We start from the raw sequence: 143329 nt of genomic DNA, 5'->3' as shown, positions 1-143329 counted from the left end.
ATGTGGAAATGTGACCACTGCAAAAAACACAATTCTAGGCAGAGAGATAAGGAGAAGAAATATCCTGCCTTTCCTTTTCTCTTTTCCTATCCTCTCATCTCCCCCCCCCCCACAGTGCTTCCCATTGGCCAATCCTAACGAGAAAGCTAGTTGCAAAGCATCCTGGGAAATGTAGTTTTCAGAGGTCCGTTCCATCCAATATAGGTAGGTCAGAGCAAGAGAAGGGAAGGGAATGAAGCTGAGAGAAAATAGGCAAATGAGCAGTGTGATGTTTACCTGGAGAGCACCTGGCCCATTTAAATAGGGGAAGCTGCTACTCACCTGCAGTTGACTGATGCTGTAAGGAAATATGAACACTGCCTTTTGATTTGTTCTAGAGAAGCCAGAAATCTAAGGGTTTTTTTCACTCACGTTTTTAGTATAAAACTTCCCAATTTTAAGATGTTGGCAACTGATTCAAACTTTTAAGAACACTGAAGGAAAAGCATAGCTATAACATATCGATCAGGATAGATCACCAGCGGGTGATCTGAGATCTAAATCGTGAGCCCTTGGGCCAGCCGAGTGGCTCAGTTGGTTAAGAGCTCACTCAAGAGTTTGAGCTCTGAGCAACAGCGGTTCGAGTCTGGCCCGAGCTGAGCAGCCACTAGGCTGCCAACAGGTGGCAGGATGGCTCAGCTTAAAAATATATATATATATAAAAAATAATAAATCGTGAGCCCTTATTTGTGTTTGAAATGTGGGGGGCAGAGAGGGGAAGCTGCCTCCTGGAGGAGCCCAGGCCCCAGATGTGGAAACAGGGCACATAATGCAAAGCCAGCTCTCCGGGTCCTCCAGGTAGGGAGGGTACAGTAAGGCAGACAGGAGTCACTATGGGGAGGGTGTGTCAAAGCAGAGAGGAAGGTCTTTGGTCTTCAAGGATGGGGGAGGCTTCCTGGAGGAGGGAGAGCCTGTGCAGACCTTGAAGGATGTGAATGCAATTATTTGATTGTCCTCTGTGGTTTAAATCTGTAAATTTGAAAAAGAATGTGAGGGACTGGAGGGGACTCATTCAGAGGACTGATGTGCCCCTAGTTGTTCTGGATTTGATAGTCTGCCTTCCTTCCCCAGCCTGAGGATCCGTAGCTTCAAACTCCGGAACTCAGATGTGAGTCTACATGCAGGGCAGGGTGTCAGAGCCTCCCTGTCCAATAACTATGTGTCTGTCAGCGGGAACTGGAAAGTGAAAAAGGCTTTCATGTAAGTAGTCCATGGGCTAGAATGGCTCTCAGCTTTGGGCAAGGGCATATCCTCTCTCCCTGGACTTCCATTTCTGGGTTCTTAAATGTCCAATGTATTAAGGACCCGGATCTGATTATTGCTAAGTCTCCGTTTCGTTATCTGTAAAATGGGGTTAATAATAACCCACCTCGGATGCAGTTGTGGATTAAATAAAATAACATATGTAAGGCATTTAGCAGTACACCTGGCACATAGCAAATACCCAGTAAACACTGGCTTTCTTAATGATAAGTAGAAGCTGTCAAAATAATATAAATAGAGTCACTTTAAAATGGAGGCAAAGCTGCTATGCCAGAGAAATTGCCTTGCATGTCTCATGCCTCAAACCTTTGGAAGGTTAAAAGAGGGCAAAATAACCTTTGGACTGGGCCTAAAGCAACCTGGTGCCCCAAAGAACTGTTTGCAAAGATAACAAGAAGGCACATATTATGACTACTGGACTGATAACCACTGGACTGAAAATTAAAAATATTATTTAGAATTAATGTCACTATGTTATGTTGTCTTCACCAATGGAAATGCCTTCCTTCTACTGATGTAATACGTTCCCCTTCCCTTTCTTATAAATAGCCATTCCCTTTGTCTCCTAATCAGAACATTATTTGGGCTTCTGCCTGAATCAATGATTCCTGAATAGCTATTTTTATTCATCTCAAACAAATGCTTATTGCCTCTCACCTTGAAAGGCCTTTTATTTTTCAGTTACTAAGACTCAGACAGGACACACGGCTTGTTAGTGGGGAGCTGGGAGACAGACCTGGATCTGCAATCGTCTGGCTCCTCTTTCGGGAAGTGACTGATTATCCACCATTTGGTTCTCATTTCTCCCAAACAGCACCCTAGAGGGTACATTTGATGTAAGTGTAGATGGCATTTCCATCTTCATTATTCTGAACTTGGGCAAGAACCAGTCTGGACGACCCACTGCCTCCACGGCCCACTGCAGCAGCGCCATTGGCCATGTCAGCGTTGACATTTCCGGGCACCTAAGGTAAGTCATTCCATACTCTTGCTCGAGGGTGTCAGGACTGCCTGGGCACCCAGCTCACCCAGGTGATGTCCCCGACGGGGCAGAAGAACAAAGTTAGGATTCATCAAGATCATAGGTAAGTGAACAGTGTGAGAGCCTCTGGGCCTAATCCAGTCTGCCACTTGTTTGTGTTAATAAATTTCACTGGACCACAGCCACACTCATTTGTTTACCCTTGTCTATGGCTGCTTTAGCACTACATCCACAGAGTTCGGTAGTTGCAACAGAGACTGTATATCATGCAATGCCAAAGCCCAAAATATTTACTATCCGGCCCTTTAAGAAAAAGTTGGCTGACTCCTGGCAAGATTGTCTTTCATGACCATCCAACATCCCAAAGTGACTTGCCTGGAGGAGATGCCCAGTGAATTTCGAATGAATGATGGCAGTCCCCAGGGTGACTATCTTCCCACTCTGTTTTGGTTGGCACTGCATCACTGAGATCCTGGCAGGAAACAGAGGGCAACTCAAAAGGCTTAACTGACAAGAATCTAATGAAGGGAATATAATAAACCAGAGACTAACAGAAGCAGGGAGCTATTACTACCCCTAGGGCTGAAGGGGAGAGGGACTGGAAGGGTGTCACCAGAGCTTAGAAACAGCTGGAACCTTGGAGAAGGGGCCCTGAGACAGGAGTAAAAGGGTACTGCAGGCAGAGAGGGACCTGGGTGTAAATACCCCAACTCCTTTCTCTTTCCTGCCTGTGCCTCCCATTAGGCCAGCCAGAAGCCAGACAGCAAGACGTCTTGAGAGATGAATCTATAGATGCCCACCCCACCTCACCCCCCATTTCTGGATGCTTTCTGCAGAACCCAGGAAACACTTATGTCTGATGTTACTGCATAAATTTAGAATACACATAAATTTCTAATATGCACCACGTATCATTGAATCAGCAAGCATCGAATGGTAAAGAAAACTTTATGGGAGAAAAATTTACCCAGGAGTCATTCCATTAACGTAGTTCACTTATTTGCCACAACCTCTCACCCCTACCTCCAGGTGAGAACAGTGTGAGAGGCTCTTCATAGGCCATGATATTCATGGGCTGGTGTCTGTAGTTGGGAGGGTCTCTCAGTGGGCAGCTTTACCTCAAGTGGGTTAGGCTCACATCATGAGCTGCATGAGATTCTTCAGCAATGTCCCTCGACACCTAACTGGTGCTGAGCAGGTGGGAGGGGCTCAGGACAGGTTTGTGGAATGAATGAAAGAGTGGGTGACGAACTGCTAAGCTGCCAGGTAAGTTGTTTTGCATAGTTTGCTCTATACAAAGAATAGGCCTTACTCCCCTTCTTATACCTTGAAGTTTTCTTTTAATGTTCTTGAGCAAGTAAATCATTTGCATAGCTCAAAATTCAAAAAGTGCAAAGGGCACAGAATGAAAAAATATCTCTCCACTCTGGTTCCCCGACCAACCGGCTCTCCTTGCCAGAGCCACGAATGTTAACAGTGTCTAGTATCTCATTCCTGAGAGTCTATGTTTGCACACTTAGAAATTTTTTTCTTTTATTTTGCACAAATGGTAAATTGCTATATAGAGTATTATGTCTCTGCTTTTCTTACTTAACAATGTATGTGTAAGCCCTTCCACACCAGAACACAAGAGCTTCCTTTTCAAAATACTCCATGATATGAAGACACTAAAATGTATATAATTAGTCCTCTATCGATAGACTTTTTTTTTTAAGATTTTAATTGGGGAATTGGGGGGATGGGAACAGTGGTGGGGAATTGGGGGAAGGGGAACAGACAAGTTGCTGTCGTTTTGTTCTTCAGTCTAGTTGAGGAGGATGTTGCTTTACTGGCCCAAGTTGGCACCATCATTGCGCTCTTCCCAGGCGAGGCAGATCAGTGGCTGGCTTCTGGACGGCGCTCACCGCTCACGCTGGCTGCTGGCTACACACGGTAGCCCATGGCAACCCACTGCCACAGGGGCTGCAGCCTATGCCGTCGCCGGCGACTCATGGCCCTCATATGTGGGATCCGAACCGGGGCCCTCTGGCGTCCCAAGCCAGTTCTTAACCATCGCGCCACTCGGCCGGCCCTATAGACTTTTTTTTTTAATTTGAGAGGTTTTCTTCCAGTCTTTCACTACTATTAACAATGTTACAAAGGATAACCTTGTGCATAATATCATTCTGCACCTGGGCAAATAAATTATAGGATAAAGTCTTAAATGGTGTGTGCATTTTGTCATTTTAATATGTACTAACAGATTGCCCTCCAAGGAGTTTGCTAGTTTCCACTCCCACTAGCAAGGGATGAAAGTGTCTGTTTCCTCCCACTGTCACCAGCACAGCGTGGCATATCATCAAAGATTTAGCTTTTTGCCAATCTGAAAGATGAGGGCATCTCAGTTTTAATTAGTGCTTATCTTGTTGTGAATGATGTCGAGCATCTTTGTACATGTTTAAGAGCCACATATTTCATTATTTCTGAAGTCTATTTCTACCTATTCCTACCCTCAATCCGTTTTCCCCTCCCTAAACAGTCCTCAAGGCTTCTGAGCTCTAAAATTCACCAGCCTCGCTTAAGGTGCAAGTTACAAAAATTCAACTCAGATGCTGAAGCATTAAAATGGACCTCACCAGCTCACATATACCTGAAAAGTCCATGAGACGGATCCAAATCTGAGACCGGATCCAGGTGTTGGACCAACGTCACCAGGAATCTCTATGTTTCTTGAGTGTGCTTCTTTCTCAGGCAGGGTCCTCCACCCTTACAGCAGCAAAGATGGTCACCAGAAGCTCCATGCGTCCTTGGCCCTTAGTGGCCGCCATGTCAGCCAGCAAGAGAGAATAGCCTTTCCCATTCAGTTTCAGGGGAGTGGGGGGAAGCCCTGAGGGAAGCTCTCTTTGGTCAATGTGGGTCACGTGCCCATCCCCGGCCTAGGACCCACCCTTAGACATGGAGGTAGTCCCACTGAACCACAAAGACTGGCGATGGAGAAGAGGTGAGTTTTAAGAAAGGAAAAGGATGCTAGAGAAGTTAAAACCACAGGTGTACGTATATAGTTAATGCCCCAACCCTAACTGGCCTACTCCCTCTTACATTTCTGATTCTGGAGAATATGATGGGTCACCCACCCTTGGATTAAATTCACCTGGTTGTGTCCCTTCTTAGACTAGCATGAGAAAGGTCAGATCCATGGGTAGCCCTTCTCTTGGGAGTCTCATTTAATCATAAAGTGGATCCTGACCCTTTTTACTCTTTTCTTCCAGCTGGATCCTGAACCTCTTCCATGAAAGAATTGAAAACAACCTCAAAAATATCTTGAACCAAAAGGTAAACAGAGGATAAGCAGATTTGTAGTTAAGGATCATTGGCATGAACATAGTTGATATTTGGAAACGGCCTTGTCTCTTAAGCATGTTGCTGTTTGAATTCATTTGGCAAAATCCTCCTCATTGCAAAGGCAAACCTTAGGGCTTCCCCCAGTTTGTATGATCACATATGCTAAGCTGGCATTTGAAACTGACAAAGTGTTTGATATCTAGTTATAGATAATATTAGAGGGATATGGGGAAATGACTTTGGATCCCTGCCTCACACCATACACAAAAATCAACCCCTGGTGGGCTAGGATTTAAATGCCAAAACAAATCTAAAACTTTTTAGGAGAACGCCTAGGATATCTTTCTCACCGTTAAGGATAGAAAAATATCTCTTAACTAAGATTATCCCTGCTCCAAAAAGTGCATCATATTGAGCACAGTATTGGGGTTGGCCCTCAGTATCCCTCACCTCTGGAAAAAGCCTTGGTCTTGGAGGCAAAGAGGCGCCTCTTCCATTCACCCTTTGGGTATCTTTGAGCAAGTCGATGCACTCCTTGGAGTGTCAGAGATGGTGTAGGAATAGAGGAGATTAGGCAATCGCAAGACTAGGGCTTCTGGGATCTCCCAAGCTGGAACGCTTGGCTTACAGAGCAGTAAATTGGTGGCTGTAATTCTGGGGTGAACCCTCCTTCTGGAATTTCTTTGAAGCCCTCTGGTGGCCGTAGTTAGTATTGCCTCCAGACCAGGTACCCTGGCTCCTTACAGCTCCCTTATTCACAGATGGCCAGAACCCCAGTAGGAAAGGAGGCAAAGGGCTGGGGGATGGGGTGCTAGAGCCTCAGACTCAAGAGCTGCCTCCTGCACCTAGAAGCTCTTCTGCTTTGTCACCTCTGCTCTCTAATATATGCATTTACGTACTGCACTTCTCGCCACTTCGCCTCCAGAGGACCGTGACAGTGGCAGACCTTAGGGCAGTGCTGACTTGACCACCATCCACTTTTAATGTGGGTTCCAGAAAAGGCTAGGGACTTAAGTTGGGCCCACCTAGGTGAGAGGCCAATCCAAATGGGACAGTGACCAAGTGTTGATTGGGGTAATGGTCGCTTCTCTGCTTTCACCATATTCTCCCTCCCCTCACACACCTACCTACAAGGTGGGAATATAACCTACAGTTCCTGAAGTGGTGGTGGCGGGGGAGGAGAGGAGCATTGCCAAGGAGAGGTGGAGGAAGGACTCACCTGGCTTTCTCACCCACTTTTGGCAGATGTGCGAAATGGTCAGGAGGTCAACTGCCTCACACCTGCAGCCCTATCTCCGGACCCTGCCAGGTTTGGAGCGCCCCTCATTTCTCTGGTACCATCAGATGCCATGGCACCCAGTACCCCTGGAGCCACCATCCCCTCCAGAACCCTGGGAGAATTTTCCCCATTGAGTATCTCTGCATCCTACAGAGTTGGATATGAAACGAGCAACTCTTTCGGGGTCTGTTCTCTGGAGGTGGGGGAGTAAGGTGATCAAAAGTGGTGGTGACTCAGAAACATTCTGGGAGCATGAGGTGGGCAGAGGATTAGAAATACGTGGGAGAATCATGTGTTGGCCCTGTAGTGGCTGCTTTTATAAAACAGGGGTGCTCTGAGCTCCCTGTGCAGGGCTGGGGTCCCTCCCAGCCCTGCCTCTCTGGCTGCCACAAACACCTTTTATCATCAACATCAGGTCAGGTCACCCTCTCTTCCTGAAATCTATCAACGACTCCTCTCTCAGAATTCTGAGCCTAGCTGCAGGGGACAGGCCTGGCATGGTCTGGCCCTGACCACCACACCCCTGTCTCCAGCTTTATCTTGCCCCCCTCCCCAGCTCAGCCAGCCAATCTGGTCCCTGTTAGTCCCTCTAATATACAGCGCTCCATAGCATTACAAGATCTTTGCACATGTCATTCCTTCTGCCAGGAGCGCGCTTCCCTCACATCCACCCCCCTTTAGCTGGTCAACACCTGCTCTGCCTTCAGAGCTCAGACAAAGCAACGCCTCCTCTGGGAGGCCTTCCCTGACTCCCTGTCCAAGTCAGGTTGCCACCCCCCTATTACCCTGCTATATGGCTGGCATCATCCTATAGACTTCTGCTACTGATCACCTAACATACTTGCAATTATACATTTATTTCCTTGAGTATTTCATTGTTTCCTCCTCTGGACTTGTGAGTTCCATGAGGACAAAAACGTGGATTAGCTCACTCAGCTATTTCATCAGCTCCTTGCATTGCAGGAGCTCAATAAATGTTGAATGAATGAGTGAGCCAATGAATGAGTGAATGAATGAATGAAGCACTCTCTCTGTGACTGAAGTTACCACGGATATGCTCTAGCCCATTTCCACTCTCTAGAAGCTACAGTCCATGTGCAAGGAGCTCCCTGGAGTTGTATAGTGTACAGCTGGCTCCCCTGCTCACAATGCTGCTTCATTTCCATTTCACAGTCACCTCAATGGTTGACCAGGTTGCTGGCATTGACTACAGTTTAGTAGGCGCTCCCCAGGTGACCTCTGAATGTCTGGACACGCTCTTGAAGGTAAGGGGCTGTGGGAAAAGGACCTTGGAGCTGAGGGCTGGTGGGAAACCAGCTTCACCTCCCAGAGTCAGCTCCTCCCTGCCCTCTCCAGTGAATCTGTCTATCAGTCCACATCCCTGACCAGTGCCCACAGTGGGAAGATGTGGTACTCAGCACTGCAGAGCAAAGCCTAAGACAAGTTCTCTGAACCGACACGGTAAACCTGTCAGGAGCCCAGAAGACCTGAGCTTGAATCCTGGCTCTATCACTTATGTGCTGGGGAACCTTGGGAGGATTACTTAACCTCTCTGAGCCTCTATTAAATTGGGAAAATAAAGATGCTATAGGAATTCAGTGAGATGTGTATAAGGTACTTAGCAAGTGCCTGGCACATAGCACATATATAGATAGGGTGGCACTGTTGTTACTACCTGCCTGCCCCCCATAGTAGGCTGAGGAATGGCTCTGAAATGTCCATGTTCTAACCTTCAAAATCTGTAAATGTTACCTTACATGGCACATGGGACTTTTCAGGTGTGATTCAATTTAGGGTCTTTCGATGACAAGACTGTCCTGGATTAATGGGCCTGTTGTAATCATTAGGACCCTTATAAAAGAGAGGCAGGAGATAAGGGAGGGAGGCAATGTGACAATGGAAGCAAGAAGTTGGAGGGAAGCAAGAGGTGATTCGAGGGAGGGACCACAAGCCAAGCAATGCAGATGGCCTCTAGAAGGTAGAAAGGACAAGGAAACAGATTTGCCCTTGAAGCCTCTAGAAGGAGCCCAGCCTTACCATCTTGAGTTTAGGCTTCTGACCTCCAGAAATGTAAGGCGATAAGTCTGTGTTATTTTAAGCTGTGAAGACTAAGGTAATTTGTTACAGCAGTAATCGGTAACTAGCTCACCCCGTCTTCATCCCTGTCTCTTCCACAACTCCCCTGTGGGTCGAGCCAGGTCCTGGAGTGCCATCCCCTCCAATTTTATTTAATTAACACTTATATGCTTCTTACTATGTACCAGATGCTGTTCTAAGTATTTCTTAGCTTCTTTAAATTTCATATCACCTGCATGAAGTAGACACTATTAGCATCATCCTCATTTTACAGCTGAGACAGCTGTAGTTGATGACTTGCCTGAGGTCCCAGAGCTAGTAAGTGGCGGACCTGGATTCAAACCCGTACACTCAATCTCCAGGGTCCACGCTTTTCACCCCTGGCTGTGCTTCCTCTTCTATGTGCTGAGCCTGGGAGAACACAGGACATACTCTCCGACCCAAAGGGGGATTTCAGGGAGCTGTCAAGACCTAGATGATGTGGGGCCAGAGGAACTCTTTCAGGACCTCTGGTCCCACATTCTGGAGAGGACCTGCCACCCTGACCACCACCCAGGACACAAGAGGTGCCCCCCAAGGCAGGCTTTGGATGCCTCTGCCTGACCCCCGCTCTGGCAGGAGCCTTGGGTAGCTGATATGTCCTTTTGTCTCCAGGGTGAATTCTTTGGCCTAAGCCAGCGCTCCCGGGTCCCCTTTGGTGCTCCGCCCATCAGGCTGCCCCAGATGCATGACCAAATGATCTACTTTGCAGTCTCCGAATATGCCTTCAACACAGCCAGCCAGGTTTACCACCAGGCTGGGCACATGAACTTCACCATCCGAAATGAGCACGTGAGTAGGAGATGGAGGAGGCTGGGGATCCCAGGGGAGAGCATCCAGTAGGACTGTAGACCTGCTGTGGGCGCGCTAGGGTGCTAGGGGAACAATGTGGAATCTGAAGCCTGCCCAACATGAGTTCAAAGTCAAGCTGTGCTTCACTTTCCCTGTCTGTGCATGTGGCTCCCCAGGGATTCCATGAGAGAGAGACGGTGAAGAGCAAGGAGTCTGACACACAGTACATATTAGCTACTGTTATCAGTACTTTAAAAAATCAGACAGACTCTGGTGTGTCATATCAGGTCCTCCGAGCAGCAGATCCCAAGCAGCCTTAGACTTGTAAGCATTATATTCGGGAAGCGCCTGTGAAGGGTACAGGAGAGAAGGAAGAGGTGTGAGAGCCCTCAGACTGCGATGCAGTCCTGAGACCTGTGAAGGGAGAGGGAAGGCAGACAGACTGGGTTAGGGGAGGTGCTGCTGCTGCGTGGTTCTGAGAAGTCTCAGCCAAGCTGATGGGGAGGCAAGAAAGAGCAATGCTTGCCCACTAGAGGGGTGCCACACACATACAGAGAGAAATGTGAGGAGTTGGCTCCAGGCTCAAGTCCTAAGTGTGATCTTTCAGACCTGACCATAGGCAAGTCCACAGGCTTTACCAGGCAGGCCTCTGCAGACCAGACGCGGAGCATGGCCAGTGCTTGGCAGTCTCTGGAGGGAGCTGCAGCCAAGGACTCAAGCCCCGCCCCCACCCCCACCCTGGGCTGGTGTATTAGCATTACTAGCCTAGACACCTCCGTTCAGAGGCCTCCTTATGAATGGAGGGAGAGGCGGAACCTTAGCTGGGACACTGTTCAGGTGCCTCTGCTGAGACCCCTTCCTGGGGGCCTAAAGACAGTTTTCTCCAGTCTGACTCGGTAGTCAGTACTTTTCTATTCCTGGCTCTTCCCCTTCTCCATCTCTTCTCTCTGGGTCCATAAACAGCAGAAGCCTTTTGTTCAGGGCTCTTCTTGCAATGAGATGACCAACTCCCCACCCCCACTCCACCCCCGCCCCATCGGCAGGGTACATCTGACCCTCACGGGTGTCATGCCACAGGGAAAAAAGGAAGACTGGGGGGCCCAGCGGCCTTTTCTGTTTAGTCTCTTGCTTACACTCTCGCCTCAAATCCTGGCAGTGATCTGGCAAAATTCTCCGTCTCTACTACCCCAGCAGTGCTCACCAGGGGCTGGGAGCTGTCTGTGAGAGTGTGGCCTCAGCATGATTTGTGTGGGGCCTGAATGTGAGGCAGTGGCAGGGGGGTGGAGGAAGGCCATCGGCCAGCTGCCCTCCTGTCCCTGGTCCCCTTGAAGGGAGGGGTGCGCTGTGCCCCTCCGCAGTCCACACTATGCTAACTGCTATAGGAGCCACCCAGGTAAAGAGTGGAGATCTTGAGGGAGGAGAGATCCAGGAAGGTGGCTGTGGACTGGTGTAGGCAGGGTCCCCCAGGCTGAAATATCAGCAGGTCATAAGGGTGGGTAGAGAATGACACCATGAGAGAGGGTGAGAAACAGCGCTGGAGGGAAGCCATATCTGGAAGCGCATGAAATCAGCCCCCACTGGCCCTTTAGGGGAGCGTCCTGAGAAATAATAAATAACAATAACATTTATCAAGGACTGTCTATGTTCCAGGCACTGCACTTAGTGCCTTGCCTATATATTATCTCTCATTTAATTTTTGCACACCCTGTGCAGCAAGTGCTAATATCATTCCCATTTTACAGATACAGAACCTAACAACGTTTGTCAACAATCAGTCAACGAGTGAATGGTGGACCCCAAGCTGTCCGACCTCAAAGTCCACACCTTTTACTACCATGATATCCTGCTTTTCAAGTAGCTTCTTGCTTACCCTCCTGCAGATCCCCCTTAACTCTCCAATTCACCTGCACACCAAATCGTTCGGGGTCATGATTCCTCAGGTAAGATCTCTGCCCACACATCATGGAGGACAAGGCAAGCCCCTTGACCTGGGCCAAATGTGGAGATTGTATTCGGACATCGATGAGCTGTGCATAGACTTTCTCCAGACAAACAGCTTACCAATTAGAACAGGGGGTAGAGATAAAAGTTATTAATGTTTTTGTACAAAATGCCCGTTTCTCTGACTCCTTGTGGCATAAAGACACAGCATCTGGATTCAGATTGCCTGTGTATGGGTCTGCTGTTTTGTATCTTTGGAACTCAATCTTGTTGGGCCTCAGTTTCCTCATTTGTCAAATAGGGACAACAATAGTACCTGCCCCTCTGATTGCAGAGAGGAACACATGGGCGATAACAATATTCAACCGGCGCAAATACAGAGGATCCTTCGATGGGACAATGGACGGCAGGCTAATAATCTGGGGCTAGGCAGATAATGGACATCTCCTTGACGTTTATGTAGCGCATAGCTGAAAAGTGGCAGGAGCAGAGTAGAGAACACTCGGCCCCCCCTTTCTTGAACCAGGCAATTCAGCTCAGCCCCAAACTTGCGCACAATCAACCCAAGCTGGCCAGCATACAAAGCAGTATGGTGACCATCCGTCATTATTAGAACATGCCCATTGGGGTGTCTCATCCATCCAAGACACTTTATCCAAGTGCCCTTTCCAATCACATCAGCCGTCTATTGGAAGGGAGTTCTGAAAAATACAATCGCTCCATCCTGTGATATTTCTACTGCTGGATTCCAGCCCTTAGAGATTTGAGCCTTGGGAATCCACCCTCTGGCTTTCCCCAGGACAGCTCAGGGTCCCTCTGTCTGTTTCCAGCGCTCTCCTGAGTCTCTGCCCTCTTTCTCCAGCTGGCCAGCTTGTACCCCAATATGGAGCTAGTGCTTGAGATGTCACCCGAATCAGCTCCATTCCTGATGTTCACCCCTGGAAATGTGACCCTCATGCCAGTGATGAACGTCCAGATCTGCGCCCTCCTGCCCGACTCCTCTGAGCTCAAACCACTCTTCCAGCTCAGGGTGGTAAGTGTGATCCTGGCTGGGGCAGCAAAGGGTCATGCTTGCCATGTGTGTAAGCTTCTATCTCAGCTGAAAGACAAGAGAGAGCACACAGCTGATAGATGCTAGAGGCTATTGGTTTCCCCTGGAGGCATAAGTGGGCCTTGCAATTCTGGTCTGACCAGCCAGGCTTCCGAGGACATCGTTAATCAAATCATACAATGTCAGAGTTGCAAGAAACCTTAGCAGTCATTTGCTCCAGCAGAGTTGAAGATTTTAGCTTTCTCATTGCTGTTTGTAACAAAAAGTTGTTTAAAGCATAACCCTATTTAAGTTGTTATAAATGAAAACAATCAAATTTCCTTTTTAACGTTTTTTAATTTTTAATTTTATTGGAGAATTGGGGGAGGGGAAAAGTAGTGGGGAGTTGGGGAAGGGGAACAGCCAAGTTGCTGTCCTTCCGTCTTAGTTGTGGAGGGCGCAGCTAGCTCAGCTCCAAGTCCAGTTGCACCGCTCAGCTCAAGGTGCAAGTTCAGTCTTAGCTGCAGGTGGGTGTAGCCATCATCCCATGCAGGAATCGAACCAGCAGCCTCGTTGTTAAGAGCGCACGCTCTATCCCCTGAGCCACCTGGGCGGCAGCTCAGCTCAAGGTGCCAAGTTCAGTCTTTAGTTGTAGGCGGGCATAGCCCACCATTTCGAACAGGCAACCTTGTTGTTAGGAGCACGTGCTCTCACCAGCTGAACCATCCTGCCACCTGTTGGTAGCTCAGTTCAGGCGCAGCTCACTGACCCATGTGGGAATCGAATTGCGACCCTGTTGCTCAGAGCTTGCACTCTTGAGCAAGCTCTTAACCAACTGAGCCACATGGCTTGCCCTCAAATTACCTTTCTAAAGAAGGTATAAAATTTAAAAAACTCTTAAAATAGCAATACTCTGCAAATTGATTTACAGATTCAGCATAACCCCTATCAATATCCCAGCTGGCCTTTTTGCCAGATAACAAGCTCTATCAAAAATTCATATGAAAAATAAAGTTGTATAACTCATACTTCTATTTTCAAAACTTATTATTAAGCTATAGCAATTAAGATAGTTTGGCACTGGTGCACGGATAGATATACCAATCAATGGAATAGAATTGAGAACCCAGAATTAATTCCTCATATTTATAGTCAATTGATTTTTGACAAGGGGACCAACACAATTAAATGTGAAGAACAGACTTTTAAGAAATGGTGCCTGGGCAAGTGTATATCCACATGCAAAAGAAACTGGACCCCTTCGTTATATCATACACAAAAATTAACTCCAAATGGATCATAGACCTACATGTGAGAGGTAAAACTATAAAACTCTTAGAAAAAAATATAGTAGTAAATTTTCATGACCTTGGTTTATGCAAAGCCTTCTTAGCTCAACTCAAAAGCACCAGCAACAAAGTGAAAAATAGGTCAATTGGACTTCATTAGAATTAACTTTAGAATTAACTTTTGTGCTTCAAAGGACATCACCATTCGAGAAAGTGCAAAAAGAACCCACAGAATGGGAGAAACATTTGCAAATCATGTAACTGACAAGGACCCTCTGAACTTCCCTTGGTAGCCTGCTTCAAAGCACAGACATGCTTATAGGTGCACAGTCTCCCAATTTGAATACCCTGTGTCTTTAATTTGGGCTTCTTCCTTCTTCTTGATGCTTCCATTACAATGGACCTCCGAAATTATCAGCTCACCTTTCTTAAAGTCAGCTGTGGAGCCACCAACATCTTGCATCCTCAGTCCATAATCCTTGAGTAGCTTCTTTCTGTCCATATGTCCCACATCTGGCTGTGGTTTCTATTTCTGGAGATTTGTCTCCTGGGAGCCAACAGGATGCGATGTGGTCTGAGAGTCTGCGTGATCCCCTTTTGCTTTTCTAGAGAACCAATGTCTCCGCCACCATCAATGTGAGCTCCAGTAGGATCAGTGGTTCATTGACTCCAGGAAGGTAAGAGCCCATGGGTGGGTTTGGAGGAGAGGGAGTGGGGTGGGTGGTCAGAGCATCCAGTCTGGTTCACCGATAGGGCTGAGGCTGCCCCTTGGAAACAGAGGTCTCCACTGGGGCTGGTTCATTCTCTGATCCCATGTCCTTCTGGAAAAGGCATATTGACAGAGCCGCAGGGGAAAAGCCAGAAGCCAAGAAAAGTTGTCTAGGTAGCAGAGGTTACCTTGAAGTCCCCTGTCACTTTGGGCTCCTCATTTGAGCCGAAACTTCTGCAAAGAGGGTACTTAGGAACCACAGTCTAGCTGGAGAAGGTAGGATGTGAAGCTGTGTTTGCAAGGATTTTACGTATCAGATTGAGAAAAACTGTCAATATTACTTCCATATCAAAAAGTGGAGATTTTGGATGGAGGATTAAAGGTGCCCCCAAGCCACTGCTTACTGCTCCACTGCCCAGACACCCAATCAATAGGCAGGTATTTATTTAACCAGTTAGTCAGTGGAGAGAGTTCGGGCTTTGGGCAGCGGGGACTATACCGCCTCTTGGGGCTGGGCCTTGCCCTAGTGGTGTCCTCTGTCCAGAGGCCTCACCTGTGCCCCACGTCTCACCCACTCTGGGTGCTGCTCCCCGAGAGGTACAGGTGCAAAGGGTTCGTCAGAGGAATGAATTCCAGGCCTCAGGGTCAGAGGCCTATTGGCTGATAGAATGCCCTGGCTCCATTAAAATAAACATCTCTGAAAGATGTCTTTAAAAAGAGACACTAATGCTGAGCATGTGGGGCTTTGGGAAGTCCTGGAATGTGAGTTTATGCATAGATCTGGACGGGGGGGTCTCTGCGATATCAGGGAGGACAGACAAGGGCTGAGACAATGAGGAGACAGCAAAGTGAGAAGGATTTGAGAGGAACTCAGGCAAGATTTTACCAAGGAATGCTTACAAGTACTCTATCCCATGAGCAGAAAGCAGAGTTCTGTCCACGGCAATCAGGATCCCTGAATGAGGGAACCAGGCCCGCAGCCCAAAGGAAAGCCTGCTAGAAGCGTCAACGGGGGTGGGGGGAGGGGAATAAGGTTCCGCTTTTATGGTGACAATCCAGGTGGCCTGAGTCGCTCTGCCTTCCTTCACTCCAGCGGCTGCCAGCTGCCTGCCAGCATCATTTGTGGTGCCTCTTTTCCATTTTTATTGTCTATTCCCATATTATACAAATAATCCATGCTCACAGCAAGAAAGAAAATGGGAATTAGGAAAGTATTAAAAAAACAAACAAACAAAATCATCCATAACCTTGCCCCATTGAGACTCTCACTCAATAGTTTCATGTTTTCTTCCGGTTTTTAAAAAATATTTCTATGTAATTGGAGGCATACAGTGCATTACTTTTTATAGTCCATGTTCTCCAGTTAATATTTATACCATCATAATTTCTTCAAGTTATCAAAGATGCTCAGATAAGTTTTTCAACATGTCACTTCTTAAATCACAGTGCATGCTTAAAGGCTTAAATGCACAAGAACCACATTGCACAGGAACCCTTGGGAGCCCAGCCCCTGAAACACCCTTGCCCGTAAGCAGTGCACACCCCACTGGGGTAATGCGCAAAAATACCAGGCGTGGTCTGGGCTGACCATGCTTCTCTCTTCTCTACGCAGTAAGCTGAAATTGGAACTGATACGCTCCAACATCGGTTTCTTCAGTGTGAGTTGCTTTCTGCTTCTTGATGTTTTCTCCAAGCAGGGCTTCATGGGGCTCCAGGAGAAGCGACAAGGTTCCAGATAGAGATGCACTGCAGGCTCGCAGGAAATGGGACATCACGCCTGAAAGTTAACCCTCCAAGAAGGGCACTGCCTGAGGGCTATATAATGGTCGACAGGACATGGATTAGGAGCATGAGCTTTGCAGGAAGATAGACCTGGATTCTTATACCAGCTCTGCCACTTGCTGTGTGACCTTGGGCAAATCACTTAATCTTTCTGAACCTGTTTCCTTGGCTAAAAAGGAATAGCATCTACATCAAATGGGGGCTGTAATATGAAGTGAGGCAATGAATTAAGACACTTTGACAAAATGTCACATAGTAAGCTCTCAATATATGTTCATTAGTAGAGTAATAGAGGCCCAGGTGCACAATTCCTTATCCAAAGCCCTTAGGACTGATGGGTTTCAGAATTGAGAATTTTTGAGGTAATACGAGGCATGCACCATGTGTTATACTTTCAGCAGGATCTGGGGCAGCACTGTATAATCCAACACATTTTTTCACAACAAAATTTTAAAATATTCACACAAAGTGGAATAAAGGAAAGCTAAATAGCACCATGATAGTTCAGGTCATGTTTTGCCATAAAATGAGCTTGCGTGCATTTAGGGAGAAAGAACTTCAGAGATCGCGGGTTTGGAGGGATTGTGAACCCGTCTTGTAGATGGGATGACATATCGATGTTACCAGAGGTGGGACAGATGTTCTTTCCTTGGACTCCTGTTTTTATTCATGTCCTATCTGATCCCTTTGCTCTGGCCCCTCCTCTGCTCCAGGTAAATTTGATGGAATCCGTCTTCAATTACTACGCAACCTACCTGGTATACCCCTCTATCAACGGTAAGAATAGCTGCTACTGACTGCCCCATGCAAAGGTTGAGTTCTATCCTTTCCGTAGGATTCAACAAGTCGGACCTCTCTCCATGCTGGCTGAGGTGCTGGCAACCATGATCCTTGCCTTCATGGAAGAGTTCACGCTTTGTTGGGAAGGCAGACCTGTACGTTTTATTAATGCCACAATAGGAGGTACAGAGGACTGCTAGGAGGAACTGAACTTGACTTAGAGGTCAGTCCAAGAAGTGAAGGCTGAGTCCCAAAGCACAAGGAGTTAGGCTCAGGGAGAAGGATTCCAGGTGGCAGGGTGGAGAACACCTGGAGCCAGCACACCTGAGTTCTGAGCCAGGTAGGGTCACTGAAGTGCTGGTGACCTTGATGGAAGTAGGACTTGGGACAGTACTGCCAGAGAAGCCAGCAGACACCCTCCCAGTCCCGGCCCTCTCCAGCTGGCCTCACTATCTGCCTTTTACAACCAAGAGATAAGAGCAGCCAAACTGGCCTGGAAGAGAGACCGTGAGGGAGATGGTGGTCCTCAGGGATGACCCTGGATACACATATAAACAGTGCATGGCTCAGCCCGTCCACTTTGGGTGGTGGTTGAGGGAAGGCTTTTGAAAGGCCTAACAGAAGCTCAAGCGGCTGTCTGCTCCTGAAGACACGTTTCCAAAGCATTTGTCTCTATGCATCCCGCCTCCCCGCACCAAGATAAACCCATCCCTGAATCCAACAGCCTACTGGTTTTAGTGGCCCACTCTCATTGGCCAGCAGCAAATGCAATGTTTGTCTTCACACCTCCCCAGTCTTTTCCGTCCAGCCCACCTCTCTCTGTTTACCTTCCAGCAAAGCTGAAGGAGGGCTTCCCACTCCCTCTGCTAAAGGACATCTACATCAGCAGCATCAAGTTCCAAATCTACGAGGTCAGTGAGAAGTGGGGTCTGGGCGGGGAGCTCGAAGACCTCCTGGAAGGCCTACTTCAGGGTTGCCCCTAACTCCCACTTACATCCTGGACCTGATTTTCCTAGAAAATAATATTTTTTTGAATTTTGGTATATAAATGGTAGGTTTTGATTATCTGGACTCTTGGCTTCCTGTAGAATAGGTGTTCTCAGTAATTCAGGTCACATATGTTCATTGAGTAGCTACAACGTGCCAGGCCCTTTAGCCACGTACAGCAGGAGAGTGTGCCACGGGGTCAGACTAGCACCACTTCTGGGTTGCAGGGCCACCTGGACAAGCCCAGAATCCCCCTGATGGTGTGAGTCTCCACTGGGCCACTGGCAAGCCTTCCCACCCACAGTAGCAAGGGATGGTCTTGGAGAAAAAGTGACCTTGTAGTGGAAAAGCCTTACCAGGGGCAGGGGACAGGGACAATGACAGTACACTTTATGATATAACCCAGAAGTACTAGTTTGCACTGCTTTGATGTTCATAATAGGCTCTGACTCCAAGATCATCTGGGACTCCATTCTCAGACATGAAAACTCAGGCAGCATCCTAGGAGAAAAAAATTTTGGAGGAAAGGGACCTTCGTGGATGCCTTCCAGAAATTAGCTCAGGAAGTGCAAATAATTTCCAGGGGGCAGACAGCTGATAAGGACAGTGTTTTATAAAGGCCTCCTTTTATAAAAGCTTACGAGCTTGGTTTTTGCACTGACCTCGTTCTTCATTCGAGTTAAGAGCTTGCTTCTCCTTTCAAAGGACTCCCTTTCAAGAAGCTCGTATGCAGCCCAGGCAATGAGCTTTCTTTCTTGTCTGCCCTTTTTGCCGTCTCTCCAGAACTTCTTGCTCTTGGGGGCCAAAATTGAAGACTGAGGAGGAGCAGCAACTGTGGCTGGAGGAGTGGCTGGCACCACACCTGGACTTCCCCTGCCCTGTGGCGCCCCAGGGGCTCTGCCCATCATCCTCTCTCCCATGACACTAACCACCAGGGCGCCTGACAGCTGACGACACGCCTGATCACGGCCCACCCTCTCCACCCTCATCCTACACCCCGCACTGCTCCTCCCCACATCCCTGTTCCCTGTGCAGCTGCCCCGAGCCTTACTCTGGGGAGCTTAACCCCAACTCCCTACCTGTCTGTTGCTAGAATACAGAATAAACTTTGGTGAAGGAAAAAAAGCACGAGCAGTGTCGTTACCACGTAGCCCAAAGCACCCGCTCAACGTTAAACACGTAGAACAACTTAGCTGGACGTGTCATTTGATGTCATGGTTAAGGGAACAAGTCAGACAGAAGTGAGCTCAAAAGTCTTATTTTGCCACTTCCTTGGTTGTGTATTTATTGAGATGGGACAAACAAAAGCTGAGGGGATTTACCACAAGACCTGCATTAAAGAAATGTTGAAAGGAGCTCTTCTACCTGAAACAAAAAGACAAACGCGTACAAAACTGAGTAAAATGACAAACATTATATACTTATCAATGATCCCCTTGAAGGCACAAACTGTCTTATTCACCATCGTACCCCTATTTTTTGCCTGGTGTCTGGCTCATACATAGCTTCATTTTTTTTTAAGTTTTTATTGGGGGAATTGTCCTAATTCCCCCTTCAATCTTAGTTGTGGACGGCGCTCAGCTCCAAGTCCAGTCGCTATCCAGCCACCTGTCGGCAGCTCGTGGCCGCTCAGCTCAAAGTGCCATGTTCAATCTTAGTTGCGGGTGGGCATAGCCCATCCCATGCGGGAGTCAAACCAGCAACCTTGTTGTTAGGAGCACGTGCTCTCACCAGCTGAGCCATCCTGCCTGCCATCTGTTGGCAGCTTAGTGGCATCTCAGCTCGGGCGCAGCTCACTGGACTACACGGGAATCAAACCAGCGACCCTGTTGCCCAGAGCTCGCGCTCTTAACCAAGTGAGCCACTCAGCCATCCCATCTTCATTTTTTTTTTTTTAATGAATGAACTTTCAATCTGTCCATGTCTCCATTCTCCTGGCTCTCAATGTTGCTATGGAAGCTCCCACCAGCTGCTCCACCGCACCTTCTGGTACCCAGCAGTTCCCAGGCAAGGACCACGCTTCCATCTTCATCCTGGTTCCTGGGTCACCTTGGTTGTCATGCTCCTCTAGGATTTCCTCAGGTCCTGAAGGCCTGGGGTGGCTCCTGTTTCACATACTGCAGTGGAACGAGGCGGGAATGACAATGACGTGGTGTCTGGTCAGAGGTGCCTGGTGTCTCCAGGCAGACTTAAGGACCGGCCCACATTTCTGCTGCTGCCACACCACAGCAACTGGCATTAACCACCATCGCCAACTTTCTCAGGTGGACCCGACTCCTTCTCTTGGCGTCGTTGCAGGCAGCGACGACCAGCTGATTGAAGGTGGCAACAGAAGTCAGAGGATGGTCCTCGGGTAGGTCTTACAGAGAAGGGCAAGGCAGAAAAAGGACCTTCGACTTCTGGAAGCCTCTGCCAGGAACTGGCTGGCGGAGCACATTTCACCCACGAAGAATGCTGGCCCCTGCAGTGGAGACCATTACGGTGTCCGGCTCGCCAAGGCAGGCTTGACAGCCGGGACTCGGCCTCCCTCAGCCCAGCCAAGGGGGTTTCAATTTCAGATGCAGAGGCTGGTCAATTCCCTCCAGCCTTTCACCATGGCCTTTGGGACCTAGTTTCTCCTGTAGACCCCCTGTATCTGTAAAATGGGATTAGAAAGCTCACGCATGCCCGTCCTGAGCACAGCCATCATCACATTGTCGCAGTTACTGATTTCACCCCAATGATCTCCAAAAAGCCTGACCTTGAGGACACCCCCCAACATCCACCAATGGCAGCTGCTCCACGTTCACCCTGCTCCCACCTTTACTCGGTCACCTGTCTTCTCAAGTTGACATCATGTAATTTATACCCCAGATAAGTTGACCGACTCATCCCAGTTTGCCTGGGACTATCCCGGTTTTAGCAATGCAAGTCCCACGTCCCAGGAAACCCCTCAATCCCAGGTGAACTAGGACCCAGAACGCCAGGCCACCCCAGCCTTCTCAATGACATCAGCACCTGTCTCATGCCAGTCCACCCTGTCACCAGCCCCCCTTCCAAAGCCTTGGCCTGACTGTTCTTTAGCACCCTCAACTTCAATGGGTCCTACCTCTGAGCCTCTCCCATCACCTGTTCACCTCCTAGTCCTCACTGAACACTTCCAACAACAGCCCATGTGCCAAACCTTAGGGGCGTGACAGGAAAGGCTCGAGCACTGAAAACAACGTCTGGCCTGTGACCCACTTTCTCCATGCCTAGGCCTGCTGGCACATGGCTTGATACTGGCTTCAAAGGCAGAAGGAGCAAGTTTGTAAGGTTTATTGAATGGGTAGGTGGACAGGAAAGTGAAGAGCAGCTACAGATTCAGAGAAAAACTCTTGGTTACTCAAGTCATTCCAAGCATGGAAGAGAGACGCGGGGCTGGCCCCCCCGTCATGGCCCTGTAAGGGTGCTGTTTGTTGTCATGACTCAGAGCCAGCTGAAGTGGACCCCAACCCCCAGTCCCAGCGCTTTTCCTCTGATCTCTTTGTGCAGCGTGAACAGTCGTTCCATGATGCTCTGAGCAGGCAGCAGGGAGGAGCTGTGGTGAGGCTGCATTTGGGGACCACGTCTCCATTCTTTGCCCCTCTGGTGTCCACGAACAATACCAAGAGAATCTAAAAGAAAGGACAGGTGAGAGCAATGGTTTGGAGTTCCCGTCTGCGGACAGCTTATCCTCTGGCTGTGGGTTCCCAGCCCTTAGCGTTAACTCACCTTGGTGAAAAATATCCACAGCAAACCCAGGTGCCAAGTTATCCTGAGGGTCACTGATTCATAACCTGGGGGCTTCCTTCAGCAGTCTCCGATCCAAGGCTGCCCTAGGAGGGAGAGGAAGCATACAAGCATTCAGTCTCCAGCACTGCTCCTCAAGTGACTTCACTGAGAGGGTCCCCATCAACCAGGCCCAAGCTCTCATTTTATGCACACTGAACTAAATTATCACCAGAACAGAAAGGGCAATAAAGGAAAAAACATCTTAAAAGCCCAGTTTTTAAAATAAATTATTTTCTTTCAAGCAGTTCACAATCAGGGCAATTGACCAGATAAGAGTAATCCACAGGAAAACAGCCCAGCGCTCACTGTCAGAGGCTTTGACACTGAGGTCCTGCTGCATCTTGAACAAAGGGATGGACCACCATCCTCAGCAGCTCTCACATCAAGTTGTCATTACTTGTCTGTCCAGCCTGTCACAAGGCCCCAGCAGCTGTCATCCTATTCTGCAAAGATCCACTTAGTATGACTCTGCCAAGAAAGGCAAATGGAAGATCAACTCCCAGCAAGACTTGTTAGGTGCCGAGATCTTTGAAGGTCAAGACTGCCAGGCCCATTTAAAGGATAAATGAGAAAACCACCTCAAAGCTTGAAGACATTACGTAAGTGAATTTCAAGTCAATCCATAGGACTCTCCACCCAGAGGTTTGATTTACCAAACTTGGGAGGCAAATCGCTTGAGAGGGCGATAAACTCTCTTTTCCAAATGGTCACCACTGTCCACTAAATCCTCCAGGCTGGCCGAGGAGCCCCAAGCCCAGGAGCTAGGCTGTGGGCCTGTGCTGCAAAACGGGCAGAGGGCAGGTCTGAAAGACAAGGGAAACCTCAGGTTTATTAGATGGCTGCCTGTACCAAGTGGCTCACATATGTTATTCTCACCACCTTCACATCATCATGAGGTGGGAACAAAAATAGCACCCAAAACAGGATCCCATCCTCAAAGACGAGAGACCTGACTGTCAACGGAAGAGAACTGGGGAGCCAGACAAGAGCCCTCAAACCAAAAGTGGGGATCAATGGGATGGGTACCCTGACCACCTCAGCCAAGACGAGCTTCTCAGGGCTCCATGTTGCATCTTCTAAGCCTACAAAGTGAAGGCACCATCGCAGGTGTCTGCCTCCCACAGGACACACCTGCAGAGCAAAGGCAGGTCAGCTCATCTGCTGATGGCAAACTACATGTCTGGGTGCCCAGTCAGCAGCACAGTAGTCTCACATGAACCAGGACGCAGGCTACGGAGTCCTGAGTCTACAAATACAGATTTCAGAGATCCACAGACCTGAGAATTTCTCTAGTCGACCCCTGGGGTCACCCTTTTCAAGAGAGAACCCACAAAGGCACAAATTAAAAGTCAGCAAAAGGAGAGTGATCAGTCAATATGCCCTTCTCTCCTCCGTGACTGACAAGAACACTCCTCAATCTTCTGGACTGTGACAAATGAAAACTTTATTGATTTGGAATTGACAGAACCTCTCTTTGCCCCTACATCTGGCCCCCACCTTTATTTTTTTCTTTCTCCATTTATTTGACATTACTGACGGCTCCTAGAGAAGCAATACATGCTGTGCTCGAGAAAGAGTAAAGGAGTGAACACAACACACAAGTGAGCATTTAAGTCACGGCTGTCTTGGAGAGTGTATTATTATGAATGGTCCTCCAATCCTATAAGTTCGTAAAGCAGAACCCACGATTTACAATCCTCACCCATGCCTTTCGGCACCATCTGACTCACTCTAGTGTGAGGTCCAAATATAAATGTATGGACTGGTTTCTGACCCAAGGATCATTAACTTGAAAAGACAAAGTGAACCCCACAAATCAGGGGGTTGGCAGTCACCATATCACATGGGGGCCAGAAAGGCCCAAGCTCTGAAGGGAACGGTGGGGAAAAGAGCTAGTGTGTGAAAGCTCCAGTGTTTGGAAGGGATGGCTGGACCCTTCCAACACAGGGAAAACTCCTTTCAGTGATTCCTTTCCCTGCACTATCAATGACCAGGACACAGGCAGCCCATGATCACTTTCGGATGCAGGAGAAGAAAGGGACAGAAAGACAGCCGGGAAGAACGGGAGGCTGGTGCCAGGGGCCTGAGGAACGAGGAATCGCCTGAGTCGGCGAGAGCAGCTGAGCCAAGCAGAGCCCTAGCTTCTGTTGTGTCCTGCAAAGATCCCATAAAACCTCTGAGCCAGAGAGTCAAGACACTTCCAGGATGAAAAACTGGAAATGCTTTTAGGCTGGACGAGGTCAGGATCGTGTGGTCATGACACCACCATGAAAAAAAATTTTCTAACCTCTGCTATCCCACCTTTGCTTTTCAGATGAACAAGTAGAGGTTGAGAATAAGTCACAGAGCCAGACAGGTTTCGATGTGGGACCAGAGTCTCCGCTGTCTAAATCTCCATGCTTTCCATCACAGCCCCTGGGAGCCCTTTACCTAAGCAGGTTTCTATAGGTCCTTCCCCTGTGAGGGACTGCCCCTCAGCAGGGACTCAACTGGGAACTCATGGGATGCCACTTTTACCTCCACTCCCCTTACATTATCACCCAAGCCCCAGGGATCATGCACAGTGACTTTACAGAAGCGAAATAACAAAATTCTAGAAAATGATCTGAAAACCCTTATCTCAGGGCCCCATGGTCCAGCGCCCAGCTGATATGAAGACTGACATGAAGATGACTGATGACTCCCATGGCACCTCTGCATGCACAGACCCCTCTGTAAGAGACAAGTCATGAACGGGTACTCGCAGAAGGCCCTGGGGCACAGAGCACTTGGCAGTGGCTGGCAGATTACAGCACCCACAAACGCAGGATGTTACTGAACTGCCACACTGCTGTCTCGGCAACAAGAACAAATGAACTCTAGGAAGGGGTCCGCAGATCATCTGTGATCAGGAGTAGCAGCTGTGTTAGCCTATGTGCCAACTGTGATGAATACGTTGCTAAGCAGTCTATGTTAAAATTGGCGAGGCCAGGGTGCCATGGCTGACTGGCAGCGACTGGCAGGAGCCGGGAGGGGTGCTGGGTGGTGGGAAGGCCCCATGTCTACATCGAGTGTAAGAGCTGCTTACATACATATTCTCAACTACACTGTGCTCGCCCCAGCTCGATTACTAGTATGTACCCTTAATCTAAGGGCAGAGGGAAAACCACCCCTGGGGGACCATGGGCCCTGCTCATGCCAGGACTAAAGGCAGCCCATAAAAAGTGACCTTTCAATAGAGAAACAGCACTTCCAGTGGGAGAAGATCAGGGAATGCCTCGGCCTGGGGCAGGGTGGCTTGCTCAAGGTAGAGATGAGCCCTACCACCTGACAACATCGTCTCCACGTCTCTACCTCCTCATTTTGTTTGTTTTTGTCCAGGTGCCACATGTCAGGCCCCGGGTAGAGGCAATGCCCTCAAGATCACAGATTGGGGGCCTGATAAAGCAAATCAACAATTTCCAGGTGTGAATAGCGCTGAGAGGTGAGGATGAGGAGGTGGGAAGGGCTGTGATGGATTGGGGTTGGGGGCGTGGGGCAGAGAAAGCTTCCAGGAGGGGAGCCCTAGGAGGAGAGTGACCAGCCCAGAAGCATAAACTCCCTCTGGCAGGGCCCTGATCAGCAAAGGGGGCTCTCGATGAGCCAGGGCACCAGGTACCAGGAAGTAACACAAACTGGTGGGAAGACGTGTACGAAAGCTCCAGGGTTTGGAAGGGACAGGATGGGCCCTCCAAACACGGGGAAATGCTTTCAGCAATTGCTCTCCCTGCACTATCAATGACCAGGGCACGGGCAGCCCACAATCACTTTCGAATGCAGGTGCAGAAAAAGGCAGTTAGTGAGCTGAGGCGGGAGGCCCTTGCCAGCAGCCTGAGAAATGGCCTGAACTGGGAACAGACCAGCAGACAGGTCAACGACCAGATTTACAACCTAAAATTACAGAAGCCACATCTGATTTGCAGAGATTATTTACCAGTCCCTGCAAGAGTTGAAGGGAAGACTAACAGCAGATATGTTGAGAATCCTTGTGCTCTGAAAGACTGGGTGTGAGTGGTACCAATACTGAGCATTGGACAGGACTCACTCAGGCTCATAGAAGACCGCTCAGCTGGTTGCCGGTTATGAATCTGGATTTGACTCTAAAATGCAGTCCTCTGTCCATGCTAACACACTGCTGTTTTCCTCTCCGCATCACAGCAGCCTTGGCCTGCACTCTCTCGCCTCACACCTCATCACCTCTGGCCTTGCAGCCTGCACAGAGCTTGAGCTCAAGAGAAACAGACAGGACACCACTTACCTGGGACCTCATAATTCAGGTTCTCCCTGAGGACACCTCTTAGACACGGAACAGCAGTCACATGACACTCCTGCAGAGGATAAGAAGCCACTTGATTGGCCACTTGGCACTGCTTACAACTTGTCTAGAAAACCATCTTGCTCATCAACAGAAAGCCACTTGGGGAATCCGGGTCTTAGTATATGAATGCACTGCCAGCCTGTCTCCCTGGATCTTCAGTCTATCTCATTCTCAGTCACTGCCACCGTCACCTAAGCCTGTCCTGTTTGGAAGGAATAAGCATGGATCCTCCGAAGGCGAGGAAAACCTTGCAAGTTTTCCTTTGCCTGCGTTGCCAGAACACAGGCAGCCTGTCAACGCTTCAAACACAGGGATGGAAAAGAACACAAGGCTGCTGAAATGCGAGACCAGTGTCAAGAGACCACAGCTGTGGCTCTAGGACCAGTCCCTACATTCCCTGAGGCAGGACCCACTCTCCTTCTCCTCTATGAAAGCTTCACAGATCCCAGCACTGAGCCAGGCAGAGAGCGCACTCAGTTAACACGACACCAGGGGCCAGGAGGCATCTGAAAGGTGGTGGGAAGCTCCAGGAGGTGTGGCAAAGCTCCAGGGTTTGGAAGGGACAGGGGTGGACCCTCCAAACATGGGGAAATGCTTTCAGCAACTGCTCTCCCTGCACTATCAATGACCAGGGCACGGGCAGCCCACAATCACTTTCGAATGCAGGGGCAAAAAATGGCAGGTGAGCCAGGAAGAAAAGCCCAGGTTAGCCCACTATCTGCCCAAGCAGGAGAAAGCTGCCAAGCCAAGCCCAGGACCCAAGCACTATCATCACTTTATATAGGTTCTACCGCCACTCAACAAGAGAGCCCACAGGAAGACCCATTTTTGCTAAAAATGCCTACATTTTTTTTTTTTTTTTTTTTTAGCTGAGCCATCCCGCCACCTGTTGGCAGCTCCGCGGCTGCTCAGCTCGGGCTGACTCGAACCACTGTTGCTCAGAGCTCAAACTCTTGAGTGAGCTCTTAACCAACTGAGCCACTCAGCCGGCCCCCTACATTTTCTCATTTACCCTACAAATATGTACCAAGTACCTACTATGTGCCCGGCATTGTGGGTTCAAAAATAATGAAAAACACAGACAAGGCCTCTGTTCCCCCAGAGCTCTTCCAGTCCCCCCACCTGAAGGAAAGTAAAGACAGGAGAATGAAGAAACTGACCCAAGGTTACAGCGCTAAGGAGAGGCTGAGTCAGGACCTGAAACTCAGGCCTTTCTGGCCCCCAAGCCCAGCCCCATCTACATCACCAGGCTTCCTGCACAGGGCTTTGCAAGACAGCTCTCAGGGCCCGCCGGAGCTCCAGGTGGGGCAGAAAGGCAATGAGCTCCAAATCGAAGGTGCCCAAGAGCAGCAGCACTCACCCAGGGCCCCTGGATACAGTGGGGGCGCATCGCACAGTGCAGATCAGGGTCCAGCAGGAGAAAAGGGCGCTGGCTCAGGCAGAGCCCCCAAAGCCATCCAAGGGACAGTTGTCCTGTCTGCCAGGAGCCACACAGTCGCAAGGCCTAGGCAGGGAAGAGCACGGGGGAGGGGCATTAGTGCAGAGCAGGGCGACAGGAATCCAGACTCCAGGGCCCTGCAAGCGTCCTTTAATTTAAAGCTGTCAACATGTCTGTAAATGGAGGTTTCAACACTTTCCTTCAAAATCTATTATGGAGAAAGAATTATGGTAATAAGGACACTTTGTAGGCAACAAACCGGTGGCTTTGAGCATCAAATGACAGGAGTCACACGTGGTGGGGGCAGTGCATATCAGGGGGGCTCTGGCTCCCTTTAGGCCCGGGGTCACACGCGGCTCTGCACGACTCGCTGCGGGACGTCGGGCCCACGTGTTGCCGGATCCGCTTCTGGCCGTTAGTGGGCACAAAGCTTCCCCACGGGGTGGGTGAGGACGGGGCTCCGACGCCCTTACCCACCCACTTAGAAGCAGCATCGGTTGACCTGAGGCTCTTTTCTCGAGGGCACGAATCCCGAGGTCCACGCCCGGTGGAGGGGGCGGGCACAAAACCCGGGGCCGGGCCTGGGGTCCGAGCTGATCTCCGGCCGGCTCTCCTAGCACCCTGGGCCTCAGTTTCCCCTTATTGGGGAGGCACAGACCACGTGCCCAGTGCTCCCTGCAGTGGACTCACCTGGGCGCAGCAACCGATGGTGCGGGACAGCAGCGGAGACAAGAGCCGATCTGGCGGGAAGGTGTGGCTACCTGGGGATGTCAGGAGATGACGTGCAACGACTACCAACGGCGACGACACGACCAAGATACTTGAACAGCTCACGGCCGGCGGAAAGGTGGCTCCGGCGCAGGCTGCGGCCTAGAGAGGTGTCTCCTCGGGCGGAACCCGCTCAAGTGGTCCTGCCGCGCCCCCTCGTGGAGCGGAGTTGAAATGACTCAGGAGGGCTTGGGATAATTTCCCTGGAATTATGGAAATAAAATCCCCCTACTTGTTTTGCTTTTCTGTGTGTTCTGACGGTGCTCCTTGGTCACTGAGGTGTCATTTATCTGTAGAAATGATCACTCTTTCACGTGAGGAGCTCTTATTAGCAGGAGCTTGGCCTTGATTGTTTTTAGTTTGGACAATAGCGATCTGTCTGATTAACCATTGTATTCATAGTATCTAGTTTAGTAGCTGACACCGTTAAACAAATGAATACATTCTGCCCATTTATGTATTTGGGCATCGCCGGTTTAAAATATTTTTCCGATGGCCTGAGACTGGAACGTGAGAGTGACAAGGAGATGAGACTAGAGAGGTGAGCAGGTGGTTTGTTGAACCTCATCCTAAAATTAAATGGGATGAGAGCGTGGAGAGAGTCCTTGAAGCAGAAGGGATTTGATCAGATATGCATGTGAGGGGCCTTATCAAATATGCATAAGTGGCAGAGAAGAGGGAAATCCTGTGCTCCCAACATCACTTTAGAGACAGGCTTGAGAGGGGACTCATGGCCCCCACATCTCACAAGCAATAACACTGCCTGCATCCTGGGCCAGGTGTACCTCTTGGAACCCGGAGCAGCCCTGCCACTAACTCAGCCCACATTCTGAAGTGTAAAGAGCCCACCCTTGAGCCTGGGGATGGGGGGTAGTCTCTCAGTCAGAATCCTTGTGCTCACTAGGTCAGCACAACGTGGAAATCCAGGCCTGATGGACGAACCAAGGGATAAATGGGGGTCTCTGAGGGTGAGAACACTCCAGATCCTGTGTTTTGGGAGGACCTGGTATGATTTGAAGACTGAGAATGTTGGGGGTCTCTGTGGTGGGGAGAGTCCATGGCATGGTGTGGCTGTGAAGATGCTGGACAAAGGGGTCGGATGTGCACACTTGTGTCCGCTCATGATGTCTGCTCTTGCCCTTCCTGTCTGTGAGACTTTGGCTAAGTGACCTAACTTCTCTGCCCAGCCTCAGTTTTCCTTTTCTGAAAAATGGACAAAGCCAGCGCTCCCCCCTCATAGCATTGCTGTGAGAATTAAACGAAATGATTCGTAACAAGAGTGTAGCACAGAACAAATGGCCAAAGCATGGTAGTGGCTATCTATACTTTAGTAATAATGAGCAAGCTGAAGGTTTCTGTCACTGTGAGAACACTGGGATTATTTATGAGGCAGAGAGTGTGCTGTGTTTGAAAAGTCCAAGGCAGCATTGTCCAGTAGAAATATGATGCCAGAACCATCCACAACGTCAAGCCAAACTGGACCCGCAGCCACCATGAACAACAGCAACGGTCAATATCCAATGCAGCCAACCTACCTTTTGCAGCCTCCTGGGAATCCAGGGTACCCTCAGACCTTGCATCTTCCTCAGGCTCCATCCTATACTGATGCTCCACCTGCCTGCTCAGAGCTCTATCATCCCAGCTTTGTGCACCCAGGGGCTACCACAGTCCCACCATGTCAGCTGCATTTCCTGGTGTCTCACTGTACCTTCCCATGGCCCAATCTGTGGGTGTTGGACCTTTAGGTTCCACAGTCCTCATGGTTTATTATCTAGTTGATCCCATCTACCCACCTGGCTCAACAGTGCTGGTGGAGAAAGGTATAATGCAGGTGCCAGGTTTGGAGCTTGGGCTACTGCTGACAACATTCTTCTCCAGCATTAGGATGCCCTCCCCATGCTGCTCAGCTTGCAGTCATGCAAGGAGCCAATGTCCTCAGAACTCAGCAGAAGGGAAACTTCTTCATAGGTGGCACAGAAGGTGTGTACATCACCTGGTGAAGAACCAAGGCCACTTCTGATGGGAAAGACATCACATACTTTCAGCGCTTCTCACAATGTAACTGCTTTAGTCATATTAATGGGAAGCTGCAGTTTAGACACATGTTTTGGCTGTCTTTCTGGTGCCCAAACTTTCAGGCAATTTTCAAACTTAATAAGGAACCCTGTAATGGTAGCGGCACCTCCCTAAGGCATTTTGAGGCAGGGGAGGTATCCATTCATAAAATGAATGTGGGTGAAGCAGCCCTAAGGGTCTTCCTTTAATTCTTCTGGAGTAATACTGTACCATACTGGGCTTTGCTTTTAGTAATAAGACAATAAATTAGGTTTGGAGGGAACTTTGATCTTCCTAAGAATTAAAGTTGCCAAATTATTCTGATTGGTCTTTATTGAAGTCTTTGATTTATATTACTTGTTATAAATGAAATGCATTAGCTGTCTGCCTTTTTCTTGCCAGCCCTTGTCCCACACATCCCACCCTCAACCCTAACCTTCCATTCCCTCCAGCCAATCTCTTGAGTCAATGGTGCAGGACAGAAAGCCACTCAGACTGATTGCCCTCTCTCCTTGCATTTCTCCCACTTGTCATTTCTTACCTAGCCTTTCACAAGGACCCCCTGAAACCCCTCTGTGCCAGAAGCACAGATTCCATTACTTCTGCTTTTGCATCTTTTCAGGCAAAAGTAGAGGGTGCCTTTTGGACCCCCCTCATGGGCTGTCTTTTCATACATGATCCAAACCCAAATTTGCTTTGGTGCCAGAAAAACTGAACTTGCTTGAACATAGGATAGTAATGCAAACTGTACTGTAAACAACAGTTTGTTCAAAATGTGGTGGGGACAAGAAGGAGGATGCATTTCACAAGCCTGATGACTTTAGAGCCAAATTAAGAGGAGTTCTCAGATCAAAAATTGGTTCCCATTTATTGTCTGAGTGTCTCATGGCTCCCCAGAATTCCTTAGCTGGGTTAATGGGGTCATATTGTGAATGTCTCACAACAAAATGACCTGAGTCCAGTGAAATCTCATTAGGGTTAAGAATATTTCAATGGGGCTGGCCGAGTGGCACGTTGGTTGAGACTTGGCTTGGGATGCCAGCTCTGAGCAGCAGGGCCCCTGTTTGGATCCCACATGAGGGCCAGTGACGCTGTGTCCTCTACAGCTAAGATGGTGAACAACAGCTCAACCTGGAGCAGATCTGCCGTGAGTCTCCAGTGATGGCGTAGGCTGCAGTAGGCTGCCGTGAACTACCTTGAGTGGCTGGCAGCCAACGTGAGCTGCTAAGAGCTGCCGTGAGCGGACATCTAGATGTGACTGCCTCACCTGGGAAGAGCACAATGATAATACCAACATGGGCCAGTGAAACGACGTCCTCCACAACTAGACTGAAGAACAAAAGGACAGCAGCTTGTCTGTTCCCCTTGCCCGATTCCCCAGCGCTGTTCCCCTCCTCCAATTCTCCAATAAAAATCTTTTTTTTAAAAAAAAAAAAGAATATTTCAATGATCCTTAATATTTTTATTTTTGTTTTCAGCAATTGATTTTTATCTTATAATTTCAGCTCATCTAAATTTTGTGTTCTGTACATGTGATGTTTGACTGTACCATTGACTGTTATGGAAGGTCAGCATTGTATGTCTCTCTCTACACTGTGGTACACTTAACTTGTGGATCTTTTCATACTGAATAAAGACTATTTTGAAGATTTGAATAAATTGGTGAAATTATATTACAAAAAAAAAAGAAAAGAAATATAATACCAGCCACATATGTAATTTTAAATTTTCTAGGAGCCACATTAAAAAGGTGAACTTAATTTTAATGATATATTTTATTTAAGATAACCAGAATATTATCATTTCAGCATGTAATCAATATTTTTAAATGATTAATGAGATATTTACCATTCCTTTTCTTTGTACAAAGACTTTGGAATTCAGTACAAGTTTTACACGGACAGCACAAAGCAATTTGGACTGGCTACATTTCCAGGGCTCTGTAGCTGCATGTGGCTGGTGGCTGCTGTGTTCTTCAGCGGAGGTCTAAGGCCACCAGGCTGTAATCAGCCCTTTGGAGCCAGAGGAGCGAAGCAGCAAGCAGGAGACTGACAGCACGCCCCTTCCATGCCACCTTACCTGTGAATCCCAGAAGGACGCTCTCCAAACCCCCTCCTCTTGAGTTTTTATGGAGACTTCATTAAAAAGGCATGAGTGAGGGGCCGGCCGAGTGGCGCTGGGCTGCTGTGAGTCACCGGCGACGGTGTAGGCTGCAGCCCCTGCGGCAGTGGGTTGCCATGGGCTACCGTGTGTAGCCAGCAGCCAGCGTGAGCGGCCAGCAGTCGCCGTGAGCGGCCATCCAGAAGCCGGCAACTGATGTGCTTCACCCAGGAAAAGCACAATGATGGTGCCAACTTGGGCCAGTGAAGCAACGTCCTCCACAACTATACTGAAGAGTGAAGGGACAGCAACTTGTCTGTTCCCCTTCCCCAATTCCCCAGCACTGTTCCCATCCCCCCAATTCCCCAATAAAAATCTTAAAAAAAAAAAAAAGGCATGAGTGAGCAAATCACTTGCCATTGGTGATTGGTCCAATCTCCAGCTCATCTCTCCTCCTTTCTCTCTTCCTCGGAGGTCCAAGGGCTGGAGTGGGACTGAAAATTTTAACCCTTGAATCACTAGGTGGGTTCTCCCTGCGCCAACCCCTATCCCTAGGTGCTTCCAAAAGTCACCTCATATACATAACCAAAGACACCTTTATTATTCTCAATACTTATGAAATTCCAAAAGTTTTGGGATCTGCGAGGAAGGAACCTTGGACAAAGACCACGTATACATGAGAAATATGTATATGTGTATTCTGATCATCAGAATGATCAAATCTGTATTTCTTATAAATCACAATCTCACAACAGGTAGAACCAGTGCCTAACTCACTTTTTGGACAAAGGTTCATCATATCCTTCAGCAGGTGTAGGATCTGTGGTAAGAATGCTCATCTGTTACCCAAGAGGTCCTGCCTAGAAGGGAGCCTGCTAGCCATGAGAGAACCCCAAGAAGAGGGCCTGTTCACATCATTCAGGGTGCAAAGGGCATCAGCCTCCAAAGAACCTCTGAAATAAAGGCTAAGAGAGAAAGACTTAGCATTAAATATGAACCCAACCTGGAGAGAAGTCTCCCTTCCACCTTACTCTTATTTCATTTCTTTCGATCCTGTAGGTCCTGTGAGTGGACTAGTGGGCAGAAACCTGGGGAAGAGAAACACATTTGGAGAAGTAAAGAGAGAAGGCTCCTGTCCCTCTCAGCAGAAAGCAGCCCACTCCATGCTTGGCCCCAGCTGGTGGAGAGGAGAGAAGTCTTACCTATAAATAATCACTGCAAATGTGATTAATACATTAGACTGGACAATTAAAATAATTGAATGGAAATTGTGCTCCCCATTTTTAGTGATTATAAGACTTATTACCTAACAATGAGCAGAAAAGCTGTGAGGCCTGACTGATATTTTTCCAGGGGCAAGGAAAAGATAGTTCCACTTATAAAGTATAAAGAGACAGGCGAAAAAAAAATTTTTGTGATTCTATACCAGGAGACCTGCTTTCAACATACTGGTTACATTACTAAAGGATTGGGCTGTAGCTGGAAGGCCAAAATTCCACCAATCTAGAATCTGTGACCTCACAGTGGCTGAGGGATTCCCATGACCTGGAGCCCTTATCTTTAGGGAAAAGGAACGCTGATTGGACAGATTGTTCCGAGGAGCTGATGCCCAGGGTTTAGGCCGGAAGTCAGCAACTGGCCCTGTGAGGCCCCATCCCCTCATTAAGAATGATCACCATGCTGGAGACCTTGCTGTACCTGTCTATCATCCTCCTTGGCTTCTTAATGCTTCTCTGTTATTGCATCTTTCGGAAGCAATAGGCTTGGGCTCCCCCAGGTTGGAACTGAGGCCTGATATAAGCCTTGACCAGACCAGCCCTCTGGAGCCTCTCACGTAGGATGGGCTCTTCCTGAGCTGCCTTATGGCCTGGATATTGGCCTGTTTTGGAGTCTTCAGCAGCCCCAGGTCCTCACTGGGTACTCTGACAGACTGAGATGAGACCGAGAGTCTCCCCACCAGAGTCAGCCCCCACTTAGGTCTCAGCAGGTCCTTCTCCCTGAATCCCATAGCTGGGTCCTCTGACCCCCACAGCCTCTCTCTTATTAGTTTTGCTTCTGGTTCATTTTTTTCCTGGGCTGAAGGCCCCTGGTTCTGGAGAGGGGCTCAATGGAGATATAAATGGCCCAGGCTTCTGCCATGGGGGACAGACACGAGAAGAGGTGGCCCTCTCCCTTCAAAAACTGGCAGGGCTGTGCCCTGAGGAACTGGAGTCCTAGCTAAAGACTAATCACCTTGACAATGACATTGGACTTGCCGTCTATCCATGGTGGATGACCCTTGAAATCAACCTCCTTGACTAATAAATCTGGATGATTAACTTGGGGTTCCCTGAACAACAACTTTGGACCTTCCTTGCTAACTAAATAACAGATATTTGTGGCTAATTACTTAAACTTCCCCGGCTTGAGAATTGTTAACTTTCTTTCCTGAACATTTAGGCATTCCAGGACAACGATACGTGACTTTGGCTCGTTATCTTTCAGTATGCTAGGTGACCACATCAGTTCTTCACTCTTAAGACCTTGGGTTTTTCTGGCCAAGGGCTTCAGACATCCCTGGCTATTTTTCTGGGACTTCCAGAACAAAAATAGAAGTCGGCTTCTATGATTTTACCATTATGTATGATATTGGCTAATGGATTACGATGTATATTCTATTTCTAGAATTCTAAGAATTTTAAAAACTTATGAATGGATATTAGTTTTTATAAAATGATAATGATGATAACTAAAATGTTTTAAAGTAGCTTACATTCAGCTCCTATCCACTAGAGGGCACAAAGGCACCGCTTGCGCGGCTTCAGCCCCCGGAGAGGCCGCTCTAGACCGCAGCCGGCTCTCAGCAGCATTTCCGCCGGCGCTCAGCTGGTGGAGGGAGCATCTTTGGTTGCTAACGGAGTTGTCTCGAACGCTCTGCACCTTCCTGCGCTGTCCCTCCTGACCCCACTGGCGCCTCGAGTGAGTCACTGCTGGGATACGCTGCACTGGGAACCCCGGTGGCCTCCAAAGCAGGTGCTCCGTCCACCTGCCCCCTACAAGAAGCCCAGGGGGCGCGGAGAGCCGGATGGAGGTCAGCTCAGACCCCAGGCCGGGCCCAGGGTTCCGTGCCCACTCCCTCCACCGGGTGTGGACCTCCTGGGATTCGTGGCCTCGAGAATGGGGCCTGAGGTCAGCCGCTCCATCGCTGACGCTGCTTCTGAGCGGGGCGGGGGGGGGGTGCCGGCGTCGGAGCCCCGTCCTCACCCACCCAGTGTGGAACCTTTGTGTCCGTTAATGGCCAGAAACGGATCCGGCGACGCGTGGGCCCGACATCCCGCAGCGAGTCGTGCGGAGCCGCGTGTGACCCCGGGCCTAAAGGGCGCCAGAGCCGCCCGATTTTCACTACCCCCCACCACCTCCGACTCCTGGCATTTAATCCCCCAAAGCCATTCGTCGGTTGCCTACAAAGTGTCCTTATGGTCGTAATTCTTTACCGTTAATAACCTTTAAAGGACGGTATTGAAACCTCCATTTACAGACCTGTTGGCTGAGCGTGTAAAGGACGCTTGCAGAGCCCCAGAGCTTGGATTCCTGACCCCCTGCTCTGCATTAATGCCCCTTCCCCGTGCTCTTCCCTGCCTAGGCCTTGCGACTGTGTGGCTCCTGGCAGACAGGACAACTGTCCCTTAAATGGCTTTGCGGTCTCTGCATGAGCCAGCGCCCTTTTCTCCTGCTGGACCCTGATCTGCACTGCGTGATGCGCCCCCACTGTATCCAGGGGCCCTGGGTGAGTGCTGCTGCTCCTGAGCACCTTGAACTTGGGGCGTGTTGCCTTCCTGCCCCACCACAGAGGGGCTGGTCTTGGAGCTCAGGTGTGCTCTGAGAACTGTCCTGCAAAGCTCTGTGCAGGAGGAGGCCTGGTGATGTAGATGGGGCTGGGTTTGGGGGCCAGAAAGGCCTGAGTTTCAGATCCTGACTCAGCCCCTCCTTAGCGTTGTAACCTTCATTCTCCTGTCTTTACTTTCCTTCAGGTGGGGGAACTGGAAGAGCTCTGGGGGAACAGAGGCCTTGTCTATGTTTTTCATTATTTTTGAACCCACAATGTCGGGCACATAGTAGCTACTCAGTAGATATATGTGGGGTGAATGAATAATTGAGGCATTTTTACCAAAAGTTGGTCTTTCTGTGGACTCTCTTGATGGGGGCAGATGGAATCTTTACATGAAGCGATGATAGTGTTTGGATCTTGAGCTTGGCTGGGCAGCTTTGCCCTTCCAGGACGGATAGCAGGCTGTTAACATGGGCTCATTTCTGTGAGGCTTTACAAAAAGAATAAAGCATGGGCTGTCTCAAGGAGCTATGAGGTGATTGTGGAGCCACTAAGTGGGTTATTTCTCACCAAGGGCTTTCTCCCAGGAAGCCGTTGCTGCCCCCTTTTTCTCCCCTGTGTAGGTCCTTAGTCATGCAGCGTTCCTGGTGTGATGCAGTCTGGGAAGTGGCTTGACATGACATGAGGGCATTCATGATACTTTGTGGAAATCGTTGGTGTTCTTGTCTTTTTGCTTCTCTTGGCTCTGATCTTGAGGTCAGTGTCAGCCTCACCTCTCCTTAGTATCATTGCCTGGCAGGTGCCCAGTGTTCAGAAGCTGTGGGACAACAGGAGCGAAGAAAAGGGGAGACGCATCTTTGTAAGTTGGCACGGCGCTTCACGTGTGGAGGACCAGGCAGAGACTGCTTGTGAGCCAGCCAACCAGGAGGAGGTGAGTGTGCCATTTCTGTCTTGGAATTGTTCTTCCTGTTAGCCAGTCATTATCCATTGGAGACCCCTGGGCATGAGATGGAGCCCAGTCCACCAGGGGAGAATTTTCCATAGGCAACCTGAGGTTCCTGCCTCACTGCCTGTCTGGTGCCATGCACTCCCAAACCTGTTCTGGAGTCCACATCCTATTCAAGATGCAGCTTCCGGAACCTCTACAATTTCATCAGAGTTTGCACAGACGATGATCTGAAAAGCCCTCGGTGCCACATCTCTTGTCCCATGTGGAGTTGCAAACTTTTCAGTTCATGAGACAATGAGTTGCCTTGTGGGGTAGTTACAACAGCCCACATTTGTGAAGCTGCTCGCTACTGTGCCAGATATTCTGCATGTGCTTAGCAAGACATGTTGCAAACATCTAGTTTGCTCATCCAGGCCTTCTCTTTTATTGCAGAAGAGTCAGTTCAGGGCAGAGCGGCCCTTGAGAGGTGTCTCCATCCTGTCAGGAAGCGGCCGGACCACTGTGCTCCCAAGGTGAGGTCCGTTCTCTGGAGACTTTGGGGCTTTGCATGCCACAAGGTGCACATAAGTTCCCTAGGTGTGATGTAGTATGGGAATTAGAGGAGAGGTGAGGTGGCTTTGTCCTGTCTCCCAGTTTTATCCTCTCTGGGACCTTTGAGAACACACCTGGTTCCCCTTTATGAGTTTGGATCTGAGAGTCCTTGGGGAGCCCTTCCTCAAATTTTATGTTGGCAGCAGAATGTTTGACTCGAAAGCAGGAAGGATTTTGGCATATCCACCTATACCCAGGCCTCAATCTCTTCTCTGCCTCCTCCTAGATTTGGACCGTCTCTTATCCCCATTTCATCCTCCAGAAAGCAAGAATACAGAGGCCATTTTTCCTAGGATCACATAGTCCCTGTCTTTTAGAGCCTAAGAATTCCATCACTTTTCTTTCAGAGGTGTCTTCCCTTTGCCTCTCCTGCCTGGGTCGTGTTGGAGGAATTTTTGCAGGATTAGAAGCTGTCACTGGGTCCTTGTGCTCAATTGGGCTGACTGCTCCAGCCTCTGCCAGTGGCCTCATTTTTTAGCAAGCCCTCTGTCCTTTTCTGCCCCTGCGCTCAAGTGATCACAGGCTGCCCATGTTCTGTTCATTGGTAGTGCAGGCAGAGGAAACGTGAAAAGGGTTGTCCCATGTCTGGAGGGTCCACAACCTCAACCTTCCAGTTCTGGGAGCTTTCCCACATTTCTCTTTGGCACACACCTTTGTTCTCCAGGGCCTCAGGGGCTGTGTGTGTGCATTAGTGTCATTGTTGGGGTTTTCACTTCCTGCCCCTGCTGTTGGGAACCAGGCTATGTGTGTGCTTAAGTTCCCCTTAATGCCCAGCACAGTTGCTGTCAGTCAGCCATGGTGCCGCCCCATAAACCTGGCCTTGGCACCTTTTTCAGCCTATTACTGATTAACTACTCATTAATCAGCATAGACTATCCACTGTCTCTTTAGAGTTAACTGCCATCCTCTTCATGAGGAAGTTGTGTGTCTTTTCAGGAAATAAAAACAGCCAACATTCATGGACTGCTTGTTATCTGTAACTACTGTGCTGAGCCCTTTCCTGATGCCGGCCATGCCGTGCTGTGAGCAGGGACAAGATGAGCACTCATTCATGGCTTCTTGTCTTGCAGATGAATCCACTGTGCAGAGGCATCATGGGAGTTATGTTGTCAGGAACATTCTAGATCCCAGCGTCCTTGAGGTAAGATCTCTGGTCCATTACCTGAAGTATTGGTTCCTTGCATCCAGTATAGTCATGTTCGTGTTCTCAGGGGCTCTGGGTGAAAAGATCTAAGGGAGCTGAGAGGTGAGATGAAGTTAGCATCTGCTCGCCACCCCAACCCCAGCCAGCCTAGATCACATCTGGCTCTTCACATGTCTTCAGTAGCTGCTGCAGGCTCGGGCCTCCAGAGTCCCACTTGAAATAATGAGCCCCCTCTGGGCTATCTGCCCTCCCTCCCTGGAAGGTCTGCAGAAGCATGTAATGGAAAACAGGTGGACTTAGGCGTCAGAGACTCCTGTCCCTGGGTCTGAAGTCCCTCTGCTGCTCTATGTCAGTGACCTATTAAGAACCTTATGTGCCTTATTTGAAAAACAAAGCTATGAGAGAGGTGACTTGTGTGGTACTTAAGACCACATGATTCTTATCATGTCCAGCCCTAGTATTTTCCCAGTGTTTTTGCCTGAAGTGACTTGTCTTTGGTTCCTCTTGGCAAGGATGTTCTATGGGGCTTTCCCAGGAAGGAATGGCCACTGCTGGGGTCCTGTGCCCCGCGGGGCTGTTTCCCTACACTCACCATGTTCTACAGGCCACTGGCACCTGCTTCCCTTCCTGGATCTCTGCCCTTGTACGCACCTGCATTCAAAAGCGATCACGGCTGCCTGTGCCCTGGTCGTTCACAGTGCAGGGAGAGGGATTGTTGAAAGCAATTTCCCGTGTTTGGAGGGTCCACACCTGTCCCTTTCAAATGCTGACGCTTTCGCACACTCCTGCTTCTCCAGCCAATGCTTCCCACTCTCAAGCGTTGTGGGCTGCTGTGTGGGAGTCAATGGCAGGAGACATTTTAGCTTGGCCTTTCCCAGCCTGGCCTCCTGTCGTCAGTGCCAGGCTATGTCTGTGTCAAGGTTTAGACACTGAGGGGCGTTAGGAGCCAGGATAATGTATGCATAATAAATAAACACAGCGTTGGGCGGTATATAGTGATTGCCGTAAGATTCTCAAAAGGAAGCAGCTCTTTGGAGGTGGTAGACCTGGGCAGGCCTTTGAAAGAGTGGGATATAATGGGCGATAGGAAGGTTCTGGAGGGGAAGCGAACAACACGAGGACAACCTTGAGGCTGAGGTAAACACGAGCATCTGGGGAGACAGATGTGCAGGCAGGTAGTGACAGCATAAAGAGATGGCTGCTGAGGTGGTGGCCTTCACTCTCAGCACTGCGTGGCGGGACCTCAGTGGGAGGAGCCCCTGGGAGTAAGCGCTCCAGCAGTCTCTGCCAATTACTATATCTGCTCTGGTGCCCTGAAAAGTCCCATTTTTACAAAAAACAAAAAACAAAACAAAAAAACATGTTCATTTTGACTCTTCTCTGGAAGCACTGAGATATCTTTTTGAGCCGAGTTTGGTGTGGAAAAACAAAACTGGCCTCTCACTCACATGATTCATTGGGGGGCATTCTCACTGGTATTAACTTGAAGAAAGGTAAGAAAACATTGGAGACCAAATGCTTGGTGTGACCTGCCCTGTGGCCTCATCACTCTAGGGGTGCTTTCTTGGATCTGGAGATTGCTGGAGGAAACCCCAAGGGGATAGAGGCACTGGCTCTCACGATGGTGACCTGGGTCACAGATCCCCTGGAGGGGCCTCCACATGGTGAGTTAATGCCAAGGGGCTAAGTCGGCCTGTGTTTCTGAGGTGGAAATCCCAAGCTGTTGGCGTCGTTTGACCTTCTCCGTTAGATTATTCTGGGGTTCATCACGGACACTGGCGTAGCGGAGTGAAGAGTGATGTTGCCACATGACGCATCCCCAGACCATCTTGCCTCTGTTACCTCAGCACGGCATGGAAGGACTTTTCCCTCGGAGTGAGCGGGACAGAGGGAAAAAGCTCTGGGGGATTACGGTCAGAGTTGGAGACCTTCACCTGGATCTGCCCCTTCCCAGCAGGTGCCACGGAGTGTGTGGACCAGGACTGCTGGTTGCCTTTCGTCTGGGCCAGGTCATCCCGTGGCCCCCGTGGCCTCCTGGTGTAACTTGTTAGAACCAGGAGTTCTGTTGTTCTCTATGCTGTGTGTCATTGTCCTCTCATCTACCTCAATAAATCTCGAAATTGCTCTGCTGCTTGTTTGTTTGTTTGTTTGTTTTCTTTATTAAAATCAATACCTCCATGTGCCAGCGAGGCGGGACATGGAGAAAGTGGGTAACGGGGGCAGATCTCCCAGCTTTCAGTCATTGAGACTTTCCACTTAGCATGACCTAGGGGGTAGGAGATGAGATGTTGAATTTAGACTAGGGTTGAAGAATCCCAAATGCTTCTGGGTGACTCGTGCTTAGGAAGGAAGAGAACTGTTAGAAGTGTTGGCTGAGGGATGTTTGGGCCAAGGCTTTGGAAAGAAGATGATGGTGGGGTAGACACTGAGATGGGGCCCGGGGCTGAAGTCCTCGGGAAGGCAGGAGTGTCCTGCGCTCTCGGGGTAAGGGTACACTGGGTGAATTTAGGGAGGTGGTTTTGAGCAAAGAAGGGAGTGGGCTGGACAGGGAACCCCGGGGGGACCTCGGGATGTGGCAGACAAAGGCCAGGTGTTCGGGTTACTGTTACTGTTCCCGGGAGGTAGGTTCGGTCTTAGGAAATGTGTTCAGTGACAATAATGGCAGCCGTGTGCTAAGCATGGACGCGCTCCACCACCCTGGAGGTTCGTGTTACCCTGTCCTCGTTTTTCAGGTGCAGTCCACGCAGGAACTCCCCCAAAGGCCATGGTGGAACAGGAGGAGTTAATTGTCCATTCCTTCTACCGAAATTGAAATCACCTTGACTGGGCTGAAATGGACACCAGGTGGCCAAGGCCCACCCTCGTGAATTTAGCATCTTGATGGTCTCTGTCAGCGGGAGGCGTTCTTGGGGGCTGGAGGGTCTACTCTCCCCCCCAGCTCTGACAGAGGCCCTTCTGCCCCTGTCCTTAATTCTTACCCAGGGACCATTTGCTCTCTTAAAGATCCCCCTACCTGCTCCATCTCCTCTGTGTCAGTTTCATTCAACCGTAACCCTAGCCCTCTAGTGAAAAATGACCACGTTTCCCCCAACGTAGCTAATGTTCCCTTTTTTTTTTTCCAGTGATGTTTTACTGTTGGTTGTTGCCTTGGCATTTGTAGGCCTTTTTCTCTAACGCTGACCATTTCCTCTCATTGCAAAGCAGCTTCTGGTCAGCTTTCGGTAGGGACTGTACCCCATTCCCCTCAATTCTCTCAGGGTCTTCTTGACCCCCCCTGAATCCTACAGCTCTCCCCTGCCCTCCGCCACCCTTGCCCCACCTAACCCTCAGCCCCAGCACAGACTTCCCATTCTCCAGGGGAGCCATGCGGCGTCCGGCTGGCTGCCTGTGTCTGTCTGTCCACTCTCATGTCACACATCTCTCCCTGCAAGCCCCGTAGGCCCCTGCCACCCTGCTACTGGTTCCTAAATGCCCTTCTCCTGGCCTATGTGCCTGGAGTGCGTCCTCCATTTCAGATGCTCGCCTGACTCAGCTTGTGTCACTTCCTTCAGGAAGCCTTCCTTCACTGGCTAAAGCTCCACCCAGATTGGATTCCTGCCCCACATTTCATTCCTCCCAAGTCTTAATTCCAGGACCTGGTAAACAAAAGAAGGCAAAAGCAAAGCCCTACCCTCATGGTGCTTCTGTTTTGAGGCAGACATACCATAAAGTCCTAAAATGTGTAGTATGCTAGAGAAGGGCTAAGGAAAAAAATAATAATAAAGCCGGTAAACAAGACAAGAAGTCTGGGGGCCAGCAAGGGGTGTGGTATTTTAAGCTGAACAGACAAAGAAGGCCTCACGTGGGAGCTGTGATCTGAGTAAAGTGAGGGGCTCTCACTTCTGGGTGTTGACTGTAGCCTGTGCAGCCCCCATCACGGCATGGACCTGGGAGGGTAGGGAATTTTCCTCTGGGATACCAGGTTCAGGGAACTGGGGGGTTGGGGATGGTGGGCAAGAAGCCTCTGAGGCCACTGCAGTGCTGCACCTGATGGTGACATCTGCCATGTGGTGAGGGTGGCAGCACAATCGAGTCGGGATTAGCAGACCAGGCTGTGCATGTCTTGAGGTCAGGTTCTACACCTGTCAGCTCTAAAGCCCTCTCACCTTCCCTCCCCCACATCTACAGCTCAGTTGGCTGGGAAAGTGCAGTCACCCAAGGGCAGACCTAACCCATGAACTTGGTCTAGGACTGAGAGCAGTGATAACCCAGCCAGGCAGTTCTCCTCTTTGGAAATTCGAAGTATGCCAAGAGCCTGAGTAATTGGTTGCAGGGACAGAAACAGGAAGAGACAGGAATTGAGTCCCTTTATCAACAGAGTCCAAAGGTGCAGAGCATTGAGTTCCTGTTGCAGGCGAGAGAACCATTTCTAGAACTCTTATAGGGGGAGGATGATATTCCAATTTCCAAACCACATCAGTGCTTTGCAGGGCCTGGCTGTGAGCAGCACTCACGCATCACGAGGCCTGGATTTTTATAAGGCGTAGCCATGTGACCAAACTGCCTGTCTTCTTTTTCTTTGGAGGAGACCTTACACTCACCACTATTGTGCCATTACTAGAGAGTGTCACTTAGCAGCATAGTGATTGACACATGCAAGGAGCTCCATCAGCATTTAAGGACGAGGAATGAAGTTATTGGAGGCCTTGACAGTGTGCACAAGGAGTAGCTCACCTAAGCCCCTCTGTCACCATGACTGCCATGTCACCACTCCCGCACTGGGACGCAGCCTAGTGAAGTCATTAAGAAGAGCCTGTTAAATTCTGATGTCCCTTAACCACTGTGGGGCCTGGAGCACGTTCTTTTGCCTCCTTGAACCTCAGTTTCTTTCTCTGTACTTTGACCATCAGAATAGCACCTACCCCAAATGCTAAGGATGAAATAGAATGATGCACATTCAATGGGTAATACAGTACCTGCCTTACACTGAGGGTTCAATAAATGTCAGCTATCTTTATGTGATGGGCATATCTCACTAGCTGATAGTTAAAATGAAGAACAAATATCAAATGTCATTGTGACAGATTCATCTGTTAACATGACACCACGAGTGTCTTTTTCTTTGCTAGCTTGCAGACATCCCGGTGGGGCTGATGTTAATCGTTGCTACCATTGATTGAACTTTTATGAAATGCCATGCACTGTACTAAGTAAGCCCATGTATATAATTACCTTATTTTGTCTCCACAACCCGGTGAGGTAGATTTAATTATCCTCCATTTTATAAATGAGGAAACCAAAGCTGAGAGAAATGAAGGGACCTCTCTCCCACTTCTAATGAGCGGCTCAGCTGGTTTCCGATTTCCTGGTGTATTAAGTGAAAAATGTTGCAGGCTGGTTTCATAAATAGCATGAACATACCCGGCTGTCAGATGCTTGTTTGTACTAGAAAACTGGAAATTAGGATATTTTACTCTTCCCTCCATCTGCTTCAAATTATTGTCTATTATTCGGTCTTCCTAAAATAGTCTTCATCAAAATCAACAGTCTCGTGGATTGCACTTGTGAACCTGACATGTTCAGAGACAAGAAGCATATTTCAGCCAACACCAGAATATCAACTGTCCCTCTCATGACTGTGGTATCTGAAGCAGGGGTCATCTTAGATCTTCTGAGCTTGAGGAAACTTTCGCAGGATATTACCAAGGGGGCCCAAGAACCAGGATTAGGGGCAAGAAGAGCCATGATCTTATTAGAAAATCAGTGCCTGGTACCAGAGGCCCTGGTGAAGCAGCTGGTGGGAGCCATACAGCAGCATCAAGCCATGAGAACAGCTGAAAGACTAGGGGTTCGTTCGTCCATTCCGAAAATATTTGCTAGGCACTGTGCTGACAAGTACATTGATGATAAGTTCTATTAATTCACACCCCAGATATTTATGGAACAGTCACACTATGTGCTGGGCCTTGCTTTAAGTTGGGCATACGACTCTCAACAAAACAGAGGCGGGAACTCGTGGAGCTTATAGACTAAAGGGCACTGTCCAGTAGAAACGTAAGCAATTCTAAATTTTCCTAGTAGCCACACTAAATAAAGAAGAAACAGGTGAAATACATTTTAGTAATACATTTTATTCAACTCACTGCATCAAAAAATACTGTCGTCATTGCATCATATAATCAATATAAAAATTATTGAGATATTTTACATTTCCCCCAAATTAAGTCTCTGAACTCAGGCATACATGTTATGCTTATAGCACATCTTGGGTGAGACTAAGCACATTTCAAATGCTCAGTGGATGGCAGAGATCTAGATGATGAGGGGTTCAAGGTTAATCCATGGAAGAAGAGTTGCAAGGATGCCTCCTTTACAGGAAGGCTGCTGCACCTTCTTGGGGCTTAAAGAAGCTGCTCCAGCCTGGGTCCCCCACTCCCCTGTATCCCTCTTCCTCATCTCAACAGATATCAGGTGTGCCTGATAGAGTCCCACATCACCTTCCAGAGCCTTCTGCAGGCAGGATGCCAAGTTCCATATTGCTTCTCCAGCACAAGCCCCACTTACTGGAGTTAACCTTAGTGTGCCCAGAGTTTCTGCATTCAGTCAGTTGCTACTTGTTTACTGAGCACCTACTAGGTGCCAGCCTCTGTGCCAAGCACTGGGAACATACACTAGTTAACATAGACAGGAATTAGCTCACAGTCCTGTGATGATAGTCAAGTAATCCACAAATGAAGAAATCATTAAAAACTTAAGAAATGCTATGGAGGACAAATGAAAGGGCACAGAGGCAAAACCTGACTTCTTGGGGGGGGGGTCAGAGAAGGTCCCCCTGAGGAAGTAGAATTAACTGAGCAAAGGGGGAGTGGTCCATGTGCAAAAGTGGCGTGGGGGACGCAGGGAGGAACTCACAGATGGCAGATGTGGATGGTGTGCAACACCGAGGATTAGGGCAGCATCCTGGAGCGGGTGCAAGAGCGCTGGCTTCACAGTCACATAGGTCTGGTCCAACCCAGCTGGGTAACTTGGGTGACAAGTTTCAACCTCTCTGGGCTTCAGTTACCTCCTTTAGAGAGATATGGTGCAGATGAAGAGAGTGACATGAAAACCCTTGGTATAGCAGATGCCCTGATTCATTGTTAAATTGACCTCCGTTATTTATCGAAGGTTCTTCTGCACCATATTAAAGGGACCAAGTTTTGTGTTTGTTTCCTTGTCTTGGGGACTTTGGGGTTGAAGGCTCCAAGTACAAGTTTTTAGAGAAGTGGAGACAGACACCCCCCCCCCGTCTTTATTTTTTCCCCCTCACTTTATTTTTACTAGGAGATTGGAACAAGTAATAGACTTAACTCTTTAAAATAAACCTTTTATTTTGGAATAATTTTAGATTTACAGAAAAGTTAAAAACCTAGTATGGAGAGTACTCATATACCCTTCACCTAGCTTCCCCTAATAAGCACAAGTTAACAAGTTAACATCAGTATATTACCATTCACTGAACTACAGACTCTTTGAAATTCACCAGTTTCCCAATAATGTCCATTTTTTGGTGCCAGCATCCAATCCGGAATATCACATTACATTTGGTCATCATGACACCCTAATCTCCTCCAGTCTGAACCCATTTCTCAGTCTTTCCTTGTTTTTCATGACCTCTCTTTCTTCAGGAGACTATTACCCAAAGCACTGAGGGCATCTTGCTTATTCAGGTTGACTTTCCCATCTACAACACCTGCCCACCTGAGTGGCCACAGAGATACCGGCAAACAGGGAGGCTTGTCGAGCTCTTAAACATGTTGTGATACCCTTGGCTGGTTGCATTCAGACAGCAGTCCATTCCCAGCGGCTTGCCCTTATTTGTTGGTCCCTGAATTTATTTCCTGGTATTAAAAATACAAGAGCAGGCATACTCCCTCCAGGCAGGAGAAGATGTATATGTGTGAATTGGGCCTTTTGACTAGAGGGGAGGTTCTGGGGCATAAGCAGCCACTCCAGTGGGGGAACTGGTTGGCAATTAAGACTGCCTGGAAGATGGTGCTCTCAAGAGTGGAGGGAAGTGAGCACAGGGGAGGCCGAGGGGATTAGAGGAGGAGGAGGACACCAGACAACGCAGTCCTAGTATGTGCAAGGCCTTGGGCAAATATTTTTTGCATGGCCCCTGTCTACATAAACAACTTGCTTAAAAATGTATTACAGCATAGCATAGGGGATATAGTCAATAATATTCTAATTACTATGTATGGTGCCAGATAGGTGCTAGACTATCTGTACTGTACACATGAAACTAATATAATATTGAATATCAACTGTAATTGAAAAAGAAAACATTTTAAAAATGTATTACAAAATTCATGGGCCCATGTGGACTATAGTGATTTATTGATATTTAGAATGGGTAGAGAAGAGGTATTTGGACTTCAATGATTGTCCTATCAGTGTATATGAAGATTCTTGGTAGTACGAGATACCATCTTCTCCCATTCAAGTCTAGGGACCATCTCTTCATGTCTTTTTATTGTAAAATGTGCCATTCTTGCTTAATTTCATGTTTCCCACTGTTTGGAACCTGTTAGTATGAAGCATCTAGATCTTCTGAACTTTGTAGTTCTCTAATACATTTATTTAATGATAGGTATGTCATGACTCATGATGTTGCATCATCCATGGGTGGTGGTCCTGGTATCCTGGCTTCCAGTGACTCAAAGATTTTTACTGTGCCTCCTTGATGAGAACTAAATGAGTTCCCAAAGTATGCAGGAAAATGTGCATGAGAATTTACTTTCTGGTCATGTTAAATTCGCCATTTGAAATATTGTTTCATAAACGTAGACCAACAGGTCTTCCAATCATATCTTGAACTCTTTGGGTCATAATCACTGCATTTCTAAAACATGATTGCTTTCAATGTTGACTACACTCATGCCTTCCACACACCACCACCAGTGGGGAGCACAGGAAAGGGGTGTGTGGACAGAGTGAAAAGAGCAGCCCCATTCATACAAGATACATCCATCCTTTGTTCCCTGTGGCTTAAGACAGATGAGAGCACCATGCTATCACATTGATTGGAGGCAAAAAAGTACACCCATGGGAAGAGCACATTGGCATTGCTAAGCAATGCCTCAAAAGTCCTAGGAGAAGGTAGGCACTGCTGTTCCAGCTAAATGGGGTGAGATGACCGCTGCAGGGGCCAGATGGGGCATTGCAGAGTACACAGAGTAAGGGATGTCTGCTGCCCTCTTCCACATTTCCCCATGGCACTGAACAGAGAGGAGTGAGCCAACACCCAGGCCCACACATGCAGCTCAAGCCCAAGTGTCTGCAGTGGATTGCTGGTAGCTCAGAGTCTTGAACGCACCCTGGTTTCAATGTGAGTGTCACCAAAATCAGCATGCCAACACCATTTTTTTTTTCATTTAACAGTTTTTCACTTAGAGGCAGAATTTTCAGGAATCAATCTAAGTCACCAGGTAAGAGAAAGATGTATTTTCATCATCTCCCCAAGAGCTTTTAGACAACTCCCCAGTCCTCCTAGTCTGTCACTTTTCCAATTTCCACCACCTGTTGCTCTTCCATTTTGTCACCCCCATCATAATGTCAGCCCCTTACCTGTCTGACATACTACAGGTGTGTTAGTACTTGAAGACTCAGGGAAAGGCCCTGAGGATGAAAATCGACCTCCATAAGTGGAGGTCAGGGAGAGACCGAAGAAAGAAGCTGAGCACTCCAGTCTGGTAATTAATAGAGGTTTTCTTTAAGGGAAACTTACATAGGAGGTGTCTTGGGTGGCTGCAAGACAAAATGGACCCCTGCATTACTTGGTAGGCGTAAAGAATTATATAGCACAAGGTGGGTTAATTACAGGGTACTAGTAAATGAATGCTATCAGGTACGGAAAATTACATGCTTGACCAGATCAGGACAACAGCCCATTCCAGGAACCAGCATATAGTGGGAGGCAGGGGAGGGGTACTGCTTTATGTCAGAATGAATATCCATTACAATCTGATAGTCTCAAAAGGGGGTTTGATGGTAGCAATCTCCTGCTTTGGGCTCAGGTCTAGCTTCCTTGTCAGGCAGCAGTCATGTCTTGGAAGAGTCTCTCTTCCATAAGGTATTCAATATTTATTAGGTCAGGAATGCATCTGGTTGAAAGTAACAGAAAACTCAACAAACTGTGGTCCAAATAAGGTCCCCCTACTCCCCGTAAAACAGGAAGGCAGTTCAGGGTTTGCACAGCTGCTTGAGTATATCTTGAAGAACCAGGTTTATTTCGTCATTCTGTTCTGCCTTTCTTAGCGTAGTCCTCCTCATGGTCTCAAGAATGCTGCTGCAGCTCCAGGTGTTATGCCTCAGTTTCAAGTATGAAGTAAGGGAAAGGTGAAGGTCACAAACTTCTCCAAAGACTTCTTTTTTATTCTGGAAGGAAAGTTCTCCTTTGGGACTTCAGCTTACATCTTATTGGCCAGAATTTCATCTCATTGCCACCCTGAGGTGCACGGAAGTTTGGGAATTGTGTGCTTGCTTTCCAGCCTCTGTAGTTTACAAAGGCAAAGGATAAGTGGTTGGAATAGATACTGAGTGAGCCTCTGAAGGTATTGGCACTTAGCGTTTAATTGAAATGGATTGCTTTGATCCACAAAATGTTCTGGATAAAGCCCTGCTCCTGTCCGGGAATATTCTTGCACCTTCTTCTTCCCTCCTCTAGCTACTTCTAGCTACTCTCCTGGTTGTGGGGGTGGGAGGTGGGGCAAGGTCTTGAGGAAACACACTTCTATCCTGTTTAGGAGGATACATACCGGCTCCCTTGTCACTCCTTCCTAGTAGTCCCTTCTGACAGTAAGGAGAGAGGAGTCAGTATCTTCTTCGCTCCCTTCTGCTCTTTTCAGACATCTGTGACTTCAGCACTACTCAACACGCTGGTACCTTCTTTCCTGGATATCAAGGACAGTCTCAAGGCCAGGTCCTTCCTCCTCTACTCTCTTAGCCCAAGTTTCCTCATTTACACTCCCAAGGCACTTGAGCTGTACCCCTGTGATGGTATTTATTATTTTCTTCATTGAAGCTGAAACCAAATTATTGAAAGCGATACTGTTTACAAAACGTGTGGTGCATTGTAGGTGCTCAAACTGGAATCTCCTGCTGTTATTATTACTATTGATGTCTTATCGCCTATATCAGACTCAGCTCCTTAATGAGAGGCTCTGAATCTGATGTCTGATTCATCTTTGTAACCCACACCTGACCTGGAATTGAACATTGCTCATAATTAATGCTATGTCCAGGTAATAAGGGGGCGGCGGATAAAGGGCAACATTTCAAAGGAAGGATGCTGTAATGGGATGTGAGAAATTTCAGAACTTGGGTGGGAGCCAGAACCTTGCAGAGAACACTCTTATTCCGTCCCTACCTAAAACAGGCAGCATACGGGTTGATTGACAGGGATGCAGGTGGAGAACGTCCCCGCCTGAATTGCGATGAGGTAGGCGCATCCGTCATTTCACTCCACCCACTCCATTTGATCCGGAAAGGGAGGAGGGAATGTAGCTCCGCGCGGCGAGCTGGGATATCTGCGCAGGCGCAGCTTCCGGCTCCGTGTCTCGGGAATTATTTGACGCCACCCGCAGAAGTCTCTGATCAGGCGCGCCGCGCACGCGCGGTGGCCCACCGGGCTCGGGGAGTTATTTGACGCTGCCGTCCCTGGCAGTCGGAAGTTGCCTGAGCAGAGCCTAGCCTGCCGGCCCGACCGGCCTTCGTCGTCCCCAGGCGCCCTCGGAGAGTCGCTGACCGGTGGACGGACCGACCGCCTGAGGACAGCCGGCCGGGGCAGCGAAAACGCTCGCCCTATGTCGCAGGTGGCGTGAGGCGGAAGGCCGAGTGCGGCCGGCGGTGGCGGCGCCCGCCCCAGCGATGCGGGCCCCGCCCGTCGCCTCAGGTAACCGGGCGGCCCTCCCCGTCGCGGCCGGACCCTCCCCTCTCCTCCCCTCCGGGCGGTCCCGGGACGGCCAAGCCTTGTTGCTCGGCCCCGGGTGCTCCAGGACCCGGCCTTCGGAAGCTCATCTTCGCATTTTGTCTGGGGACCCACGGGGTCCGGGGGAACTTGGCCCTGGAATCGGCGGCGTCTGTCGGGTCTGTTTAAACCCGGTGTAGCCCTTGGGAGCTGGCCCGGCCGGGCGCAGCTCTCTCGCGGCCATCTGGGGGAGGGGGCGGGTCTGGAGCAGAGCTGGACAACTCCGGCGAAGAATCTGGTCCAGCAGAAAGGTTGGTCCGAGTGGCTGCCGCCCTGTGGGGACGATGCTCTGCCTATTGCACAGTGACAATCGGACGAGGACGAGTTAATGCTGAGACTAAACAGCTACCCCTTGTTAAGCGCTTACTGTACGCCAGGCATTACGTTCACCACATCTAACTTCACAACAACCCTGTAAGGTAGGATGGTCATCCCCATTTTACTGACAAGGCAGCTGAGGCCCTGAAGGGTTAGGTGACTTACTTGCCGAAGGTCACTTAGCTGGTCATTTGAACCCAAGCCGCCTGACTCCAGATTCAAGTTCTTAACAATTAGGTCAGTGGCTCTCCCGATTTTGCTGCAGGTTAAAATCACCTGGGGCAGCTTTGAAAGATTCCTGATGCCCAGGTAGCGCACCCAGATCTATTAAATCAGAATGGGGGGGGGGAGCCAGACAAGTATTTTTTTTTTGAAGAGTTCCAGATGATTTTAGTGTGTCGCAAAGTTTGGGAACTGCTACAGTAGGTAATTCTGTATCTCAAAAAAACGTTTCAGTGTTTCTCTAGTTTTAAGCGTGCAGAAGAATCCTCTGGGAATTGGTTAAAAATGCAAGTTCCTCCGGCAGAGATCTTTTTTATTAGGTCCGCTGACCACTACACCTTGTTAAAGCTGATTGGGGGTGGGAAGTAACTTTCTCTGCAGGATTTGAGTCAGCCGGCCCTTTTACTGTGAATCCATGTCATGCAAAACTGTTAGTTTGTGATTTTCCTGACTGTACAGTACTCACGGGTGCAGTGTCTCTAATCTCTGGGTGTTCTTTGCATACGTTGTTCCCCTGCCTAGACAACCATGCTTTTGCACTCCACCCAAAGGCGCACACATCTGCTCTTACACACGTGCACGTAGCCTTTTCTTCCCATCTCTGGGTGCATAACTCCCAACATTCGCAACCTTCAAGATGCCTCCTCCCCCCAGCCACCATGGGTCTTTCCTGTCTGCCCCTTAGCAGCAGCAGCATGGAATTTACCAGTTATTTTTCTGTGTTGTGTTTCTCTCTCTTCTACTAAATCATGAGCAAGTTGAACCCTGTTTTCTCTATCTCTGTATTCCTCCTAGTGCTTGGACATACAGACTCACAAAGATTTTACTGGTTCTTCTCTTTTTCCATTTTTTGCAAAAGGTATTTGGTAGTTTTTCACCTATCGAGTTTTGTTCTTTTTGCTTGGAAACATTCTCATTAGGTTCATTAATTTATCCATCTAGCAGCTGAACAAACACATTGAGTTTCTGACACTGGCAAGGCACAATGTAGATCTAACTGCAATCAATCTGGGTTGATTTTTAATATCTGATTTTATTACAATCAGATACAATCAGTTCTTTAGTGGAATACCTTTTTATTGCCCTTAGGCCTTTGCATGTGTTCCCTGCCTCGTTGTCCAAAATAGTGTTTATTTGTCATCCATTAAATGTTATTGCCTTGTTGGTAATAGTAAATACTAGTAGAAGGAATTGCTATTGGGAAAAGTTCATCCTGTACACCAGGAGAGATGACACAGTAGTTCATGAAGATTAAAACTTTGATGTCAGAGGAATTGACAAACTTAGTATATATTTATTGCAGAATGCTTCATGTACTATTGCCCAACATATTTACATGTTTTAAAGGAAGGCCAGGCAATAATTCAGATTATATTTGTTCTTGGTTGGTCTTAAAACCATGTAAGGTTTATAAAAGCGTGTATGTGTGTGAAGGTGATTATGAAGAGGTTTTTGGACAATAGATATATATATTTTTTTATAGCAGTTAAATATGAAGTATGTGACTGAATAAAACATAGACATTTCATAAAATGACATTCTTTGCAGCATAAAGATTGTTATAGAAAGATTTTCTTGATTCAATATTGTACTGTTTCTCAATATTTAGGCTAAGGCTAGTAGAAACCGATGGGACAATTCCTGTTAAATTCAGATACTCAGGAAACTTGCCCTTGTTTCTCTGATCAGATATGGACAGAGTATCCAGTTCTGGCCTCAGCACATGGAAGAAACTCAATCTTTAAGTCTAAGGCTTAAGTCTCTAGTTGATCTCCAAAGTAAAGGTGAAAAATTCCACATGCTCAGTTAAAGGCCAAAAGTGACTCTAATCATGAAAGCCTGAGATCTAGAAATGGATTCTGTTTGAGATTCCCATCAGTGTTAGCAGGTGTGTTCCCTGGCATGTGTAAAGACTTTTTAGATAGAATACATGATTTCCTTTGGTACAAGATGATTAAAGTTATAGAATTAAGGTACATAGAGTTTAATTCTAAGTTTCTATAGGTGAAGAAAGTAGGCAGCTTACCCAAGATTACATGGTTAGCTTCTAGCACATCTAGGACTAGAAAGTAGGCCTCCTTTCTCTAAACGCTGTGTCCCCTTCCACACCCATTCCTCCCATGTGAGAGAATGTCTTTGTTGTGTGTGTGTGTGTGTGTGTGTGTGTGTGTTGCGGATGGGGAAGTGGGCAGAGTAGTCAGCTATGTTTGAGATATTCAATTAGATGTATAGTGAGTGCTTGGTGTGTGGTGTGTACTTTGCTATACCAACTGGGGATACCAAGGTAAATGAGAAGCAGCCCATGTCCTCAAGGAGTCTATAGTCAGGGTTGTAATAAAAATAAAAGTATAGTATCTAAGGCAGTTCGGTCAAATAGAATTTCCCACAGTGATGGAACTATTTCATATTTGCCCTGTTCAATATGGTAGCCATTAGCCATATGTGACTGTTGATCACTTGAAATGTGACTAGTGTAAATAAGGAACTGAATTTCTAATTTGATTTAAATTTAAGTAGTTACATGTGGATGTGTCTACTGTATTGACAGAGCAGATTTGAGGCATAAAAGATGAGAACTGGGTGCTGGTGGGGAGCAGGCAGGATATACACACACACACACACACACACGCACACACACTAACATATATACATATATATACATTTATACATGTATATATGTTTTTTTGGATAGACTAGCAAAAACTACCTGTTTCCATTTTTAAAGAAGAATGTTGGCAGAACCTGTCTGTCTTTCTGGTATTTTAACGTTTGATAGGATTCCTAACAGAATGTATTGCGCAGGTGAATACATTTTTTTTCAGCCAAACTTGATTGATAAATTTGCCTTGTAGAGTCAATAGGACTACAACAGAAATATGAACTGTGCTCCTTTTGTCTTTATTAGTTATAAGGCTATATGGATGACCTTGAGTGTACTTGTGTGCCTTAAAACCCAGTACAGTGCATTTATTTACTCAGTGTTTTGGCACCTTGTACCCTATTTTTCCTAAGAGAAACAAGGCATGCCTGATAATACGTACCTTGTATTTGTACATCTCAAAGTATGTTGACTTATGTTGCTTTATTTGATCCTTCTCCCAAATCACATTAGGTAGGTACTGCAGGTATTCTCCCTGTTTTACAGATAAGGAAACTGACAAAGAAATGCCAAGTGACTTGTCCAAGGTCATATGATGAGGTATGGAGTGAGAGAAAAGGAAAGAGCATTGGACTTCGAGACAAGAGGTGGTTTCTTGTCCCAGCTCTACTGTTACTTCATGTGACCTGAGCCAGTCATAACCTTACTGTGTTTCCTCACCTAGTGGCTAGTGACATCTTTCTTCCTTAACTTTCTAGGCTTGTTATTGGAATAAAATGAAGTAACATGAAAACTTTGAAAATGATCAGTTAGTTATACAAAGCTACATTGTTATTAAGCAAGATCTCTAGTATTTTTCTGTTGCATGATGCTACCATACCTCATCACATCAGTTATGTTGAATCTTACTGTACTATGGTGTGGTCATGGATTTGTCTTCTTCACTATGAAACCTTCTCTTGGGCAGCCATTGTGTCCTGTTTATAGCTACAGGACACGATGGTACCTACATCCTAGGACAACAACTGATATGTAGCATGTGTTTAATAAATGTTTGTTTAATGAAATAATTGATGTCTGAATTTACAAAGTTTTAAAAAATTGCTCTCTGTAAGTAGACTTGAAGCTCCTTGGGAACAGAGATATTTATTCACTGTTAATATTCTCTGTGCCTGATGTATAGAGAGCATGTAATAAATATTGATTGAATCAATTGATGTAGTTAATGTCAGGCTGTGGCCTTAGTGTGTCTACTGTATTGATCATTTTGGTAATTTGTCAGTTAGGCCAAACCATGTTACTCTGCGGTAGTACCTATAAGCCATACGGTCTACAGTGTTATCCAGCACTTGGTCACCTGATAATAGAAGCCTCCAGGGAGATTACCTAGAAAATGAGTACATGTGGAGTTGGGAAGGAATTAAGGGGAGCACTGTCATCTTCTTCCCCTTCCTCCATATTTACTTCTGGAGCATTGAAGGTGGAAACTTCTCTGCTAGCAGCTCATGTTAGCCAACAAAGCTGAGCTGGGGAGGAGACTCTCAGGATCCTTCACATAGCAGTCAAAGCCCTTAATCATCTAGCATCAGTTATGTCTTCATATCTCACTGCACTGCCCAACCCTCTCTGCCTTGTCCCCATCCTTCCTGCCCTCCCCCTCAATATATTAGCCACACTGGAGTTTGCTTTTTTACTTGCCCTTCAGCCTGTCTGGGACACTTCCATAAAATTTCTTTAATAGGAATTCAGGTTCCTGTTGTATCATATCTATGATGGTTAAACTTGCAATCTCTGCCCCAGTTTTTACTAAATTAATTACCAGTCTAGCATTCATAGTCTTTCACAATTGGTCACTGCTTACCTTTGAAACCTGACCTACTGCCTTCTACAGATAACTTTCTTTTCTGCCACTCTGGGTTTTTAGCTTTTGGTGCTGTTTTTTGCTACTTGAAGCAAGCATCCTTCCTCTTACATCTTTTCCTTTTCTCCTCTACCTGTCCCTTCTTACTCTCACTCTTACCTGCTCAATTTCTTTGCTCTGTTAAAATTGTAACCTTCCTTCAGTACTCAATTCATATGCCCCATAAGCTATATAGTCTTCCCTAATTTTATCCTGCGTTTTCCAGCTTAGCCCTTCTTTCAGTCAAAAGTAATCTTTTGTTCTCTGAACTTGCGCAATATCTCGCCTATAGCTTTTTTTTTAACGGCATTTAGCACTTCAAGTTTCTAATTTCATATTACAGTTATTTATGTATGTCTTATTCCTCGATTAAACTATAAACTCATTTGAAACAGGAACCAAGTCCTATTACTCTATCTTCTTCCTGGTCTTACTGCATTGTATATAGTAGATAGTTAATAACTGTTTATTGAATAAGTCAGCTTGGTGGTTCCTTCCAGTGTTTAAGTAGTCATATGTATAGTCAGGATGCTGATATATACTTGTCAATTCTATGACATGATGATCTACTAATAAAAACTTATAACATCAAATTAAACCAAATGTACCAGTTCCACCACTTAGAACTACCTGCATTTCTCTGCGATCCTTCTAATCATTAGTCATGTATATATGTTTATCTAGTTTTAATCATCATATGTATTTTTATCCCTCCATAGAATAGCTATCATTTATTGATGCTTACTGCAGACTAGGACATTTTCCAAACATCTTACATACTTTGATTTTGTAGTCACCGCAACAACACGGAAGTAGGCTATTATTCTACTGTTAGCCCCATTTTACAGATGAGGGTGCTCAGGCACAGAGGTGGAGTAACTTCTGCAAGTTTCCCCAGCTTGCAGGTGGTAGAGCTGGGCTTTAAGAAGTCTAGTTCCAGAGCCCTCGCTCTTAACCAGGCATCCTGTATGTTTTCATGCTTCTCATCTCTATGGTAAATGGCTACATTATAGTATATAGTTTTTATGTTCTGATTATGAAGTTATCCCATTATTGAGGGACAGATAAATTATACCCACTTCCCCATCTTATGTACAATACTACAGTGAACATCTTGTCCATTTTTTTATTGAGTTGTTTTATAAGGAAAAATTAAATGGTATTACTGGGTCAAGGCACCTGAGGTTACTATGTCTCCTGCTATGTGTTGGCAAAACACATATTCATGCTGTCCTTGGGTGAATGATCAGAAAAATGACATGAGCCTGAGAGGTGCCTTACAGGTGTGCCAATTTATTTACAGCATAGAGCTACAAACCCCATGGCAATGGACTAGGCGTTCAGGGTCCAACATTGTTATGCCATGGCGCTGTCTTGAGAGGTTGATATGGATATGAGCTTCCTTGCCCAGGAGGACCAAGGCTGTGCAGCACTTCTGGTTCCTGAAAGTAATAATGTTCTCTGAGACCGCTGGATTTGTTGCTTTGGACAGGCTGAGCTGTAACAGCAAGACGACGTCCTTGTTTATGTTTAAGAATAGTCTGGTCACTGACAAAACTGGGCTGAGGAGAACGTGACCCTGCCACATCTGTCACACTACACTCTGTGCTCATCTTTATTTTCCCTAACAGCAACAAAACTGAAACATAAGTTATAGGACCTCCAAAGCTGGGTTATAAGCCCAGCCTCTGGACCGTAGGTGCGGTGGGTGACTTCCAGGGCAGCAATAGGCCATCCATAGCTTATGCCACAAGAATTGTGCTAATTCAGTTACCAAAACCAGCATATGCCTTTATCTTTGATCAGAGGCATAAATTGACCTACAGATGAGTTCTTTTTAGCCCACGTTGTGTCAATTTTTAAAAACTTGAATTATTTGCCAACATTTAAATAGTAGGAGACTCACAGGAATATCCAAATTTTCTGTGTCTCTTGAAAAATTGGATTATCTAACAACACTGGGTCTACATTCCTTCAAGGTAATAGTTGGCTGGGGCTGAGTAGTGGCTGTTCCCTTTAAAGAGAGCCTATGTTTTCTAGTTTGCCACAATGCCCACCCTGCCACTTTACTATATATTACGTGTTTGGTTCCTAGATTGGAGGGGGGGGGTTCCAACTTAGACCTAATATTTAGTAATGATCACTTTATTATCCTGAAATTCACAGATAATATATAACCTACCAACACACAGAATTACAAAAAAAGTCAATGAAACTCTTTAACAAATGAAAAATATAAATTACTATCCTTCCAATAAAATTAGTATTTCAATAAAAATGCTCAGGTTCTAGAGGACATAACAGAGTAGTCAGATGCTTGTGTCTACTTTTAAGTTGAGAAGTAAGATAATTGTGGCACTTTTTAAATTTTTTTGACATTTTCAATAAGGGCTAAATAAGGATATGTGTAGTTCTTGTGATTGCGTTCCTGACAGCAGCGCGTTAGGTATTAGCAACTCAGGTGCCACAAGTGGCATGGCCTTTGGTGATGTGATTTTTCTGAAATGAAAAATGGTATGGTAAGGTTCTAAACATAAAAAAGGTCAGGTTTTTTTTTCAGTTTATATGATTAATTGCATTACTGGGAAATTCAGTGGCTATTATAAAAGCATTTACATGTAAAATCGAATTAGATTTTTAGGCTTAGACAGTTGAGAACAGAATGATTTTCTGGCAGACGTTTGAAAGTCATGTGAAATGTAGCGTTAATTGTTCATTGTACTGGGCTGTCTCCTGCATTGCAGGATGTCTAGATTTCCTGACTCTGCCCATAAATACCAACAGCACGCCCCCATCATTGTGTTAACGAAAAGTGCACTTAATATTTCCCAATTACCCCCTAGGGGCAGTTGTTTTCTGTTGAAAACCATCGCCCTAAGCTCTTGAATGTGTCCTGTTGCTCTTACCTCCTAATTAGAAAGGACTTATCACTTGTTTTGCTAGTTTAAATAGGTACAGAACTATATCTTAGTTGCTTTACTTTGTGATTTTTTTATTTCCTTGTTTGTTTCCAATGTTGGTTTTCTCTTCATTGTCTTATTTAATTCACCTGTAATTATAATGCACATTTTTGTCTTAATGTTTTTTTGTCTATATGTATTTTCTTAAAATTTAGCATCTGTTTCTTCTATTTCTACATTTTAATATTTTAGTTCAACTTTATAATTGTATCCTTTCTATACCTTTCTACTTTACATGTTTCTTGAAAGCGTTTATTACATTTTCTTACATTTAGTCATTTAAACATTAATACAGTTAAAGAATGAAAATTTCTCACATTTAAAAACTTTAAAAAGTTTTTGAGAAGAATTTAAAAGATGTGAAAGCTGTTTTGATTGTTTTTTTCCTGGTGTGATACTCCTGTCTTTACATCAGAATAGGGAGAGGTGGTAGCTGTTGCTTAAAATGCGGATTTCCAGGCCCCACCCAGACCTACAGAATTAAAGTTTCTAGGGCTGGTCCTTGGAATATGCATTTTATATTAGAGCCCCCTAGATGATTCTTAATGTATACAATGGAGTTTGAGAACTAACTTGTCTTTTTTTGTCTTCTTGAAGCATGTTTTTCCCCCAATAATGTGTTATCTGGAATGGATGCTTAATATTAATTCAATATTCCTTAAGTATTTGGAAACCATCAAGTACTTTTTTTTTTCAGTTGTGAAAGAGCAGTTTATTAGAAGAGATAGTACACTTCAAAGAAATAGAAGCGGGCCCGAGCGGTAGAGAATGGCTCAAGGGCCATTATTAGAAGAGAAACTACACTCCAAAGAGTTTGGAGTGGGCCAAGGAAAAGAAGGAGCTCAAAAGGCATCAAGTACTTTTTTATTTTTACTAATAATTAGCTTAAAACAAATGGACATTTTTCAATTTTTATTTGTATATATAGTATGCAAAATTTTGGACATAACGGGAACACCTTCTAATGTCTTCCTTTTTCCCATGGGTAAACCTTGACATTCTGAAACATTTATTCGGTATCCACTGTGTGCCAGGGACTACTCAAAGATTCAGGAAGTGAGGTTTCCTTTCAAAAAAGGTTGACACACTTGTGGTGAAGATATCTTTACACAGCTAACGAATAAGTTAGTGTGAAGCTTGATATGGACAGCCTGTAATAGGCACTCCAAGCTGGGGCGGAGGGGTGATTTGAGAAGTCAAGAAAAGTTTTACCAAAGAGAGGACATTGAGCTGTGCGTTGAATGAGTATTTCATAAGGTAGATCAAGGTGGGGAATGGCAGTCTGTCAGTGGGAGTAGTGGGAACAATATGGGTATGAGAAAACTTGTTGGGTTTGAGGAATCACCAGTAATTCTTGGTGGCCATAGCTTGTGGGTGTGTATGGAGGGGAAGAGGGAAGTGGCAATAGAGGATGAGGCTGGGAAGGTGGAATAAGCAATTTTAGTTAGCATTCTAGCAAGGTTTTGTTTAGTTCTTTTCATTGTATAAAATCACCTTAAATTTTATACAGAAGAATTAAATGCCCAAGAATAGCCAATAAATGTTTTTAAAAAAAATAATGGAAGTGGAGAGGGCCTCTTTTCCAGATATTAAAAAAGTTTATAAAGGTCCTGAATTTAAATCATTATGCATTAGCCCAGGAATAGACAAATCATTTAACAGACTCATAAACAGATTCCTATATAAATGAGAACTTAATATATGACACAGCTGGTATTTCAGTTCATTAGGAAATGATGTATTTTTAATAGGTGATGCTGGCACAACTGACTATATATCTAGAAGAAAATAAAATTGGACTTTTTCTATACCTCTTATAGAAGTAAATTCTAGGTGAATATAAAACTTAAATGGGAAGAATGAAACAGTTGTCTTGCATGGAAACCTAGTAGACTACATGGCACTTTAGGGTTATGTTTTCAAGCTTTGGAACCGAGACCCATAACAGATGTATTTTACACTGTGACTCAGAACATATGCATGTATAAAAAATGAAGCAAGTTTCACAGAACATTACTTACCTTTACTATGTGTGATGCCTTTGTTGTATATCTGATTCCACATAATTAAAAACTTAAGTATTACCCATTACATTTATTTCATGGCCCACAGTTTGAAAAACACTGATAAAGGAGAGGGGAGGGAGAAACCACCTAAGGCAGACTCAAAACAAGAAGCTACAAAATAAAGATAAATATTTGGGAAGAAGAGTGAAATTTCACTTCATACCTATTGAATTGGCAAATCAGTCAGTCAGTCTGCTCCTGGCAGGAGGTTGGGGATGAGAGGAGGAAATGGCTCTCATCCATTCCTAATGTAAATGGGAATTGTTACAGCTTTTTTGTGAAACAATCTGGCAAGACCTATTAACATTAAAATTACATATATCCTTGGACCCATCAGTTTCACTCTTCGGACCTTGTTCCATAGAAAGTAAAAGGCCACTGCTTAGCATATATGAACAAGCATGTTTATTGCATCAGTATTGCCTGATGACAAAAAAAAAAGGGAAATGAAATAAATGTACCTGATTAGGAGACTGGTTGAATAAATTATACCATGCCCATGTCATGGAATATTATACAGCCATTAAAAAGAATCTATTAATTGGAAGGATATTCATGAGGAACTGTTGAACAGAAAAAAGAATGTATAGAAAAGTATACAACCCCTAGTTATACATGTATATAAATTATTTTAATAAGATTAAGTTAAGGTAGAACAAAATACAAGAGGAAACATTAGGTTGTTAAGATGGATTATCTATCCAGGGAAATGAATTATTTGGACAGGTAATGAAGCCAAACAAAAAAATGAAAATGTTGAAAAACTTCATTAAAACAAAACAAAAAGCCTTGTAGTATAATATTGTGCATTTATGTAAGAGACTACACACACACACACACACACACGGTGTCTATTTTATACCGTGTATATATACTATATATGTATGTGTGTGTATATGTATGCATGTGTGTGTGTGTGNACACACACACACACACACACACACACACACACACACACACACGGTGTCTATTTTATACCGTGTATATATACTATATATGTATGTGTGTGTATATGTATGCATGTGTGTGTGTGTGTGTGTGTGTGTGTGTGTGTGTGAATTTTAAAAAGGTGAGGAAAAAAATGTGTGGTATGGGAATAAATTGTCATCTGATGGGATGGCCCCCTATCAGAGCTTTTTCTTTTTCCCCTTCCATTTTTGAGAGTGCTTATTTTGCGGGTAGGATACCAGGATATCCTTGGCAGGAATCCTTATAAATCCTGTGGAAACTGAGACAATTTTAATAGTCGCACCCACCCTTCAAATTGTAGATACCTTGTTCAGTGCTGGCCCATCCCTCTTGCCTTCCCAGTTCAGGGCATCTTAGTCCAGAGGAGAGGAGGTCATCAGACCTCATAAGGTCACTGAAAGGTACCTGGGCCCAGAGTCCATCAGATTCCAAAAGAAGCTGAGAAGATTAAATCAAATGCGGGAAGGGTTCACAAGACACAGAAGGGAAAGTGGTGGGTTCCTCTGTATGAAAGGAGAAAGAAAGGTAGTTTGGGACCAGTTTGTGAATGACTTTGACTTTCATGCTAAGGAGTTTGATCTTCATTCTGTGGGCCCATGATTGTCAAATGCCATATCTTCTTGAAAAACACTGATAATTGATGAGCTGGAATGAGGTTTTCTAAGATAAAATTAAACTGCTAGTTTGAAGAAAAATTAGCTTAAGGGATAGAACTTTTTAAAGATTAAATGTATCCATGTATTTTGTTTAAACTGCTGGCTGGGCAAACATTTCAGAGCAAGTAGAAAATGGAAGTTACAGAAATAAATTAGAAAGGCTTAACTATGTTTGATTCTCTTCATGAATATGGCATTTATGATTGTAATATTTACATTGCATTTATACAGATACGTTTTCTGTAGCTAAAAGCTCTCATTTGTATGGTAGGCTTGGGTATCATTTCATGGAGAATATACAGCATAGGGAAAAGCAGTATATGCCTTGGAGAATGTATAGGATAGGGAGAGGCAGTACATGCCATGGTTAAGAGCATGTGGGTTAAAAACCCAGCTCTGCCACATTATAGCTCTGAAGCCTTGGGTAAGAAGCAAACCTCTCTATGCCTCAGTTTTTTCATCTGTGAAATAAAATTAAACTACTTAATATTCATAGAGTTGTTTTGATGATTACATAAGTAGCATGTAGTAAATACTCAGGAAGTGGCAGCTCTTAATGTGTTTTCTGAAGGACGCTGTGACTTCTAGGTGTTTCATTACCAGAGGTTTGTGTACCACTGCTGCAGGGAATGAAATATTCCCAAAGAATATTATGTCTGATTTGAGGACACTGGTGGGCAATTGCAGGGGTATGTTTCCAGTATGCATTAGGTACTTGGAAACCATTGACTGAAAAATCTGGGTCTTAGAGTAAACTCTTTCCTTTGTCTCCCTTTCCTACTTAGGGCACTCCATTCCTCCATCCTCTTCTATCCTGGAACATAGCGAGGAGGATTCCCTCATGCTGTGAGTGTACCAGATCTGATCATTTTATTCCCTGCACAGTGGCCGTCTGTCCCAGCTCTGCTCCAGGGCTTCTAAGGCCTCTTTTGGGAAGGTACTCAGACAGCTGCTTCCCAGGGCCTGCCTTCCTACCTGATCTCACCGTGAGGCTATTTTAGGACACTTCTCAAAACATTCAGATGTGTTTTCTTATCGGTCTTTTTGAGGCAATATATTTGCAGCTTCTTTATCTTGCCAGGTAGGGTAAAATCTGTATTTTACTTCCCCTTATTAATTTACAACAGTGTAATTTGACACGTAATTCTGTTTTGTCTTTTCAGGTGCCATTTGGATAGTCCTTTAGCGGCACGATGTACTCTGAATGGAGGTCTCTGCATTTGGTGATTCAGAATGATCAGGGCCACACGAGTGTGCTGCACAGCTATCCAGAGAGCGTTGGGCGAGAGGTGGCCAATGCGGTGGTCCACCCCCTCGGGCAGGCCTTAGTTACTCCTTCAGTGGCTGGTAGTGAGAGTTTATTAAAAACTGACAAAGAAGTAAGTGTTTCTTCACTTCATTCTATGTGAAAATATAAGTTAATGAAAAATTTATTTCACATTGTCTTTTTCATGGATTTCATGGATTTGTGCCCATTGTAGTGTGTCTTCTCAATTTTGACTTTGAGTTGGTTGGGGGCTCAGAGTTTGTGGGTTACATGCAATAGGTTGTGCCATGTGCTGCTGGGACTTCCTGCTAGCCCGACTCAGTTATCCACTTGAGCTACGTGCCCAAGATAGTCTTGAGTGTCAGGCCTTTCTCCTAAGCGCAAGGCTCAGTCTTCCGATTTCCACTCAGAGGTGTGTTTGGAAGGTCTTCATCCCTATGTGAGGAGCATTTTTCTCTTTTCGGAGTGTCCTAGCAGAGACTTACCCTGAGGACCAGCACTTGCCCTGGCATGCTCTCCTCTGGCTGTGTTTGTAATCCCTGGCTGCCTTCTCCTGGGAAGAGATGGCACATGAGTGGATAGAGGTGCTCTGGTGCAGTCCTTGTTTATCCTCCTTTCTCTCCCTCAAAAGGATATAAGAGAACAGCCCTCTCTTATAATTATACAAATAAACTATCACCAAAGATATCTTTTCTTTCGTCTTTTATCTGATAACTAGGGACTTGTAACTTTTAAAAAAATTCTTCCTCTAGTGCAGCTAAATCCTGCCCCCACCCTCTGATTTGTCACATCTCCACTCTGCTATTATAGTCTTCTTTAGCATTCATTGCTATTGTACATTACATTACGTTACATGATATTATATTGGTATATTGCTGTTATGTATTTTCTACCCTTAGCCTTTGTAGTTGTTTTTAGCTTAAAATTTTCAATACATGTATTTATCTTGATGCAACTTTAGTTTTAAGCTGTGGAAGTCTTCGAATCCTGAATTTTTGTCTAACAACTAAACTGTTCTTTTTAGCTTTGTGATATCTACAAATGGGCAGCATATAATCTGTTTTTATCTTTTTTCCTAAGTTAAAATCTTGACATGGCCCTTGGCATGCCATGGGCACCTTCTTCTAAAATGATCTTGACACATTAATCCACTGTTATTCTCTCATCTGGTGTTTCCACCAGTTATAAATCGAGTCATTCTACCTTCCTCTGGGCCATATGTCTCCATCTTGTTCACAAGGATGTCCAGCATCTCACCAGATTTCTTGCCAAAGCCCGGATCTCCCTTTCACAGAGAAAGCTCTTACTGGCAGGGTGAGAATACCTTCAGATTTCTAGTTGGAAGACCAGGGTTCAATTGCTTAATTTTGCTAAGCTTCAGTTTTCTTATCTATAAGCTGAGAATAGTTTACTCTCTAACACAGGGTTATTTTGACGGGTAGATGATATTTATGGAAGTGCTTTGTAAACTGCCAGGATTATACAATTCTCAGCTGCCTCCACAGTAACCCTGTTAATAAAGGAATGAAGCTCCTCAGGCATGACTTGTTCTTTTTCAGCAGGCTGGTTCCCAGTGACCATGCCTCTCTTATAAGTGCTCACCAATCATCTGCTTAGTAATTTGTCCCAATTTTGTCTGGAATTCACTTAAACTTTCTAGTTTACAGTATCTGTAATATAGTTTCATGCTCTTTTGCAAATTGGGCTATTTTCCCTTTTTCATCACACCTTATTCTTTCTTACTGCAGGCAGTGGTTCAGCAGTCTCATAGGCAAGTTCTTTCAGCCTCTAGGATGTGATTCAGATGGGTCAGGAGGCTGGAACTCATTTAGTGCAGCTAAGTGCCTTGTTAAAAACTTACCCAGTTTCAGTCCCTTCTCACTTGTGTTTATTCTTACCTTTCCATTTTAAATATTATTTTATTTGGCAGAGAGAATAGTCACAAGGTAAGAGTTGAGCAGTTCATTTTCCTTCCTGTTGTCTGTTAACATTGCATAATCTGGAAATGGAATGTGACTGAATTTATGTGCACAATTTCCTAAATGACGTATGTACCTGTATACAAATAAGTGGAGACAAATATCTAAAATTTTCTATTTCTGTGCCTCTATTCTCTGTGGAAAGTCAAGATGACCTATACTTACTTTTTATTTCACAGAGCAAACAGTAATAATGTCTAAAGGGTAAATGCCAACATAGGCTTACTATTTAGAAATAAGTAATTTATTTTCTTCTTAAATCTTGTGCTTAGGAAATGTCCAAGTATGTTTTATACATTGAGCGTGCATTCTTTAGAATGAATCTGATCTATATATTGAGATGAATATACTGTCAATTGAGAAGTTTTTTGGCAATAAAAGAGGTTGACATTTTAAATCAGTCTACTGAGCTATAGATAGGGATGTGTGATAATTCTATATGTATATTTTCTTTTGTTTAGGTAAAATGGACCATGGAAGTAATTTGCTATGGACTGACCCTTCCATTGGATGGAGAGACTGTAAAATATTGTGTTGATGTATATACAGACTGGATTATGGCTTTAGTGTTGCCGAAAGATTCTATTCCATTGCCAGTTATTAAAGAGCCTAATCTGTATGTTCAAAGTATACTGAAACACCTGCAAAATCTTTTTGTACCAAGGTAAGCTATCCCTATCTATCTGGCCTGTTATCAGGATCATAGTGAAGTATTCATAAATGTTATTTGTTTGTTAGTCCTTTGAACATTTTACTTTCACTGTTGTTCAATTAAAGAGTATATTAATATGAATGATAGGAGAGATGGGCTTACATAATGTTTACTAGGAGTTTTTAACAAGTATGTGTTCATTTTAAAGGCTTTTGGATTTTCTTTTAAACCTGATAGCTATTAGATATTAAAATACTGTGACCTCTTTCCCTTCCACTCAGAAAGATACTTTTGCCTATCATAATTCTTATACCCACTTAAGCTAAAGGCAAGCTAAGCCTTCTACCTAAAAATGAATCTTTCCTATGAGAGAATAAAGACATTGAAGTAAGCAGACTTGACGGTATTATGGGCCAGTTGGTAATAGGCCAAAAGATTATCTTGCCAGTTTGTTACTGATTTTCACCCCCTCTCTGAGGCAGAGACTTTACATACTGTAATGCAGGATATGTGCCTTAGTTGTGCTTATACTTTTTTCTCATTTAAAAAAAATTATGTTATTGTAAAGAATTTGGGAACTATATAAATTAATGGAGAAGAAAGTGTTAGCTCCCTGCCCAGTTGTGGGGATTTCTGTAAGAAAATATTTTTAGCTATTTTCAATGTTTTCAAAAGAGGCAAGAGGGCTTGCCTCCTTTTAGAAAAGTTTTGCTTAGTTAGAGTTTTTGATCTGTTAGGTGGTGGTGAGGGACTTTGAATCACCCAAAAGCCAGCTCTGTAAATTTTAGCTTTTTAAATATAGCAGGAAGATTACTTTGGAAAATCTGAATTAAAAAGGAAAAATCTCCATTAAGAACTCAGGTGTCAAGGTCAGGTGTAAACTCCTTACTTGTCTGAAATGCCTGCTGTAATCTAGCCCCTACCAGATTAGCTGCTTCTAAATCTGCATGAGCCCTGCTCTTTGGTCAGACTCATAAAGTCAGCATTCCCTAAGACTTCTGAAAGATCTTCCCCATCATTGCCTATCCTTCATTCTTCGTCTTCCTCCTCCTTCTCCTCCTCTTCTTCCTCCTTTACTTCCTCCTCCTCCTTCCCCCTCCTCTCTCAGCTGTCTTCATCTCACTTTTGTTGGTTTATCTTAAATTCTGGCTTGTAAAGAGAAGCCTTACCTGACCATTGAGGCCCACCTTGACCACACCTTCTGTGAAGCTGTATGGTACTTATTTCCTGTGCCACTCTTTTATCTCTCCACTGTTTTATTTCTTATCTTTTAAAATGTGTATGACTCATTTCCCCATCTAAACAACTTGAAGTCAGGAACTGGGTTGTATATATTTTGGGCTTCCTTAGTGCCTGGTGCAATACTGGTATTATCTTAGGTGTGAATTAAATGCTGGTTGCTTGTATTTATTGATTTCAAATGGAAATAATAACAGGAAATGGTTGGTAGTAATTAGTATGTTGTTTGTAGCTAAGCCAGTTCTTCTCAAGTGGTATAATAGTTTTAATGCTTTCTTGTCATCCTATTTAGGAGACTTAATTTGTTGGCCTTTTTGTTTCTTCATGGAACAGTCTCATGAGTTGTATTGTCACAGTGTCTCTTTCCTCTTTGTACGCTTACCACCTTTCAGTACTCAGCAAATTTCTATCGATGAAAAAAGTCAATGCATTTGAATTAGGCTTTTGCTTTTCTCTTTTGAGAAACATGACTACCTTATAAATTATTCATTTTATTATTTGGTAATTAGCTTGTTTTCTCAAAAGCATGTGTACATACTTCTGAGAAGGTACTGAACTGAGTATTAGAGTTCTCCTGGCCAATAATGTTTTAGAGAACTGGATAATTTCAATGCTGGATATTGAGTTATGATCTCATCTCCCATTATTGGAAATTTCATTTTTTCTTTTGATTCAGATAGTTCACAAAATTGTCATCAAATTTACTTAGTAGTTTCTATAAAAAGTGACACTCAAAATAGAAGAAACTGCTATTTACCACTTTGCTAGAGATTAAGTCAGAGTGGATGTAACCTTTCTCTTTTTCCTATCCGTTTGATTTCTTTTATTTTTTTGCATAATAGAGAGTGAACCATCTTTTAAAAATGATCAGGATTTTGATATGTTGCTCAAATATACTGTACTTTAAAAAATGTGATATTATAAAGTAGTAGTTGGCAAACTTTTGTAAAGAGCCAGATAGTATTATAAATATTTTAGGCTTTGTGGGCCGTATGCTGTCTGTCGCAGCTCCTCAGCTCTGCTGGTATAGAGAAAGCAGCCACAGACAATACATAAATGAATGAGCCTGTGTTCCAATAAAACTTTATTTTAAAAAGCCGATGGCAGGCCAGATTTGACTCATAGGCCATAGTTCACCAGTCCCTGTTCTTGAACAGGTTTTCTGAAGAGCACAAGTTACTTTTGAAAGTATTGTGGGGGAAGGAAAATCTCTGGTGTTTAGAACTTTCTATTTAGTTTTTAGTAAAGATTACCTTGCTTCTCTTAGCTTTAGAAACTTGTACACAGCCCTTGAGCTTAGGCCTTCTGACTGAGGCTACTAGATCCAAGGACCAGATGTTTCCTTTCCTGCCACTGGGCAGATACCTGGAAATAGTGGGTAGGCCCTGGTTACCATTTGGGAGGCATGCAGTGTTACTGCTAGCTTGGAAGAGTGTCAGCCCCACTATCACTAGTGGTATTTTTATTTCTTATTCTGGGCTCCCTCTTATATGGCTAGATGAGGTTTGGGGCTATTATATAATTTCTTATTCTCCTTCAAGTAGCAGAGCAACAGGCACAAGCTTGAGCCCTCATGGACTGGATTCACCTCTACCTAAACATGGGCCATCTCCCTGCTCCTGGGGGCTCTTGGCTTTCCCTAGGTCAATTTCTCATCCTTTGCTTTAGGTCTGACTTCTTTTGGGAAAACTTAGTGGTGTCATTTGTTTGCAACTCTGGGGTAAGTCTCTGGTTTTCTGGGTCATGGCTTAGAGTCCGAGAATCTATCCTAAGGTTGGGGTAGGAGTTCCATGGGTATGCACTTCATTTTCCAGATTTCTTGAGGAGGCTCTGAGATTTCCTACTCTGATTCAGACTTTTTTTTTCTTTTTTTTTTTTTTTTTGTAAGGGCTTATTTAAGACAACTTGATGACACGCTGGGGAGCAAGATCTCTAATGTTCCAGAGAATAACAGTTTTGCAGTTTCCCTTATGCATTTAAAATTAAGGAGGAATGATTCAGACGTTTTTTATGAGTTTTTTTGTGACATGTCACAATATATAGAAACTTGGCCTTCAGATTTATTTCAGTAATATTAGTTACTTGTCTTGGGTTTCACATAGGAGGTCTGGAGGCCAACCCACCATTCGCTGATGTGGTGGGTTTTCTACTATTCTCAAAACTCGCAGATAGTCTGCTTTGGATTGTGTGGATAAGGGCTGGGGCTTGGACCTCTTCATCCCCAGCCCTAATACTTTGATCTATTTTATTCCCTTGGACCAAAATGGTACTGTGCACTAAAAAGAGTTATATAACTTCTTCTAGGGTATCTTGAGAGCCTTTGGAGCCCTCATCTTGGGTTAACTTGCCTTTTTTACTAGAACAGCAATAGCGGGTGCTCATCTCTGAGGCAATTGCTTTCACACCTCAAGTTTTAGAGACCTGTTAGGATATTCCATTGGGTCCGTATGCTCTTTGCTAGCAGACATTAGCTCCAAAGAGACTATGTGCATTAGAATTCTTGTGAATGCGTTTAAATTTTTTAAAACAGAATGCAAAGGCCATTCTGCTTCAGTGTGAGCAGCGCGAGTGGCTGTGGGTATTTATTCATTCATACAGCACAAACCTGTTGCATACCTGTTGTTACATGCCAGGCACATGAGAGATGTAGAAAATCCAGAAGTGAAGCTTACATTTCTAGTCTCCCCTTCTCTACCCAGGAGCTTTCAAGCTCTCATACAAGTGGTAGGCTGAGATCTGAGTGCTGAACTATATGACGGGGAAGGAGTAACTGTGAAGGGAAGACGGTGTGCCTAGTCTTGTCAGCTGATGTTCTTAGGGAACGTCAGTGGATGGACCCTTGCTTGCTGCATCCATAGTTACCTGTCTGTAAGCTGCTGCTTACTCATCTAAAGGCTTGTCAGTGACATCTATCTATCTTCTTCAGACAGGAACAGGGCTCCAGTCAGATCCGACTATGCTTACAGGTCCTGAGAGCCATTCAGAAACTGGCCCGCGAGTCATCTATCATGGCCCGAGAAACCTGGGAAGTCTTACTGTTATTTCTCCTGCAGATTAATGACATACTTCTAGCCCCGCCAACTGTTCAAGGTTTGTTAGTTTTTTTTTCTAACTTATTTCTGAGCTTCAAATACAATTTAATTTTAAATTTTGGCACAATAATTGACAAACCAAGGTTAACAGTTCTTAGAATGGAAACCTTCAAAGGCACAAGATGAAGTTATTTTACCTTCAGTAATGGTAGGGAAGGACTCAGTGAATTAATGTATTTTTTATAGTTATAGGAACAGTAGCTTGTTTAGTATATTAGATAGAGTCTGCATAAGAAACATCTAATCAAATTAGAGCCTATATGTAATGTACCTGATTACAAAATAGCTATCAAAGTAGACTCTGAAAACTTGATAGATATTTTGTTTAGCAGATGAAACTTACACAGTCTTAAAATGTTCTATTTGGAAGTATGACAGTATTCTGTTTGTTACTTAGCCATTAAAAAGCCTTTGATAAGACTTTAGAGTGTATTTTAAAAGAAGCCCTGTTTTGTATGTTATAGCACAGTGGACACAGACTATAAATTGATATTCTAGTTCCAAATTCCCTGTTATTTATTCATATGTGTAGTCTCTTACTAACACACATGTGAGTGTGCTTGTGCTCTCACACAGAAGTAGTGTCCAGGAAAATATCTAAAAGGAATCGTGGAATTTTTGTGTTGAAAGTGACCCCATAATAGGAATACTGTGCCTGGTATTGATGATAGCTGACCAGTCACTGATTCAGTGTCTCTCTGCTACACCCCCCAGGCCTGGGATCTCAGCAACACAAGGCAGGCAATTTATCCCCTTCTGGGGCTCATGGTTGTGGAAACTTGGTTTTTGCTTATTTGACATACACATCCTTATAACTTTTCCTTCAAGTCACAAGTTTGCCTTCTGGAGCTATGCAGAGTACAGACCGCTGCTGTTACCCCTAGTTCCAGGACTCAGAGCGGACGAACAGCTCTGGTTTCATGGTCGAGACTCTGTCCTGTGCAGCACTAGTCATTTTGCTTCCTTCTTTGTCCCCCTCTCCCTTGAAGGCATGGCTTTCAAACGCCTGACGCAATTTATAACTAAGTTTGGAGGTAGGAAGACCTGGGTATTCGTTCTGATTCTTTTCATTATTGGCTGTGTGAACTTGGGCCAATTGAAGTTACTTAAATTTCCTGAATCTAAGTTTTTTCATCTTCAAAATGGGTTAATTGATAATTGGTAATAGATATTATAAATACCTGTCCTGTAGAATTAATGTGAGGATTATGGGAGGTCATGTGTATCAACTACTTGGCACAGAAACTGACTCATGGTAGTCCCTCATCGTAGGCATTCATCCTTTCCGTTCTCCCCCTCTGTGCTCCTGTCCCACCTGCTGGATGATTAAGATCTTCAGTAAGAACTGAGCAGGATGACTTGAAATCTTTCAAAGTGATAATTGGTCAGTGTATCCATGATTTCCCTCATAGGAGCTCCTACAAATAGTTTCTTGTTCTTACTATTCAATGGTTATTTGAAAGTCAAAACTTAACATTGCATGTATTTTCATTTTTTTGACCAATTCTCGCAAATTAGTGAATTAAAGACTCTGTTTTAAAAATAAGTATACCACAGATACGTTTTCTTTTTGTTGGTAAGGTGGCATTGCTGAGAACCTAGCAGAGAAGTTGATTGGTGTTCTCTTTGAGGTTTGGCTACTAGCTTGTACTCGGTGCTTCCCAACACCTCCGTATTGGAAAACAGCCAAGGAGATGGTGGCTAACTGGAGGCACCATCCCGCAGTGGTGGAGCAGTGGAGCAAGGTCATCTGTGCGCTCACTTCCAGGTAGGGTGTCATTGACTTGCCTTCCTGCATCTGCTGGCCTTAGGCAGCTTTCCCCTGTTCTGTGTCTTTCTGGGATTCATGCAAAACATTGTAAAAAGCTTGTATTCTGTGTCTGTCATTACGGTACTTTGGATGTAGAATTGAGCCACTTTTAAAAAATAGATGTGGTAGTTTGGTTCGTGTCTGTCTAATCTAAAACCTTTCAGATTCAGCAAATATCTTGGAAAAGCAGGTAAATTCTGCATTCCACCCCTCCCCCCATCCCACCCTTCTTAAATATTCATGATCATTATTTTTAAAAAACAAACCATGGAAAAGTATAACAGAAAAAGTTAATTTCACCAGAAATCCCATTGTATATGTTTATATATAATTTTACAGAAATGGGATCCTACAGTGATGTGCTGCTTTGTAACTAAAGTAGGCAGTTGTTTAACCATTGTAAGTTGTTTTTACCATTTATATATAATACCATCATTAGTCTATGAGTAAACTGTTAAGCTTTATTTTTTTCAGACTTGTTTTTTCATTCAACCCTACATGTTTTAATAGGTAACTAAAAGACGAGGATTCTTTTTTAAACAGTCACAATACCATATCACACCTAAAAAATGCTAACAATTCTTTAATGTCAGTTAGCTATTCAATGTTCAGATGTTCCTGAATGTCTCAGTATTTTTTCTTTTTGCAGTTGATTCCACTGAATCAGAAAACAAACAGGGTTTAGATATTATATTTAGTCGCCATGTTTCTTAAGCCTATTTTAAGCTATTGGTTTCTGCTTTCTTATTTTTATTTCTTTGCAGGTTTTGTTTTTGGTTGAAAAACTGGGTTGTTTCTATGAATGGAATTATAATTCCCTGTTGTTTTGATATTTATGTTGTTCCCAGTGTTTTACTTTAAAAATATTGTTGATATGAATGCTTTATGCATAATCTTGGTGTGTATTTTGGTTATTTTATTAAGCTCTAATCTTTAGATGTAGAATAATTGAGTCAGAGAGCTTTGAACAGTTTTACTACATTTGGACTATCACTGTTAAGTAATTGAATTGTTGAATTACTTTTTTCAACTTAATGTGATATTTTGCTGTTATTATTATAAATAAATTATGGCTTAGTTGTGTTGAAGGCATTTGCAAGGGGATGAATCTTAAAAATAATTTAAATAATTTATTATTTATATTAGATGACTAGATTATATAAATATAATTGCATATTTTATTATATAATTAATTTACTATTTGTCATTTGCAACTATAGGTTAAAGTTTAAAAACAGTTTAATTTTATAAATTAATAATACATAATTTATAATTTATATTACAAAATTATGATTATATATTATAAATGTATTCTATTTATATAATAAAATATAAAATTTATAATGTGAAATAATATTTAATTTATATTAAATGTCATAAATTCAAATAATATATAAATTTATAAAATTATGTAAAGAAATTTATAAATAACAAATTTATAATATAAATTATACAACTTATAAAATATAAATAAAAGCAAATTATAAATAATAATAAATTATTAAAATAAGTAAATTAGATGTTTTAAATAATTTTAAAATGTTTTATAAAACTGGGAATCTTCCAATTTGTTTTATAAACAAGGGTTTTCATTTATCTTATTCGCTTCAGTGAGGTATAATACATGTTTCATCTATTTTCTCTTGTATTTATCTTATTGTATCTTAATGCTCAAGTACATCCTTTATTCTGTTAAAAAATGTACTTAGTGGTGTGCATTTTCTTATTTTCTAGATTACTACGTTTTACATATGGTCCTTCATTTCCTCCATTTAAAGTTCCCGATGAAGATGCTAGTCTGATCCCTCCTGAAATGGATAATGAGTGTGTTGCACAGACATGGTTTCGCTTTTTACATATGTTAAGGTACTGTTATTTTAGTTTTTCATGTGCTCTTTACCCAGTGTCTTAGGGCAGGAACCATGTTGTAACTCTCTTGTTGGATTTCTGAGTGTCCGAAGGAGCCAAATTGGACAACACATATCTACATAATGTGTCTCCCGCTCTCCCTATCGCAGTTGGGCCAGGCTGTCCCCGGCTGCTCCTGGTCTGTATTATCAGGAAGCTTGTTCCCTGTGGAAGATTTAGCATTTGTTCTCTTGTCTGTTGCTGCAGCCTGGATGATGATATGTTTCCCAGGACTTTTGTCACATTCTGTGGGGACTGGAGACTACCTTGCTTCTCTCTGTGACCATCACTGATTGGTCGGTCTGGCTCTCAGGGCTTCTCTACTAATGGTCTTGTTGAAAATTCCACATAGGGATAAATTGCTACTTCCTGCTATTTCTTTCTCTATAGTAATTTTATTCAATTCAGTTTCATTGCTCTTACCTTTCTCTCTAGTAGCCCCATCCTTGGGCTCTGGAACTTTTGTTCTGTCCTGTACTGTCTTGATGCTTAAACACTAGTGATTCTAAATTACTCTGTGTGACCTTTTTATAAATTAAGGATGTTAACCATTTTCTATCATTTTTTTCAGTTTATAATTTGTGTTTTTCATCTTTCAGTGATTTCAGTTTATTTTTTTAATCTATTTTTCTGTGATCATTTTCTGTTTCCGTTAAGATTAGAAAGTCTGTGCTCTTTGATCAGATCAATATTCGCCTATGATTTCTTGTTTGTTTCCTTTGTGACATTTTCAGTTCCTTTTTAATATACCAGGTTTTGTCTTTGGGTCACATGTTATTCCATTAATTGTTTCATTTTTGTACAAGATTCACTCCTAATTATTTTAATGTTATGGTAGTTATTAATATTTGTAGGCTTAATGTCTTTTCCCTTTTTCCATTTCTTAGAATTTTTTTTCTCTCTTTGTTGCCTAACGTTCCAGATAAAGTTACAAAACACAAGTACAAAAACCCCCACAAAACCTTTTGGGGTTTGGATTTTGTATTAATTAGGGTAAGGAACACATCCTGTATTAGCAGATGAATCAGAAAATCTTAGTGGCTTAAGTACAATGTAAGTTTCATAACGTCAGGTAGGAAGTGGCTCTGCTTACATAGTCATTCAGGGACCCAGCCTGGCAGAGGCTCTGCCATCTTCAACATGTGGCTGTATTATTAGGGCCCCAGCTTTGTAAGCAGGAGCCTCTGTTTCTGGCTAGCAGATGGGAGAGAGAGCAAGAAAAATTATGTGGGAGGCTTTTATGAACCAGGCCTTGAAGTGATGTAAACTACTGCTACTCATATTCCATTGACCAGCACTCATACACATGCCACACTTAATTGCAAGAAAAGTAGGAGGAAAAGAAAAACTAGTAAACAGCTAGCTAGACTGCCAAAGATGAGAATTGGTATTAAACCTGTCTTTATATTTTGGAAAAGCTGATATCTTAATATATTGAGTCTTTCTAAGAGTAGGTATTTTTCTTTTTTAGAATCTTAAATATCTTATAGAAGTGTTCTGTAGTTTTCTTCACACAAATCTGCATATTTCTTTTGCCATTATTCCTAGGTATCTATTGCTGGTGTTGTGAAAGGCTCACTTTTTTCCCTGCTATTAAATCTTATAAGTGGCTATTACTGCTGTAAAGAAAATGTTTTATTTTATTTTTTGTATATTATTTTTGGACACTTAAAAGAGCTCTAGGCATTATGGATACTTACCTGCAAATAAGTATCTCCTTTCTAGTAATTCATGCTCAAGTCTGTGATTATTAATTAAAAGTGTTTTGGTGGTAGTAAGACCTGTACATGAGTTCAAGTTCTGTTTTTTTCTTGATGAACTTGAGCAAGCAAATAGCCTCTCTGAGTCTCAGTCTCTTTTTAATTTATAAAATGGGGATAATACAGTTGATCCTTGAACAACACGGGCTTGATCTGTGTGTGTCCACTTATAGGTAGATGTTTTTCAATAAATACTGTAAATATATTTTCTCTTTCATATGATTTTCTTAATAACATTTTCTTTAGTTTATTGTAAGAATATAATACATGTAACATGCAGAATATGTGTTAATCAACAGTTTATGATACCGATAAGACTTCTGGTCAACAGTAGGCTATTAGTTAAGTTTTTGGGGAGTCAAAAGTTATATGTGAGGGCTGGCTGAGTGGCTCAGTTGGTTAAGAGCTCACTCAAGAGTTTGAGCTCTGAGCAACAGCGGTTCGAGTCCAGCCTGAGCTGAGCAGCCACTGAGCTGCCAACAGGTAGCAGGATGGCTCAGCTAAAAAAAAAAAAAAAAAATGTATATGTGGATTTAGCGTTCAGTGCCCCTAACCCCTGCATTGTTCAAGGGTCGACTGTAATAGTATCCATCTTGTTATAAGAATTGAAGAAAAAGCATGTAAAACAGTACAATGTTTACTATCTCATGGGTGCTTGAAAAGTTGCCACAATTGTTATAATACTTTTGTATATTATTTTACAGCATTAGTCAAAACTTCTAGAACACCATTGAAGTAAAATGACACTGTTTTGACATCCTTCTTTTCTGATTGTCATTGGAATGCCTCTACTATAAGAAATTTTGAGTGGGATGTTGGCTGTTGATATTAGTTATTCTTTTGTTATGTTCCTGGTTTCCTAAGCAATTAAAAAATGTTAAAAATATCAATGAAATCAGGAATAGTACTGCATTTTATTCAAATCATATTTTGGGATCCATTTAAGCAATTAAATGTTTTTAATTTTTTATTGTGATATATTAATTTATTTCAATATTGAATCATCCTTCATTCCTGAGAGAAAACTTATGCTTGGTTATGTATAGAATGCTAAACTAGTTTTTTAATATTTTTTTCCCAAATTGTCTCTAGTTCTCTCTTTTGACTAATTTATATGTTGGTAACTTAAAGAAAAGAATAGGAAACTTCCTATCTTTTTCTGTGCTGTTGTATATTCCTTAAGAATTTGAAATAAATCACCAGTAAAACTAGTCCTGGAATCTTTTTTAGAGGTAGTTCTTGGATAATCTTTTCCCATTTCTTCACTATTAATTGATCTTTTCAGGCTTTATCTTTTTTCATGAGCTGAAAGATTTTATTATTTAGTCAGGCTTCTTTCAGATATAAAGAATAAGAACCTACTTGAGCAAATGCAGGTGAAAAAGATGATAGAGAGGTCTCACTGGGCTCTAAGACACACTGAACGTCCGGTACTCAAGATGGGGAGGCGTCAAGGCAGCCTTAGGGTCAAGCCACTCTGGCATCTGTTTCTCTTGGCTTTTTTGCTTTTCTTGTGCACATATACACTGTTTTCTTTCTCTGTCAGGCTTCCCCTGAGTTCCTGTTTCTTCCTGCCTTTGGGGTACATGCAGCCCCATCATAACTGCCCAGTGGTCTAAACAGCTGTGTGACTTAACAGCTCTAGCCATTTTAGTTCACCAGGGCTTTCTTTTTGCTCACATTCTCAAACACGATAAATTGGATTCAGTTGCTTTTGTTAGGCTACATTAGCTGTAGGTCTCTAGCAAGCATCTGGATAGATACCTTTTGGACAGTTTTACCCTGTTTGTTAAAAGAGCTGTGGCTGGGTGGGAGGCAGGTCCATGAAGGTTATTCAGAAAGGGCTACCATGGGGCCGGCCAAGTGGCGCGATGGTTAAGAACTCGCTTGGGATGCCAGAGGGCCCCGGTTCGGATCCCACATATGAGGGCCAGTGACACTGCCCTCCACAGCTAAGATGCTGAACAACAGCTCAACCTGGAGCTGGGCTGCCGAGAGTCGCCGGCGACGGTGTAGGCTGCAGCCCCTGTGGCAGTGGGTTGCCATGGGCTACCGTGTGTAGCCAGCAGCCAGCGTGAGCGGCCAGCAGCCGCAGTGAGCGGCCGTCCAGAAGCCGGCGACTGATCTGCCTCGCCAGAGAAGAGCGCAATGATGGTGCCAACTTGGGCCAGTGAAGCAACATCCTCCACAACTAGATTGAATAACAAAACGACAGCAACTAGTCTGTTCCCCTTCCCCCAATTCCCCCAGCAATGTTCCCATCCCCCCAATTCCCCAATAAAAAAATGTTAAAAAAAAAAAAAAAGAAAGAAAGGGCTACCATGGTCATTGGCAAATTTCCTGGGCAGAGGGCAGAATATGATGGGAAGATAGACACCAAAATTTTGTCTTGTATGGTAATGCTTTATCTTTATCCAGAAAAAAAAAAGGTTTCTCTTGATTACGATACTACCATTCTCAAATGCTTGTCCTTGGACTTGTTTGTGCATGGCCATCTGCCATTCACGTCCCACCTGGAGGTTCTGTTTCAGTAAATCTAGGTCGAATCTGGATTTTTAACAGGCTTTCCACATGTGTCAGATAGACAGAGCATTGGGAGCTTCAGGGATGCAGTTCCTGTGATCTGACCTAAATCCTTTGTTACCCATTTTCATTTCAAATTTTATTTTTTTGAATCTGTTCTCTGAATTTGAGTGCCAATACAATCATTTCCGGTTTGCATCTGGAAAAGTGCCTTTTGGCGCTGCTCCTAGGCTCCTTATCTCCTCTACCCCACATGAACTCGTCGTCTGGATCCAGTGTGCTAAGACTAGGAGCCCATTTTCCATACATGTATGTATGCTCCCCTGCTCCCATTTGCAATTAAGAGTCTGAGTGGATGGAAAGAGAGGTTTCAAAGGGCAGAGAATCTATTGGGTTGTCAGAAAAGTCAGGACGCATTTTTGCAACGAAAACCGTAGAAAAAATACGTCATGACTTTTCCGACAACCCAATATAAACTACTGATTTGTATTAGCCTTTTTCTTTTGACCTCATAGCTAGTGGAAATTCTTTCCAGGTGCTGGCTATAGGTTATTGCTTTGAGTTAGAGCAGCTATTTAATGGACAGCAAAGCAGACCTTTTTGAGTGGAAATCTAAATCTATTTTTTAGTGGAAATATTTAAAATTACTAATACATAAAATATAACTCAAGTCCCAATATGTTGTTTTGAAATGTATGGCTTTAGTCATTCCAATTTTTCACTAGTTTTTTTTTTTAAATTGGATATGTTAATATTATAATAAAATTTTCTCCTTGGAGTTCTTATTGATTGATTTACAGTTTTTATTCCACTGCTTAATTTCAAGCATATTAGAAAAATATCAATGTATACTCTTAAAAAATTAAAGATTTCTGTTCTTATTCTGATTCTCATTCTCTGAATAGGCAGAATAAGTTTATGTAAACACACTGCAGATCTTCTGTAAAGAAGCGTTGATGTTTGAGTCTCTCGCCTGTTAAATACAGATTAGTCTCCTCTTTGAAATAAATAGGCACAAACAGCCCTGTTCTTAAATTAGATTGCATGCAGTTTATTGCTAAAGAAACTTCTAAATGTGTAATTAATTCTTCTCTCTCTTTTGATAGTAATCCCGTGGATTTGAGTAACCCAGCCATTATAAGCTCCACTCCCAAATTTCAGGAACAGTTTTTGAATGTGAGCGGAATGCCGCAAGAATTGAATCAGTATCCCTGCCTTAAACATCTGCCTCAAATATTTTTTCGTGCCATGCGTGGAATCAGCTGTCTGGTGGATGCATTCTTAGGTAAATTTTGTGCGGCTTGTTAGATGTTTGAAGAGCTTACATGTAGATAACTCTAGAGTCTGGTTTTAGAGACTATTATGGAAGGCTTAAAGAAAATGATGAACAGATTTGATTACAAATGACAAATTAGGAATAATTATTTGCAATAAGTTAGAGGCTTTTTGTTGTCTCTATATAAATATATCAAACAATGCTAAGAAAAAGAAGATTTTTCTGACTACATATTTTGAACTACGAAGAATAACTCCATTTGTCTTTTTTTTTAAGGCATTTCTAGACCCCGATCAGACAGTGCTCCTCCAACACCCGTGAACAGATTAAGTATGCCTCAAAGCACTGCTGTCAATACCACCCCACCACATAACCGGAGACACCGGGCTGTTACGGTGAATAAGGCCACCATGAAGACAAGCACAGTAAGAGTTTCCATCACCATTGTTATGCCTAAATTATTATGTATAAAGTTGCCTTTTTAATCTGCCGTCCTTTAAAAAAAGTTCTGCTGCTTTCTCAAACTTTTCATGAGGATGGGTATATTCTTGTGTTCTAATAGGTTAGTACTGCTCATGCCTCGAAAGTTCAACACCAGACATCCTCCACTTCTCCTCTGTCAAGTCCGAATCAGACTAGTTCAGAACCCCGGCCACTACCTGCCCCTCGGAGACCAAAGGTTAACAGCATCTTGAATCTCTTTGGATCATGGTTATTTGATGCAGCATTTGTTCACTGTAAACTTCATAATGGGATAAACAGAGACAGCAGCATGACTGGTAAATATTGCTCAAGAAATATGCTATCATTTTCTTCTTTTCTGTTTTTTCTTTTTAATCTTTCCTACCTGCAAGATTAATATGTATCTTAAAAAGCTCTCTGTCTCTGACCAATCAGTGTCTTGTGCTTAACCCCTTCCAGCTGAAGTAATAGAATTTTAGAAGTTTTCCTACCTGTCCTTTTTATGTTTGTTCTATGAGGTTTGGCTTTTGTCTGGTTTTTATTAGATACACTTTAGGTTAGCCATTTTTTTTTTGTTGTCGAATCAAACTCCTTTCAGTAGGTGACCTGGAAGTTACCTTCATGTCAGCCAGGATAAGAATATTGATATAAAGAATTCAAGGTTTTGACCAGAAATTTATTCACAAATAGCGTTTTCTTAGATTTTGACAACCATTCACTCATTAGTACATATAAATATCAGAAAATTTCTGCTTCACAAAAGACCCTAACCTCTCAAATTTTAGTTTAGAGAACTTTATTTCAAGGGTACGCTTTCAAAAATACCATTTGTTCTGAAACTAAATAAGACTGGAGGAGAATTCGTAGCTCAACCCTGATAACTTCATTTAGATTTTATTACAGAAATGAAACACTGCCTAAATGAAACCTGATTTATTTTTGTCATCTTACCATTAAACTTGGAAGTAGTGGCATAGGGTGCAGGATGGGAGGGTGGGGTAATGCAGAACATTTACAACATGAATATTTACAACATGTCTTGTAGAGCTGAATAATAATAATGGTTAGCACTTACTGACCTGAATTACTCTGTGCCAGGCACTGTGCTGTATGCATTAATGAGTGTATTGGTTGTTTGGTAAGAAAGCACTTTTCCACTGGGGTTGGAAATAGCTTGAGGTAAAAGGATGTCTAATTGCATTAGTTTATGCATCTCTAGGGAGAATGTTCATTCCAAGGATAAAACCAATGGCCATAAAGTCTCTTCTTTCAGAAAGGCATTCTTATCTATTATATATCATTTCAGAACTAAGGTCTATGTCTGTTAGCATATATACATATAATTATTTTGCACGCTCTTAAAAATCTTATAAATAATTTTAAAAAGTTGTGAATATAATGACATGTTCAGGAATACAACTTGAGATTGTGTGTGAGGTTAGGGATTCCTTTATTTTGTTCAGATTCAGACACTATATTCTACCATTTCCATATTTTATTTATAAGTTTGAAGTAGCTTATGGTTAAGTAAATGTACTTATGATGACTAAATGAAAACTTTTAAAAACCATTTTTGCCTTATATTTTCTTATGTTCATGTGCTTTATATTTTGAGTTTTCTGAACCATGTTTATATTTATTTGTATTGTATTTTCTAGAATGAGTCAGTCGTATTTTTACTTTTTATTTTTATTAAGATACAGTTCTTATCATGTAACTTTTGGGTATCAAGCTATTGACACTAAAATACCTGAATCCAGAGTGGTTCAACCTGCTGCCTCCTTGGTGGACTGGCTTAAAGGGAACGCACAGATCTCCCCACCCTCTAGGGAGTTTGTAACAGCTTTGCTCATCGTCTTATGTCAAAAGATAGAAGCCAGAATTCACATCATATGTGGGCAACAAATTCTTATTTTTAATTCTTATAATAAATTTTCCTCGATGGGGAAAGAATAGAAGCTCCTCTTCCCTGCCTTGTGTTCAGAGATGAGAAAGGCTGCTACGTTACCCAGGAGACAGGAGGTGTCCAGATAGTTGAATGGTTAGAGTGCAATTTTTGGGTGCCATTCTTGAGGTCTTGGGGGTGGTGGGAGATTTGGGAATACGAACATTGTTAGTCTGTTTTCTAAGTACTGGCTGTCATCAAGGAATTCTGCCATGCTATTCACCTCTAACTTAAACTGTTTGCTTCTGTGAACTGGTTAGCTTTAGATTTACTTGACAATACACTGTGCTTTGTAAAAGTAACATTGAGCTGGGAAGGGTTAATGAATTAAAATTTTAATGCACGTAATGGGCAGTTCAGAATCTCAATTCTTTTGTAGTTGTGTAATTTTCTTTGTTCATTGTTTTGCATGATACAAAAATTATAATTTTGGATCTGAATGCACAATTTCCTATGTTTTTGAATTAGCTTGTGGTATCATAAAGCTTTTAATCTAATTTTTAAAAAGCTAAAAAGCTTCTTATTGTAAAATTTTCACCATCTTTAAAGTATTTTATAATTACTGCTGTCCTTTGATTTGTTTCCATTTATTTCTATTATCTTGCAGCATCTTTTATCCAAATTCTTCTTTCTTATAAATCTTGTAAGTAGGAACCAGAAGCTTCTCCTTAATTGCAGTCATGTTTTTATTTTTTTCATAATTCCATTAAAAAATTTGATTGTCATTGTCTCTTGTAGTTTTTGCACTTGGGAAGAAAAATACTTTTCTGTGTTTTGAATGGGGAAGATTGTTGGCAAAAGCAAATTAATCTGCCTGAATCAGTCCCATTATTTCTGTACACTAGTCTGGTCATGTCATAAATTCCAGGATTTTGCACTAACTGTGTTTTGGCTTTTTTTTATTTTTTTATTTTTTTAAAGCTTTAAGCTTATTTTTATACAGATTTAGTGTTTGATTTGTATGCATTCTGCATGTAGTGTTTTTCAAATGTATTATTGCTGGATAGCTTATTCAGGACTAAAAATGGCTCATGGGAAGTTGCATAAAGATTTATGCTTGACTCTGCATTCCATTAAATCTATTATTACAAAATAATTTAAACATTTTGTGTGGAGTGATAAAAGATTTCAGAGTGATTTTCAATACATTGTGAAATCTTTTGTTAAAAATAAAGGCAACTTTCGAAGGGCTTCTGTTTCAGTGACAACGAATGACCATGATAATCTTTACTACCGATCCAATTTTCTGATTTATCAACCTCAAGTTAGCTGCTGTCTGTGGTTGTTAAAATTCATTCTCATTTTGCTTGGTTGGACGATTCTTTGGTGTGTGTTTTGGAGTTGGGTGGATAGTGGGAATGCTCTCTCTTCCTACCCATTTTGTCATCCTTAACTTGCCCTCTCCCTAAAGTACACAAACTGGCATGGTATTGCCCATTCAATTATGATGTCCATCTGGGGTAATGTGTAAATTGCAGTAGCTGTATTTCTTAATGTTTAAGCATTGTTCTATAGGGGAAGTTAAAAACAGAATAAATAATAGAAAAGCCAAATTATGTGTTATATATCTGCATCATACAGATATATACAGATGTACTCTGCTGATCAAAAATTCAGTTGGAAACTACTTGTAGAATCAGTTACAATGATAATACCACTGTAAATTAATTGTTACCCATTTTCAAAGAAGATTTCAGAGAGCCCTTTTTTAAAAAAAATTAAGACATAGTTGCTAAACAAAAGCATTATTGGATTCTATTCACATAGCTATTTAATGACACCAACATTTGATCTTTGTGTCCAGGGTCCCATGAGCCTATTTGCATATTGACAAATATAATAAAACCCTCCTTTTCTCTCCCCAGCCATTACAACACAAGCTAGCATGGAGTTTCGACGGAAAGGGTCACAAATGTCCACAGACACCATGGTTTCCAATCCTATGTTTGATGCAAGTGAATTTCCTGATAACTATGAAGCAGGAAGAGCTGAGGCTTGTGGGACACTGTGTAGGATTTTTTGTAGCAAGAAGACTGGAGAAGAGATTCTGCCAGCTTATTTATCCAGGTCTTAGAATTTTTTTTTGTTTATTTTTCCATTTATATAGTTGGGGTAGTGAAACTTGTAGCATGGCTTGGTAGGCTGAATTGATAAGTAAATGTTATTTGAAATACCTGCAAATGTCTGTAAGTAATTGAAATTTTTGCTTTAATTCTTCCATTTTATCTGCCTTATTAGATTTGGTAAAGATCCCTAAAACCCTTTTTATTTTCAAAGTATTATTTATTTGACTTTTATTAATTATAAAGAGATTTGGAAGGACCACACTAATTTTTAAATAAATTTTTAACACAGTATTAGACACAGTATTAGACACCAGAAATGTTAGCTGTAAATCTCGCCTCTAAGGAGCTTATTTTCTTGAGTAAAGTCATGCACACAAGGAGCAGTGATCCAATGGTAATACGAAGTTGGCACAGATAAAGTGCTGTGGGCATTCAGAGGAAGAAGCAGCGTACAGGTACCCATGGGGTTCAGGAAAGAGTTACAGAGGATTGGATGATTGTGCTGGATGGGTAGTATTTAGACTATGTTAGCAAGTTGGTTAGGGTCGTCTTGTCGAAATCTATGACCTCAACCAATCTTTGTTAATGGCTCTGCCGTCCATTCAGTTGCTCGTGGCAGAAACTAGGAGTCATCTTAGACTTCACTTCTCTCCCTCTGTATCTTTAGTTGGTCATCCAACTCCTGCCTTTCTGCTACTTAACCCTCCTTCTAATCTCTCCACTCTGTCTCCACTATGACACTTTAGGCTTTTTATTGTTTTCTGAAATTAGCTTTTAATGGCCGCCTATTTTCTTTGACTCTGTTTTGCCCTCCTCAACTGATCATTCACAGCTGCTGAAGTCATGTTACTATCAACAAGAGCATTCAGGTGTCTGTGTATCTGCTAGGTTCTCAGGAGAGAGGATTAAACCATCAGAGGGAACAAAGTGCAGAAGCATATAGATACGAAACAGACTTCTACGTACAGGGTACTAATCCTGGGTATCTTAATAGGTTCTTGGCTTTAAGTAACAGAAAACCTTCTTGATGTGACTTAACCAAAAGGGAAATGAGTTATGAGAAATTAGTACTACTTAATACATTCTGAGGTCTAGACGTGCAGCAGGGCCTCATGAAGGGGAGGAACCAGGGACTAGAAAGTGTTTAAGGACCAAAACAATTTTCCTCCTTCCTGTTTCTCTGTCTTCATGGTATTCTACAATAGAACTGCTTCATTCTTCTTTTCTCTGCAGCTCTTTTTCTTATATTGCAGTATGCTTCTAAGTTCCTAGTTTTCATGGCCTTGGTCTAGGTGAAATTAGCATCCCTGAATCCTAATTTCAGATTCCTGAGAAGGGGAATCTGATTAATCAGGTGTCTACCTCTGGTCTAGTCAGCTATGGCTGTGAAGGTGGGTCACATGGGATGCTGGCACTCCTGTGTGGGTCGGGGTACGTTTCTCAGGAGGGAGACTATTGGTTGGAGAGATACCCCAGATGGTATCATCGGCAGTAAGGAAGAAGACCGTGACCATGAGCTTTCTGTCTGATCCATAAGACTGGATGAATGGTTGGATGACCAACCAAAAGAGCAAATTTGTGAGGGGGCCAATGATGAGCTTAGTTTTGAACTTATTGAATTTGAGGTGCCTGTGGGATATTTATCAATAAATATTTATACTACTGTACACAGGCAGTACTGGGGTACATCAGTAGACACATCTCGCCCTCAGGTATCCAATATGCTTTTGGCTAGTAGACCTGGAGCTCAGGTGAAAGTTACGGGCTAGAGACTGATTTGATTATATTCAGTGGCTCAAGTTGTCTTTAAAACTAGGCTAGTGGAGGAAATATTAGAGAACTGAGGTTGGCAGCCTGAAGAACTCCAATATTAGGAGGCAGGTGGAGTGAGAAGACCTGTTAAAGGAAATAGCCACAGAGGTCAAAGAAGAATAAGGAGAGAAGGGAGTAATCAGGGTTGAAGGCATTAAAAAGTGCTGTAAGTTAAGACTTAGACGTGTCTTCTGGATTTAGCAGTTGAGAGGCCTTTGGTTTTTAGTTTAGTTTTGGGGAGAAAAAAATGGATTAAAATGGGTTGAGCAATGACCAGGAGATGAGGAAGTTTTTTCAGAAGAGTTTAGCAGAGAAGAAAAAAGTGCCTTAAAAAGAGTATACCAGTATAGTTGTTCTCGAATGATAGATGATTGAATGCTTAGTTGATTAGGGATTAGAGGAGAGATTCAAGGTAAGGTATACTAAATGTAAGGTATTCTTTAGGTATATTCCTAAAAGGAGTCTTATGCAGATTTACCTTCATGTCATGATGAATGCAAAGTCGAATGAGGTTTCTTTCTTTCATTGTCCCTCCAAAAATATTAGTTCAGGGGCAAAAAGATACAACACACTTTTTTTTCAGGAATTGTGAAACGCTGCAAAATTTTACTGACATCAATTAATTCCTTCAGTTTATTGAGAATCACTGCAGCCATTTGCTTTGTTTTGGTTGCTTCATTTGCAGGCACCTATAAATTTGAGTTGCAAGGCTTACAACTTCAAGAAGGTATAATAGACTTGAATCTTTTTTCTTTTAATTAGGAAAGATAATTTGTTTCTTAGTGTATTTAATTCTGAATTGTTCTAACTCCAGTAATACCTTTTAAAGGCTAGAAGTAGTGAAGAGTGAAAATAGACTTTCAGGTGACTATGTAAAAAATAATAATTATGAAAACAATTCATCAGTTTGTTTAAAATTTTTTTCTTGCTTTCCTAGATTTTACATGCTTTTAATTCAAGGTTTGCAGATAAATGATTATGTGTGCCATCCTGTCTTGGCCAGCGTTATTCTAAACTCCCCTCCTTTGTTCTGCTGTGACTTGAAAGGGATTGATGTTGTGGTTCCTTACTTTATTTCAGCTCTTGAAACCATTTTGCCTGACAGGTAAGCTGTCATTCTGTACTAGTATATCAATTGTCGGGTTTGGCCTGGTCTATTTTGGTGCTACCTCCCCAGTTTCCTAATTGATCCTATCCAGTTGTTTTCATGGCAAAGGAACTCAGCTCACATGAAATGAGTGTAGAATATTCAGACCCACCCCATTCATGAACTCCTTCAGTTCTGATTTGTCCATGGGCATATTGAATCCTTTTGGGCCTGTTCTAGAGGGGTAAGAGCAACCCCAGCCCAGAGCTCTTAATTTGTAGAGTAGGCCCGACGTTTAAAATCAATCAGTCTACCAATTAATCAGATTCTAGTTTAATTCTATAACAGTTAACATAGAGATTCACACACACACACACACACACACACACACATACACACAAATGCATGAATTGCAGAGTATAAACTCGGTGGAAAGTAGGTATTGCATTCTTTATGAAACCAAACCCAGTGCTTGTATTATAAAAAATTGGTGTAATGTATATTTGGCAATAGCTAAAAACATACTTTAGTTCATAAATACTAACAGCTATTTTTTATTTTTTTATTTTGGCAGAGAACTCTCCAAATTCAAAAGCTATGTAAATCCAACAGAATTGAGAAGATCTTCCATTAATATCCTGCTTTCTTTGTTGCCTCTCCCTCATCACTTTGGCACAGTCAAATCTGAGGTAATATTTTCTTAAAGTTTTTTTATTTCTAGATTCTATTTTGTGTGCTAATTCAAGTCAAACTTATATTTTAAAAATGGGACAGGAGCTTTTGAAAACATTTTTCAAATTATTTCAAGTGAGTCAGCAAAGTTGATTTGTGGTATTTCTTCTGTCAGCCAGCCAGCATGCCTTGGCCTACCGTTTCAAGAAGTGATTGGCTAGTGACACCTGATAAACATACGTTGTGTGAGTTAGTGACAGACATGGCACAGTGGCTAATAATAGACTGAAAGCCTTGCTTGTGAAACTGATCTTCTCTCTGTCCACTGTAGCATTTCCTATGTGGGCATAGCGTACCACAACAGTCAATGTTAAATATTATTTGTTTCTTCCGTAGGTGGTCCTGGAAGGAAAGTTTAGTAATGATGACAGCTCTTCTTATGATAAACCAATAACTTTTTTGTCCCTGAAGCTGAGACTTGTGAATATACTAATAGGTGCCTTGCAAACGGAAACAGACCCCAACAACACTCAAATGATATTAGGTTTGTGTTCACACATTGTTTTATAAGTGAAAACCCAGATTCTGTTGACTGCAGGCATGCTAAGGAGACAGGGGTCAGGGATGGGAGCTGAAGCCTAATAACACTCTACTGATTCTGAATGAGAGGCAGAATTTGTTTGCTTTTGTATGTGAAAGGGATGACATGAGAGGAGGAAAGCTTTACAGTTGTCTTGGTAGGTCACTTTTGCCTAGTTTTATCTGTGTGCTTTTTTCTCTTTCCCTCTTGTCATTTCTCTCTCCTCTCCTCCCCTTTCTTTTCTTTCCTTTTCCCCCTCCTTACTTTTGCCTCTTCCTCTTCTTCCTGCCCGTTATGTACATGTGAAAATATTTTGAGATGGGTGTAATTCTGGAAGCCATGTCCGAGCCCTGCCAAGAGGTAACTGAGGAGGAGCTGTTGCTGCGCTTCCTCCTCTTCCACACTGATTCCTAATCACACCGATTCTCAGCCTTCAGTGGCTCTTCATCATTATGGCCACTGCCATATTTTAAGCCCTCATGACTTCTCAACTTGATTACTGCAGCTGTCTCTTACTGTACTTTCTGGCTTTTCATCAAGGCCAAGGGCATAGTCCTAGGGACAGGTATTCTGGAAGTGACTAGCATGGCTTTTACCCTTGAGCAAGTCTCATTGCAGAGATTGGAGCCCCCTCACAAAGCAGATAACAGCAGAAGGCAGTGCTGATTGCATGTCACGTGGAGTGTCGTGAGTGTTGAGAGAGAAGAAACCAAGACAGCAAGGAAGACTTCTTAGGGGGAACTGGAAGCTAAATTGGATCTTGCAGGGCAGGATTTGAATAGGTAGAAATGAGGTTAGGATTTCATTCCAGGACAGGAAATGACGGCCAAAGAATTGATGATGGCAGTAGTGGTTGGAGTGGGTGATCAGGAAGCATAGTATGTTATGGAGTGAGAAGGTGGAATACATAGGGAAGAATAAAGTAGATTTCTTTCATTTTGGAAAGGAGTTGAAGGAACAAAGAGGTTAATTCTCGATCTGAGAGAACCTCTAAGTTGTAGTGTTTTGAGTTATTCAAGAAACGTATCACTTGAAATCAGATAATTTCTACAGTTGATAATTTAGTTTTGCTTTACCCTTGTCCTGAGGAGCTTCCTTGTACATTCCAAGGAAGAGCCTATTGTCACTCTTGTCATAGATGGGCAAAGCTATGTCTGTCCTGTCTTTATCCACTGTGGGCAAGAGTACTCCCCCACTGGGATGAGAAGCAGTGAGTGAGGCTCATTATATTGTTTCTGTCCTAGCCCTTCTAGGGCCATGAGTTCCTTGATAATAAACACATGAAACTTACGGTACCTTTGGAACATGCGGCCATGGTTAAGCTCTGAACCGGGTAGACTTCATCATTCTTAAAAAAGCAGTTTGGTCAGAAAGATATAGCTGTGATTTTTATTTTTAAAACATTCAGTATCTGCTTTTTAAAGTATTCTGTAATATTTTTCTTAGTTTGTATTACCCTTGAAATTAAGATGTTTACATTTGGTCTTTCACACCAATTTAAAAATATCTGATAATGGTCACTTTTTTTTTTTTTTTTAATGTTTTAACTGATTTTTTTTTATTAAATTATTTTTTATTATGAAATACACTTTTTTTAGAATTAGTTTCAGCTGTACAACACAGTGCAATAGTTATACTTTTTACCCCTCGAAGTGACAAACCCCCTCCCCCAATGGTCACGTTTTTATATAAAGCAAAGTTTGGTTTTTAAATTTATTTTAGAAAAATGTGATTTAAAAATTTTAGGGGCAGATCAGAATTAGGGAATTTCTGAAGAGTACCTTTTTTGACCAATCAACAGAGTTATAAGTAATTATATGGAAATTTCAGAAATTCTTAGCTAAGATCATATTATCTTTGCTAATTGAGTTATTTTAGCCATTGTAGTATTCTTATCATGTATTTAAATGCATTTTTTTTTTGCTGTTATAGGGGCAATGTTAAATATTGTTCAAGATTCAGCACTTTTAGAAGCCATTGGTTGCCAAATGGAGATGGTAAGAAGCGTACCAACATGTAATCTGTTATGTAAATTATATTCCAAAATATCTGTCCTTGTGATTTTTGAAGGCATTTGTTTGTGAATTCAGCTTATTGATTCAGAAGGATCCTATTTTAAACTACAGAGGGTGCCAAAAATGTATACACATTTTTTTTTTTTTAATTGGGAAATTGGGGGAATGGGAACAGCGCTGGGGAATTGGGGGAAGGGGGACAGACAAGTTGCTACCCTTTTGTTCCTTAGTCTAGTTGTGGAGGACGTTGCTTCACTGGCCCAAGTTGGCACCATCATTGCGCTCTTCCCAGCCGCTCACTGTGGCTGCTGGCCGCTCACACTGGCTGCTGGCTACATACGGTAGCCCATGGCAACCCACTGCAGCAGGGGCTGCAGCCTACGCCGTCACCGGCGACTCACGGCAGCCCAGCACTAGGTTGAGCTGTTATTCAGCATCTTAGCTGTAGAGGGCAGTGTCACTGGCCCTCATATGTGGGATCCGAACTGGGGCTCTCTGGCATCCCAAGCCAGCTATAACCATCGCGCCACTCGGCCAGCCCTGTATACACATTTTAAGACAGGAAAAAGCTATTAAAATTGTAATAATATATACCGATAACAAAAGATGAATATAAGTCATGTGTATACATTTTTTTGGGCACTCCCGGTGTATTTTGAGGAGTCTTACCTTCAGTGCCTTATCAGCTCTACATCGGGTCCCTGAGAGATTCTGCATGAGAGATGTTCCTGCTAAATGCAGTCTTTATTCCTGAGCAGTAGTATATACTTGAAGCTCTCACTTCTTTTTCTGTGCTGGTGAACTGGCTTGAAAAGTTCCCCTGCTCGTACTTCCTTTTCCAGTAGAGCTAGTCCTGGCTGTTAGCAAGCATTGAGTTTGCTCTTCTCCATCTCAGCTCTTTCTAGACCAAAGTTTGAAGGTTCCCCCAAAAGCACCAATGACTCTAAATCAAAAAGGCTTCCCAGACTCCCATGCCTCTTGCTTCTGTCTTCAAGGTACCTGATTCCTTTACCTGGAATAGAGGCAGGGGAGTGGGAAAATTAATGGAGCATACTGGAGTGAGCTGGGTAGATGTAAGATGGGTGATCAAATTATTATTAAGGAAATTATACTCATGTCCCAGGAGGTGGCTAATAACAATCAGTTGATCTGGATGTAATGAATTGTATTTATATGGGAGGAAATGAGGAAAATCGGATTTTAGCTCCTATGCCTATAGTAATTAATCTTTACACTAACCATAGTTGTTTATCATTTGTGTTTTATGATGTAACTACATTTGAGAGTTACTGTTGTTTTTTTTACGATTGTATTCCTGTTCTGAAGTTTTGCTTGGGAGGCACTGGGGTATTTGTTTAATGACCCAGAGTCATTAGCTAGTGAAGTCCAGTGAAGATGGAAATGGTCCTGGGCTGGCCCTTTGTAAACAGCCAAGAAGACCCCAGAATGGGCATCTGCAATCATCAGACCCCCAATCATCAACATCAGTAGATGGTGTCTATGCACAAACACCACAGCAGTTTTAATCTCTTGTCTGTCCATTTTTATCTGTGTATCAGATTGTGCTATTTAGTTGGTACATTCCATTTTATCAACATGACTTTTAATGGTCGACCTCTATCTGTACTTGTAAACTATGGATGTAGCCCTCAAATATTTAATTCATTTTTATTTGACTAGGGTGGTGGAGAAAATAACCTGAAGAGTCATAGTCGCACTAATAGTGGTATTAGTTCAGCAAGTGGTGGAAGCACAGAGCCCACAACTCCCGATAGTGAAAGACCTGCCCAAGCTCTCCTAAGAGATTATGGTAAGCCATATTTGTTCTCTTGAAACCGAAAACTTATAGAATAACTGTTACTGCCCAGATACACAAAACAAACAAGCAAAACATTTTTAACACAATTTTAATATTCATGTATTTAAGTATAATCAAGAGGCTCTTAGTCTAAAAGATTAAGAAAAAAACAAGTCTGTGAATTCAGGTCTATAACTTTTAGCAGTTAGATTCTGGGTTATAACTTATAGTGTTAGATTTTATAAATGATTATAATGGCTGGTCAGGAAACAGTTCTGGATTCTGTACCAGATGCTGGTAATACAGAGTCAAATAGGATGTGAGCTCTCCCTGAGAATCTAATGGCAGAATCAGCCAGTACACAGTTATTGCAGTGGGGTAGGGGTGAGTGATGAGATATGCATGAGATGGGAACCCAGAGGACAATCTGTCTTTGTGTTTAAAACCTATATACCATACTATATCTGGGTAGGCTTTTCAGTCACAAATGTTCAGTGAGAGTAAGGGAACATTTGCCAGCAGGACATCCTATTCAGTGATGTCCTTTGCCTGGGCGCTTTATGGGTTCTAGGAGTTTGTGGGTGCCTTCACGTTTTTATACACAAATCCTAATAGTGTATTGACTCTGTGAGTGTTAATCCACCTAGATTGAGATGAAATCTAGATCCTTAGATGTGAGTTAATTTTTTTAATCATCTGGAGATTTCATGAGCCTAAATGTTCAGGCATATTTCTATGGTTTAAGTTTGCTTTAAGTATCCTTGAGCATATCAGATCCATAAAGTCATTATGTAGATAGCCAACACATTTAAATATTTATAAAGAAGTTACTTAAATTGTTTTCTTACTCATTATGTTATGGGTTTAACTGTACTATAGGTGAAAATTTGTTTATTTTGGGTAGTTTATGCTTTCTAAAACTTTTAAACTAAAGAAATTTTTGCATTATTGTATGTGTTCTAATATAAGTGTTTGAAGTGATTATTGTTTGTTTCAGCATTTTGAATTGGTGTTAGTGAGTTCTGCTTGTAATGTCGTAAAATATTTTTTACTAAGAAATCCAGATTTGTGTTAGTGTCGCATGAATGTCTCTCTTTAATGATCATTCCTTTTTCTGTTGTCACTGCCCTCTTTCTGATAGGATCGACAGGTATAATGTCCCTAAAGCTTCCTTTATAAATTTAATTTAACTTGTCCTAATTTATTATTGGCTAAGTAGTCATTACTTTTAAATATAGAATTGAAGGCCAAATAAAAACACAGTGACTTGGTTATTTAATTTTTTTAGAAATGTTAAAGTAGCCTTGGGGAGAGTTAAATGTTAAAATGTGTTTAAAAAGGCAATGCATGTGACTTTTGATGGCTTAAACCCTGGAAGTAATTTCAACAGATGCTTTAGAATAACTCTCAGCATCTGAGGAGATTCTAAGATTTGAATTCCTCCCTCCACATAGAATTCCAAGGAAATAATTGATAGCCTTTAATTTTTTTTTTGAAAATGTAACTATGAGTTAATTTAGAAATTTACATTGTTATAAGAATGATATTGAAATTGCCAAACCCCAGTGGATATCTGTATCAAAGTACCTGAGCTGGGAACTAGAAGCTGCTCTGGTCCAGTGTGAATGCCCTGTGCACCATTGTTCAATCAGGCTTAATGCTCAGGCCAGTGGGGCGGGGAGCATAACACTGTGTGGGTGCCCGTCGTGCTCACTGTGGCTGCTGTGGACTGTGCCTGATGGAATGCTGTGCTTCTCGTTACTAACGCTTAGTTGTTTTCCCTCCCTGCGGGATGTGGCATTGGGGTTATATCCTAGCTCTTAATACAGATTCGGCTGCTGGGCTCCTGATTCGCAGCATTCATCTCGTCACCCAAAGACTCAACTCCCAGTGGCGGCAAGACATGAGCATATCACTGGCAGCTCTAGAGCTCCTCTCTGGCCTGGCAAAGGTGAGAAGGAAGGACAGTCCTTTATTTTAGCCCAGACCCCTGGACCATGGCTCTTTTTTTCTGTATTTCCCCACCCCTTGGTGTGGGTATTGCAATGTTGGTTATACTGAAGCAGTTTATGTTATAAGTGTGTAAAAGTGAGCCTCCAAGTGCGATTTTACAAAATGAACTTCATTTTTTTTTATTTCGTATTCACTTTTAATATCCTTAAGTTTTCAGCATGACATTTTGTGCCATTATAGGGTCTTCTAATGTTAATAAACAAATGCAGACTTGGTAAAAGAAGAAAAGGGGCTCTTTTTATAGATTATCCTAAAACATGCCATTGGGGACTGTCTGTGACTCTTCCATCTTCCTTTATCAGAGATAGGTGAAAATTGACTATACTTTCAAATTTCTTGCACAGCTGTTATTCAGTTTTATGGAACCTTAGAGGTTGGTGGCCATTTGCAGTTCTCAAGTATTTTCTTTTTTTATTGAGGTAAAATTCACATAACTTAAAATTAAGCATTTTAAAGGGAACAATTCAGTGGCTATCAGTACTTTTACAGTGTTGTGCAGCCACCACCACTTCTGTCTAGTTCGCAGACATTTCCGTCACCCTAAAAAGAAAATCCATCCTCCTTAAGCAGTTGCTTTCTGGTCTCTCCTCCCCGCAGCCCCTGGCAACTACCAATCTGCATCCTGTCTCTGTGTGCTTACCTATTTTGGACACTTCATATAAATTAAATCATTTTGTGTCTGGCGTCTTTCACTTACCATGTTTTTGAGGTTCGTTTATGTTGTAGAATATGTCAGAATTTCATTTCCCTTATGGCTGAATATTTCAGTAATATTCCTGTATTTATATACACCAATTTGTCTTCTCATTATGCATTTATTGATGCACATTTGAGCTGTGTCCACCTTTTGGCTATTGTGAATAGTGCTGCTCTGAATATCTGTGTACATTTATTTGTTTGTACCAATTTTCTGTTCTTCTGGGTATGTACCTGGTAGTGGAATTGCTGGGTCATATGATATTTCTATATTTAACTTCGGAAGAGCTGCCAAATGTTTTCCACAGTGACTGAATCACTTTATGTTCCCACCAGTGATGTCCTGGGGTTCCAGTTTCTCTACATCCTCACTAACATCTAAGTGTTTTCTTACATGTGAAACAGGCAGGATAACACCTGATGTTGTGAGGATCAAGTGAAATGAAGTATGATATATATAACACTTGTGAGCAAAAAGGTGACATGCACACATAAGGTGATATTGTCTGAGATGATAAAGTTCAAGCCCTTGTTTTACAGATGTGGGGACAGGTGAGCAGAGGCTGTGCCTTACGTAAGTCCCGAGAGACAACACTGGCAAGAAAACCTACGATGTTCTCACCACCGCTTAAAGCTGACCTCAGAGATTCTCAGGGATATAGGTGTGGTGGCCATAGTTCTGTGAGGAGCCGTTACTGATACAGAAAGTAAGAACAGCCATTCATGAGATTTGCAGAATCACAGTGTCTGTGAGAGTAAGATACTCTCAATAGTGAACCCTAGATGGAGTGCTGCTCTGGACCTGTCTAACAAACAAATGGTAAAGGGCAGCACTGCCTGATTTCAAGACTTATTATAAAGCTCTAGTAATCAAAACAGTCTGATATTAGAATAGGGTGGACAAATTGATCAGTAGAATAGCATAGGGAGTCCAGAAATAGATGCACATATATATGAACATCTGATTTTTGACAAAGGTGCAGTGGTAATTCAAAGGAGAAAGGACAGCCTTTTCAACAAATGGTGCTGGAGCAAGCAGATACTTATATATAAAAAAAGGACTTTGATTCATACCTTGTAGGATGTATAAAAATGAACTCAAAATACATTGTAGACCTAAATGTAAAACCTAAACTAAAACTTGTAGAAAAAAAACATGGGGGAAAATTTTTGTTGTTTATACGAAGATTTGGGTTACACAAAAATTTCTCATATATTAATAGAGGAACAAAGTATTAAATTTGACTTCACCAAGATTAAAACTGTTCTTCAAAAAATACTGTTAAGAATGGCCAGCCGAGTGGCTCAGTTGATTAAGAGCTCGCTCAAGAGTGTGAGCTCTGAGCAACAGCCTTTCGATTCCTGGCCCAAGCTGAGCTGCTGCTGAGCTGCCAACAGGTGGCAGGATGACTCAGCTAAAACAAAAATAAAATATCGTTAAGAGAATAAGATGATAAGTCACAGATTGGGAGAAAACCTTTACAAAGCATGTATCTGATGAAGGACTTGTATCCAGATTGTATAAAGAACTCTCAAAACTCAGCAATAGCCTTTCCTTTAGGTAGTGAACAGTAGCGATGTGGTTGTACAAATTTCCAAGAACAAGAAGTTTGTTGTTTAGGACATTTTCAGACCTGAACTGAATGAATTCTCAGTCGGAGCCTTGCTGAAGATGGCTTCTCTGGAGTTGAGGTCCAAATTATACCAACCAGAACAGAAATCATTACCCGGCCTCCAGGACACAGAATGTTTTTGGTGAGAAAGAGCAGTGGATCTAGGAATAGACCAGTGTAGTTCAGAAGTTTGGCTTCCCTGAGAGCTGTGTAGAGCTTTCTGCTGAAAACTTGGCCACGAGAGGTCTGTGTGCCATTGCACAGTCTCTGCATTACAAACTTCTAGGAGGGCTTGCTGTGTGGAAAGCTTGCTGTGGGGTGCTGCAGATCATCAAGAAGAGTGGGGCCATGGGCTACAAGGTCATGGCGTCGGGGAAACTCCAAGGACAGAGGCTGGATCCATGAAGTTTGTGGATGCTGTGACGATCCACAGTGGGGACCGTGTTACCACCGTGTGCCACTCAGATAGGGTGTGCTGGCATCAAAGTGAAGATCATGCTCCCTGGGACCCAAGTGGTAAGATTGGCCCTAAGAAGCCCCAGTCTGACCACATGAGCATTGTGGACCCTAAAGATGAGACCCTGTCCACTGTCTCTATCTCAGCACACAAGGTTTAGGAAGCCAGAGCTGCCTGCCATGCTCTAGCCAGTCCCCGCTGCATAAGAGAGTCTTGGCAGCTGGATCTGGAGAGCCTGGATGTTGCTTTGTAAAGACCTTTAATAAAATCACTTAAAAAGACAAAACAATAATAACAAAAGTCCTCAATAATACAACAAACAATCCAATTAATATGTGGGCAAAAGATGTGAACAGACACTTTACCAAAGAATATATACAGATGGTAAGTAAGCACAAGAAAAGATGTTCAATATCATTAGCTATTAGGAAAATGCATTAAAACCACAATGAGAGACCATTCAGTACCCATTAGGATGGCTAAAATTTAAAAGACTGACCAGCCCAAATGTTGGTGAGAATGTGGAAGAACTGGAACTCTTATAACTGGTGGCAGGAATGTTAAATGTGACACCTTTGTTAGAAAACAGCTTGGCAGTTGCTTAAAAAGTTAAACATGCTTCTGTTATATGGCCCAATCACTTCACTTCTAGGAGCTAAGAGAGCGTGTATCCATACAGTCTTGTACATGCATGTTCATAGCAGCTTTATTTGTAATACCCAGAATCTGGAAACAACCTAGATGTTCATCAAAGATGACTGGATAAATGGTGTTATCACCATACATAGGAATACTACTCAGCAATTAAAAGGAATGAACAATTGATACACACAAAAATGTGGATAAATATCAAAATAATTACTCTGAGTAAAAATTGTATTTATGTAAAACTCTAGAAAACACAAGTTAACCTATAGTGACAGAAAGTAGATCAGTAGTAATCTGGGGAGTGGGGGGGGAAAGGAGTGGGAGGAAGGATTACAAGGTGCATCAGGAGATTTGGGGGGTGATGGATATGTCTACTATCTTCATTGTGGTGAGAGTTCACAGGTGTATACTTACATCAAAATATATCAAATTGTACACATTAAATATGTGTAGTTTATGTAATTATACCTCTGAGCAGCTGAACAGAACTTTGTAGCCTATAGAGCATCACTGTGGGGTGGGGTTGGGTTGGGCGGCTTAAAAAATGTGTACCTGTCCATTGCCAGCTTATTCTTTTAATCTCTGGCAATGATGAGTAGGTGCCCCCCAGGAGTGTAGGTTTTAGGGCATGAAAAAGTATGCTAAAGCGAAATACTGTTTCAGGATTTGAAAATTCCCTCTCTTTTTATATGGAGTATACTAGTACATTTGAAATACTCTTTCTCTATATATAAATAATAATTTAAAAAGGTAGGCTTTCTGTGGAGTGTCACAGTCTCAGGAAGGCCAGGCCTCAGATGCTTTGAAATTGGTATAATGGTTCCTGGCTAACTGTGTTCCCCATACGAATATGCACAGGTGAAGGTGATGGTGGATTCAGGAGACCGGAAGCGAGCCATCAGTTCTGTGTGCAGCTACATTGTATACCAGTGTAGTCGGCCAGCTCCTCTTCACTCCCGGGATCTGCACTCCATGATAGTGGCCGCTTTCCAGTGCCTCTGTGTCTGGCTGACAGAGCACCCCGATATGCTCGATGAGAAGGTTAGTTTACTAGACCTTAAAACAGGAAATCGAACCAAAATGTATGTTGGGAATATGTCTCTTAAAAGAGAATATCTAAATTTAAGTCTAATATTGCATCTTTTAAACTGATTTGACTTGTTATATTTCAGTAGAATACTTGGTTTTTTTTTTTAGCACAACTCAAAAACTGTCATCATGCTTATATTTGGTTGCAAAAATTAACCCAGAGAGACGTTCTTTTTTTAAAGATTTTATTGGAGAATTGGGGAGGGGAACAGCCAAGTTGTTGTTCAGTCTTAGTTGTGGAGGGTGCAGCTAGCTCAGCTCCAAATCCAGTCGCCATCTGGCCGCCCATTGGCAGCTTGCAGCCACTCAGCTCAAGGTGCCATGTTCAGTCTTAGTTGCAGGTGGGCATAGCCCACCATCCCATGCGAGAGTTGAACCGGCAACCTTGTTGTTAGGAGCACGTGCTCTCTCCAGCTGAGCCATCCTGCCACCTGTTAGCAACTCAGTGGCAGCTCAGCTCGGGCGCAGCTCACTGGCCCATGTGGAAATCGAACCGACGACCGTGTTGCTCAGGGCTCGCGCTCTTAACCAACTGAGCCACTCGGCCGGCCCCAAGAGAGACGTTCTTTTGAAAGATGGACCTTGACTAATTTATCTGAACTATCAAGAATGTTCTTTCTTCAAAGTATGGTAGACTTGAGATGGCCAGTAGGCATATTGGTAGCATATCACCAAACCGAGAAGGATAGGTGAAAGCCAGGCTACAAACCCAGAGCCCAGCTTGTCCGTAAAGGTTGCTTGTATCTAAAAGTCTCATGTCATGCATGTTTGTCTGCTTTCATGGAGGCACAGATATCTAGGCTGCTTTCCTTGCCATTGTTCTAGTTAATACTTTTTGTTATGGCAAGGCAGGCAATTATAATGAATTCACAATGTAAATAAAAGAAGAGATACCAGGCTTATTGGATATTTATTGAGAGCTTTATATAGCTTTAAAGATAACTCTTTTGATTAAATCTTAGTCATTTTCATTATGATACCAGAAATTGCTTAAAAATGTCAATAACTGATGAGCTTCCCTTTGGATAATCTAACATGTTTTAAACTATTCAGGTTAATGGATTGCTGTTATACTTCTTTCATTTGGGTTTTCACGATTTATAGTTCATGGAAATTTTATAAAAACTATAACTAATAAAATTGAATTTGTCATTACATATTTATTTATTATGTAACTCTGAACACTCAAATTTATTTCTTTAAAGAGAAATTGGGGAGGGGAGTTTATTATATTATAAAATTAATATATATCTATTAAAATGAGAAAGAAACTGTAGCCTCATCACCAAAACACAACCACTATTAACACATGATATAGTTCCTTGTCTTATAAGATAAGTGTATTATAAAACTGATTTGCCTTTCCTGTTTCTAGGACTGTCTTAAGGAAGTATTGGAGATTGTGGAACTGGGTATTTCAGGAAGTAAATCCAAGAGCAGTGAACAAGAGGTCAAGTACAAAGGAGACAAGGAGCCAAACCCTGCATCTATGAGAGTAAAGGATGCTGCTGAAGCCACTTTAACATGGTATGAAAGTGACTTGCACAAGGCTTGTGCCTAGAAATTAGATGGGGTTAGCTGTGATCCTTGCTTCATCTCCTTCCCAGTTTTTCAGCATTAAGTGACACAGCTCCTTTAGGACACTTTTTCTACAGAAGTAAAATGGAAAAGAAAATGTCTTGCTTTTTGGACCAAAAGAAACCAGGAACTTGGGGCTGAGAGTTTGGGTCCTCACTTGTCTACGCTAATTGACATTCATTCAGGTCATATCTTGTTCGAGCTAGAAAGGACCTTGGAGAGCCTTGTTCTTCCCCCTGACTTAGTGGCTGACTCCAGAGACGGGATCTGTCTGTGATCACACTGTCAGGTCTCTTGTATTCTAGCTCAGTGGCCTGTATTCTCTGCTTCACCATTTATATTATATATTATAGGTTCATTCAGCCAAGATTTATGAGCTCCCTCTTATGAACTGGTAATAGGATCACAAAGATAAATTAGGTTCAGCCACCACCCTCAGAGCTTCTTGTCCACTAAGAAAGATATGAGCACAAGTAGCTGTAATATTAGGTAGAAAATAATTGCTCCAAGAGAAAGAGGTACATACAAAATGCTGGGGAGTTGGAAGGAGGAAGTGAATACTTCCAGTTAAGGGGAAATCAAAGATTCCTAGGGAAAATGACACTGGACCGGATTTTAGAGGATGGGTAAAGTTTGAACTACAAGCCAGACTCATTGTTAAGCCAGCAAGAAAAGACTCCTGTTCAAGTATTTTGGTAGTGAAGGAACAGAGACAGGTTGGTACTTTGGAAAAGTAGCGGGAGAATTGAGAGAGTTTGTGTTTGGCTGGTAAGTGATGAGAGTAGGTGGGAAGGAAGGCAGTTTAGACACATTTATGGCTGCGAGGAAGAGGTAAGTGGAAAAGATTAGGTAGAAACGTGTAGATGGAAAGATGGGGCTTATCAAAGGGTAAATGTGGATGAAGACCCAGAAAAACATAAAAGCAGGTAGGAGGGATGCCAAGTCAGTCTGGGTTGGCTTATCTTGGTCTTCTTAGTAAAGTAAGTGGTAGGCAGCACTACTTGAAGATTTGTACATAAATCAGCCCTTACCAGAATCCTTTATGAGTTCAGTGGTCTGTTGATAACTTGGGATGTGCGCAATCAAGTTGTCTGTGTTTCTAGTTCTCATGGGCATAGGTCATTCAATAGAGTTTTTGAAGTGTAATGGCTTTAGTTTAATCTGGCTCACTCTGCTAATGCTGGGTTCCCAGTGACTGGAGGTTTGGCTAGTAGGTAGAAAATCAGAAAAATGTGAAGGAGTACTAGAAATAATAAAAATTCTGGGAGAAAACCACATGTGGGCTGAGGGGTATTAAAAAGCATTTCAAAAGAACTGAGACTTGATGTGTACCTTGAAGAGAAAGAAGGATTTGGAGAGAAAGGGGAAGGAAATTTTTCACTGGGAACTCTGCACTGTACAAAAATAAGTTTGCTTCATCATAGCCTGGACAGGGCATTCCTGTGAGAATATGATGGGCATTGAGGATTGGATCTGTGCTCACAAGCAGAGAGCCCCAGGATGCTTCCCCCGAGCCTAGCCATGTAGGTATGCAGGTAGCTCATCTGTCTCGTCTCTGCTGGCAGCCTCACCAAGGGCACCAACAGTGTCCAGTCCTGAAGGGCGCCCTGAAGAGTAACTGTCATCACGAAACATGTCCAAAACCAGATTTCTCTTCCCTCGCCATTACAGCTTTGTTAGTATTGCTGCTGTTTTCCAGTTATGTAGACACAGGCCTTTGGCCTTTCTTCTCATTTATCGGATTTATCTGCCATTCCCCATATGAAGCCAGTGTCTTGAGTCCAACAGACTTTACTTTTGTAAGTTTCCTCCGTCTCCTCTAACCTCAGATAGCGTCCTAGTCCAGGCCCTTCTCACTTTTGCATGATTTCAATCTCTTACTCTTCCTGTTCATCTTGCATTCTCCTGCTGAACTCATCATTCTTAGGCACTATTTTTATTCTGCTGCTTGAGTGAGTGATTGCACATTGAATAGATCTGTTTCCTGCCATGCGTGTGAACTCCATGGTCTGACTTTCAAGGGCCTTCTTATTCTGTCCGCACTCGAACTGTCTGACCTTTCCCCACACATTCTTTCTGCCGTAGTTGGGCCTGGCAGGCCACTTGTGGCTTTGAATGGGCACACTCATACCTGTCCACATACCTCTCCTTTCAGGACTTCTCCCTTCTCGGCCACATCGCCACTGTTCAGTGCTCACATCAAATCCAGCTCCTTCCATGGGACCTTCGCTGGTTATTTTGCTTCTGCATGATGACTTTTCTGTTCTATGCTTATTTTGTCTGACCCTGCCATCCAGGATGGAATTCTGTCCTGTCATGATCGTAGCTGGGTCTGTTTGACACATGCTGGCGTTGTCTGCCCACCCTGGGTAGAGGCCATGTTTCCTCTTCACACCCCTCAGCGCTGAGCACACAGAGGACAGTTATGGAATGCAGATTGGCCGGTTGGGTTTTTTCCTCCTTGGTGTACTAATATAAATTAGAATTAAGTCTCTTGGAAGTCATTTTACCAGCCCCTCTGGTTAAGTCACCTTCACAACATATTTACCAAGTTATGTAGCTTCTAATTTTGGGATACTTGAACCCCTCCGGTTACCCATTTCATTTTAATTGTTAAAAACCTGATGTTTACATTGAACTGAAATCTCTCCCACTTTAATTTCTACTCGTTGATTCTGATTCAAATTTTTGATAGTGAAATCCTTTTTTCCAAGCAGTAGCAATATCTGAAGACAGTGCCCGTTCTGATTCATTTCTGCCAGTACTTTCAGCTATTTTTCATAAGACAGGGATTCAGGTACCTTTATCATCCTGGTCATTCTCCTCTCAATGTGTTGGTTTGACTGTGTAGTTCTTAAAGATCATTTACTGAGTATAATATGTTAGATGTGGTCTCATGACCTGTAAACTCTGTGGAGTATTATATTTTCATTAAAATGTACTTGGAGACTGCATTGGGTTTTTGAGAACTTGGTGATTTGCACTAAGTCAACTAAAATCTTTGAGTCTTCACACATTGACCTTTCATCTACCTTTCTGTACTTCTTTGTTTGGAAGTATTTGGATATAACATACAGAACTTTACATTTAAACCTGAAATTTTTTTCATGTAAAATTTACTTCATTATTTTTAGTCTTTAAGAGTCTTTTGGACCCCATCTTCTACCCTGATATATTAACTCTGCGGCTTCACTTTTGGTCAACTGCAGATTTAATTAACCTACCTTGTATGTCCTAATCAAAGACACTGATACAAATATTGAACGGAGGTAGATTCACAAAGCACATCATGAGAGATTTCCCTTCGGGTTCACAGGGATTTTAAAAATCTTGTCTATAAGTGTATCATGATACACTGTCAAATACTTGCATGTTTTGATTTCAGAGATATTTCTCTGCCTTTCCAGTTCTGGTCATTATCAAAAAAAGAAAATGTGGTTGGTGTGATTTGATCTTAGTGACCTGTTCCCTTGCAGGCAACCTATTTTGATAGCATCTTAGAATCTTGCATAGAGCACAGCCAGCTCACATGGTCCATCGGCCTTGTGACAGCCATCTCTATCCCATTTTAGAAAAGCAAAGCCACATTTTCCCATTGCTGATCTCCTGTATTTTCACCTGTTTTCCACAAATCCTTGGGCCTGGCGCATCATCACATTTTCCTGGACCTTAAAATTTGTAGGTAGTCCTCCTCCTAGGAGGAGAGAAAATAAAAGGGAAATATCTGTTGAGCAGTGTTTTATGTTATCAGAGGTATTTTGGTTCAAGCATTAGAGTGAAAGAGAAAGGGAGAGGCCACTCAGGTTGAGGATTGAGATGATAAAAGTGGTATTGGGGAATATTAGTTTTCTAAATGAATTGCATTTGAAGAGTCAGGTGATATTAGGACCACAAGATAAAATCTTTATGTTTTCATTAGAAGACACTTTCTCGTTGTGCTCAGATTCTTCATTATAAAATGGGAATAATAATGGTACCTATCTTATAAGGTTGTTATAACTAAATAAAATAATATGTGTAAAGTACTTAGACCAGTGCCTGGCACATGGTAAGTGCTGTATATAAGCCATTTTTATTCAGTGAATATATGCAGAAATCTCAATGGATATAAACAGTTCTGAATGAGAAGGCTTGATCAGTTGAATCCCAGTTCCCAAAGCATTTTTTCCTAAATAGTCTCATTTAATAATTACAACAGTTTTGTGAATTGTAACTAGTAGTGCATCAAGTTCCTTATCTGTAAAATAAGGATATGTACTCATGGCCATGCAGTGAGAAGGCAACAGCCCTGGCTTCTGGTCTCTTAATGATCACTTATCTCTTCTGAACCTGTTTCCTCATCTGAAAAGTTGAGTGGGTTTGGCTGATCTCTGGATCCTTTTCTAGGTCTGGAAGGCTTTAACTAGCTAATTTTGAAAGCTGCAGCACACAGAAAATTTTAATATGTCTGTAGGAGCTTCATGTTTTAGAAGTGTGTTTAGCTAGGTTCCCTGAGTAGCAAACTCTGAAAGAGAAATTTGCTTGCAAGAAGACTGTTGGAAAGTGCTGTCACCTTTGACCCCTACAGATGAGTAAAGGAAGCAAGATTGAGCAGAGGGAAGAACTAAACTATGGTGCACTTGCAACAAAGCGCTCTGGAGCTGGGTTGGCCCTTCACAGTTCTCTCAATTTGGGGCAAGGGCGCTGGGATTTTATACCCCTGCATCAACCTTCACTGGATCTGGGCTGTCCCAGGAGGAAGCTGTAATCTTAGGTGAAGTGGTTCTCATTGGCCGAGGGTATGTCCTGGAGAGGGACCCAGCTGAAAGCCATGGCCACCATTTCCCTATGTCTGGGGGAAGGAATCTTCGGTCTTGGAGGAGGGAATCTGGACAGCACACCATGCATCCAACACAAGGAGTAAATGTAACCTGCAAAGAGGAAGCATGGTTGTGGTCAATTAAAATCAAAAGAGCAGAAGGACACATTGATGCAGGTGGTAAACTTTAAGATTTTGCTTTTGGAATTAACTTATCTTTTGTATTCTCCATAGTATTATGCAGTTGCTTGGCGCATTTCCTTCCCCCAGTGGTCCTGCCTCTCCTTGTAGTCTGGTGAATGAGACCACTCTGATTAAATACTCCAGGCTGCCAACCATAAACAAGCACAGCTTCCGGTACTTTGTCCTGGATAACAGTGTCATCCTGGCCATGCTGGAGCAACCTCTTGGAAATGAACAGAGTAAGTTTCAGCACTTGGGCTTCTTCCACTGCTAAATTAACATGTTCATCGGTACTGGCAAGCTGTTTCCAAGATCGGGGAAGGGAAGACTGCAAATTCTAAGTAATTGTGCATTTGGCAAAAAGATGTCTAGCTGTGGAGTAATGGCAACTGAAGAATAGAAGGTCAGAAAATGGAATATATGTATTACATAGAATCTTTTAGAGGCTCATAATGTATATTTGAAATATTAGAAAAGAGCTCTAATTTTATAAAATGTTTATTTGAGTGGACTATTTCCTGTTGTTTACTGTGTAAAAAAAAAATTTTTTTTACTCTTCCTTTCTTCTTGAATTTTGGACCCCGCCCCTCACTCCACATTGTTCTATTTCAGTTATTGGTGTCTACCAAACAGGCGGAAATTTGAGGAGTTATCTTTGCCTTGCCTGCCCCTTCCTGTTATTCCCTTATATAATCATTTTCAAATTTCCACCTCCCCAGTGACTCCTGAATCTTTCCTCTGTAACCCTCCCAATAAATACATCCACATACAGGGCCTTATTATTTCTTACCTAGATTATTGCCATTGCTTCCTACCTGGCCTGATCGCCCCACTTCCATTTCCAAAATCCGTTATCCTGAACTCCATCCTGCTTGTTGCTACTGTCGTATTCAGATCTGACCATGCCAGTACCCTTGTAAAAAACCTTCAGTGAGTTTCCATTTTTGCAATATCCATCCCGTTTTCCTTTTCCTCTTCTCCCCGACCCAAATATAAACCATCTCACAGTATGCGATTACCACTGTAACCCAGACTACTCGAAGTACATTTATTTTCCCTGATAATAATTGGAATCAGCCAGTATGCAAAGGAAGCATATTCTCAGAGACCCTTATTGCTGGGAAGGTGAAGGAAAGTGAAGGTTACTGGATCTGTGGGCATACAGGGGCCCAGCGAATTGCCTAGTGTACAATTCCCTCATTAACGGGTGGAGAAACTGAAGCTCAGAGAGGGTGTGTGACTGTCCAGGGTTACTGAGAAGCGTATGGTAGGACTAGGACTAGAATCCAGATTTCCTGAACCTCGTACTGTCTCTGTGTTTTTGCTTCCCCACAGTGATAGGGTTTTCTCAGTAATTAAAGACTTGCTTTCTTACCTTGGCAAAAAGGAACAGGGGCTTAGAGTCCTGTGCCAATTTTGTGGAGAATGTATGAGTAAGATCTCATAAATCCATGAAAATGAGAGTGAGATGTTCTCGTGTAGCTCAGTGATAAATTAGTACCATCACAAGTTTCCATCATGCTGTGGTGAGATACAGGGACTCTAGTGTGTAATAGACGGGGCCTGTAACCATCGCCCACATCTAGATGTGCTGGTCCCAAGTCTTCCCTTCTCTACCCCAGGCCTGGGGCTTGCTTGACGATTTTCCCTGGCTTGTGCCCACCGTTATGATTCCTCCTGCTCCCATGCCACCTGCAGAGGAGTCTTCCCGCTGGGGTTCCTGGCCTCAACCCCAGGAGTAGGCGTCAACCCTTTTCTCGATATTTTAGGACTCCCCTACTCTCATTCCAAGTAATTTCATTTCATCAGATGTCTACAAAAAATATAAACAATTAGGGTTTTATAAATTTACAAGGACATTTTAATAGCTCATTGTAATAGTTAATAACAGAAGATACGCGAGAGAGAAACTTGAACAAGCTTGATTCCCACACCAGAGACAGAAAGGAGTAAGAAGGAGGATCAGGGTCACTCAGGAAGTCCATCCTGAATTCTTTACCCCCCTTTTCCTGCCCCTGAGCTTCTGCTGGGATGGCACAGTGCCCGCCTTTGGTGGACAGCGGTATATAAAGGCATGGGTGAATGGACCATCGGCACTGCAAGCACCCAGCCTGCCTTCCTGCACTGAGGCTGTTCCCAGCACTGGAAGTATTGGCTAGGACAGTGTTTCCCAGAAATGTGTACCATTGGAAATATGAGAGATGATGTTAGTCGATGTGTTGGTAAACATCATTTTATGTATTTTTAAACATGTTTAAATGTTTAAAATAATAGTTTTCCATTTAAAGTAGAGATACCCACTTTTTAAATTAAGTTTAAAAAAAAAGAAAGTGGTTGATGTAAAGTTTTAAGATAATTGCACTTATGGTACATGGATATGGCAGAAACCACAGAGGTGGTACACAAAGGATGAAAGTTTGGGAAACATGGTGTTAGAAGCTCTGCAGGTGACAATAGGTGTGTTTTAAGTGGTTATCCGAAATAGAAACTTGTGCATCATTTTATTCTAGATGATTTTTTCCCGTCCGTCACTGTGCTGGTCCGGGGAATGTCAGGAAGACTCGCTTGGGCACAGCAGCTTTGCCTTCTGCCCAGAGGAGCGAAAGCAAACCAGAAGGTATTTATCCCTCAGAAGTTACAGGGAAGTGACAGGAGTGAGGTGTGGATGCATGCACACGCACGTGGGCACACTGTGATGTAAAGCTTAAAAAAGTCCATCAAGAAACACAGAAAAAGCACATATTTGGGACCCTAGTCAGGGTCTCAGTCAGGGGGTTCATATCAGAATTATTTTAGGAGTATAGAATTCCAGATTCTTGGAATTACTCTTTAAAGACATCATCAGGGCAGGTGTAGTTTCAGAAAGCTACCCAGGTGATTCTCACATTCACTTCTGATTAAGAATTACTGTTCTGAACAATGATTCCGTTTGTTAGGCAGTGTTCAATATGGTAAAACTCAGGTACACACCATATATAAAAAGAATTTGACCAGACCCTTGGTCTCTCTGGCAACAGAACTTAGTTTCAAATTATTTATTCCTATATAATTGCTAATATGCTCTCTCAATTTCTTAAAAAACTGTATAATTTAGTGAAATCTTATTCTGGGGTGGGACAGTTTATTTTCTATATAACATTTTTAATTTTGTTAGTAAAATTTGCTCGTAGGAGAAAGTTAGAAAATACAGATAATAAGAAGAAATTTTAAACCACCTGTACCTTCACTCTCTAGAAGTAGATAGCCATTGTTAATATTCTAGTGCATTTCCTTCCAATCTTTTTTTTTCTTTCTGTATACTATAATCTTACATAAAATTTGAGTCATTTTTGTATACTGCTCTTTTCACTTACCACATCGTAAACTTTTGCTTATGTTACTGAAAATTCTTTAAAACATGACTTAATAAAATTTCACCAGCATTTAAGAGAGATGCTCACAATTAGAGGATGTGTCTAAAACCATTTAACATCTCAGATGTCTCTCTTAGATGAAATGTGTTTATCTCTCTGTGAGGAGCACACCCCTATTTTCTCCTGGTAGCATCATGTACATCACATTCCATCAATAACGCTATAAGCCATCAAACATTAAAGACTGTGGAGGAAAGGAACTGAAATTTGTTGATGGTTTAATGTGTGCCATATACATTTTTTTTTAATGCTTTCAACACCCTGGTGGGTTACTTCCATTCTTCAGGGGTGAAAATGGAAGTCTCACAGCTAATATACTATATATTAAAGCACTTACTTGGAGCCATGAAGACCTAGATTTGGTGCCCGTACTCTCTCAGTTAAGCCATGCTAAGGTTCTGATTGAACTCCCTGTGTAGAGATGCTCAGTGGACCTGAACTGCACTTTATTCTATGGACTGATTTGAGAGCCCTTGGGGAAGAAGGAAGTTTGAGCCTTAAGCTCTGAAATGCCTTACCCGCTGGCTTACCACTGAATATGGCAGATTCAGACCTGAGGCAGTAGAGGTCCACAACCCATTTGTCAGTCACAAAATCTATAATAAGTTGATGAACATTTTTATAAAAATACAATAGAGTACACTGGCACATAGGCTATTTACCTTTGATGTTAGCAGCAGTATTTGCAGATTCTTAGCTCCTGCATTATATAATCCTAGAGAAACACAAGCATCTGAGAGATGGAAATACACATCATTACCAACGGCACCTAATGTAATAAACACAATGTTATTTCTTTTATTTTAACAGCTTTTTGTGCCTGAACCTCGTCCAGTTCCTAAAAATGATGTTGGATTTAAATATACTGTGAAACACCGACCATTTCCTGAAGAGGTGGATAAGATTCCTTTTGTGAAAGCAGATCTGAGCATTCCAGATTTGCATGAAATCGTCACTGAAGAAGTAAGATACATTATTGTCAGCTGTTGTTAATGACTGTAAACATTCTTAAACAACTTCTGTGGTCAAGACACTGCCTTTTTAAAGTATTTTTGGAGGTGACTCAAGATCACTTGGATCTCTGTCGTCCAGGAAGTTGTATAGTAAGACAAGTATAGATTGTGGCTGAATGAAATTCCTGAACCTCTTTTAGAGAGAAGGTCACTGAGCTGCTGGGGCTGGTCCCTGGTAGGTTTCAGTGGTGTGGTGACATGATCAGACTCTAGTGGAGGATACTTGGAGAAAGGAGACCAATTCAGAGACTGTTACGACAATTCTGGCAGGGGAAAGGAAGGACCGCTTCACTAATGGTGGAGGTTTAAATACACACAGATATTGTAGAGGTAGATCTAAGCTGTCTTGGATTGATGAGGGAAAGAAAAGAGCCGAAGAACTTTAGATTTCGAGCTTAAGTGATAAAAAAGATATTGATGCCATTTATAGAAATCTGGACATTAGGATGAGGACATTTGGGAAGACAGGAAAAATGTATTTGGTTTAAGTAATTGGTATCTTAGGTCAAAGGAGAAGAATTTTAAGAAGTGGGGGACAGGTATGTCAGGACACGAGAGAATAGAAGGGCAGGGATGGAGTCTGCCTATGGTGTCGAGGGCTAGAAAGGTCAGGGAGAAGAAACACCAAGAAGAGGCCCCTGGATTTGGGCATGGAATTGTAGCTGCCCTTTGAGAATAGGTTCCAGGGAGTATTAAAGTGGGGGGCGGAGTATATGGGACTGGGGAGTGAATGGTTAATGAGAGGTAGTGAATAGAAACTACAGTTAGCAGTAAAGGGAAGGGTGCAGAGTGGATAAAGCAGGAGGGAATAGCCGAGCTGAGGAAAGGCAAGGCTAGTCTTTTTTTAATTCAAGGATAGGAGGAATATGAACGTGCTTAGAGGTTGAAAGGAAGGAACCAGTGGAGCAAGGTGCGCATCTGCCGACACTGTAGGATGGGCTGGGGAAATAAGTAGCGTCCAGAGTCCATATGGTTGTGTCTAGAAAAGGTATACTTCTGGTAAGACAGGAGAAAAGGAGAGGAATGTTCAGAGACATTTAGAGGTGGCAAGGAGGGAAATTGAAGGAGTTTACGTAAATTTTCATCTTAGTTCTTAGCAGTGAAATAAGGAATGGAAAGGTGGCTCTTAAAATTGCAGCCCAGCTGAGGTTAAGTAGCATCATCTGTAGTGAAGTGACTTACTCTGCTGACTCTTCAAAAGTCCTTGGGATCTGGACACATAAGTAAAAAAAAAATTGGTGTGGAGATTGACAGAGGTGAGAAATACAGAAGAATAAAGAACAACAACACAGCCATTTAAATGCTGAGGAGAGGGTATTAAGATGTTAGATTTGGGACTTTCGGCTTGGTTGGGAAGTAGATGAAGCCAGAAGGATGCTAATGGCCTGAGAAAATATGGGGAGGAGTTGGGTGCCTCACAGTGATGAGAAGCGAAGGTGTGGAAATGCTGCAGGAAGGGGGCTGATGATTGGAGAAGGGAATTTCAGAGTTGTCGCTCTTGAAAGTATAGCACACCTGAGGTGCACAGTGTGCTCATGGATGGCCAGAGTTATGAAGGTTGAGCAGGTATAGAAATAGAAGCCAGGTTGTTAGAAGGATCACCACTGCTCATGAAAGGGGATGGAATTTTAACCTAGGATTAATCAGAAGGGAAGTGGAGGGTCAGAGGGGAGGCTCAGTGTATGGAGTAATCCATATGGAAGAGGACGTCACAACATGAGGCAGTCACACAGGATGATGATGGACAGTGATCTGGAAGAGGGGTGAGAGCAACAACTCTGCCCTCTTTCTTGACGGGAAGCGGAGACGGAATGGTTTCATTTACGGAAAGGAGATGAAGGAGCAATTATTGAGGCTGTTGGGGAGTTTCTTTGTATTTGTTTTAACCTTGAAACATGTTTGCTTGGCTGCATACACTGTATTGAAACTCATTGTTGATCAGTGAAAATTGTCTTCATTTACTTTGTTACTTGTAGCTTTATTTTCATTTTAAAATTAAGATTAATCCTATAACTTTTGTAATAGCTCCAAAAAATTAAATATCTGCTTAATTCAGTTAGAAGAGAGACATGAAAAATTAAGGAATGGCATGGCCCAGCAGATTGCTTATGAAATACACCTTGAACAACACAGTGAGGAAGAATTGCAGAAGAGAAGTTTTCCTGATCCAATCACAGATTGTAAGCCCCCACCTCCTGCCCAGGAATTCCAAACAGCACGCCTTTTCCTGTCACACTTTGGATTTCTTTCCTTAGAAGCATTGAAGGTAATTCTCCTAAACTGTTATGAACAAGTACATTCATAAATGGACATTGAGCTGGTGATAGCTAAAACATTTTTATCAGGATAGAAGGAATTTAAAGAAAAGAAACTGGTTAAATCTTACCCTGCATGCAAATAAAATGAAATTCTGTGGTGCTGTAGGTTACTGTATGAGTCCAAGGCAGTCCCATGAATGCTTGCAGAGTTCTGGCTGAGGGGACTGCTTTGATAATGTATTCAGCTCTGAATTTTCCTGGGTAGTGCAGGACATGTATAAATAACATCTACAGATAATTAGAAAAAGAACATTAAAACTCTTCCCCTAGTAAAATTTCTTACTGAAAGGATGGGCTCCAATGGACTCTGCTATTTCATACCACTTTTAAAAAGGAACAAGTGTTTGTGAGCCAAACACTTCTTACATTGTGCATTTTCTGAGATCAGACTATATAGGTTTGTGTCCCAGCATCATGACTTGCCAGCTATGTGGTCTTGGGCAAGTTGCTGACTTTTCTGAGTCTTAGTTCCTCATCTACAGTGGGGATGATAAAAGTATCCATCTCGTGGTGGTCAATAAGATGCTTCGTGAAGTACTTAGCACAAAGTAAGCCAGCCTGTAAGGTAAATATTGCCATTATTCTTAGTTTCATTACCCTTAAAACAACTCAAAAGGGAACTGAGGCTATCCCTCTTTTACAGATGGGGAAACAGAGGCTCAGATGGGAAATACCTTGCCTGGGGTTTGCACTAAGTCCTCTTTGTTTTGAAAAGCACAACTGAAGATTACCAAGAGAAAAGTTGCTTATTGCACAAGTTGTCCCCTGCCCTTAACTCCCTAGCAGCTGCTTGGTTAAAGGCCATTTGCCTTTTTAGGAAAGCAGGGGAAATAGTGCTGTCTGATTTTGGATTTCAGCGTGTAGATGGAAAATATTTTATGTTGTAAGAAAGTGAGTTGGTGAATGGGAGTATGAATATAAAAACTCTTTTATTAAAATGTAGAAGGAAAGAGAATAGAGGAAATAATGAGAAATACAGTGGCAAATATGGAAGTTAAAGAACAAAGATACAACTTACAAATGATTAGTGATACTCCTATTGGAGAAAATTGAATAGTAGAGCAGTAATAAAAATATGCTAGAAAAAAGTTAGTACATCCTGTGGACTGAAGCGAGATAAGAAGAGCCCTAATAGCACTGCCTCTGAGAAGGTAATTTTTCTTTCATGTTATATATTCTAGTGAAAAATTTCAAGCTTTCAAGAAAATTCTTTTTCTTGAAAAATTCTCATGCTTTTTCATCTGTGTCAGACCATAGGAAAAATTCAGAAAGTTACCTGGTTTATTTTATGAATCTCAGCATATCTCTAATTGCTTAAACCTGACAGCACACACATACAAAAAAGCTATAAATCAATCTTACTTATGAGTATATGTATAAAAGTATGTACAGAATATTAAGGAAAATGCTGTAATAGTAAAACTGAATTCAATAGCATACTAAATAAATTATCTTCTACAACCAAGTAAGATTTACCTGAGGAACTGAAGGAGAGTTAGTTCGTTATTGGGAAATATTAGTAAAGCTATTAAAAAAATAATACGGTCCCGTTAGGATCAGTCAAACAATAAGTCAATATTCAGTAGAACAATACTCATTCTGACTTAAAAAAACAAAAACTTAATCAGAACTAGTAATGTACATCTCTCTAAATGGCAGCAATGAGAACCTAGAAGCACCGTTTGTTAAAATCAGAAGCAAAGGATGTCTACCTTCACCACTATTAACACTGAGAATTTTTTAGTCAATTAAATTTTTTTATTTTAAAATAATTATAGATTAACAGAAAGTTGTAAAAAGAAAAGTGTACAAGAAAGTTCCCCCCAATAGTAAGTAACATCTTACATTATAGTATAGTTATAATATCAAAACCAGGAAAGTCAATGCAATAGTCAAAGAAACTAAATAAGAAATAAAAACTATTGGAAAGAAGACAGTTCATAGGTAATATGACTTTTAATTAGACAACCATAAAAAAATCAATAAAATGTTGAAAGTAAATGAGAGTTAACATCTCCACACAAAAAGTACAAAAATTAATGACTATAGTTGTAATATTCAGTTAAAAACACAGTGCAAAAATACCCCGTTTACAGCTGTGATCTTGACTAAAGTAACCCTAACAAACTGTGTGCAAGACCTAGAGGAAAAAACCTTTAAAAAGTTATTAAGAGATAGAAGTTTGTGCATGTTATGTTCCTGGATCAGAAAATCGCCCAGAAGAACAAGCTGATGAAATAGCTTACTTAAAAGAAGAATTTGGAGGCTTTGCCCCCCAAGGTGTATTACAGTATGCTATAGCTTCCCAATTCCTCATCCATGATTTCAAAATAAAAACTGAAAACCAGAAGTTTTTTTTGTACATTTGCAGCACATTGATTTAGTAACAAAATCTAACCTGAATTGACACCAGTCTGTTTGTAGTCTTTATTTATTTCACTTAGTGTGAATACCCTAATCTCTGACTGCAGAGTTACTACTGCCTTTGGTGCTAGGGTGTTACCCCAACCCTTGCCAGGAACATTATGTAATAAACTAGAAGAAGACCAGGCTCACAATTCTTGCTGATGTAGAACAGAGTAATCCTTGCCGTCCCCGGGACATGCTTTCCTGAAAAATGCCATGGATGGCAAAATACCATGGGTACCATTGTTGGGCAAGATGGAGATCTCAAAGAAGATAAGGAATTAGGGAAAAAAACAAAACAATTTCATTTAAGAAGTTAATAGACTTTATTTTTTTAGAGCACTTTTAGGTTTGCAGAATAATTGAGCACAAAGCATAGAAAGCTCCCATATTCCCCCTCCCCTAGTTTTTTCTTACTAACTTGTTTTAATTGATGAACCAACATCTGTGCATTATTAGCTGAAGTCCATAGTTTGTTTATATTAGAGTTCATTCATATTGTACATTCTGTGGGTTTTGACAAATGTATAATAACATGTATCCACTATTACAGTATTATACCAAATAGTTTCACTGCCCTAAAAATCCACTGTACTCTGCCTTTTCATCCCTCCCTCCTCACCTCCCCCAACCGCTGGCAACCACTGATCTTTTTACTGCCTCCACTGTTTTGCCTTTTCCAGAATGTCATATAGCTAGAATCATACAGTATGTAACCTTTTCAGGTTGACTTCTTTCACTTAGCAATATGCATGTAAGATTTCCTCCATGTCTTTTTGTGACTTGATAGCTCTTTTTTTATAAATTATCGAATAACATTCCATTGTATGGATCACAATTTATCCATTCACTTACAGAAAGACATCTTGGTTGCTTCCATATTTTGGCAATTATAAATAAATCTGCCATAAATATTGGGTTGTCGGAAAAGTTATGACGCGTTTTTGCAACGAAAAGCAGAAAAAATATGTCATGACTTTTCCGACAACCCAATATTTGTGTTTTTGTTAGACATAAGTTTTTAATTCATTTGGGTAAATACCAAGGTGTGCAATTGCCGTATTGTATGGTAAGACTATGTTTAGCTTTGTAAGAAGCCACCAAACTGTCTTTTTTGCATTTTGCATTTCCATCAGCAATGAATGAGGGGGAAAAAAATGCATTAAGATTTTTTTCTAGAAAGCATAGTACATTATAGAGAAACTAGGATCCAGAATTAAATAAGTAGTATGGTCTCAATTGTCTTTAGCAAAAAAGGTAAATAAAAGAACTGGAAGGAAGCACACAAGAATGTAAAATTGTTTCCTTAGGATTATGTGCCTGTTCCTGCCACTTTGTAAGTTTTATACTTAATAGTTATTAAACCATGAACAAGTATTGCTTTTACAATTAGAATATGAAAAGAGGTAATAATTTCCCCTTTCTTCCTTTGGGGGTAGGAACCTGCAAATAGTCGTCTACCTCCTCACCTTATTGCACTTGACTCCACGATACCTGGATTTTTTGATGACATTGGGTATCTGGATCTCTTGCCATGTCGTCCCTTCGACACAGTTTTTATTTTCTATATGAAACCAGGTCAGAAAACAAACCAGGAGGTAAGATTTCTGAATTATGGGGGTAATCTTTTATGCTCATAAATCTAAAAAAATTTTACATGATTTGTGCTTATCCATAATAGGAGATGTGTTACACTTGACGCTTAAAGAATTGTGAACCAGTTCAGAAACTGAATTAGTGAAAACCAGTGCTGAGAGTCCCGCATCCTTTGGTTCTCAGTAAATGTGATTTAGAGAGGAGCTATCGCATGTCTTTCTTCCTCTTAAGGAATTCAGATTCATAAGACAAACTAAAGTACAGAAGGTCAGCCCCAAAAAGCTAAAGCTGGACCTGATTGCTTAAGACGTGTAGAACAATAGCAGCAGGTACTTACTGAACATCTTCCCTGGGCTCAGCGTGCCAGGGGATAGATGTGAATAACAGTCTTTCCTCTTGAGGAGCTCACCTTCTAGGTAATTTCACAAGCACATAATTTCAGTTGAGGCACGCATAGTGTGTAGTGAGAAATACCGCTGGAAATAAAGGATAAAAATGGAAGACTAAGTAAAGCACAGTTGTATACATGTAACAAAGAGACTAGAAAAAGGATGAAGAAAACTACAAGACAGATGAGAATGAAAACAGAGCAAATTGGCGAGTGTCTGTTGGAAGTGAGTAAGTGAAACTTGGAATAGGCAGGTAGTTACCAGCTGTGATTGGAAAGGGCCAAAAGAGGCTTTGTAAAGGACAGTGTTCCGATACATAGGGCACTGGGACTTGGAACTTTATTGTCATCGTTGTAAGACCACTAGCTAATCAGATTGAGCACACCTGAAGAAATTGACCAGTTACAAAATGTTTATACTAAAAGCACTATTCCAAATTATAGGCGAGCTTCTAGAAAATGAGATTGATTTATGGGAAAGTTTTTCTCATTTTATGTAATTGACCCAGTAAGTATTTATTAAGTGTCTGTTAAATGTTGGTTAGGTGCCAGGGTTATAGTGGTGAACAAGACCTACACGGCTTCTAGCTTTCTATAACTACTGTCTAAAGGGGAAGACAGGTGATTAAATAAAAAACCATAGCAAAGTGTGCTAAGCATAGGCGCACGTTACAGAAGCCATAACAGGAAAACCTAACCTGGTTTTAACAAGGCGTCCTAGGAGGAAAAGACCTTTAAGCTGGTATTTGAAGTAAAAAGGCAGAAGCAGGCTGTACTAACAAAGGAATAGCATGTAGAATGGCCCTGGAGGTAAGAGAGAATTCCGTCTTCACAGAATTCATTGTGGCATCCTGCATGCTTGGAACTTGGGAGAATGTGGGCTGGTGGTAGCCAGGGATGAGACTGGTGGACTCAGGTTTTTCGGAAAAGCCTCAGTAGAATTGGATTAATTGCAGGGTTTGGGGACTGTTTTGAAGGAAGTCTAGTTAACTTCTTTAGTTAAAAGAGAAATGTTTAAGAGATGGTGTGTTTGAGAGATCATGACCCAGCAGTGATGTCCAGTGGATTGAGACATGACATCCCAGATTTTGATGTTATCAGGCTTCCTGATGGTCTTGACATAGATTGGCATTATATGAACTGCATCAGTGATGTGTGGACTGGCTGCATCAGTCTTTTGGAGGAGCTTTTAAAAATAGTGGTTCCAGGAACCTGCATCTGCTGATTCCAATGCAGAAAGTCTGGAGTGGGCTGAGAGAATGTTATGTTTAAAAACCTTATGTTTAAGATACATTTACACCCCCCACCCCCCTTTTATTTTTAATTTGTAGGGGATGTTTCATTTTTCTTCCCTTAGTGTAGGCTTTTCTTTTTTTTCCCTTTTTTTTTTAGCTGAGCCATTCTGCCACTTGTTGGTAGCTCAGTGGCAGCTCAGCTCGGGCTGGGAATCGAACCGGCGACCCTGTTGCTCAGAGCTCGCACTTGTGAGCGAGCTCTTAAGCATCTGAGCCACTTGGCCAACCCCAGCATAGGCTTTTCAATAGTATCACTTCCTATTTTAAGCAAGCTGCTTCTTTGTTATGGGAGTTGTCCTGTTAATAGGAATTTAACAGCATCTTTGGCCTCTACTCACTAGATACCTATAGCTCCCCACCAGTTGTGGTAACAAAAATGTCTCCAGACATTGCCAAATGTCCTCTGGCGGGCAAACTCACCCCATGAGAACCAGGGGCTTTTCTTTTGGGGGAACAGTAAAAAACCCAGGTATTAAATTTGTTGCTTAGTGAAGAGGGAGAATCTTCTGGTCACTTCTCTTTTTTTCCAGAATGGCTGCATTCTCTTCTTTGGACTAAGAGAAGGATGTTTTTACACTCATTTATAATTACATACCTATGTAATGTTTCTCACCGACCAGATAGTAACCTCTGCGATGGCAGGGACATAGTATTTTTGGTTTACATTTAGTAAATATTTCTGGTTCAGTAATTGTTTTGCTAGGTGGAGAACTAAGGGCTTTACTTGCAATATCTCCCTTAATCTTCATAGCTATCATTTCCCCCCACTTTATAGATGAAGAAACTGAAACAGTGAGGTTAAGAAACTTGCCCAAGGCACAGCCAAGATTTGACTTCAAATCTGTGTAACTCGAAAGCATGCATTTTTAACTACAGTGATGTATTCCCAAGTTCATTCTGAGCTTGGTTTGTCAGATACTTCAAAGATAACTGATTTTTATGAAGGTTTTTTTTTTATATGCTCTTTTGTTGCCTTTATTATAGCTGATGATTGGTATGTATTTCAGATTTTAAAGAATGTGGAGTCTTCCAGAAATGTTCAGCCACATTTCCTAGAATTTTTGCTCTCCCTTGGCTGGTCAGTAGATATGGGCAGACACCCTGGTTGGACTGGGCATGTTTCCACCAGTTGGTCTATTAACAGTTGTGATGACAATGAAGGACCCGAACAAGGTAAAGCTTATAATGGTCATTTGTTTTTTCTTGATTTGTTACTCTTGATTTTTCCCCCCTTTACTAGGAGTTTGTAATCTTCTTTGAAAAATAACCAAAAGCATATAAAGGAAAAATCATCTTCCGCTAGTCCTAGTCCTTCACATGAGGTCACTTCATAATAGTTTGTATATTCTTCCAGGTATTTTCTGTGTATAGGGGGAAAATCATAAATGAATAAATTTTATATATAAAGATAGAGTTAATATAAAATTAATGGCTTATCACAAGGCTAGTAAGTTCTTTTTATAGTGTGAGTAAACAAATTCCATTTTCCATAACAATATTATAACTTAGGTTATCTATAGCAACAGTAAAGTTTCCTAACAAGTGTATTTTGTCTAATAAATAACAGTTTTCTGTTAGCAGATGTGTTTTATAGACTTTGTGGCTATCATCAAAGTTTATATCCTTGGAATATTATATGAAAAACCTTTTTAGTAAACAGCTGACTATCTCAGAGATTCATGCCCATCTCTCAAATTCCTCCTGAGGAAATGTCATCAGGATAATAAGTACCAGAGCAAGTATAAATTTAAACGTAAGACCTTTGCCCCACCTGGCTAATGTTCTTTGTTCTGAGGGCTCCTGCAGTCACTGCAAAGTTAGTATTATCTCTCTGAAGTGGGTAAAGCTTGAGTCCAGTGCTTTGAATTTTCAGAATCCCTCTGTCAACAAGAGTATACTCTCTCAAGGTTTCCCATTAAATACCACTGTGACTGATGACCCGTAGCCCATAGTTTTTTTTCTAATTTCAACCAAGGTTGAATCAAAAAAGTATTTGGGGATATACTCTAATTTTAATTTCCACATATCCTTTAATATGTGCTTGAGTATATTTATAGACTAAATTCCCACAAGGGGAATTGATAAAGTATATGCACATTTTTCAGTTTGATAAATGTATCAGTTGGATGCTCCTGGTTGCAAGTAACAGAAAACTTGACCCACAGTGGCTTAGATTTGGGTCATTTATTGCGTCCTGTAACTGAAAGTTCCAGAGATGAGTGTACATTTTTGTTGTCACTTGAGCAGCACTCCTGTTCTATTTCTCTGCAGTTTTCCTTTAGCTCTGCTCTCCATGTACAGTATGGCTATTTTCATAGTGCAAAAAGGCAGCTCCAACCTTTACATTCACGTACCACACAAGCCTGAAGAGGAGAGATTAGCTGGTTCTCAGAACCTCCCTAGTCCCAAATCCTGAGATACACAGTGATCGGACCACCCCAAACCTGTGACTGTAGCAGGAGAGATGGAATGACCCTGATAGAGAAATATAGACAAGTTAGAACTGGTGTGAAGGGTCAGTTTCCCCAACAGTTCATTCCTGCTACAGACAAGAGTAGGGGAGGGTAGAGTGGGTATTGGGGCAGTAATTAAAGCGTCTACTACAGTAGATGCAAAATACCTTCCCAACGTCTAAACCAGGCGTCAGCACACTACAGCTTATGCCTATTTTTATAAAGTTTTATTGGAACTCAACCACACTCGTTTATATATTGTTTATGACTGCTTTCATGCTACAGTGGCAGACTTGAGTAGTCATGGCAGAAACCACATGGCCTGCAAAGCCGTTTTCACTCTCTGATCCTTTACAGAAAAAGTTTGCTAGCCTCTGGTATAAACTTCCTGTTTGCCACAGCCTCACCAACATTAGGTATCTTCCAATCTGTTAGGTGAGAACTTTTTCTATTTTTAATTATGACTGAGTTTTAGCATCTTTTCATATTTTTATTTCTTTCCTGAGAACTCGTTTCCATTTCCTCTGCAATTTTTTGTCGGATTGTTGGTCTTTTATGTACTACTGGCAGGACATTGTGTTCATTTTAATTGAGGACTACATTATACTAAGGAATGTTACTGTTGTTAGTTAATCTTGCTGGCTTAGAGCAGATCCTATTACTAAAACTGCCTGTACATTGTATGTTATATCACTGACCACTGGGAGAGGGGACTAGAAGCAGAGCTGAGGAGGAGCAGCAGAGAGACCAGGACAGGAATGCCTTGAAAGCAAGAGCATGCAGACACCTGTTCAGCACCCTTCAGAGGCTGCGGTGGCCTCGTTCCTCTCAATTGTTACCTCTTCCCCAAAGACAACAGTTCCCTTAACCTGCCTCATACAGGTGAACCAAAGGCCCTGCTCATCAGAAATGGTCTGATTTGGAGTCGTTACAGAAACTATTAAGACTTTATGATGTAAAGTTCGCATAAAGACATTTAATGAACATTTATAGCTTATTCTTCTTACTAACTGGTGTTTGTTGGAAATGTACATTCTATTGCTTATCACTTTATTAACCAATGAAAATTTCATGAAGCAGGATGAAATTGGGTTTTCCTGCCTTTTGGAGCAGCAACGTTGTGTTTCTCATCCCTAGATGAAGTGATTTCCTCTGAAGATGTCGGGGCCAGCATTTTCAATGGACAGAAGAAGGTGCTGTATTATGCCGATGCCCTTACGGAAATAGCTTTTGTGGTTCCTTCTCCTGTGGAGTCCTTAAGTAAGAGCATTGTTTGTATGGTGCTGTTTTAGAATCTATTTTTGTGTTCACTGGTTTGTGCAGTATTATTGCATTGGGAGAGATTCTGAAGTTATCTGAGGCACTCTTCTGCTTCTACGGCATAGCTTTTAGATTATACAAAGGTACAGGATGTTAGCCCCTCTTAACTTTCTTAAGGAAAGTAGTTAAAGACAAGCAGACTGACCCTCTAATAATAATCATTAAATAGTAAAGGAGACCCACTTCAACCCATTTTTGTCTTTTTAAAATCTAATTAATCAACACATAGAAGCTCTGTTTTAAGTGTTTTCATTTCTTTCACTAATTACGAGTGAGCCTCCACCTACTTCCCTACTTCCACGAGAGAGCCTTTGTATGGGACCCCGCGGCACCCTACAATTGGAAGGCTCTCATGGCGGCCTCCAGCTGAGCTAACACCGAGCAAGAGAAACGTCAGCAGCCTAGAAAAGATAGCAATCAAGCCTGTCCTTAAGGGTCAGGAGTGATTGATTACTACTTTTCAGTCAGAATTCATAGTCTTATTTTGCCTAGAACCTTTGCTTCTTGCAAATTAAGCCCATTTCTTGGTGCCTGATCAGGCAGTAGGTGGAAAACTACCTTTTTCGTTGAGAGCATCCACAGGATGGAATGCTACACATCCCATTTTCACAGTCGCAGCTCCAAGCTAATTATATGTGCCCTACCTTGGCAGCCTCCTCACCTTTGTAATTGGACCCTTGATTTCCCACCCTAGTCTCTGCAGGGCCGTTTGTGTCCTGGCAGGAGCAGCCTTCCATGGTCTAGGTCAGTATCTTAGCAACTGTTTGTCTTTGTGTCAGGGCTGTGCCTCTACCACCTTATTCCAGAAGCCAAGCCTTGTCTGTCCTCTGTGGGCCAAGTTTTGCCTGTTGTCTCTGGCCCATCCTGTTTCCACCAACCCAGTTGTCCTAGCGCTGATCCGTATTCTTGCACTGTAGTTCCCACAGTTGAGCCTTCACCTCCTGTTATGAAACATCCTCTGTGTCAACTGTGCCCCTAGGTCTTTCTTTCTTTTTGTTTTTTATAACTCTTTGTGTTTGTCTCCAGCCACATCACTCCTTCATCACAGAAACTAGGTCCTCTTTAGCTTTGGGATGTCCCAGGGCTACTTGGCAGCACGCTACATGATTGAATATGTCATCAAAATCATTTGGAGAGTAATAACAAATGGCTTTTATTATATTCTACTTCTGAAAAGTCAGATGTTTTCTAACCTTTTCCTGTACAGCAGGAGCCGACAAACTACCGCACACACAAGAAGCCAAATTCAGAACACTAAGAGGGGTTTTTACATTTTTGAAGGGTTGTAAATAAAATGCAAAGAAGAGTATGTAATAGAGACCTGTACAGCCAGCAAAACCTACAATATTTACCACCTGACCCCTTGCAGAAAAAGTGTGCCAAGCCATGCTCTAGAAGCAATGCTTTGCTTAAGTGACTTAGGTTAGACTATCAGCATAATTGGTTTAAACACTTTTGCTCCAAAGAAGTAGTAGGTATTATAGTAATGTTTTTTCTTTACCTCATAGCTGATTCATTGGAAAGTAACATCTCAGACCAAGATAGTGATTCAAATATGGATCTTATGCCAGGAATCCTGAAACAGCCATCCCTAACACTTGAGCTTTTCCCTAATCACACAGACAATCTGAACTCCTCCCAAAGGGTAAGTCACTTTGTTGATGTCTATCCAAATAATTGTAGTGAAATGGGGATAATTTTAGAATCATGCCTGAAAAGCTTTTAACTTTAACCCAGAGAGTAATGATAGCTGTACTGATTCATTGGTATCTTCATTTTAAAAAATCAAATTTTCACGGTTTTCTTTTTTTTTTCAGCTGGCAACAAATAGTTCATTCTGAGACAGGCTTTGTCGTTTTCCTTGATCTAGCCATTCTGGTACCATGCTTGGATCTCTCAGCCATTTCTTCCCAAGCTTAGGTTGAGATAGAAATAGCCACTAAAGACACGGCAGTGGCTGTGCATTTCACACCTTTAATCATGCGACATTCAACATAAACAAGTCTGGCTACATGGTAACGGTTTGGAGAACAGCCCAGTGAATGAATAAATACACAGAGTGAGGCACACAGCAGCTACTACAAGAAGAGAGCATTTTGCTTTTATACGTTTTTCTCACCATGTCACCACACTGGATGTTATGTCTTTACCTGTGTTTTCTCCTCACATTACCTCTTAATCCTTACTGGAAAAGAACCAATTAAGTGAGAGCAAGATGCAGGATCAGTTCCTAAGTGTAAGAAGACTGATTTTAAAAAACCAAAACAATGGTCACAGAGACAGAAGAAGTGTAAACTTGATGGGAGCCATGCTTCCATTGTACAAGATTTTAATTTGGCTCCTTCCACAGTGAAAATTATTTTTAACTTAAGTAAATGCTTAAAATATATGGGAGAAGTTTTCCCCTTTAAACTTTTTTTTTTTTTTTTTTTAGCTGAGCCCATCCCGCCACCTGTTGGCAGCTCACGGCTGCTCAGCTCGGGCTGACTCGAACCGCTGTTGCTCAGAGCTCAAACTCTTGAGCGAGCTCTTAACCAACTGAGCCACTCAGCCGGCCCTAGAAGTTTTCCCCTTTAAAATTGATTTAGGAAAAGCAGTTAAGTTGTGTAGGACTCTCTGAAATAGACTGATTTTGAAAATCAGGAGTTGCCATATTTAAAAATGTTTCACAGAATATGGTTTGGAGATGAACTAGTCAGTGTTGGGTGGTAATGCAGGATTTTAGCCAGAGGTTGGCTGCCCCAGTACTCATTTTCTGAATGCCAGCATAGTCATTCCTTAAAATCCAAAGACTGACAACTCTTAAAGCACATTGTTTTTATTTATCACATCCTTTGCACACTGTTACCGTCTTCCCCCAAAAAGAAGACTGGCTCTTAAATTAATTTTTGCTTCAACAATCTACATTTATTCATGTACAAAAATCTACATTTATTCAAACAGTCATGTCTGGCTGACGATCTTAACTGAGGCTTATGTTTGGGGTAGGGCTTATATTACGAGCATCCTGAAAAATCGTGCTAGGGCTTATTTTCCAGTTAGATCTTATTTTGGGGGAAACAGTAACAAACTAAAAAAAGAAAAATGATCATTATTTTAATAGATGCAAAAAAAAAAAACCACTTTAGCAGTGTTGGAGGAAAACAGGTCAGTGCATTAGGCAGAATTCTAAAATGACCCCCAGGACTCTTGCCCTTATATAATGTCATCCCTTGCATGTGGGTGGAACCTGTGAATATGATGAGATATCCTGTGATTGTTACATTATATGGAAAAGGGATTTTGTGGCTATAATTAAGGTTACTTTGAGTCAAGCAAAAGGGAGATAATCTAGGTAGGCCTGACCTACTCACAGGAGCCCTTTACATCTAGGGCTGGAAGTCAGAGATTGAAAGCTGATTAGGAGCCATGATGCTAAGAAAATAGACTCTTCAGTGTGGCTGGATGTCTGTCACTACTTTGGAGGAAAGCTTTGTCAATCTTTTTCTGTGAATTCCACAATAGCAACAAGAATTGGGGGAATTGCCATGGTCTCTGGTCATCTGGTAAAGACATGCATATTTTTGTGCTAAGAAAGCAGTTTTATTTTTAAAATTCAACCGAAGTCTGAGATTCTTCCTCTGTACACATAGCTTTGTTTAGGGCTTTAGCATTAACTCAGCTCTGCTACATGCCCTAACGGTGGTGGGGCTCAGAGTGCCACCACTCCCGCTGCTAGAAAGGACCCACCTAGCCCTACTAGCCTTTCAAAGTGACTTAAAGCCAGTTGGGCGGGCAAGGGAGCCAGAAGCAAACTGTGCCTCTAGTACCTAAGCAACTTGTAGTTTTCCTTTTTGCTGACAAGAAAAAGGAATTTTTATGCACTCAGATTACAGTTGGTCTGAGAACTAGGAATAGCTTGCGGATGGGACTTGTTAGAGAGAAGGCTCCCCAAGCAAATCAGCGATGTTGCTGTGATAGGGAAGCATACTGCTTTCTGGCCGTATAGATAGACTCAAGTCCTTTTAAGCGCTCAGTAAGACATTGCCCACAAATTTTATTTTTATTAATGTCAATTATGATGGTTCGGTATTCCTTACCTTTTTCCCCTTGAGGATTTTATACCTTCAGTTCCTTGTTCTAGGTTGAGATTTGATAAAGAGAGGAGCCAAAGACGAGCATGTTTGCAAATGTCTTTCACACTTTTTTCCTGAACTGATGTCCCATAACCTGGTACTTACATCACTGGGCAGCTTGATGAATGTATGGTTGTAGTTTTATTAAACCTGTTCTTTTCTTTTTCCCTCCTCTTCTGCTTTTCTCTGCCTCATACAGCTCAGTCCCAGTTCCCGAATGAAGAAGCTGCCTCAGGGTCGCCCCGTACCTCCCCTCGGACCTGAGACAAGAGTTTCTGTAGTCTGGGTAGAACGCTATGATGATATAGGTACCATACAAGGACTTTGTCCATAAATGAAATTGTAGTAGAATGAAAGCGACTTGATGAATAAACGGCTAAAGGGAGCAACAGCAGGGCGTGGTATGGCAGCCAAGGGCTGGGACTGGAGTTTGGCAAGCCTGGGTTTGCACCCCGGCTCTACCACTCGCTAATTTCCTTAGCCTTAGATGACTCATTTGTTAAATGGAAACCCTCATGGCACTTACTTATTTCAGAGTCGTGAAGATTTATGTGACTAGTGAATACAGTCTTTAGCTGTGCTTGGTGTGACAGTTAACGGTTTGTTCCCATTTGGTCCCACTCGCCCCAGGGCCTCTGAAAAGGGGGAGGGGGAGCATTTCCCTCACCCTCTTTCCACGAATGCTCCTGCCTAGTTTTAGTATAAAGGTTAATTTGTCCTTAGGAATTCTGCTGTGGATAAGTTCCTCATGACTTTTATATCAGCAACATAAGTGCATTAGAAACACATGTTTAGCCTAGACTCGCATCCCACTCAGAGTTTGTGGGACAGTGGGATAGTTGCTTCCCGACACCTCCAAACCCTTTCCAAGCCCTCAAAGACTACGGATTATGTTGTCTAAAAATCTCTGCTTTAGATGAACTTGGCAAAAGTATGTCTGAGGGAGAATTTTTTTATTTATGAGGAGTAGTTAGTGTTATACACAGTAGGGGAGCACAATCATGTATTTGTTGCCTACTTGTGTAACGAGATTAAAAAATTAGATTTCCTATTATTTGTTTGGGAAATAGGAGGGCCATATTAATTGTAATGCTGTTATTTTCTTTCAGAAAACTTTCCCCTCTCAGACCTGATGACAGAAATCAGTACTGGTGTGGAAACTACTGCAAATAGTAGCACTTCTCTGAGGTACACTCTTATTTGCTGGAAGTTTATTAGCCTGTCTTTACATACAGAGAAACCTGGTTTTTAGAATTTGTTGATTGCAGTTTAATCAAGGAATAAAGACTTAATGAAACAGAAGGGATGAAGGCAATAATAAACATAGAGAAAAAGAATCAAAGAAGCTTGTAGATAAATTCACAGGGTGATCAAATTAGCAGGATTTTTAAAGGGCGTAGTTTAGCTGCTGCTTTACATTGATCTGCAGCAAAAGAATAATGGAGAATGAAGACTGATAACAGGGTAGCAATGTTAGATAGAAATAATGGAGTTAAATTGGTCAAAACATTCTGGATAGATAGTTAAAATACCCTCATCACATGAGCTATTGAATGGAAAAATATTTCTAAGTAAAATGCAATACTACATTGTAATGTTAAGATTTCTATTGTAGCTGTCCATGCACAAAAAGGATAAAAAAATAATAAAATGATTGCAAGAATAGTAATAATGTATCTGTATAGGCATTATATTTCCAAGGCCTTTTGCTTGCTTATTTTTGGTTTAAATAAATACTTTAAAATAACGCCAGGGCTACAGTTATCATCTTCTTTTTACAAATGAGATAAAATAGGCTTATAGAGGTTTCTCAGCATCACACATTCAGTAAATAAAGGAGAAAAGGATCTGAACCTAATTACTAACCTCATCTCGCACATCTCAGCAGAGCCACCCTTGATATCAAGCGAAACTTGGTATTTTGACTTGGAGTAAGTTCCCGTCTACAATACTTACATGATCTGATTCATATTGCATGTAAGATGAATTTAATCTAACATTGTTAGATTATTGTTGTAGGAATGAAGTAAGTAAAGATGATTTATTTTAACATTATATTTTAAAATTTCTAGAAGAGGTCAAGCCATTCTTAAAACTTTATGTTTTTTATGCACAAGTATTTTAAAGCAAATTACAGATATCCTAACATTCTAAATACATCAGTTTGCATCTCCAAAAATTAAGAACACGTTAAATAAAGATAACATTATCATAATAATAAAGTTAGTAACCGTTCTTTAATGTCATGTAATAACCAGTTTATATTCACATTTCTCCATTTTTCCTAAAACATCCTTTACAAATAGTTCGTTCAAACCAGAATCCATTTCAGGACCTTGCCTCCTGTACGCTTCAGTCTCTTTAAGCTGAAGCAATCCTGTTAATTTTTTCTCCTTGACACTGACTTGCTAAAGAGACTAGAGTAGTTTTTATGAGATGGACTTTTCTAGAACTAGTTTGGAAGAGAACTTTCAAGTGTCTCATACTTTTTAAAAATCTTTTTAGGTTAAAAATTATCATATTAGACTGTAAAATTTGTATTTTACTGGTAGATTAGTGAAGCTTAGAATTTAAGGGACAGAATTAGCATAGGGTTGATTTTTATTTAATGTCTTGAAAAATTGACTCACTGTTGTTTTGGCCAAAATCACTGTACTTATATAGAAAGAAAGCTCAGTGTGTTGCAAAAGGAAAAAACAACCACCCCTAACATGTAGCATCACAGAGTCACACAAGCACCTCTAGATGTATTGGCATGTCCCTGACACATGAGGTGTAACTCAGTTTTCCAAAGGTGCAGTTGCTGACTGTAGTGCCTATTACCTGTTCAGAGGCTTGGATGACTTTGGCTCAGCCAAGATGTGGCCATTTGTCACTCTGCTGAAGAGGCCCTCCCAACCTCCTACCTCAACCCCTGAAAAAAATTCCATCCGGGGTTCCCCTAGTGGGTCTGAGCTGTACTCCCACTTCTCTGAGATGCCAGCATTGGCTGTACTGGAATTCCCTGACTTGAACCAGCCCGTTTTGTTCGCTGCACGGAGGAGGAACTAAGTGAAAGGCCCATAGCTGGTTGCAAGAATCGGAGGTCCCCACAATAGATTTCTCTGGCTTTTTCTTCCACTCCGTGTCCCAGTGGTTCTCTAAGCACATTTTTAGCACTTTTTTTTTTGTCAGCTTAACAAGCCTGACCCCAGTGATGGTATTTAGGTTCAGGTGTTGGCAGGGATCCCAGAAAGAGGACTGAGCAGACTGACTTCTTGTATTATATGGGAGGGACTTCAACACTTAATTATCTGGGGTAAAGAGAGTTTTCTTTCCTTAAGATCTACCACTCTTGAAAAAGAAGTTCCCGTCATCTTCATCCACCCTTTAAACACTGGATTATTCCGGATAAAAATTCAAGGAGCCACTGGAAAATTTAACATGGTCATCCCTCTTGTAGACGGGATGATTGTCAGCAGGCGAGCACTCGGTAAGACCTTCACCTGGGGCTGGTGGGTTAAGATTTCTTTTTTTTTCTCTTTAACATTTTTATGAACCAAAAAGAAGTAGAAATAAGGAAATGGTGACATTATTGAATAGGTCCCACATGTTAAGAAGGAAGCATGTTTTGTTCTGTTCTGGACTGTGCTTCATCTAGTGAGTATGAGTAGAACTATAACTCACAAACTTCCGATTGGAAAATGAAGAGGACTATTCGTAATCCAGGGCAGGAACGGAGTTGTCAGACCAGATTTTGATTCTGGTTTTCCTTGCCATTGTGTGAAAACCATCTGCCTGATAGTTTTGTCTTAGTGGAGCCCCCGATGACGGGGAGTTTTGCAAATGGAATGCTACAGTTAAGAGTTTGGGGAGAGCGGTTCACGCCGGCATGGACAGTTCACCTCCCCGACTGGTTATTCACACTGATTTGAAACCCCTCTGTTTTCCAGGTTTTCTGGTGAGGCAGACTGTAATTAATATTTGTAGAAGAAAGAGACTGGAGAGCGACTCCTACAGCCCGCCACACGTCCGCCGGAAACAGAAAATCGCCGACATTGTCAACAAGTACCGAAACAAGCAGTTGGAGCCAGAGTTTTACACTTCGCTTTTCCAGGAGGTTGGACTCAAAAGCTGCAGTTCTTAGACCATTTTCTGTCTGGGACTCTTGAACTCCAGGTTGGGGCCGTAATATCAAAGCAAAACAATTTGATAGGTGATCACTGTAAAAATAAAAAACCCATCACTCCCCAAGAGCTTACTGTTTAATCACCGGTATAAAAGAAACATTATAAACCCATTTGATAGAAGACTTCTGGCTTTCTAGTGAAATGGACTCCCAGACACAATCATATTCCTGCTGGTAATGATGAATACATTTTAGCCATAAACTTTCTTTTTAAAAGGACAATTTTAGTTAAATCGAAGCCTTTTGAGGAGAAAGGCTTTTATGCATCTCAGTTAAACACGTGCATTGGTAGTATCAAATTTGCAAATTAGAAATTGAAGATAGTTTTATACCTCACCTTTTAGGAGGTTGTGTTCAAAATTAAAACCTGTCGCAGAATCTTTCAGGACATTTAAAGACTCTTGTTGACAGCGTGGAGGAGAAGGAAAGAAATCGCAACTTTCTGCTCACTCGTAGGTCCATTTGCCATCCAACTGTCCAGCTGACAGAAAAGAACACAAATGTTTTCTGCTCAGATAAGAAGCCTGACATTATAATATTTCATCCTCTCTCCACATTGCAGACCGTTGTTCTTCTCATCACTGCACAGACCTGTGTGAAGGCCTTAGTTTCTGGACGGCCCAGGAACAGATGTAAAGTGGAGGCCCACCCAGCCTTGTCCCTTAATGGGGGTACAAGTGGAGTGCGTGGGGTTAAATGCTATGACAGCAGTGACACCTCCACCCCCTGCAGTGTTGTCCAGCATGGTGATACAATGACAGGTTAACCATTTGTAATCCCTTGGTAATTTCTTGATTAAATAGCAGGAAATGTAAATTCACAACAAGGGTTGAAAATTATATGGTTTTATCCATTGTCTCTTATTTCAGGACCACGCAGGAGACTGCAGTAGTTTATGAAGGATTCTAATTTGAGGTTCAGGAAATAGCCTCTCACCGCTACTAATTCAGATCTCTTCCAGAGAGCTGCTGGATTTCGTCATCATTGACAGACGTTAGTGACCACCTCCTCGGGCGGCTGCTGTTAGCAATGGCTGTTGTTGTCATGTGGAAATACTTCTGTTACCTCGCTGCTACTTTTCTGCCAGGGATAAATGTTTTGAGGTGGCCAGACCCAGAACATCCTTACAAGGATTCCTGTTACAGTGCTAGAGTAGACACTGCTCATTTCTCCTATTCTTATGTGCTTTCTTCATTATTAAGATTATTTTATGTTAAGAAACTAAGTGACATTTAAAGTCCAAAGAAGAGTGATCACAGTTGTATAGGGGGGATTTCACACTTGAACTCTGATGTCAGTAGATTCTGTAGGTCAGGGCTACAGTGGCCTGTTTGGTTTGATGTTTTGGTAGTTTCATTAGGGGGTGTGGGATAGTGTAGGGCCTAAATCCCTGTGCAGATATTTTTGTTCCAGAAGTGTGTATTCTGTCATCTATGAGCAAGAAATGTGGGCATAGTGGCTCTCGGTTTTAAGTTTGCCGTACTTTTTTCTTTGTGTTTGTTTTAAGCTCAGGTAAAGGTAACCTCCACCTTCTATGACTCCGGTTTCCATTCAGGGTATAATGTTTTTCAGTAATAGATTTTCTTTTTCATTTGGGCAATAAAATTGATGTTTCCAGAGGGTAGCATGTGGGAGGGGGATTGTGATGAAGTTCAGCAAGTTCTACCCTGAAAATGTTTTCGTAGCTCAGCAGATATAAGATGAGGTTTAACAACTTTCATGGAAATTCCAGCTTGATGTTTCAAGGGGAAAATGGGCCATTGTTCTAATGGATGTGAACAAAGAGGGCTTGTGTAACTCTTAACATTGATGGAGGTGTATTTCCCTCAGTGTGAGTTTTCAGATGAAACTTTGACCTTTGGCTGAGTTTTACTGTCAGTAAAATGTACTGTGGTGTGTGTGTCGGGGGTAGGTTTCCTGGTCCTTTAGTTGGCTCTAATTTCTGGCAACTCGAATGGCTTTGCTAAGTGAATAGCCGTGTTGAATGCAGTTTGTGACCTGAAAGACTTGATGATCTCCCAGGGAAGGACGAATGGCTTCAGGACTGTGTAGCCCCCAAAAGCATGAAGCCCCAGCATGTAAGACACAAACAGTGTGGGGTACGGAGACTGCATCAGGCACTGGTTCCTTCTGCCCAAAACGGCATCTATCTAAAAGGCGCGTGGTAAGAGCCCTTGAACCTGTCACTGGAATGGGTTTGAGTTCATGGTCACTGAGCTCACCCAACTGCCTTTGTTAAAAGCCTTTGAGTAGAATAATGGTGGAGGATGACTAATAACAATCTTTAGTCGTCCACGTGATAAGTTTGCTAGCACGTGTTCATAACCTTTGTGGGGAAGCCAGGACCACTTGGGCCGTGGCTTAAGCCGTTTAGTCGCTACATGTGACATGCGCACCAGGAGGTGGATGAGATGGCATTCAGTGACAAGGACAGCATCACCCAGGGGACAGAGGCAGGTTGTTCGGCTCCTTTCTCACATTGGGGGGTGGGGGCTTTCCTCCTCCTCTCCAGCTGGGAGCACTGAGGACAGTGAGGGGGGCTTTTGCCCATTTAACCCTTTTCTTGTTCAGCCACTCTGCCTTTTGTCCAGGGCTTCCTCCTACCCCCCAAATTCTGCCCATTGGCCCTTTGACAGGAATAGTTAACAAGGTAGGTTGACGCCCTCCTGTCCTGCCCTCCCCACACGCACACAGGCGCGCATGCGTACATCCATGCCGTCCTCCATTCCCAGGTCCTCTACTTCAGGGCAGCCCGTTCTTCTCTGGACTCACTCATAAATACAAAAACCTACATCTTTGGCCAGTGATGTCGTGAGGCCTCCACGAATGGCTGCTTCTGCATACACTGAAGAAGTACTTGTCAGGCTCTGCAGACTGATTTTCAGAGAGGCGGAGTCTTCGAAAGAATCTCTTTTTACTGGAAGGTGGAACTTGACCCAAAGTGGGAGTCAGCCTTGCTCAGACATGTTTTGCGGTAGATGGTTGAAAATGTATCGAAGGTAATTTGACACTCCTGCTGGCAGTAGTTCTCCATTCAGCGTTTATAAACCCATTCAGGTTATATCTTCATAAAAAGAATTGATTTCTATGTTTACATGAGACGATAAGTTGTGTGAAATGGTCTGTTGTAAGGATTTCCATGACAGCCTCTTTTCCTGAGACGGAGAGATGGGAGGTGATCCCCCCACTCAATGTGGAATCAAACTGTGGGTTCTCAGTAGCTAAAGAAGCCATGTACTGTATAGTGTTTTTCTTAGAGTATCAACTCATGTTCTTCAGATGCTTTTTTTTTTTTTATTGGTGAGGGAAAAGGTATAATTTGGGATTCCACAGTGCCTTGCATACAGTAGGCGCCCAATAAATACTTGTTGAAGCAAACCAAGTTTCCCAAGTCCTTGTCTCTCGCAGCGACCAACATCTTTCTCCTCCGAAGGGCTTGGCAGTTGTGGCTAAAAATAAGCAGTATCATTATGTGCTTGAAATCATATATACAATTTGTATGAATTTCAGTATGTTGCCAAGACATGATCTTTTTCTTATTGTATTTTCTGTAAATATTTCTGGCACTGAACTGTAAAGTAAAGGCGAAATGTACATATGAAGGTGCACCCGTGTCCCCTCGCCGCCTGTGTTTTCTCTTCGTTGGTGAGGGAGGAAGGCCCAGAGGCTTGTTTGTATTTATGCCGATCCTTTGTCCAGAAGAAGCCCATGGAATATTGAATGTAATACATTTAGTCAATTAAATTTTAAGGAGATTCTTATCTAATAACCTTGTGTGTGCTGTTGGTTACAGGCCAGGGCGGGGTTGGGGGGGCGGGTTGGTGTCTGCATGGGTGTCCCTCATTTACTCTTTCCAGGGGGTTCTGCTTTGGCCGTTCTTCCTAATTTAGTTCTATGAGTTTTCACCCTGGTTTTGTAGTTTTGTCAAGTACTCAAAATTTGATGAATTTTAAAAGTTGGCTTTCTATGCCGGAAGGAGCTTGTATAATTAAAGCACTGCCAATAGACCCACCTTACAGAGGCTGGCAGTCAGCGCGAGGTTGGCTGGCTCTCTGTCCTGGGAACACGGAAATGGCAGCATGCGCTCTGCCTGCAAAAAACCTGAGCTCTGCCAGGGCTGGCCAGTCAGGGCAGGGGAGGGCGCGGAGGAGCACACCCCTCCCCATTGCTGCCCCTTTGAGTAGGGTCGGCTGCAGAGGGTTCCATGGGCGCAGATGAGCACCTTGGTGCCCAGATCATACGTCGTGGGGCGGTAGTACCGCCTGAGGAAACAGTAATGTGTGCCTTTGCGGAGAGCCGCCCTCCAGCCTAGCACTGGCTCCACGTGACTTCAGTGTGCGGCCGCCCTGAACTGTGCCTGGAAGCCAGGCCTGGGAGCTACCTCCCTTGCAGGTGTGTCCACACCTGCTCTGCCTGCTCACACAAGACCCCCAGCGGGGCATGGTGGCTGGGGAAGCTCCTCCCTGGGCTGACTGCACTGTGGCCCTGTTTGGGGATCTGGCAAGAAAATGTATGTTCAAGCCTTTCCCACCTGTGCTGTCCAGTTCTTTGTGACCCCAGCCCCTTCAGGACCTAGTGCCAAGAAATCACCCCCAACCCAGACCTCCCAGCTCCTGGTCTTGGCTTCTGGGCCTTGAGTGGCACAGCCCACCAGGGCACTGTGCCTCTTGGACTCACATTCTGATACCATCTGCCCAGACTGCCTCTCCTGGGAACTCTGGTCCCCTCCCCTCCCCTCCTTTTACTGTGGCTGGCCCCGCTTGACCTCCTCCCTGGGCTGGGAGCTCCCTCTAAGGGGGTCCTTCCACCCCATGAGTCCTTCTAGGTCTGCCACCCACTTCCTGAAGCTCCTCCCACAGCCTGGAACTGGGTCTGCCCCTTTCCCACCTGTGTTCTGTATTCCATGAAATGTCGTGGTCTCAGAATCAAGTCTGCATCAGACTGGTTGCCCGTTAATGGGGGTTCTGACTCAGCAGAACGAGGTAGCTTGGAAATGGGCATGTGTCATAAGGACCCGCCAGCCCCCACCCACCTGCCAGCAGTGACTGAGGCAGGTGACCTGAGGGCTCTTGGAGAAGCCCGTACCCTGCCTCCTTCCCCGTTACAAGCAGCAGCCATTCCGCGTGTGGACTTCCCTCACCAGTCAGGCTCCCAGCCTGGCCAGTCTCCCTCCAGCTCAGGGGCTGTCGGGCCCGGGAGGTCCAGAGCCTCCTTCCTGCCATGAATGAATGAGTGAATGAATGAATGAGTGAGTGACAGAGTGAGGTGGGAGGAGGTAAGAATGACATTTAAGCGAATTCTGCCCCACTTGGGAGCTAAAGCCTTAGAAGTCCCTCACTGAAAACTCTAAAAGGAGAGGTGCCGAAGCTTCCAGACTAAATAATAATTTATAGAGGGCCTACTATGTATTAAAATGTTTTTAAATGGCAGCCCAGTGACCCAAAATGGCTCAGCAGACTTGTTTTTAACAATGTTTTAACATTTGATTCAACGTTTTTAAATGGGGAGATTTCACATAAAAATCCAAATTTGGGGGCTCTCCTGGAAAAGTCTGGAGAACTGGCAATACCGGTCCTGCATTCCCCGCATATCAGCTCTTGGCTGGAGCTCTGATATCTGCCTGCGTTAGAGGCATTAAGTCCAATCCGGTCTGCACAGTCCTCACTGTTCCCATGTAGTACACGTGGGCACGTGTAGCCGGGATTTCGGGACCAGGGACCTGGCTGGCTCCTGGAGGGATTTGAGACCTCAGAAATACGAACACCCACCTGGGGGCAATGTTTACCCCCAGCGCTTATTTTTCTAACTTTCAGCAGCTTGGCAAGGTAAGGGTTATTTCTGTCCTACTAGAGGAGCAGGGAGGAGGTGGCACATGAATGCAGTGACCCCTCAGCAGGGATCCAAACCCCAGCTTGGGTTCTCACTGTCCCGGCTCCTGACCATTCGTCCAAAACGGCTCTCCCTGCACCTGAAGGACACTGTGACTTCCTTGTTACATCACCAGCTCAGTCACAATTGGGCTGAGAGCAGAGCGTGGCCCAGCCCTCCAGGGCCCCAGGGCAGCCCTGCCAGCTCAGCCCAGGCTGGCCCGGCGTTGCCACACACGCACGCCATGAAGTACCCCCTGGTGCCGCTGGTGAACGACCTCACGTTCTCTTTCCTGGTGTTCTGGCTCTGCCTGCCCGTGGGCTTGCTGCTGTTCTTATTGATCGTCTGGTTTCGCTTCTTACTTAGCCAAGGTGAGCCGCCCAGGTGGGGCCCTAACGCTGGAACTGGGCGGAGGGTTCTGGGGCCGCTGCAGAGAGAGGGGCTTCCTTCAGGCGTTTTCACTGCTGCTTCCTAGTTGACAGGTGGCAGAGAAAGAAAAGAGAAAAGGACCGACATGGTAGTTTAGAGTCTTCCCCTGGAGTCCTAGAGTGAATCCCTGAGTTTGACAGGGAAGCATTACACATATGTGCACGTCTGTGTCCCCTTACGGCCACTGCTAGCATGGAAGGTCTTCGGTGCTCGCAGGGGCCCTTGGAAGGAGGTGGCCCCTCTGGGCAGATGAATGAGTAAAAGATGCCGCTTGCTGTGAATGCAGCCAGGGCACAAGGCTCTGAGCAGAGTATGGGCTGGATTTCAGTCCCTCTCACCCCCTCAGCTCCGTGCTTTTGTGCAATAAACAACTTGCACAGCGGGGTATGGCAGCTTTGGGCATTTATCAGGGGCCCAGCGACACTCACGCTGTCTTCTGCCCAGAACATACATCAAGGACGACCTGGGTTTCTTGGGGACACAGGATCGCGGAACCTGGCTGACAATCGTCCTGAGCTCAGCATGCCAAGAGAAGCAGGAGGTGATGGAGCTGATCTGGAGAGAAACGGGGGGCCGGTGGGCCAGGGATACAGCCTGGGCATGAGGCAGGAGTGACACTCTGTTCTCTCAGGCGTCCAGTCGCCCTGGGCCTCTTCCTGGGGACTGCTTGACCTCCCAGCTCATGACCTTTGGCCAACTGGGCAGGGAGGGCACTGAGTGTGCTGCCACCTCTGGTCAGATAGCATTGAGACAGGGTGAGCAGTTCCACGCCCCCAACATGCCCCATGATCAAATGTGGGGGCTGGTAATGGTGTCGTTATTAGGAGTTCCTGGCGAGAGCTTCCAGAAAATGCTTGTGGAAAGTATGATCTCCTCGTTCCCAGGGTGGACCCCAGCCCTCCCTGAGGGGCACATCTCGGTCATCAGCCCGATGGCTGGTGGAAGAGAAAACTTGTCTGTGCAGTGGCTATGAAAGCCACCTGGACTCTAGGAGCTGTGGGCCCCGATGTCAGCCTTGCCCTTGAAGAGTTCATAATAGTAGTTCACCTTTTTTGAACTGTGCTAGGCCTTGTGCTAAACACTTGACGTGCATCATTTCATTTAGTCTTCAGGATAACCCTGTGAAGTAATCCTTATTGTACAATTGAGGAAACTGAGGCTCGGAGAGGAGAAGCAAACCCGCCCAAGGTCACACCCCTGTGAAGTCCTCAAGAATGCCGACTGTCTGGTGTCAAATTCTGGCTCTGCTACCTACTAGCTGTGCAACCCTGAGCCTTAGCTTTCTCATCTGCAAAATGGAAATAATAATGGCCCCCCTACCCTTTGGGGCTGTGGAGAAATGCACATCAAGGGCAGAGCACACAGTATGTGTTCACACGTGGCACATAGTAGGTGCTCATAGGCTGAGAAATAATCTAGTCAGTATCGGTTTTGTCCTGGTAGGAGGAAGCGTAGGAGTGGCTTTGGATGGCTCCTCTAGAAGGGGCGGGGGGGACACTTTACCTAAAGTCTAAGACATTACCCTCCAACAATCCATTCTCCCTGGAGGCCCTGCTCTAAGGCCATCCACAGCCTGCCCCGCCCCAACCCCTTCTCACACTTTCTCCTGAGCAGCTATTTACCCACCAACATCTCATATGGCGCTAAGAAATGAGTCCTTTTGTTAATTTTGCAATGACCAGAAACCACCCTTAAAGTGAGGTGAGCAGCCCTCCCTCAGGGTCCCTGTCTTCTTGGAACTCTCAGTATTATTGCATCTGTTCTGTCCTTGTGCCAGGAACTGGCCCCAACGGGGGGGGGGGGGCTGGGGCTTGCAACATCCTAGCCTGTGGCTTTCTAGTCTGCTGTGGATCTTTTTACTGGAGTCATTATGGCCTGGAATCCAGTAGGAAAAGCAGACAAAAGTAGCTCTGACTGCCCCTCCCCACCTCACCCCCCACCCACCTCCTGGCTCAGCAGGCCAGTTGCAGGGCCCACGAGGACACTATTTCCCAAGTCAAGCAAGGAGCAAGTGGGGAGGAGAAGGGAGGTGCCTGATGAGCTGGCATGGAGGCAAGAGAAGATCGTGGGCAGCTGAGCCCTGGAGGAGCTGGCCGTGGTGGGCAACATTAATTAACCTCCGGCCATGGTGAGGGGGAGAGAGGACGAAGCCACACGAGCCCTTCAAGGGGAAGATGCTGTACTGAAGACATTTCCTTCGCGATTTAAAAGGAATTGACAGAAAGAAGAAGGGAAACCTCCAAAGACATGGATTTAGGGCTGAAACAGAGAAGCGGGCACCAGAGGCCATGCCCATCTTGAGAGTCCTGCCCATCTCTCATGCTGGTCCCTCGAACGAGTTATTAATTTCGAAGCTGCCTTTGAGTTCCCTGACTTCAAACAGGTGCACCGATGGACCTGCCCGGGACTGTGGAGCAGGGGGTCAGTTTGAGTCCAGCAGACCTTTCCTGGCTGTGAGGCCCGACATTTCACCTTTCTGAGTCTTCCTCGTTATAGAATGTAGATAACCATGGCGATTGCCTTCAGGAAGCTGTTAAGAGGATTAAATGAGAAAATGCATGTGAAACACTTAGCCCATAGTGTGTGTTCAGAAAACAATCACTGTGTCTCGTGAGCAACAGCCACTTCAAGCCATCGTGCTGGTGTTTAACTCATGGTCACGGCCAACACTGTGGAACGTCCATTTTACATGTCTGACTTCTGATGAAGTTAACCCTTGTCGTGGAAGAGGCTACTGTTATGCCCATTTTCCAGATGAGGACACTGAGGCTCAGCCTCTTCTGTCTCCTGCGCTTAGTCTGCAATCTGCGGGTTCTTTTCAGCTTCCTTTGCTTTTCTGCAATCAGTGACACAGGAGTACACATAGTAAGAAAAATAATAATCTCCCTACCCCCTCTCCTCTCTCACCTTGCCTTTCCACAGTAAGCCATGTTAGCAAGCTCATGTACCTCCCTTCAATGACACGTGTAGATTTTCCCCCCAAAACAGGGGAGAGGGTATTCTTTGTTTTCTAAAAAAAAAAAAAAAGGGGGGGGGGGATTCTACCATATACATTTCTCTGCAACTTGCTTGTAATACATCACAGACGTCCTGCAAGGAGAAAGATACAGGCCTCATGCAGCCGTTTTAACAGCTTCATGACTTGCCGTTGGATGGATGCACCAGGGCTCCATTTGGTGGGAGTCTGCCAGTCAACCAGGCCTCTTATGATGGACACACATACACATGGTTTCCAGGGTGTTTTATTGTTTATGTGTGTGTTACCACAAAAGCGTGCTGCCGTGGAATCGTTGTACACACATACTCAGGTATTTGTTAATGAATGGACTGGTGGACACGTGGATGGGTTGGGTTTGTGTCCCCACGGTGCACACTCCTGGACCATACCCAAAACAGGAAGGTGATTTGTTCACCCCTAGGGTCCTTCCCTGGTTAGTAGGTGGATAGGGCCACTTTCTAAGCCACAGGACAACCTTCTTTCTGATCCCTGGCCACCATTCAAGGCCCTGAAGTCTTCTGAGGTCTCAGCGCTGTCCCCTATGCCATGATTCTGCCATGGCGACCTGGCCTCAGACAAGACTACAGGGGTGCCTCGGCCTGGCTAGGGGCTCCTTTTGGGTCAGGGGTAGGAGACGAGATGTGACCACCCAAGAGGCTTTATCTTATACCTCCACAGATTCAGAGGAAAATGACTCAGATTTATGCTTTGAATGGGAGCCCTGGAGCAAAGGCCCATCTGAGTTTCGTTCGGACAGGACACGCCATAGCCAAAAGGAGAGGCACAGCTGATGAGGCTGTTATGCCAGGTGAGGCCCTTCTAGGGAGGTAGGGTTAGGGGGGAAGGGGGACCCTCAGAACCTACCCCACAGCCTTGGGCGGCTGCCCCGTGGAGAGCTGGTTCCCTTCACCCTATTAGAGAGCTTGCCCTCTCTGCCATGTTGGAGAACCTTCCGCCTCATTGTGTTGGAGACCTGCTTTTGCCATGTTGGAGGACCAGCCACCTCGCCATGACCAATTTCCTTACAAAGGGCCCCCTACCCTTTACTTGTTTTTTCCTTTTCCTTTTTTTTTTTTTTTTAAGATTTTATTGAGGAATTGGGGAAGGGGAACAGCCAAGTTGTTGTCCTTCAATCTTAGTTGTGGAGGGTGCAGCTAGCTCAGCTCCAAGTCCATTCGCCATCCGGCCACCCGTCAGCAGCTGGCTGCTGCTCAGCTCAGGGTGCCGTGTTCAATCTTAGTTGTGGGTGGGCGTACCCCACCATCCCATGCAGGAGTTGAACTGGCAACCTTGTTGTTACGAGCACGTGCTCTCACCAGCTGAGCCATCCTGCCACCTGTTAGCAGCTCAGCAGCAGCTCAGCTCGGGCACAGCTCACTGGCCCATGTGGGAATTGAACCGGTGACCCTGTTGCTTAGAGCTTGCGCTTTCAACCAACTGAGCCACTCGGCCGGCCCTCCCCTTTCCTTCTTGACCTCACATCCCACAACTCCCCTTATGGACTTTGCACTGGCTGTTCCCTCTGCCTGGAACCCTTCTCCCTCAGACATCCACTTGGTGCACTCTGTCACCTCTGAGGTTTTACTCAAATTCACTTTTTTCAGCGAGGCCCCCTCTGACCACCCTCTATAATACCACCATCTCTCCCCGGCTCCATGACCCCCTTACCCTGCTGTCCTGTTTCTTTTGCCATAGAGAGCACTTACCACCTTCCGACATGCTCCTTAACCAATGGATCCAAAGTACCCACAGCACTGCCTGAACCACAGTGGGGGATCAGTAGATATTTGCAGAAGAAATGACATTAATAATAATAATAATTAATTAATTAATTATTAATAATAATAGCTGATACTCACTGGGTGCTTAGGAGGCACCAGGCCTGTGCTTCCCTTCCACAAGCTCATATATGAAATCCTACAAAGAGGATGTTATTCTTATCTCCATTTCACAAATGACAGTGCAGAGTGGCAGGGCAGTGAAGTCACTTGCCCAGAGTAACAGAGCTCCAGCGCCCAGTGCACACCTAGGAGACCTCACCCACTCCACTGGGGTTCCATGCCATCCCTAAGCCATTGACCCCAACTGTGTGTATCTCACTCTCATCTTCCTTCCAAGCTCTAGCATCTGTCTGCTTAACACCTTTCCATGATTAGAATGGGTTTTTTTTTTCATTCCCTTTGCTACCCAACAAAGCAAAACACAACGCGTGACCTTCTGCCAGCTTTTCTCCCATCTGCACAAACAGCACCACCGTCGATCAGCATAGCTGCCCGGGCCACACGCCTGGAGCCAGACTCGTCTTTCTTTTCCTCGTGCCCCGTCCGGGCCTAGCCATTCTCCGTCTCTCACATGTCCACTTCTCTCTGTCCCCATGGCCACCGCAGCTGGCCCTGCTCCGAAGGCTGCTCCATCAGCATGTCACTAGCTCCCTGTGCGTCACAACGTGGAGCCCCAGCCCGTCTGAGTGGAGGGAGGAGGTGGGGGTGAGAAGCAGGGGCCCTCGCTTACTCTCAGTCACAGTGATTCTTAACCTTTCCGGGTCACAACCTTGACGGTTGAGGGCCCTTTCCCCCAGAAAAACACACACATGCGCACGCACTCAGAGTTCTGTTTACGGGGCCGGCTTCACAGGGTGTGACTTGTGTGGTCCCACAAGGTCCCGTGTTCGGAGGCGCCTGTGCTTGGTGTAATGCTCTGCTGTTGAATTCTTCATTTTTGAACAAGGGGCCCCACGTGTTCATTTTTTAACGGGCCCCACACGTTGTGTAGCCTGTCCTATGTGTGTACAATTAGTAGGGTAAGAAAAAGAGATATTCGAACTCTGCTCAGGGACCCTGTCCCAGGTATGTAGAGCCCTTTCCACGCCCATCATGTATCTCTACCCCTTTCTTACTCACATCCCACTGTCATCCCTAGATCCAACCTGCCATCTGTTCCCGCCTTGGTTTCCCTGGAGTCAGCTGGGCGATGGCAATGGCCGAAGTGGATGCGAGAGACTCGCCAGGGTGGGAAGAGGACTTTGGCGAGTGTGGTGGCGAGTGACATGGGACCCCCACCTTGTCCCCTCCATCGATGGACATAACGAATGCCTCCAGAGGACCCGCTATCCTCCACTGCAGACGATGCCCCCAGGCCCCCGAGGCAGAGCCCAAGTCTGTAAAGGCGGTATAAGTAGGCACACAGGGAAAAGATGGCCGACTAAATTCAGAGGAGTTCCTAGGGCAGGGCTGGGCCAGAGGGTGTGGGTCCATATTAAAGAAACCGGGGGCTTCCTGTGTTCAGGAGACCGCTGACAAATGCGCCGGGCCTGGCCAAGTCCATTCATTCAACAAGCTGGGGGGCCGGAGCCCAGCGCCTGCTCCTGCACCAACCCGAGCCATCCCCCGCCCCCTTGGCAACCCCTGACCTTCCTTCGCATCTGTCCAGAGGGCTGGGGCATCGTGCCCTGATTTCAGACCTTGATTAGCCTTCTGGTTGATTTTCATAACAAACATTGATTTTATAACTATCCACAGGTGTCTAGCCTATGCCTCGTTGCGCTAAGAAAAGCTCACGTTTA

The 143329-nt window shown here is 43.3% G+C and overlaps 3 protein-coding genes, 1 long non-coding RNA gene and 2 pseudogenes across 16 annotated transcripts; 5 read left to right on the top strand and 1 right to left on the bottom strand.

Moving 5' to 3' along the window:
* The first annotated feature begins 9730 nt into the window (after positions 1 to 9730).
* Positions 9731 to 19207, top strand: LOC109372129 (lipopolysaccharide-binding protein-like). The gene is made up of 8 exons (XM_019625063.1): positions 9731 to 9791; positions 11534 to 11731; positions 12595 to 12765; positions 14661 to 14728; positions 16373 to 16418; positions 17256 to 17319; positions 18157 to 18233; positions 19093 to 19207. The coding sequence occupies exons 1-8, from the start codon at positions 9765 to 9767 to the stop codon at positions 19126 to 19128; spliced, it is 687 nt and encodes a 228-aa protein (XP_019480608.1). The 5' UTR covers positions 9731 to 9764; the 3' UTR covers positions 19129 to 19207.
* Positions 19208 to 21588: 2381 nt separating this feature from the next.
* LOC109372119 (uncharacterized) lies at positions 21589 to 28760 on the bottom strand. 3 transcript variants are annotated; one of them, XR_002121995.1, is made up of 7 exons: positions 28566 to 28760; positions 27798 to 27941; positions 26378 to 26447; positions 22755 to 22904; positions 22408 to 22569; positions 22042 to 22145; positions 21589 to 21944 (listed from the first exon to the last, which is right to left on the bottom strand). It is a non-coding gene; the product is annotated as an uncharacterized LOC109372119 (long non-coding RNA). The 3 variants fall into 3 exon arrangements; XR_002121996.1 differs by lacking the exon at positions 22408 to 22569; XR_002121994.1 differs by lacking the exons at positions 22408 to 22569; positions 22755 to 22904 and having other exon boundaries at positions 28566 to 28757.
* A 1376-nt stretch (positions 28761 to 30136) lies between these two features.
* On the top strand, positions 30137 to 32750 carry LOC109372123 (DAZ-associated protein 2-like; annotated as a pseudogene).
* Positions 32751 to 50938: 18188 nt separating this feature from the next.
* Positions 50939 to 134241, top strand: RALGAPB (Ral GTPase activating protein non-catalytic subunit beta). Of its 11 annotated transcripts, none has more exons than XM_019625066.1 (33): positions 50939 to 51204; positions 63755 to 63815; positions 64133 to 64348; positions 66677 to 66879; positions 71033 to 71196; positions 72780 to 72966; positions 74743 to 74874; positions 80306 to 80484; positions 80752 to 80900; positions 81038 to 81254; positions 83490 to 83525; positions 84748 to 84949; positions 87698 to 87865; positions 88422 to 88536; positions 88916 to 89063; positions 91032 to 91096; positions 92795 to 92924; positions 94054 to 94062; positions 94730 to 94863; positions 99198 to 99380; positions 100804 to 100955; positions 106039 to 106226; positions 108498 to 108604; positions 110211 to 110363; positions 112470 to 112679; positions 116577 to 116735; positions 119424 to 119589; positions 122007 to 122129; positions 123698 to 123834; positions 126504 to 126612; positions 127414 to 127492; positions 129628 to 129776; positions 130237 to 134241. In XM_019625066.1, exons 3-33 carry the CDS (start codon positions 64163 to 64165, stop codon positions 130428 to 130430), a joined length of 4533 nt encoding a protein of 1510 aa, XP_019480611.1. In that variant the 5' UTR covers positions 50939 to 51204; positions 63755 to 63815; positions 64133 to 64162; the 3' UTR covers positions 130431 to 134241. The 11 variants fall into 11 exon arrangements, with proteins under 11 accessions (XP_019480611.1, XP_019480616.1, XP_019480610.1 ...); XM_019625067.1 differs by lacking the exon at positions 50939 to 51204 and adding an exon at positions 51266 to 51698; XM_019625071.1 differs by lacking the exon at positions 63755 to 63815 and having other exon boundaries at positions 94742 to 94863.
* Positions 96234 to 97897, top strand: LOC109372121 (40S ribosomal protein S3 pseudogene; annotated as a pseudogene).
* Positions 134242 to 136352: 2111 nt separating the features above from the next.
* ADIG (adipogenin) lies at positions 136353 to 143280 on the top strand. The gene is made up of 3 exons (XM_019625056.1): positions 136353 to 136711; positions 140446 to 140575; positions 142687 to 143280. Exons 1-2 carry the CDS (start codon positions 136585 to 136587, stop codon positions 140556 to 140558), a joined length of 240 nt encoding a protein of 79 aa, XP_019480601.1. The 5' UTR covers positions 136353 to 136584; the 3' UTR covers positions 140559 to 140575; positions 142687 to 143280.
* The last annotated feature ends 49 nt before the right edge of the window (positions 143281 to 143329 follow it).

The sequence above is a fragment of the Hipposideros armiger genome, unplaced genomic scaffold, assembly GCF_001890085.2.
Source record: "Hipposideros armiger isolate ML-2016 unplaced genomic scaffold, ASM189008v1 scaffold_613, whole genome shotgun sequence".
Taxonomy (NCBI): Eukaryota; Metazoa; Chordata; class Mammalia; order Chiroptera; family Hipposideridae; genus Hipposideros; species Hipposideros armiger.
The sequence above is the reverse complement of the archived record's forward strand: the minus strand, read 5'-3'. Positions and strand labels throughout refer to the sequence as shown.

Bases quoted from the DNA above. Each gene is read 5' to 3' on its own strand.
- LOC109372129 (XM_019625063.1), top strand. From the start codon at position 9,765: ATGAACTTCACCATCCGAAATGAGCAC. The intron at 17,320-18,156 runs GTAAGAATAGCT...TTTACCTTCCAG, and splicing joins GGTATACCCCTCTATCAACG to CAAAGCTGAAGGAGGGCTTC. The intron at 18,234-19,092 runs GTCAGTGAGAAG...CCGTCTCTCCAG, and splicing joins TCAAGTTCCAAATCTACGAG to AACTTCTTGCTCTTGGGGGC.
- RALGAPB (XM_019625065.1), top strand. From the start codon at position 64,163: ATGTACTCTGAATGGAGGTCTCTGCATTTGGTGATTCAGAATGATCAG. The intron at 64,349-66,676 runs GTAAGTGTTTCT...TCTTTTGTTTAG, and splicing joins TATTAAAAACTGACAAAGAA to GTAAAATGGACCATGGAAGT. The intron at 112,680-116,576 runs GTAATTCTCCTA...CTTTGGGGGTAG, and splicing joins TTTCCTTAGAAGCATTGAAG to GAACCTGCAAATAGTCGTCT.
- ADIG (XM_019625056.1), top strand. From the start codon at position 136,585: ATGAAGTACCCCCTGGTGCCGCTGGTGAACGACCTCACGTTCTCTTTC. The intron at 136,712-140,445 runs GTGAGCCGCCCA...ATACCTCCACAG, and splicing joins TCGCTTCTTACTTAGCCAAG to ATTCAGAGGAAAATGACTCA.